At 37.4% G+C, this 129179-nt stretch overlaps 5 protein-coding genes and 1 long non-coding RNA gene across 11 annotated transcripts in view; 5 read left to right on the forward strand and 1 right to left on the reverse strand.

Annotated features, from left to right (window-relative positions):
* Positions 1–11245: 11245 nt before the first annotated feature.
* LOC134743528 (tachykinin-like peptides receptor 99D) lies at positions 11246–43178 on the forward strand. Its single transcript, XM_063677017.1, has 10 exons — positions 11246–11301; positions 12024–12141; positions 23618–23771; positions 25720–25894; positions 29400–29555; positions 30189–30251; positions 31172–31322; positions 33221–33417; positions 34094–34233; positions 42932–43178. The coding sequence occupies exons 2-10, from the start codon at positions 12034–12036 to the stop codon at positions 42988–42990; spliced, it is 1203 nt and encodes a 400-aa protein (XP_063533087.1). The 5' UTR covers positions 11246–11301; positions 12024–12033; the 3' UTR covers positions 42991–43178.
* A 21581-nt stretch (positions 43179–64759) lies between these two features.
* LOC134743509 (ubiquitin carboxyl-terminal hydrolase 1) lies at positions 64760–75821 on the forward strand. 2 transcript variants are annotated; one of them, XM_063676990.1, is made up of 12 exons: positions 64760–64909; positions 65035–65304; positions 66773–66950; positions 68511–68718; positions 69451–69601; positions 70273–70387; positions 70796–70980; positions 71201–71364; positions 71990–72081; positions 72378–72488; positions 73096–73304; positions 74336–75820. In XM_063676990.1, exons 2-12 carry the CDS (start codon positions 65046–65048, stop codon positions 74503–74505), a joined length of 1842 nt encoding a protein of 613 aa, XP_063533060.1. In that variant the 5' UTR covers positions 64760–64909; positions 65035–65045; the 3' UTR covers positions 74506–75820. The 2 variants fall into 2 exon arrangements, with proteins under 2 accessions (XP_063533060.1, XP_063533061.1); XM_063676991.1 differs by lacking the exon at positions 64760–64909 and having other exon boundaries at positions 65038–65304; positions 74336–75821.
* A 3479-nt stretch (positions 75822–79300) lies between these two features.
* On the forward strand, positions 79301–82902 carry LOC134743529 (uncharacterized). The gene is made up of 2 exons (XR_010128026.1): positions 79301–81481; positions 81602–82902. It is a non-coding gene; the product is annotated as an uncharacterized LOC134743529 (long non-coding RNA).
* An 857-nt stretch (positions 82903–83759) lies between these two features.
* On the forward strand, positions 83760–105400 carry LOC134743499 (pyruvate kinase-like). 4 transcript variants are annotated; one of them, XM_063676954.1, is made up of 11 exons: positions 83760–83899; positions 94736–94868; positions 95267–95490; positions 96184–96406; positions 97044–97150; positions 102055–102201; positions 102776–102877; positions 103391–103636; positions 104129–104351; positions 104686–104911; positions 105166–105400. In XM_063676954.1, the coding sequence occupies exons 1-10, from the start codon at positions 83867–83869 to the stop codon at positions 104856–104858; spliced, it is 1611 nt and encodes a 536-aa protein (XP_063533024.1). In that variant the 5' UTR covers positions 83760–83866; the 3' UTR covers positions 104859–104911; positions 105166–105400. The 4 variants fall into 4 exon arrangements, with proteins under 4 accessions (XP_063533024.1, XP_063533025.1, XP_063533027.1 ...); XM_063676955.1 differs by lacking the exon at positions 83760–83899 and adding an exon at positions 84287–84398; XM_063676957.1 differs by lacking the exon at positions 83760–83899 and adding an exon at positions 87977–88264.
* Positions 105401–108926: 3526 nt separating this feature from the next.
* The window catches only part of LOC134743513 (tropomodulin-1), a 268940-nt gene continuing 248687 nt past the window's right edge, over positions 108927–129179 (forward strand). Inside the window, exon 1 of the mRNA XM_063676995.1 lies at positions 108927–109079. Within this exon, the coding sequence (XP_063533065.1) occupies positions 109002–109079 (78 nt within the window). The 5' untranslated portion in view covers positions 108927–109001. The remainder of the gene's footprint in view (positions 109080–129179) is intronic.
* Positions 115783–127687, reverse strand: LOC134743511 (uncharacterized). 2 transcript variants are annotated; one of them, XM_063676992.1, is made up of 6 exons: positions 124819–125656; positions 124265–124383; positions 123485–123625; positions 121967–122680; positions 121320–121479; positions 115783–119980 (listed from the first exon to the last, which is right to left on the reverse strand). In XM_063676992.1, exons 1-6 carry the CDS (start codon positions 124880–124882, stop codon positions 119472–119474), a joined length of 1707 nt encoding a protein of 568 aa, XP_063533062.1. In that variant the 5' UTR covers positions 124883–125656; the 3' UTR covers positions 115783–119471. The 2 variants fall into 2 exon arrangements, 1 of the variants encoding a protein (XP_063533062.1); XR_010128020.1 differs by lacking the exons at positions 115783–119980; positions 121320–121479; positions 121967–122680; positions 124265–124383 and having other exon boundaries at positions 122713–123625; positions 124819–127687.

Genomic DNA, 129179 nt, shown 5'->3' on the forward strand with positions numbered 1-129179 from the left:
TATAGCGGCAACAGAAATACATCATCTGTGAAAATTTCAACTGCCTAGCTATCACGGTTCATGAGATACAGCCTGGTGACAGACGGACAGACAGACAGACAGACAGACGTACAGACGGACAGAGGAGTCTTAGTAATAGGGTCCCGTTTTTATTTTTACCCTTTGGGTACGGAACCCTAAAAAGGTACCTTTATCCGGTTGAATGCTTATGATTCCAGTTTGCAGACAAGCTTGGCTAGTACTCTCATTTCATTTCACGTTAAAATAAGTTTAAAAAATAAATTGCAAACATAGGTACATAATACATCAGTTAGCACCATCACTTATTTTTATTTGTCAGTCGTAGTCGGCTGTTAACCAAGTAGGTACTTAGACCGTTTAAATATCTTACTTTGAACTTTTTATCTGTTTTATACCGATCTAGTAAATACCTACTAATGACCTGCTTGAAGGCATGCATATCGGCGTCCGCGTGAGAGCAAATCTCGCATATCTAATACTACCCAATACCTAGTAAAGAGTCCTCAACTATTAAAGAGCATGCGAACTCGCGAAGACCATCAACTATGAGTTTCTCCAGAAACGTCCTGGTCCTGCCTCGCACAGACAAACTGTGGAATGAACTGTCGCGTGCGGTATTTCCGGATCATTACGACCTTCAAACCTTCAAGAAAAGAGGCCGGCAATGAAATTACAAGTTTACAACCCCTATAGTGTTGCGGGTATCTATGGGCGACGGTAATCTCGTACCATCAGGTGATTCGTGTGCTCCTTTGCCTAATTACAACCTCTATAGTGTTGCGGGTATCTATGGGCGACGGTAATCTCTTACCATCAGGTGATTCGTGTGCTCCTTTGCCTCCTGTATCATATTAAAAAAAACAGGCCAAGTGCGAGTCAGACTCGCCCACCGAGGGTTCCGTACTTTTTAGTAGGTATTTGCTGTTATAGCGGCAACAGAAATACATCATCTGTGAACATTTCATCTGTTTAGCTATCACGGTTCATGAGATACAGCCTGGTCACAGACAGACGGACAGACAGACAGACGGACAGACGGACAGCTGAGTTGTATTTGTATTGTAAAATGACTGTGACATACGGACGAACAGACGGACATGATGAAACTATAAGGGTTTCTTTTTTGCCATTTTGGGTATGGTACCCTAAAAACGTTTACAAATTGGACGGTTTCGAAGAGATAAACTATCTTGAGATCTGTGTGAAAAGACTTAAAACAAAACTAGTATAGTAATCTATGTCAGCATCATTAGTTAAGTTTAAATTAAGCGTTTTTGAATAAAGCATCTTCTATTCTATTCTATTCTATAAATACCTTTTTCACTGTTTGATGCCGACACAGGTACTCTGGCATGTATAGATCTAATCTGAATCTGGTTTGCAGCTGAAATTTTAAAATATTGTAAAAAATGAAGTAACCATTTTTAGATTACTGTTACCTAAGTAACTATATATGTATTGAGCAAGTTACTCAGTAAAATTGTTGAATGCATAGCACCACCTCTTTAGACGGTAGGTAGGTGTATGCCGCCGTTTAATACATGTTTTTAAGTAGTAAGTAAGTAGTAAGTAAGTTTTTATTGTATATAAGAATCAGGTTACATTGCAGGTCGAATATACAATTACACATTCAGTTACACTGAGACTTTTTAATATTTATGTAGGTTTTTTTTTATAAATGTGTGTGTTATCATCTATTTTTTTATCATGATTTTAGGTCTCGCTCGGTTCCAAGTTTGTTTGGGGTTTAAGCTGGATGAAGGGATAACTTCATATTTATATTTTAAAATGTATCTATTGCTGTGCTGGTCTGTAATAAAGTTACAATAAAGTGTTTATTACTTAATCACTTAGTGGGCTACAACTAAAACTAATCACTAATTATGGCTAATAGAAAGTTACCTTGTCTACTTGCAACATGTTGAGGAAATTCTCTTAATTTGGATACTTATTTCCTGTCTTGCCAAAGTCTCTCCGTTCAAAATGATCGCCACAAAGATGACGAATCTCATGAAACTTTTCTATGGGTAAATGAACAAGATCTTCTTTTCCAACTTGTCTACGCCAAGTTTTACACCTGTAAGCAAATTTGTTTTGGCTTCTTTTTAATTGTGTAGGTACCTACTGTAAACATAACATTGAGGGGCACAAGTGATGCAAATGAAATCAATAAGAATCGCAAACATAAGAGGAAGATAGTAGTAGTAAGTAAGTACTTTAAAGTGATTGGGACAGTGTGGCACATCCTGGTTGTAGGTAGATCTACATTTGATTCTCATCTGAGTGAACTGCGTTGTGGATATTCAGCGGCCAATTGTCTAAAGCACGTGCCTTTCTAAACCTTGACGTTGGCGGAATCATCAACAATATCGATGGAGCCAAAAACACCCAAAAATTGATTGGTTGAGATGATGATGAATAATGTGTTGTGTCGGTTTATAAGTACCCTGTACCCTAACTATTAAGCAAACAGCAAATTCAAATTTCAAATAACACACCGCATAAATAGCAAAAAACATTTTTTAAGGAACTTATAAATTGAAATAGACGTCATCTTTAAATGCCTAGGAAGTCTTTGACCGACACTAAGGGCGAGCAGTACGTGCTTGTCCTCTTATTACGGTATTAGGGAGAGATGGACACCGGATTTGAATCGGCGTCTCGGTCGGCCTTCAGCTTACGCGGCTGAAAAATCAAAATGTTTACTGAAATAACTTGTTCCCTAGTTGTATTTTGGAACTTTTTGACTTACCGCTGTTCATGCTTGGGAAATCTGGCAAAGAATCCTACTCGAGTGATTTCTCTGACACCGCATATTTCACAATATCAGTTTTTGCCGGCCATTTTCACTATTTTATAATAGTACGGGTTTCTTTTTCAAAAACACAAAATTCTAAGTACACACAATAATATAAAAGAGAAGCAAATGTGCTCAACTCAATTTTAGAAAACTGATATTATTTTGCAGTTTTTGCACACGAATTTTATATTTCAAAATGGTTGCCGCTCGTATATACGCATTAATGTCAAGTTGGCATTTCATTTCAGCAGTGCTGCCAACGCCACGCCACTGACAAGTAATGACAAATATCTTTGCCATACATTTGTTCGTAACAGGAGAGTTTCCAACCACTGGGTGAGATGTCATGATGACATAGAGGGCCATGTCGTACATGTGCTGATTAATGTATTATTTATATAAAAAAATAATATATAACACTAGTATTTGGTACAAGCAAAAGAAAATCAACGTGATTACATAACAAAAACTAAAAATACAATCTTACATAAGACATAAGAGCATGTGGTATAAAATTTAATGTTGTAAGTTATGATATCTAAGCTAAGACCAAGAAACTAAGCGAAATAATACCTATAGTAAACGTAATACAAGATCCCCTCTTCCCCACTCACCATGCGGTTGATGAAATGGGAATGTACTCAACAGCGAAGCCCGATTTATGCCGCTCGGAAATAAATAAAAAGTTCGTGCGAAAATACGTCAGCAATGTTCAGTATGTGCACTGAAAATCCGCTGATTAAAGAATGCTTCGAGTAATTTCTTCGTGAATTTGCGTAGCAAGCGTATAATTTTTTTTGACAATCGGTATTCATGCATCTTTTTATTGCATGTATAGTTTTTTTAGTCAATATCACATCCTTCACTAAACTTGGTTAAAATAAAACATCTTTCATTTTTCGTTCATAAATGCAGATTAGTCTATGAAAATGTGAAACTATTATTTCTAAAACAAACTATTCGTCCCTAATTTACACAAAAATTTTACCAAATTTGATCTAATAGCAACAGATAGGTAGAAATAGAGGCAAATTGGACCGCAGAAGCACTTTTCTACTCCCTTTTTGGGGGGTAGCCAGGACTTAAGAGGATACACCAGCTGAACCCCTTCTCAGATTTGAAAAAAAAGGTAAATTAAATATCTCCGTCGCGCTGACGGGGACGGCTCCTAAAATTAGTGCGATAAGGGCAACTGTACAACTTAGGCGAAAAATCCTGCGTTAAAATCTCAGAAATCGAGGTTTCGTTCTCGACATTTTGCTCCTCCAAAACTTAACCAATCGTAGCGAAATTTTGGGAAAGGAATGAGAAAGAAATTAACTGTCTTTTAAACTTTAAATGAGATGAAAAATTGAAAAATTTACACCTCCGGCAGAACTCGAGCCTGCGACCATTTTAACACCGGTCCAATCGCTTCTGCCAACTAAGCCACGGAAGAAACAGTCGAGTACGTTTGTATGGAGTAATGACCACTGCTGTTGCCTCTATCTTGTGTTAAAGTCTACAAAGAAAAGCAACCCCCTCTGCATAATACTTAATACATTTTCTCGTTGCACATCAATCACATCATACTTCATAAATAGAACAAGTACACGACTATGAGGGAAGCTTGTAAACTAAAATTGGTTTAAAAGCGTAATTAAAATAATACCACATCCAAGATTAAATTTCAGAAGACGTACGTAAATTAACTTTCGCTGGCAAACGAGACTTGCCTACCTGATTTATATTTCGTTAAAACTTTACAGATCCTGTGCCACAAATTTGGTCAAACTTGACTGGTAAGTCTCATCATTAATATGAATCAGATGTTACTAACATGTTTTAAATGACTTTAAAATTGCAAAGTATCTTCAAACCTTGCAAGTTCTTTAAATATTTTTTTCGATGGGATTTTTGTTTTTAATATTAGGTTCTTAAATCAAGAGACACGCTTTCTTTCTAACGTTTCAAATTAATCTTATTGTGCATCGAGTCCTAGAGCATTGATTACCAGCTTTCGGTATCTTCTCGCTTGTAAGGTTAGGACCGTTGGTAGTTCCTTGATATTTATAAGTGCATTGCAATATGCCTAATTTAAAAAACAAAGGTTATCATTTTCTTTCTTTTAGCTATTTTTCGAACCTTCATGAGCACGGGTTTCGGCGATTTAAAAGCTGATGAAACGGAATGAGGATCAGCTGGACTCTCAGTGTTCAGATATCAGATAGATTTGGATTTTCTGAGGTACCTATATTTTGATTACGAAATCCACGTCAGCCTCGGACACAGCCCAACTATTCGGATTACGAAATATGAAATCGATTTATCTCGAAAATCCCATCCCATTATCATTATCTCGAAAATAATTTAAGTGCATGTGAGAAATGGATTTCCCTTATTATTCGCTAATTGCTTTCTGCCAGACTCATTATATTCAGTTCAGTTCAATAATAATTTTATGGTAAGTGACAGATTTAACAATCAGATTAATATCTGGGAGCATTAATTATCTCTTTAATATTAATATAAAGCAGGCGCGGATCCACCGTTGTGGGCACGATGGGCATGCCCACAACCTTAATTGAGTCCCCGAGTAAAATTACGCCGATTTTTCGCACACGCTTTCGCAGAAATTTCAGTACGCAGAGAAGTTGGCATAATATTGATACGCGGATTTACTTTTCATAGAATGATCGTTTTCCGTCACGATTACCCGAGTAGATAAAACCATTGGTCGAAACACCAGTAAGTAGAGTGATCATGTGGTGTTCATTAGAAATTCTTGCATGTTAATATCAGCTGGCCACAGACTCCTAATTATTTGCAAGAATAAAGATTATTTACTAACAGGGGCAATTATTTTTAGCTTGTGGGAGTTATGGGTCTTATAAATCTTAAACATTCACAAATATTAGTACAATTTCCTAAAATAATGCCAGCTTTTAATTTACAGCTGTAGGAGTTTTTTTAGCGTAGTTAGCGTAGCGTTCAATTTTATATTTATCTATGTATAAAAAGTGCTATCTATGACTCAATGAATCAATGTTGTAAGTAATGCAATTGCTAAATGACTAATTTTACTGTAAAATTTTCACCACACCAGCTGGTAAAGGCTGATTGTTCAAAAAGTGATGAGAATGTTAAATTAAATTAAATTAACAAGTTTGGGAACAAATCAAATTATTTTATTAAATATTTTGATTTGTGTTTTTTTAAGTAGTCACACTACTATATATAAATTAAAAATTGTAATAGATGTCATATGGTGGTGGTGGTGTCAGTGGCCTTCACCACTGGAGGGCTTGGTCACTTTTTCTTTAATATATGACATCTATTACAATTTTTAAATTAAATTAAATTATAAGATGCAAATTTTGAGTTGTTTCTTTATGTTAGCTGGTAGAATTGACTTTTAAATGATGATTTAGTTAGAATGATAAATATTTGGATTTTGGATTTGATTTTGTTTGATATCTTACGGTAAATATTTTCTACGGGCTGGTGTGGTGAAATTTTTTGTAACCCTCGCAACGCTCAAGATTCCATTTTTCGCTACTCTAACTCTATTAATTATAAGGTATTCAAAATTCATTTAAAACTGAAAAAATGAGGTGTATATTAAACACGTCAAAGCATGTACTACTGTTAGAAATTTATCTTAAAGATATTTTTTTATAAGTTAGGCAATTATTAATTTAAAAAAAATCTTGAACTTACGTCTTTTTCGTAAACTAAAACTACGTATAAAAAATATTTTTACGCCAATTATTTTAACATTTTATTAATTTACAACAAAGCCGAAATTTCGAGAAAAATGTGTTAATTAATAATTGCCCAACAACAGTAACATTCTTTTCCCCTCACTAGCTCGGAAAGTTGTCGTTTATCCTTCAATACAAGCGGGGAAAAACGCGTTTTATGCACTAGTGGGGAAAGTAATTTGACCTTGGATGGAGCGTGTTTAAGTAGCTTGACAGATAACAAAACGTAAAACGCTCAAGATAATGGTTCGTTCGATATTAATTATCATTAAATGAAATGAAATGAATATTCTTTAATTCAGACCATGTCCATATACAATTAAATTACATGTAAAATTAATATTAAATTATATAATAAATTTCATTTGTTAGTAGCAGTATTAAGCCTTACAACTAAGGTTAGTATATATACACAGCATTCTATTTTATTTTTTTACATACAGTAAATTGGCTTGCCTGTCAGCACATGTATCATAAATAAATGGTTTGAGAATGTAATAAAAAATACCAAATTTAGCTTTATTTAATGATTTTAAGTCATAAACCTTAAAATTCCATAAGAAACGTTTGTTTTTTTATAATGATGTTAAATATAATTCTGAACGCACAAGTTGAGTCGATGCAATTTCAAAACGCATCGTTGACATTTCATACATCAGAAATGTCAACATTGTCAAATTTTTTTTTACTTAAAACCTTTTTTTCACCGACTCGTGTAAAAGTAAAAATACACAACTTCCAGAGTTTTCTGTTATAATATCGTAAAGAAATGAGTGATTCCAGTGATGAAGATGATCTAACGCCTGTGGATGTTGCACTTTCCTCGCTATAGTGAGGTGAAAAGTTTTGTGTTACACACGGGCGCAAATGTATTTTACTTCTCGTGTGTTGAAACACTCGCTACGCTCAGGATTCTATTTTAGAACCACTCGCTTCGCTCGTGGTTCACCTATAGAATCCTTTCGCTTGCTCGTGTTTCAATTCTACACTCGCGGGTAAAATACAACTTTGCACCCTTGTATAACAAATAACTATTAACATGTTTAAAATACACCATAGTTTTTTTTTAATTTTTAAATAGATTTAGATTCAGATTGATTTATTTCATAATATTAAATTACATTATAAATTATTTTAAGCTAATCTATACGAATTTCATAAGTACCTTTAGGAATGTTTTTTCATTTATTAAATATTAATAGTTTATGATATATTGGCAAAAAAGAAAATACTTACCATCCATACTTAATATGATAAATGCGAAAGTCTGTCTGTCTGTGTGTTACCTCTTCACACATAAACAGCTGAACCGATTTAGTTGAAATTTACTATAGAGATAGTTTGAGTTCCGGGGAAGGACATAGGATAGTTTTTATCAAGAAAATTATCCCTTAAGAGGGTGAAAAGCGGGGTGGAATCATGGTGGAATTGAGATAATTAATTAGTTGTCTGATAATTTGTGTGCATATTATGCTCAAATTGAATGATTGCTACAATACTTTCTCCAGGCGCTAAACTTACTCTAGCTGCTGTTACTGATTCCACGCAGACGAAGTTGCGGGCAAAAACTAGTAATATTATAAATTCGAAAGTCTGTCTGTCTGTGCTCTTCACGCTTAAACCGCTGAACCGATTTAGTTGAAATTTGGTATAGAGATAATTTGAGTCCTGGGGAAGGACATATATAGGGTAGTTTTTATGGGAATCGATAAAATGCAGATTTGATAAAAAAAATCACTAACTCCACGCAGACGAAGTCGCGGGCAAAAGCTAGTATATTATATAACTCTTCCAATTTTTTATGTGCTTCGCGAATAGGCCTACATATCTAGACAGTATTTTTAGGAGCAGAATATTTATTTTTCACCATTTGATTTGAACTTGTCGACTACTTAACGAAATCTTCAATAAAAAAAATGCATAAAATCTTACAATAATTGTTCTTCTAATTAACACAGAAGCGAATTGAACGGTAAAACTAGCAAATGTCGTCTAAAAGTTAGATGTTTGGCGAAATGTTGTCTGTGAATCGATAATCTGCGAAACATTGGTAGGGGAATCATTAGGGGGGTACACCTAATACACAACACATGTGACGTCACACTTATACGGTCTATTGAGATCGGGATGATCGTTCAAGAGTCATGATTGTTCATGAGCGAGTTCGTACTCTGACTCGTAATTGCAGATTTTCGTGTGGCTGTGACCACAACCTTTTTTGGGGGCTGGATCCGCGCCTGATATAAAGCCCAAGATTCAAGATTTCATGCCCATTTCTTATGCCTGCCCTCATTTATTTGAATGTCACTTGATGAGCCATAATTAATACTTTATGATTTCTGCGATCTGTACTGTCACCTTGAGTTTTACGCAGCCTTAAACGCTAGCGACTGCGTCAACTCAAACGCAGTGTCAGTAAGAGGGAGACGCATTGCATTGTTAGTTTACGCAGTCGCTAGCGAATATGTCAGTGTCAAACTCGTGGTAAAAATACTGGGAACAATTTTTTACTTTTTTATACCATAAAAAAATATTTGCGTTTTCAATTTTATTTTTATTTTATTTATTTATTTTATTTTATTACAAGGAGATAAAACAGAAGCATACAAGTGAAGAACAATATAGACAGAATATACATAACTATTATAGAATTACTAGAATTGATTGAATATAAAATAAGTAGACACGAGTCTACTACTTATATAAAATATAGTTTGGCTAATACAACTTGTCAGTTAGTCCCTTTCTTTTGGGTAGGTATAACGTATTTTAAGCACAGTCAAATATCCCTATTAAAGATTATGTAAGACACACGAAAACTTTTGTCACTGTAACGCACATTTTTAAAATAATAAAAATCTAATAATACTCTTACTGAACTAACAAGTTCATTAGCTTGGCATTGAAATACATTCGCGTTATATATGCAATAAGACTGCTAATTGATTTATTGAGTGCGAACGCTTTTTATATAAGTGTGCTCGTAGTTTATGTTAGTAAAAGTATGAGTTATGATAGTGGGATGTTGAAAACCCATTAATTCCATTTTGTCTTGCAAAGTAGAATACAAAAAGTATATTCTGAATTTGCAGAAATCTGCTCAAAGAGTGGATCACTTGTAAGTGCCAACCTTTACTCTTACAAATATTATTATGTTAACAAATAAGCCATATATTAATATATACTAATAAGTCAAATTTAAATAGGTACCTAATATTTATTTGTAATATCTGTTCTGATCTCAATTTAGTTTAACCAATGTAAGTTAAGTTTACGTGCTGACGCGATCGCTTGGACAGGTCTCCACGGAAGACCAGCGTCAAGATACCTGAAAGGTAACTTGACATCAAGCTGAGGGGAGACCTTTTCAGTGACGTTTATGTTTTATATTAATAAAAGTGTATTACATTTAAGCAATACTGTAAGCGTCCTGAATAAATTTATTTTCTTTCTTTCTTTCTTCTTTAATTAGTGAGATTATGATGTGATTGGGCTATACTTAATAGGCGTCACTCGAGACTATAACTTAGCCTAGCTATGCATCTGGCAGCGAGTTCATTTCATTTATTTCGTTCTAAAGTCATACGTATCGTTGTAAGTTTGTGTTGTAATTTTCAGCAAAATGTAATTTATGACTTTAGAACGAAATAAATGAAATGAAGTGAATTGAAATGTTGTATATAATACCTATTTAGCGCCCAGCAAACGCCGATGACACGCCCGCCAATTTCATTATCGACTCGTATTACTTTCCATTAACACAAGTTTATGTGCCTAGTGGATACTTGTCCGATTTCACCACGAATGTTGTTCAGAAACTGTTCATACAATGCAAATATGACACGAAACTATTAGAGCTTAATATGGCTTAAAGGACTCGCATTCAATCCCCAATAAAAAAAAGAGTTTAACCTCAGTACACCGCATGTACACATAAAACGACGAAACCAGCGAGGCGAACTAGGGGGACGCAACCGGCGAGGCGAATTATTTATTATATGAGCCTAGTGTCCCACTGCTGGGCAAAGGCTCCTGCCTTTCCACGTATCCCGGACTTGACCCGTCTCACCAGTTCCTATCAAAGGCGTCGAGATCATCTCGCCAACGCCGTCGAGGTTTGCCGTGACCCCTATTTGATGTGGGACCAAATTGGTTGCTATTTTAGCCCACAAGTCATCCGGCATACTGCAAACGTGTCCCGCCCAGTCCCACTTCAGCTTGGCGGCTGTTTCAGCCACGTCACCTATCTGTGTCTATCCGCCAGTGACTAAGACGACAAAGCTAAGCGCAAGGGCACTACTTTTTGAACCCTCATAACTTGGGTTTGGATTATACCAAATAAACAAAATTCTCGGGATAATAAATTCTTGGTAGATAATATGTAAATAAGAAACATTATTCTGAAATTAATTAAATAATGCCATGTCGTAAATTTGCTCAACCTTGCCTGCCATGATAAACGCCTGGCTTGAAAAACACGATGATTCTCTACTAAACTGTGGCCTCATCGAATTCCTAATAATAAAGGATAAAGGCAATCAATCTTTAGGAATTACTCAGACAGCTGTTTGGTATAAGGGAATGCTTTTTTTCCAGATAGGCAATGTTGGGTTGGTTCCTCAAACAAAGATACTTGATTCCTCAAAGTTTTGTAGATAATTTAACTAAATATTATTGTCCGCAGATCTAATGCGATGATGCCAGGCAAGTGGAGCCTAACACTGGCGTACCCCTCAGGTAAGTTCTCTTTCACATAGGCGTCATAGGTAAATGTTTCATTAGGCAAAATGTTGAATAGGTAACAAACAACAATAACAGCCTATTACAGTCTAGTGCTCCCAATTTAGACGAATTTAGAAGGTCCCATTTTAGACGAATGATCTTCAGCCATAGGCGATACTCGTAAAACTTTTGCCTAGATACCATGCGTAGAGCGTCACTTTACCTAGTCTGCAAAAATACCACATTCACGCTTATCGAGCGATATCCTCCACTTGAGAACGCGAAAGGTTTTGTTCTTAGATACCTACCTAATAGATCTGAGGGTAACAACGAAACATAAGTTTATTCACAAGAACAAATGATAAGTACAATAGATGTAAAAAAAACATTATTGCCCAATAATACCTTTAGCCCTAAGGGATGTGAAACTGGTTTTAACCTGACATGACAAAGCCATGTAGGTAAGTAAGTGAACTTCAATTTCTTGCATGCTATGTCTTAATTATTAAGCATAATTGCTATATGCGTAATGGCCAGCCCCTTGCCACTTTGTAAGTCAACAGTTAGTCAAAATGACAAGTAAATAAGTGGAATTAATTATTTATACGGTAGGTGTCCGTGTGCTCGTCACTTGCGTCCTTAGCAATTGGGGTGAGCTCTGGAACGTTTGACTTACTCGGTTTTATATTGATCCATATCATTGCATATTATTTTATGCTTCTTTCCATTTGTTGCAGGCGCGAAAGGATGATGGCGGAATCGCACCCCACCAACTACGCCAACGTAACCACTTTCTACTTCACGCTCTACGATGAAGTCAATAAGCGATATATTAATGACAGCAACAGCACAGAGGTATGTTTTAAAACTTATAAACTAACCATACCTTATAAAAGAAATACGCGTGTTTACATCAGTTGGGTCCAACAGCTAGCAATAATAACCAGGTAAGTTAATAAACAAGACCAAGTGCGGGTAGTTCGAAAAACTCGCGCGCCTAGAAAATGTTGATGTCAACTTTAGCCAGTCTTCTCCGAGACCACGGGACAAAACGTCGGAGGTAAATTCAAAACCTATTTTACGCGATTAAGTCCCGTCGTTGTGAATAATAATAACCAGGTAGTGTAAGAGCGTTTTCACATTGCCCGATCCAATATCGGATGTCGGAACGTCGGAAGGAAGTAAAATGTAAGATATATGTGTTTCTCTGTATTTATTTATGCATTTAATAAATCGTTATTACTAAATATCGCGCAGTCTGGAGGGCGTACTCTGGAGTACCAAGTGGCCGAAGACCGTCTGGACGCCCTAGGTACCGCTGGAGAGACGAATTGCAGAAAGACCTCAGCGAACTCGGCGCCGTCGACTGGACAGAAACGGCTTCGGACAGAGTAGCATGGCGGTCTTTGGTGTCGGAGGCCAAGATCCACTTCTGGTCGTCGCGCCACAGCAGTAAGTAAGTAAGTAGTTATTACTAAAAAACGATAAATAACGCAAAAAAGGCGGACTTAATGCCAATGGCACTCTCCTGCAGCTGTGCTGTGTTTGTATATAAATTCTGCCATGTCGGAGCGTCCCGTCAGCTGCCGGACCGATAATATTTGTTTGTGTGCGTATGTGTTGGCAAAATGCTTGCTGTAGTGTGCGTGACCGCTAAACACAGCACGCGGGCGGCGTTTTTACAAAGGCTATACTAATATGTAGCAGTGTTGGCCGTAATTGTTAATTTTAATTAACCATTGATCAATTGCATTAACCATTAGTTCCGCCATTAACCAATTGCATTACGCACCAATTGCATTAAAGTTAATTCTAATTAAATTTTTGAGACGTTAATGGCCATTAACTTCAATGGCCATTAAAGTATCAAAAAATTAATTAGAATTACTCTCAATTGCATTAACGTTTAATAAAATTAAATTCGTGATATTTTAAAATGAGACAGTACATAGTGGAACTAAGGTTTGGTGCAACATAGGCACGCTCTGTTTTGGTCATCTGACTCGTCTTGATGAGCACTTAGGAGAGCAGTACCCATGATAGAGCTGATGCTGAACCCTGGCAGTACCTAGTGGATCTAAGGTTTGGTGCAACATAGGCACACGCTGTTTTAGTCACCCGACTCGTTTTGATGAGCACTTAGGAGAGCGGTACCCATGATAGAGCTGATGCTGAACCCTGGCAGTACCTAGTGGAACTAAGGTTTGATTGACATATCAGTCAAATTTGAGTTTGAGAATCTTATATGCAAGCACGCAACGTAGATAAGCTTATTTGATAGAGTTTTTTGTCAAGTCGCTGAAAAAGGCCTGTACTCAATGACAAACATTAATCATAAATAAGTCTACCCCGCGCTCCACAGCACTGGCGTAGGCGTTCTGAGCTTGTACGATAAACATCTTATAAGGTAATTTCACGGTGACATGCCGCGGAATCGTTCCCACTCGTATCTGAGAACTAAGTAAGTAGGTACTCGAGATATTTCACATCTGCCCTTCCGCCATTATTCCTAGTTTTCTGCCGTGGTAATCGAATTGGGCATGTATGTATTCAGCTACTCTATATAGGTATAGTTACTACAGGTGGCGTAGCCAACATGCGAATCGTTAACGCTCCGTAGCGAGCGACACGCAACTGTCACTGTCGCACTTATATGGAAGAGTGATAGAGAGAGATGACTATGCTACGCCACGGAGGCTAACGATTGGCACGTTGGCTAAGTCCCAGAAGACTTTAAATAGATCGGTAAATAAGAAGGTCTTATTTAAAACTGCTTTTGAGCTCGTCTAAAAAGCAGACTCTTTAGGCGTCTTGTTCAAGTTGTTCATAATAAAACTTATTATGACTTACAAGAGCCCGGAGTGTGTAATTTCAAGCAAACTCAGAAATATTAAATGCTGTTAATGTTTTATTATTGACAATGCAAATTGATACATATATCATATATGCTATTTACATATATATAGTCCTCCTAATCGACTTCGATTACGGCGACCCCACCCCAGCAATTATGGATTACGCCTATTATGATACACATTGGCAAGCGACGACCTTATTATGGTGGATCAGTGTCAAAGTCATTGCTAAACTTGAAAAACATGCAATATAAAGGAAAATAAAAGTAAGCGAAGAAGTGAAGCGAGACAATTACTTACAGCTAAATAATGACGTCATTTAAAACAAAAGACATGTAGAATGACAATATTATCTGAGAATGTCGAAACAAGTTTTTTTACTTTTGTTTATTTGCTAAAATAAGCTTTTAATGTCACACATGTAAAGTGACATGGGTTATGAAAGTACCGTAAACTGGGGTTACTTAGATTTGTGGGTTAACATTGATCAGCGATATTTAAATTATAAGGAATTCTTATTGCGTATATATATATTCTTTACTTGAAAATAGTTGTATTGTTTAACTAGCCTTATGAACCGTTTTTGCATTTATAACCAGCCTTAAGCACTTTGTAGTTTTTCCTCAGTCACCCGTTGACCACGAACGCTGTAAAGGGTTCGAAACGTCGGGATGAATTATAAATTCAATATACGCCATATAATCCGTTTTCATTGTTTTATTTTATAAGGAATTCGTTTCTGAACGCTTTTAATATCTAATTTCGGTTAAGCATGCCAGCCACATCATAAAATGTTTAAGTTCGCGTTCAAAAATCAACTCCCCATTTCTCAAAAATCGATGATAAATGTTACCCCGCGAATCAAAGTAACCCCATTTTACGGTAAATAACGTCTTGCTACTAACCAGGAAATAGACGTCACGCTCGCAATCAACTTATTTCTCATCTTAATGTAATACGACATCTTAAGAGGATTTCTCTGCAATTTTTCCCTTTACATTATATTTCTGTCTTCCTTCAAAAAGGCGCTTTATGTGTGAAGAATCCATACTAGTTATGACGTTTTGACAGTAGAAGTTATGAAAAAGATTCGTGACTCTAAGTCGGCTTTAACTAACGCGAAATGTGCATTATATGAATTCATACTCTTATACGAAGGTTAGCTTACGTAGGATGTGGCAAAGCTAGCATACCGTAAAATCAGGTTGGCAGACTTTTTTGTACAGCAAATTACAGACGTGGCGTTTCCGTTGGTTATATCCTCCTAGCTTTGTTAGCATGTTACTGTAGGACACACCGCCATCTGACGGATTATTTCACCATAAGTTATTTGACGACCGGTCTGGCCTAGTGGGTAGTGACCCTGCCTGTGAAGCTGATGGTCCTGGGTTCGAATCCCGGTAAGTGCATTTATTTGTGTGATGAGCACAGATATTTGTTCCTGAGTCATGGGTGTTTTCTATGTATTTAAGTATTTATATATAAATATCGTTGTCTGGGTACCCATAACACAAGCCTCCTTGGGCTTACCGTGGGACTTAGTCAATCTGTGTAAGAATAAAGAATGAAGATAAATTTAAAGAAATCAATATTCTCACTGTTGCTTGTCAATATATTTACGAAAATATAATGTATGTAAGAAAAAATATCGACATGTATAAATTGAATAGTGACATACACAATTTTAACACTAGAAATAAAAATAAATTCGCGATTCCGAAATTCCGTTTAAATAGAGTAAATAATATGTCATTTATGGGGAACAGTGTGCGCTTTTATAATAAGTTACCATCTAATTCAACGAAATTGTCAATGAATACATTCAAGTCAATTGTAAAACGACAGCTTTTACAAAAAGCTTATTATACGGTTAAGGAATTCGTAGAAAAATTATTAAAAAATTAGTATATTAAAAAAATTATGTTAAAATAGAATAATTATGTATATATAGTTATAAGTTGACATGTAAAAGAGCTAGCTTAAGCCTATTTACAGAATAAACATTTTGAATGTTAAATGTCCTATAATATTTATTTATAAGTATTTAAAAACATCTTAAAAAACATCACATTACGACATCTACTAAAATGTGTCCCCGAGACTGAACAAATAATAAAATATGATCAAATATGGCGTCCACAATAATAAGGATGCAATAAAAGCGTATTGCCTTAGCAACTTACCATCACAGCACTTATTTATTATTATACCTATACAAAAGTCGTGAAGAAAGCTGAACTCTCATCAACAGTATCCATTTATAAGGAATACGCCGTAGCGAGAAAATTGATAAATCGACAATACTCGCGTTTGAAATACTTAAAACTGTTTGATGTTAAAGGAAGTATCTTCGACGGTTCTTCAGTCTGACGCGCTCTATTGAAATGGAATTCTATTCTTGTCTCGAAGTCAACCAGTCAAAGTTTTGAAACAAATATCTACTTAATAGGTATTTCAAATTAACTGCTGTTTATCAACGCGAGCTGTACCTATTTGTAACGTTTTTATAAAAATGTACCATATTTTCGTAGTAGGGTGATTTCTAATTGCATCCCTTTAGCAATAACACCTTATTGACAATGGCAACCAACAGACTGCCAAAAAATTGCTCATTTACATATTTATTTACCTACTAACAGATTTACTGTTATAGATCAGTGTAACAGGGCATAAATTGAATCGTAGACTCCAAAGAGCAAAAAAAGTCCTTTTAACCGATAATATAAAACGCTCAAATTGGAAGTCGTTTAGCACTCACGGTGAGTTAAATTGTCTAGAAAGTAGAAATCATGTTAACGCCTAAGTATGTACTTATACAAAATAATGGCAAATGGACTAGTCTCTTTTATACACAACTATATTATTATGTTCTATTCAAAAGGGGGTATTTATTTCGAACTATTTTGTAAATACCATCTTCACAAATCAACTGGCATCGAGTGTTTAACAGTAGTTATGGGTGGTAATTTAAGTAAGTACCCAATATAGATCAGGGGGACTATTTTTGAATTTCGACAGCTCAATTTCGTCACTGGAAAATCAGTGAATAGTTAACAGCGACAATCTTTTTTTTTTTTTCAAAATAAGTGTTAATCTTTATACGAATAAAGTCAGAAAAATTCCGTTTATTTTCTGATGTCCAGATAATTTTATAGACGCATAAACTTATACTAAAAAGTTGTTGGCCCTTCTATATATATACTTCGTCTCACCGCCACTCGCGTAACCATAGAGAACGCAGGGCTTTATCTCTACAATGTAATATGAAATTACTCGTCGCTATTCACCGGAATATCTACTTTACAGGCACTTTACATGGTAGTAAGTGTTTAACTCCACTACTATCTGTACTTACAGAATACATGAAAGCAAAGGGTCCACTTTTAACAGCGTTATATTCATGATTGTTTTATGTATGTATAAATAAACTCTTTATTCTACAAAACATCTGTCTATCTAACTATCTGTCAAATCAAGTCAAGGATACAGAGCCTTGAGCATCGCCGTCGAGTCGCTTGTCTATCGGTGTTCTATCGGATACATCCTGGGGAGAGCGCACGGGAACTGCACGACCTGATCCGACCTTCCCCATTCCATCATCGGACATCCAGACGTGGGGAGCGAGTGCACCCGTTCGTCTTCGTGGTCCACATTCCATTTGTTCGCGCGAAACGTTTTGCCTCCTCCTTTTTGGTACGGAATGCGCTCCCGCCATCTGTATTCCTTGATCAATGTGAGCGGGATCGGCGAGGAGGCTGTTACTGAACCGGTGAGCTCCATGTTAGGCCCTGTCTTCACTTTCCATCAGGTGTGACTAGGGCCAATCGCCGATCAGTTCATTAAAAAAAAACTATTCAGATATTATTCAGTGACGATTTCCACCGTGCCGTGGCCGGTTGGTCCTTTTTTCAGTTTTTTAAATCGGCCCAATGATATTATAACTCAAGATATGTTATAGGCGTTCTGAAATTGAAGCGCTTAACCTTATAGAAATTGTACAGCGGGCTTGGCACGGTAGCATTTTTATCGCCTGTCACCATGCGTGTCACGTTCTAACAAGTATGTAAGTGTGAAAGTGACAGGCATAGTGACAGGTGATAAAAATGCAACCATGCTGACACCGCGGTTGCCTTTAGTCGCGCCTAGGCAAGCAAGAAATGTGCACGTTCTAACGAGCTCCCGCATTGCGAAAGAGAAAGAGACAAGCTTAAAATATGTTTAACAACGAGTATGACAAAGGTGTATGAAATGCGAAAATTAATCAAGTATAACAGATTTCTTCGTAGGTATAGAAATAAACATGGAAGTATTTTTTGTTCTCCTTATGTAGGTATATGAGTATATTAACCTATCTATAGTTATACATGTAATATCATTGAATGGGCCTACTCTTCTTTGTAATTCCTCTGATATTATTTAATTACACGTGAAATATGTACCTATCCTAAAATAATATCCACTGAATATATGTTACAAACTGGTTCAAAAGCTAATGAGTGATTTAAGGTGAAAGGTTTAAGGTGAATATGGCGTATTCATGACGAAAATTAACATAGCAAGAAAGCTTAATGAATAACGTTCGTGGAAATTCATTTTAGAAGTAACGTGTAACGTACAAGAAGGCACGCCTCTATTTGTTCACAAAATTAACCAAATAGCTTATAGAAACATACATGTAATACCACAAATTTAAGTAGGTATTAAAATGATGATATAAATTATAAAACGGTTCCGTACATAACCACAAAGTCGAATGAGAATTCCTACGGTGAAATAGGTTCAAAGGCGAAGGCTTCTACTTAGATACACCAGTAAAAATGAGACGGTTGCCTCTTATTATGTTACTGCAATATAATTCATTTTATATATTTAAACTAAAAATTTAAACAATTTATTAAAATTTGAGGCACTCCGGTAGTACCCAAGCTTGACTTAGGAAGGATAGAAGGATATTTTTGTATCTTCTCTCTTATTTAACTATATTTTTTTATTTTATAAATACCAGTGTTTTTTTAATAAAACTACATTATCTCAAAAATAACGATCGGATCGAGAACGGTAAGCCTCTCACTACTCCACTGATAAAAAATTAATAAAACTAAAACAGTCTGAGCAGACTTGACCGTGTACTAAACTAAACACAACAAATACTAAAAAGTACGGAACCCTCGGTGGGCGAGTTCGACTCGAACTTGTCCGTTTTTTTAATATCTATGATTTCTGAGAAATTCATTGCTCGACGTAGACATGGATTCGCACTTATCAGTGACATATCCGGAGCATCAAATAATTTACGGTCTACTTCGTACGTACAAATACTGAAAGATTTTAAAGATGATTTTAACGTTGAATATTGAGTACTGTTTAGGTAAATAGAGTTAGACCATGACAAGTCTGCAACGATTTTGATAGCACACGCAGAGCAAGTGTTATTTACACGTCATAATGTGGTTATAATATGTATTACAACCACATTATGACGTATACGTTTAAAATAACACTTGCACTGCGTGTGCTATCAAAATCGTTGCAGATTTATCTTGGTCCAACTCTAGCTTAAGTGTAGCTTCCCTTGTATGTGTATGTGTGAAGTATGCACTATAAATTTTCATGGCAGTGTTAAGCGTAATAGACCGGGCTCTCAGTGAAGTTCAGTTTGCAAAAATAGCGCGACACAGTTTGACTTCTGATCCTTGTAGTGGAGTTCCTAGGCTCCTAGAAACCCGATGTTGCCGGGTTGAAAAGCGGTGCCGTTACCCCCACTAGCCCTTTGAATTTCCCCCTTACATTTCTCATACATTCGCTATCGAAAAAATCCCACCTTTTGCACAAATTGCACTAATTTGAGTCTAGCTCTAACCCTAATTGAACTACCTAATTAATATTAGTCATCATCATCATTCGCTTGCCCTTGTCCCATTCACTTGGGGTCGGCGCAGCATGTCTTTTTCTTCCATACATCTCTGTCACCCGTCATCTCATCATTCACTTGCGTTAGTTTCATATCATCGTTCACACAGTCCATCCACCTTTTCCTCGGTTTTCCTCTCCTCGTACTTCCCTCCACATTCATTCTTAATACCTTTCTCGTCACATGACTTTCATCCCTCCGCATCACATGCCCGTACCATGCTAGGCGATTTACCCTTACTTTTTCTGTTATGGGTGCAACTTTCAGGCTTCCTCTTATATACTCATTCCTTATCCTATCCATTCTCGTCACGCCACACGTCCACCTTAACATTCTCATCTCCGCTACATGCAATCTCTTTTCATCCGTCACCTTTAGGGCCCAACACTCTGATCCATACATGACGACAGGTCTTATGATCGTTTTATAAATTTTACCCTTCAACCGAAGGGGCATACGGGCGTCACAAATGGTTCCCGTAACCTGTCGCCATCTCATCCATCCTGTGCTAATCCGGTTTTTAATATTAGTATAATACCTAATTAATTTTTAATACCTAATTAACCTAATTAATATTAGTATCAATTTAAATATACGTATTTAAAGCTCCTAAGACCTTGATACTGGAATGAAGCCACAATTTTAAAATAATGAATGAATGTAATAATTAAATACTAATGTGTAAACTGTACACAATAACGTTTAAGTTTTTTACCTAGGAAATGAGTAATAACATGTTTTAAACTTATCAGACCGGAATCAGACAATAGGATGATCAGATAAAATTGGTCGCGACGTCATATTTTACTTAAATTGCTTTGTTTTTAAACTCTGATAGATAAAGAAGGGTGCCATTCGATTCGTCTGAGGGTAGTCTACGTCGTTGGCATCTTACAAATCGATTCATAAAAGCTGGCGTAAATCTGTATTCCCAAAGTATCTTTAGCTCATTTCTGTAGGAAAATTAGATTTCAAATTCCTGTTCCTTAAATGTCCTGAATAAAATTTTATCTACTCATACATCGCTGGCTCTTATCTATTTACTTTCTTGATCTTGTAAAGACTTTACGACATTAAAGGCCAACTTTTGTAAAAGTAGCGGGTACCGTCGAAAAATCGCACGCCCGACTATTTATGCGAACCAAAGGACACTGTAATAGTAGATTGTTAACCGAGAGATAAAAGGCACTCATTTCTGCCTAGGTAGTTTGGTTTTCGAACGCAGTGAGAGCGCCAATAATCCGAGGCTGAAATGATGCCTTTCACCCGAGTTAAACACTTTACTTTTCATTTCGAATACGAGGAAAGTAAAATAAATGTGTTTTTTTAAAACATGACTAAGTATAATTTTTATATCACTTATTGAGGGTACTTTCAATTAACCATTTAGGTAAAAGTATCGTTATGTATGGAATGGGGAGTTAAATATCAGAATGAAAATTGTATAACAAATCCATTTAATACCAAATTTCGTACACATACATAAAATCGTACCTACTTGGAAAGTGAAATGCTCTTGTGCAGAAACGTATCACTTTCTGCACACCTTTTAGAACAACAATGACCCCCTTTCAGAGCATGAGAAATGAAAAAAAGTGTCTAAGTATTATGTTTCAGAAACTTTGATCCTCCTGTTATATTTTGGCTTGTATTAAAATTCCAAGCCTTTTTTCACCAATGTTTTTAACTTTAGGGATCAAAAAAAAATTGAAACTAAATACATTTATGACCCTTTTTTAGGGTTTCGTAGTCAACTAGGAACCCTTATAGTCTCGCCATGTCCGTCCGTCTGTCTGTCTGTCCGAGGCTGTGCTGCGTGATCGTTAGTGCTACGAGTAGAAAGCTATAATTTGGCATGGATATATAAATCAATCAAAGTCGTACAATAAAATGTAAGAAAAAAAATTTTTTTAGAGTACCTTCCCTACACGTAAAGTTGGGGTGTAATTTTTTTATTCGCTTCAACCCTATAGTATTTCATTTATTCATTCATTTACAACATACATTGTGTTTGAATAACAGATATTTACAAAATTAAAAATAACATGCAATAAAATAAAATTCTAAAACTAGCAGTCAGTACATATGAAAGGAAAATAAAAACAATACGATACAATTAGTAAAATGTCAATCATTCTTAATAATAACAAATTTGACTAAATGTTACCATCTGCTACGAATTCGGTTACAGAATAATATGCCTATAGTGTGGGGTAGGTTCATCAAATCGAATCTATCTGTGGAAACTTGTAATTGGCTCACTGCTTCTATGTTATTACCTAACGTGTAACTTCAGCTGTAAGCTTTCCTAATAAATAAAATAAAATAAAATAAAATAAAAATATTAGCAACCTACATTTTTTGATAGTGAATATTTTCGGAAATAATGGCTCCGAAAAAAATGTGTCTTCCGTAAGTAGATTGTTTGACTCGGGTGAAAGTAATCATTCCATTCCTTTGTTAACAATCTTCTATACTTATAGCTCCAGTTTAGCATATTGAGACGGAAGGGTAACTACGGAACCCTACACTGAGCATGGCCCGACATGCTCTTGGCCGGTTTTTAACAATTGGGTACCGTTGTGAATGGAAAATAGGTCATTTACATTACAAATGAAAATAGTCCTCCAGTTCCATTAAGTAGAGTTAAGAACACCGCAAAGCCACAGTATAATAAAGTGGCAAAGCTCTAAAGTTAATAAGTCGGCTGTAAAGTTTAATCCGCAAATACATATACCTACTCCTAGCGTACACCAAACACCAACGTATTTTCTATACTTACACAAACTTGTGGATATTTAATGTTCCCACGTCGGCCGTTAATTATCAGGAAGCAGAGATATATTTGAATTTGAATTGAACTCACCTATGATACTCTTGTACGTATTTCGCTCTCGAATTAATGCGGAAATTCCAACGTGGGATATGGGAAACTATTATTATTTTGGAAGGTGGTGCTGTCAAAGGTGAAGTATTTATCCATAATTCATAATTAATAAATTTATTGCTTTTGTGGGTTTACAATAAAGGTAATGATTAATTATCTTCTGGTGGTTTATTATAAATGTTTACACACATAAATTATGATGTGTGCCTGCACTAACAATTTTTAATCTAGTGAAAAAGCATTTAGTAACGAATGAGCCTTGAAATACAAAATATATAAAAAATACTGATGAGCCTATGTGTGTGTGTGTAACAAAAATACTGAATGTAACATTGGTCTCTAGGTATTGTATTAAAAAAAATGTAGAGAAAAAAATACATATTTAACGCAATAAAAATAAAATTTTCAACACACCAGCTCCAAAAGGCTCTATTTATTTTTGAAAACCTGGGTGCGTAGCTAACATGCCAATCGTATACGCTACGTGGCGAACGATACGCAACTGTCACTGTCGCACGAATATGGAAGAGTGATAGAGACACAAAGGGTGTCGTTGTCTTACCGGAAGCGATTGTCACCTTGGCTAGGCACCCTGATGAGAAAGTAGTATTTTATCCACAAGAGTGGCAAAGTAAGTTGCTACACATTTTGAATTGTTACTTCTTTCCTTTGTTGCAGCCGTTTCAATCGTTCATACTACCATCATGGCGGCAGGCGATATGGACGCTGGTCTTTGCCTTCATGGTGGTGGCGGCTACTATCGGCAACCTCGTCGTCATCTGGGTCGTGCTGGCCAACAAGAGGATGAGGAGCGTCACGCATTACTTCCTAGGCAAGTAATAAATAGTCACACATATAAAAACATTACGCCATTTCTGCACGAGGAGGCCGAAATGGGAAAAGCTGTAGGGAAGATTACACAACCACACACAGCATTATTTTATTTATTAAACTATTATAGTGCCACGATCACATTACTTTTAGAGGTCCGCCAAGACAAACAGTTTGTGTTGCGAATTTAGACGAACTTGAGTGAGGTAAGCCTCCTGAGGTCCCAAGGGGGATATAAATCTTTGAATTTTATGGACGGCAGGCTGGCTAATGGTTCTGTTTATATTAGTGTAAGCAGTATGGAATAGCAACACTGCAATGGTATACGAGTGCCAGACCAGACGTTTTATTTAATGTGAGTTTAATGCTTACAACAGCATACGAAATATAAAATAAAATGTTATATATAAAATGTAGCATTTTGCATGCCATAAGATTTACCAAAGATAGATATAACTCCGTAATAGATAGATACAGTCTAAGGAAAAAACGTGCCTCGAATATCACGAAAATTTGATTCTCGATCAGATGACGCCACTAGCTTTGACCTACTCTCGTATAGAGGGCGTTGACGGTTCCGTTTGTTATTTATAATTTTACCGCATATCAGGGAAAAAACATGGGTCAAAATCATATAAAAATAATTTATGCAAATAAAAAAACATTTATCCATATTTAAATACATTTAACGCATTTTTATAACTATATATATAAATCTTCATTTTTAGTTTTAAAGTATGTCGATAGATAGCAGTGAATTTACAGTGGTTACAAAATTTACTATGACAGTACCGCTCTATCTTATTATATCCTCTTTGGATTTACTAACGGGCGGTCAGAAAACAAGCTGGGTACAATATAAATTATTTTATTTTATTTGTGACATTCTTCTTACAAAAGTTGCTAGCTGCCATCAAAACGTGTCGAATTTCATTCACTCACTTCATATTTCGCAGAGAACTCTATTGCTAAGCAATAAGAGTGACTGGTGGTAACTACAGTTACTAAAAGTAAGTGTGGTTAGAATATTATGTTATGCTTTTGTCTTTACGTGACGTGACACTTGGCCTCTAGAGAACTACACGGCAATTTTTTTATTTACTAGTGAGCGTAGTTTCACAGTTGTGTCTCCGGGAAATTTGCATATCATATTTCTATAATATTTGTAAGAGATAGAGCGTATATTTTATATCAGGTACTTACATATAAGAGATGACAGCCCGGTGTAAAACTGTATAGAAGTAAAATTGAGGGCATTATTTTGGTATTACGGTAAACGTGGGAAACAGACATCACAGAATTTGAAGATAGGATTGGAAAGGGAGAGGGTAGCCCTTTGCCCAGCAGTGGGACACACAAAAAGGCTAAAAATAAAATTAAAATTAAAAACCTATAATCTTATTGTATCTGACGACGATAGTCAAAAATAATTTCAAACACGCTAACGTCGCTAACTTTTGTAGCCAGAAGGATAAAGTTTTCTGGAAACTTGCCAAAAGTCATGTTGGAAACTTGCCAAAGTCTGTTTTAATTAGACACTTATTTAAACCTATCTTATAAATCTACTGTAATCCACAAAAAGGTAGTCAGTCAATTCAGATGCAATGGAGTTAACTACTATGACAAACGAAGACGGTAACGTCACAAAGAATCCATCCCATTAGAATGAGTTTTTTTAAAGTTGAGGGAAAACGTGTGTGATGTTGTTCTTCTCTATAGGTATATCCGTTTTGATTTCATGTTATAAAAAATACGATATCTATCACATACAGCGATTTCCAATTGTTTCAATTAAGATTGTAAAACGGTAATCGTGATTTTTTTATTATTGAATAGGGTGGTCTGATGTATCCTAAGCCCTCGTTAGTTAGTTATGTGGTAATAGGTTTCCAAGCCCTAAGGTTTCACTACGTTGAAACCAATTAACTAAATTCAAACTTATTTCACAGTGAACCTGTCAGTGGCCGACGCGATGGTGTCCACCCTGAACGTGACCTTCAACTTCACGTACATGCTGCACTCCGATTGGCCATTCGGCGACTTCTACTGCAAGTTCTGTCAGTTCATCGCCGTGCTCAGCATATCTGCCTCGGTGTTCACGTTAATGGCGATCAGTATAGACAGGTAAATAACCTTAATTATATTCTTTGTGTTAAATAATAAATTATATACACGAACGTTATTCAATCATAACAACAATTTATACAATTGAGATAGAATAGAGAGCTTGATTATATACAATACTTTTTCTACAAGTCATCTAAAATAATACTTTTTCTACTATAAAACCTAAATAATTAAAGAAGTATCGCAGTAGTACAAAAGACATCAACGCGTGCATAATATATGAATAGGTATTACTCATGAAATAGTCGCGCGTTGGTGTCTTTTCCACTGGACCGCGGCGCCACGTGATTGATCAAATTCATTTTTTTATTTTTTATATTAGCCTATTTTGGTGTCCCACTGCTGGGCAAAGGCCTCCCCTCGTTTTCTCCACTCGACCCTGTCATCGCCATTTTCCCACCATTTGGGGTAGAATGGGTCCAAGTCGTTCCCGTTGACTAAATCGTTTCGAAATGAATATTATATTTGAGTTGGGAGCCCATACATGAAAAGTACCAAATTACAGTATGGTATACCTACGAAATCTTAATTCAACCATTACATTCGACGAGTAGAAAAAATTACCTGTAAAACTCGGTCACATAAAATTATAAAAATGTTATCGATAAAAAATGCATTACCTATCTCTGAAACAGGGCCCAATGAAGAAAACATTATAAGATATCATAGTCTCTAAATATGACCACGAATACATCGTTAAAGCCCTTCGGGCTCCAGCCTCGGTGTAAATTAATAGCACTCTAACTTTTTATGAGACAAAACAATGTTAATAATGTCGAAAAATTCCTCCCAGAGGACATTTTCGCCACTTTTAAGGAATGTCGTTTAATCAGTTTTATTGAACCGTAAATCACCGACGGTACATTTCCACCCGCTGTTCGCTATTAATTAAAACTTCTTGGAGAGAAATGACTAATTACGAGGTCTGGGTAGAGGACAAAAACGGCCTTAATACTTATAAATGGACGAGCGAACGAATGTTTAATCAACATTTCTAGACCTGCTTGAAGTACAAGCGAATCTTCGTCTGTCTTGTTGACCTGGTGAAGACCCGAAATATACTTTTTTTATAATTTTTACAGCAGATTGTAATTAATTATGAACAAAATAAAACTTTATAACATCGGTTTTATTAAGTTTACTTTCAAAATTATGCTTGATTGTCATTATGCTAAAATATTTGAAGATTAACCCCCTTATTCATAACACTACGGGCTTGATTTAGTTTAATTATGTTTTATCCCTTTCTTATACAAATACATAAGTCAAAATGACAGACAAAGACAAACGATTAATAGCTAAATTCAGTCCAGTAACGCGTTTTTGAATACCGCCATTAATATCCTTTCGAGACCCGTCGGCTCCCTGGGTAGTCATATTTACTATATTTTACTGGAATATGGGTCCGGGTCTCGAAAGGATATTTAATCAAGCAAGAACACCTGCATTTAAATGAAATATGAGACATATATTTTGTAACCTGACATTAGGCCTATAGGATGCTTTTTTATCCCGGAATACATCCCTTAACCCGTCTTTGTCCGCGTACTTTTGCAAGTACAAATTATATTCGAGTTTTGAACTCTTAGAGCCGCTTGCACCACCGTTTAAACCTGGAGTTACCATGGTTACCAGTACAATTTGACACTGGGTTAACAGTTTATCGGATTAACCCCGGGTTAGTGGGATAGTGCAAGTGGCGCTTAGAGAAATAAAAGAAAGTTCCAAATTCAAAAGCATCAATATCAGTTTGGGTCTTACGAGGAGGCAAAGTGTAAACCCTGAGTGGACACTCGAGTTGAGTGTGCAGCAGGGCGGGGCGTGCAGCGTGCAAACGTATAGGAGCGGCCTTAGTGCAAGCTGCTCACATCACCTGTGAGCCCGGCGCCACGCTGCACGCCCCGCCGAACGCTCCGCTTTGAGCGTCCACTCAGGCCTTACACTAAGGTGTTGCAATGGGGGTTTAAATTAAGTACGGAAGCGATAAGGGGTTTCTAAATGCAGCGACGGTGTAATAACGCCTTGGCTTCTATGCGGATGAAGTCACGGGCAAACGCTAGTAGATAATAATAGCTGCTCAGCCAACATTTCAATTTGGTACGTTTTTTCACAGCAAAAATAAATAACCTTGTCGTATTTTATCCTTTGCTACCCCTTTTCATTGCCTCTGATTAAAATTCAGCGGAGAATCCGTCCTGAAAGCGATTTTTAATTTATTATAAACAGATAAAAAAATAAAAGCAAGAAAGTCCAGTGGAATTTATTTCGTATTTCGTTTCTTTCTTTGAATTGTAACAGATTCCAAAGCGAATTTTGCCAATGAATGTTTGGCGAGACTTTGATTAACGTCTGGATTCTGAGTTAATGAATTCAAACTTTTTTTTTTTAGCTCAATTAATTATTTCACGAGAAATTTACTGATGGCACGTCGCGTCGTTACTTAGTTTAATAATTTAAGTCTTGTATTTAGGAATTGCATAAGGTGCAGCGGGACAATTGCGACTGGCAAGTTATAAAGTGCAACTTTGACCACAGAAAACTACTATTTACAGTACCATTACTGGCAATCGATTGCCTTCATACTGTAGATTAGTTATCTTGGTTTAATTTTTTCAGAATCACATCACTCAATTTCAGACCATGTGTATGTCATATTAAACATATTAGTAACGGGTCACTCACGTATTTTAAGTCGAAAACGCTCGACATGTTTCACTCCGTACCGAGGAGCGTCACCAGGAGCTTGCGTCGACGGTAACGGACCGGCGCAGACTGCGGGCCGCAGCCCTATGTGTATGTGTATGTCATACACGGCAATTTTATAAATAAGAGATTTTAAAATATGAAACCAGCGTTCTCTGATTTAAATCCCGGTAAGGAAATAAATTATACTTACTCCGTTTCAGAAAGCCATTTTTAAGCACTGACGCCTTAAAGTTTGAAAATAAAGACATCCCAAACATGTCGTGCGTGGTGACTAAATACTGTAAATACGAGTAATACATATTAGAAAAACCGTAAAATTACATAATGTAGACTCCATAGGTTTAAATATCATATTAAATTTAAGCTATCAACTAAAAGGCCCGGGCCGTTAAAAGGTAAAATTTACGATTATAAGTATAAACGTTGACTTACAATAAAGATCCATCTTTTTTGACCTTCTACAAGAAAATCTCTATAAAAAATATACCTAAAACACGTCTTTTGTTTTAAGCCAGTCGTAAAAAGTTATGAAACTCGCACTTGGCAGTTGTGCGTGCACTTATACTCGTAGTATGAATTATCTCAGAAGATTTTTTCGGGCTCGGGCCTTAATCCGTTAAACAAAAGGTATTGTTTCCTTTATCCAGTGGTGACACTGCTTACTGCTAATAGCCGTTCTCACAGAGGCATCTTTGGGTATTTACAATAACTTATCTGACAATTTTGTTCCTGTGTGTTTGTTTTGTTAAAGTTATTTCAGTAATATTGGAACTTAATAATATAATGCATTCATCAGATACGTTGCTATCATCAGCCCACTCCGCCCACGATTGGGCAAGCGGGCAACGCTGGGCATCGCTGCTGCCATCTGGGCTGGCAGTTCTCTCATCAGCAGTCCCAACCTTGTGTACTTCACTACCGACACAGTTGACCTACCGGATGGGACTAGAAGGTAAACCGATAGACTCTACGAGTATAATCTGGTACATATAGTTTTCGCTATATAGGCAGCAGCCACATAGGTAGTTCTCTCACCAGTAGCCCAAACCACATGAATTTCACAACCTACAGTCGCCATCAGATATATCGGAGCGGCCGAGTCGCTCACAAATATCTGAACACACCTCTATTGTCATGGCGCTAGGTGCATGCGTGTTCAGATATTTTTGAGTCCGTCGGCCGCTCCGATATATCTGATGGCGACTGTACAAGGTTCCTCCTCCCGGAAAACTATTTGTAGATACAGTTATTGAAGTAAAACTTCTTTAGGCGCGACTAGCTGAGGGTAACTCAGATTTTTTTCAGACGGAAGTAACGCTCAGTAGTGACATGCAGGACACACGTCAAAGTGCCAACATAGCGATAAACGTCAAAGAAGTTTTACTTCGCGCGTAAAGATTACACGCACACACTTTTTTAGAACAGGTCGCCTTGCAGCATTATCTTTAGCCGCATGACAATTAAAGGCATCAAATCTATTACCAAATTTATATCAAAACTGTTTGTGTTCTTTTTTTGTATTACCTATAGTACTTTTTTATAGTTTAAACTATAAAACCTTTTTGACATGTTATACATTTTACAGACGCGTATGCTTCGCGAAATGGCCAGATTACAACAAAGCTCCTGTTTCACTGTATGACTACTAGTAAGTATATTTTTACATAGGTCAATAGGTACCTATTGGAAAATTCAGCGTTTCTTATAAATCATACCATAAAACAACAATGACAACGCGATAGCACGGATCAAACGAACCTTCGTACCCTACATAGGTTTTAAAGGGAACACGTCAATTATTCATTGGCAAGCATCATTCAACTATTTATGAACAAGTTTCTGAAACCACGTTTTAAAATTAAAAATGACAAATTAAAGTACCATCCATCATCCATATCACATGTATGAAATAAACATTTCCATTTCGACACTATAAAAATTACGCAGGCACATCTGACTATAGTATGAATCTTCTGAAATGATTTTTACGCCTAAGACCCTAATCTGTTAAACGAAAGCCATTGTTTCTTTTAAGTGAGCGGTCGGCCATTGTGTGCCATTGTTAGACACAATGGCACGCGCCGTGGCACGCGCTCAGAGACAAATGGCCGACCGCACGCACAAAAGATACAATGGCTTTTGTTTAACAGATTAGGGTCTTAGACGTAAAAATCATTTGAGAAGATTTATACTATACACTATCACACCCCATTCGAAACCGCGTACGCTACGCACGTCCTGAACCTAATAACACTATAAATCAGAAAGGATACTAGACACATTTTTCGCTTACAAAATACGAGTACCTACAGTGAAAAAGCTGCATTGCATGAAAATAAAATATAACATATTTTCTTACGACTTTTCAAAATAATAGAGCATATTCAGAGACGTGTTCATTCATTATTGTCGATATGAAATTAATATCATATTTTATATGGATGTAATATCATTTTAGTACCTATAAAATGTAAATTTTCTGCTACCTTAACGTGTATAATAATTCTATTTTTGAACTCGATTGACACGTGTAGTCAAATTAAAAAGTTGTCGGTTTTTTTTTCACAGTTACAACGTAGCGTACATGATCCTGACGTATTTTGTGCCGATCATATCCATGATGTACACATACGCTCGTGTCGGCATCGAGCTGTGGGGCTCTAAGTCCATCGGCGAGTGCACACAGGCGCAGCTGGAGAGCGTCAAGAGCAAAAGAAGGGTTTGTACTCGTAAATAGTTGCAACAATTAAATCTCTTCTTCTTCCTCAGCGAGTATGCGCCTACTGTTGGGCATATGCCTCTCCAAATCTCCTCAAAGCAGCCCGATTTGCTGCTTCTCTCCTCCAGAGCGGGCCCGCAATCTTTTTAATGTTATCCTCCCATCTTGTTGGAGGTCTGTGATCTGGTCTTTTTTAAACGAGGCCTCCACGCTAGGACACGCTTGCTCTATCTCCTATCATCTCTGCGACATACGTGTCCGGCCCGGGCCCATTTCAGGGTTGCAATCCGTCGGCCGATGTCTACCACTTTGGTCCGTCGCCGGATCTCCTCCTTTCGGATTTTATCGCAGAGAGATATACCGAGCATACTGCGTTCCATCGCTCTTTGTGCAACTTTGATCCTCTTCATTCCACACATCGTTAACGTCCACGTCTCGCAAGCGTAGATCATGGCGGGCAGTACACAATTACAATTAAATACCATACGACAAGTTAGCGCCTAGCGACATCATCGTCATCATGTTTCGTTCTAGTCAGATGTAGGTTTTTTTGGAGATTTAATCAACAGCAAAGTTGCTCGAACAAGATGTTTGTTCAACATGACTTTACCTCTCCCCTCTCCTCAATCAATAACACTTGATTGGTAAAACTGTCAATGGTTGAGATACAAATTTTGCCGACAAAACATTTTTCCAACCGCTTTGACCCAGTTTTATTTATACCTACTCCAAGGAAAAAAGCTACAAAAGAAAAGGCCTTCAAAATTACATTACAAGGGCGTTTAATTTCATCTATTTACCATATAAGGAATAAACGAGTACATAACACGTCCAACTGTCCCGTGTTCTAAATTAGAAATTTCTACGTTGTCGTTTTATCAAGACAAATGTATGTTTGGCAGTACGTTGTTTGGTTTGTTTAGTAGCATGGTCGCATTTTTATCGCCTGCCACCATACCTGGCACGTTCTAACAAGTATATAAGTGCGAATGTGACGCATGACACGACAGGCGATAAAACGCGATGATACCGCCATTCTGGAGTTCGTCTAAGCTGATTCTGCACTGCACCGACTTTGACAGAACAAAAGCAGGATATGTCACTGTATCTATTTAAATTTCAAATAGACATTCCCGCTGCGAGAGTTAGTCAGGTGAAGACAAAATGAAACAGCGACCAAGCACCCGCCACTTTTTCGGGTAAACTAAGTAAAGTAATCCTAACTAAAATTTATGACGTGCCTATTTATTTTGCGTTTTAGGACCGATTTTGATGAAGGTAGTCGTTTTGTGTTTAATTTATAGCAAATTTTAATACTTTGGTGTGATTTAGTTTTGGTTTATTGTTTTAAGTCGGGGGTTAAGGGTATTGGCTGACAATATGGTGTCTGACGAGGGTCGTTAGGTTCGTAAAGGATTGCTACGATTATTTATCGACAGCGAATCTAGCGTAAAAACAATAGTTGTTTTTGCTTCTAAAGTTTATTTAAAATAGCGTTCACGTACGTTTGTTCTTGTCTTGAAGCGAGAAACGACAACACGACTTAACGTCGGACATTGACCTTTAAATGTAACATACACGACAACACAACACGGTCAGCGACGGAGACCGTATAAAGCGACAGATGCGCGTAACATAAAAATTTCGCCCTTTTATTGTTAGGATTTTTATCATGTTATTTTTACCCAGAATCACGAGCACATTTTGTCCCGAAGAGACAAACGCCAAACAAACTGACGTGACTACTTCTATACATTATTTTAATTTCATTAGGCGTTTTCTATTCAACCCCTAGCTCCTTGCCGGTTGCATCCATCTCCAACTCAACTTAGTTACCTTCCAACGTTTTCGAATCTCTCTCTCCTCAACCTTCTCATAACCAAAACTTTCTCTTTCAGGTAGTAAAGATGATGATAGTAGTAGTGCTGATCTTCGCTGTGTGCTGGCTGCCATTCCACGTGTACTTCGTGGTGACGGCGTATTACCCGGAGCTGACCAACCAGGAGTACATCCAGGAGGTGTATCTCGGCATCTATTGGTTGGCGATGAGCAACTCTATGTTCAACCCTATGATATACTGCTGCATGAATTCAAAGTAAGTACCTGTAACGTCACAGAGCGTAAAATTTAAAAAACAGATTCCTTAGACTATCTAGTATCCACAGTATCCTATAAAAAATAACTATGAATAAATTGTTACTTTTTAGGTAATTAAAAAAGCCCTAATGAATTTTTATTTAAACAAAAATGTAAGATGTGTAAAGCAGTAAATTCTAAGAATTCGTGTTTCCAACTTGACAGCTGATGTACCTGCATCCAGCTGGAAAAGAAAACTGCTCTGAGGGTATGCACTTTTGCAGCTGGCGCTGTACGGCTCCGTGAATTATTTTTTATTTATGTAAGCGTTACCTAACGTTGGCAATCCGGCTACGACAACATGTACGACGCTTTACGACGCCAGACTTATATTGACCGTGATATAGACCGTGATTACGGTTTGTATTGTTTATGAACTCCCGATATTTCGACGCACGGCAGTTACATGCATCTTGTTCTTGACAACGGGTTGCGGGTGGTTCGGGAGTTCATAAACAATACAAAAGGTAATCACGGTCTATATCCCAGTCAATATAAGTCTAGTGAAACTAACCGTGAATCATTCAAAAGCTTTACGCCGCCATTTAGTTTACCAGTATGTGCGGTTTACCTGTGCTCATATTCGGAATAACGGAACGCAGGATATATAATATTAATATTTAAATCATCCACAGATTCCGTAGAGGTTTCAAGCAGTTTTTCCGCTGTTACCGCACGCTGGGCCCGGGCGGGCTGCGCAGGCACCGTGCCTTCGGCACGGATCGGCTCGAGCGCTCCGGACACAGCCTCTCGCCTAGCAGGAAAAACGGTACAAGTACGTTTGTACCCCCTGCCCAGTTACTTGCTCCAGGGCACTCCAAGCTATAGTCGGACCAAGCTAAGTGTACAGATGCAGTGCATAATTGTTTTCCATCGTGTTTTCTCGGAAACGTTCGTATTTGTCATGCTACTTCAGCACAGAATAACTAATAGATAGACCTTCAGTCAACCTCAGTACTTTTTGTACCGAGACTGACTGAAATATCAAGAGACGTTCGTACATTTCCGTGGGAATACGATGGAAAATAATTATGCACTACATCTGTTCCGATTATGACGTGGCAAAGTCTGAAAGTGTGATAATAAAAGTAATGTCTGACCATACAATTTTTTTCTATAGATTTTTTTTTATTATTTTTTTTCTACGCGTGCGCCCGTGAGGGGCAGAACTTACGTAATGCGAAAAAAATTAAAACACGTTTTAACATTTCTGACAACATACCAAAAACAACCTACGTAATTTGGTCGGGTTATTTGTTACCCACCATAAACCATAGTAAATTTACGGTGGGGAATAAAAAATGTGAGACTGTGACAAGGACAAACAATATAATAACGCTTTCTCTGCTAACTACTCCTACTGAAAGTTCCATAAGAGCATCTCGTTTTATCATCTCCTGGCTCTACCATACAATTTTATCTCTACACTATTGTACCTCTATGTGTTTCAGGTTTATGGTGACACTTTTACATTTTGTCATTGCAAATACCAGTTTGGTCCAACTCTAGAACGAGTTGAATTAAGGTGGTTCGACTAGGTTACCCAAAGCTTAAACCCCGCTAGATGGCGTCACTTTTGCAAATTTTATGGTTTTATTTTTTTGTGGAATAGTGTTGGTATCTGTATACTTAAAAGTATGTTTAGCGCACTCTTTACATAAATATTGAACTATTATAATAAACATTGAATACTTCATTAGTGCAAAAAACACTTTTAAAGTCGACAGAGTGTTTCTGTCATGCTATTTCCTACTATTACTCACACATGCAAACAGTGTTTCCGTGATGCTTGTAGTAGACAATTTCATGCAGTGTAAGTATGCTGCAATGGCGTTGCGGTATGTTCGTGGAAATACGTGCAAGAAGATTCGGGTTCGAGACTGGTACGTCAGGAGTACTTTTTTTTGTCCTTTTTGTGTTATCTTATGTTTCTTATACCTTTTATTCTTCGAATTCTTGTCCGATTCCGATATAACCGAAATATATTTCAGTGATATCGGAAATGGCTCTAACGATTTCGATGAAATTTGCTGTAAGGGGTTCGATCTAGCTAGGTCTTATCTCTGGGAAAACGAGCATTTTTGAGTTTTTACTTATGTTTTCTTTTTCTCCCAGATATTCAGTATTATTAATAAATTAGTTTATAACGTTTTATAAAAATATGTGACGTTTTGAACTAAAAGGTAGCACATTGTCGGTTGTCGATTAGGTTGATTTCATTTTGAAGCTTTATGGAAATATGACAACAATAAGTAGGTACCCGTTTGGTTGAAAACGCCACATATATTGAAAACCTGACTTTCACAAATCTCACCTTTTTGGGTTCTTCCAACTCAGAAAGGATGGAGAATACTGACGATTCTTCGTAGCACTAGCCCAAGGAAGTCCAGGTTTGTAAGTGTCAGGTATCAGTTTTTTTTAAAGCGCTAAATATAGTTCTACAAGTAAAGCAATCCCTTACTGCCCAGCCTCTATAGTATTTTTCAAACTAGAAGGGTACGATGATAGATTTCATCTCCATACAATTTATAACCTATTAATGCCAAATGTTGCAAAATTATATTGAATTGAGATCTATCATCGTACCCTTGCAGTTTGAAATAGTTATTTACGATACAAGTGCGGAAAAGAGAAAATTCGAAACGAGTGGCGACAGATTAAAACACGACCGCAGAGAGTGTTTTAAATCGACACGAGTTGCGAATTACCTAATCGCACGTGTAACGTACAACGTTTTACAGTACATATGGCCCTTTAAACTTTCGACATATGCATGAAAAGTGCTCTTTACGCACTAGGGCGAGAAAGTTGCACCATATGTACTGTAAAATACTTTTTAGTACATATGGTGCTACATATACGTTACCGCCCTAGTGCGGTAATTAGTACAATACGTGCATATGTCGAAAATGTAAAGGGCCATAATTATGTACTGTAAAACGTTGTACAATACACGTGCGAAAAGGTAATTCGCAACTCGTGTCGATTAAAACACTTCCTTCGGTCGTGTTTCAATTTATCGCCACTCGTTGCCAATTTCCTACTTTTCGCACTTGTATCGTAATGTACTAATAATAAAGTAGTAATTGTAAAATAAAATTAAAACTTTTTTTATATATTTTTTTTTTGGATTCAAGTAGGTACAGTGAGTAACAACATTGCATGGCCTTCTAATTATGACTATTATAGAAAACGGGATATTTATCATGTTTATTTATATTATTTATTTCTCGATATTTTGGCCGGTCTTGCAAGACCAGTCGTTGTGGAGATCCCTGGGGAGGCCTATGTCCAGCAGTGGATGTCTTGTTGGTGTAGATGGATTCACACAACAAATGAAATAACATTTTTTCATATTTGTTATCCGTAGTTGTCCCTGTACCTGAAAGAAAAATAATATCATGATAGCACAAAATCTCTAATGTTATAGGAAGAAAGATGATGCAACAATATGGATTCTAATAAAGTTATCATTTACTTACCTAGTAATAATTGTGTTTTTCATTCATAGACAAAATTCCATAATTGTCATCCCCAGGAAATGTTTTATTTTACTTTATTGCAGTGAGGATGTCCTGATTTTTTCTGGCTAATGAAGGAAAACATTTTATTTCCAAGAATGCCTCTTCATTTTGCACAATACCTAAAAAAACCTAGAGTTAGTGACACATTGACTATTCGGCAACCAAAACAGTAATAATTACATTATATAGGTATTGTTCACTGCTTATATTACGGAAGAAGTGAGAATTATTTTCTAAAAAGATCGGCACGAGAAAATTACAATGTACAATGAAGGAATGAAACTGTACCTACCTTACGAAACTTCACCATCATGAATTCCGCTTCAATTGAGTCTGAATTTTTCTGGATTTTCGCGGACCAGAACACCGATGATTTTTGTAACTTGATTTAGACGTTGCTATCATTTTCAGTTTATACAAACAAATTGATGTCACAATAAACATGACCCTATGTGTCAGTGTCAACACTGTCAAATAAAAATGCACTAAACATGACGGCACTGCAAATCCTGCCAGGTCGGCCAGGCAACGTCGCCAACGTCATAGAGTGGCAACGCCGCACGCAACGTATTTGTACACGACATTTGTGACACACACATACGTAAAATTGATGAAAAAATTACGTTGATTTATGTATGATTTCTGTATGAAACAAAGTTTTTCTATTAATTTAGCGCAAACGAATATTCGAAAGTAGATAAATGAGCAAATATTTGTGTAGTAATAGTGTGTAGTGCCTTAATTAAAGCAGATTGAATTTTGTATGAAAATCGAACCACCTTAAATATCTCGCTTTTTAATTCAAGTCTAACGTAAACCTGCTCAAATTTGGCTTGGAAAAACAGTGATTCTCTAGAAAAACGGCTTGACGCACGTTCGCTCGCTCACCATTCAAATCGTTCTCCCCGTTCCTGACGCACCTCTTGTCATCCTTCTTCCCATCATCATCTTCCATCTTCTTCTTCTTGTCATTCTTCTTTTGTTTTGCTTCTGTTGTTTCCCTTACGTTCCGTTTCACGCTATCGACTTACGTTCCATTCCTACATAGGTATCTAATTCCTAATAATTGTTGCCTTTTTATGCTAACACACACACACACACACACACACACACACACACACACACACACACACACACACACACACACACACACACACACACACACACACACACACACACACACACACACACACACACACACACACACACACACACACACACACACACACACACACACACACACACACACACACACACACACACACACACACATATATATATATACACACAATTACACAGCTGTTTCGTAGAGTATAACTGTTTTATTTAAGCCAGGAAGAACTGAGGAAGTTTACGGTAGGTACTACAGAGACCAAACCCGAGACTCCCGAGATGTATTTCTGCATTAAGGTTAAGAACCCGCAACTGCTCATTAGTTTATTACAGAGGGTTCTATGGGGAAATTTTCCTTTGACAGGTTTTTCTATGGTTTACTTTGTCTTTTTCACCATCCGCCATTATGAAAAACTTACTAACTTCAAGTTACGCTTATCATTTTCTTAACAATTAGAAAATTTGCCGTATAATCTGTCAATGGATAATTCTCACCAGTCCGCCATCTGCGTTGAGCTTACTCTAATAATTGTAAATAAATCCTCTGCAGTTCAAATTTTGCTTTTAATGCATGCCTAGTTTAAACCTAACTGTAAAATAACTTCCAAAATTAACTTAACGGATTGTTTTTGCACGATCCTAATAAGGGTGGTTTTACACTTGTAAATGTAAAAATTGTCAAAATAAAATGATGTACTCGTGGCATAATTAATTAAAATTAAAATTAAAAATAATTATAGTTAATGATTAAGTACTTACAAGTGTAAGTCCAGCCTAACAAACGAAATTACGAACAGTATATTCTTGTTCGTAGGTTGGCCTAGATTCTTCAAGGCACCACCAACAAAAACGACCAAATTCTCTACAAAACCGCCAGGGTCCCCTCATTTGCTGCATGCAAACAAAATACACAAGTAGGAGGTGTAATTTTGGTAAATTATTGGTGTTATTGTATGGATCATAAATAAATAATACTGGCATATAGAAGTCTCGCACTACGGACCATTCTAAATATATTTTGGCCAGGGATTGTCTCACTTCAAACGTAGACAGAGAGAATCATACTCTCTTTGTCTTACGCTAATACTAGTTCCCAAAAGAAAGGGATGAGTATATATTTTTTTGTTCTTATTTACTGACAAATTGGGCTTGCCAGACTTTATGTTTACCTCATCATCATCACCATCAGCCTACTCTCGTCTACTGTTGGACATAGGCCTCTCCTAAGCACGCCATTGAGCACGATTTGCGGCAATCTGATCCAGCTCTTGCCAGCCCCTTTGCTAAGGTCATCCCTCCATCTAGTTTGAGGGTGTCCTACGCTACGTTTGCCGATACGCGGTCTCCACTCGAGACCTCGTCTACCCCAATGGTTATCGGTTCTACGGCTAATATGACAGGCCCACTGCCACTTCAGCTTGCTAATCCGGTGGGCTATGTCGACGACTTTAGTTCTCTGACGGATGACTTCATTACGAATGTTGAGAATAAATGATCTTAAATCTAATACGATCCCTCAGAGAGACTCCGAGCATAGCCCTTTCCATAGCTCGCTGAGCGACTTTGAATATGTTTACCTCCGGCAACGCATATGGAAAGTGATTTGCGCGGGGTACAGGCCGATAGCGGGTTACATTACTACGACATGCCCCGAACTGTCAAACCCGATTCCGGCCCTATTCTACTCTCGTTCTTTTTATGTATTTACCCAAGTATTTATACAGTGTGTAAATCCAATACGGGCGAATATTTAAACGGTGGTTAGCATACGACCTAAGAAGTATATTGATATATTTTTTTCTTAGAAATACCATGAAAATATTAACCATACAAAATAATTCGGCCCGCACATGACACACATAACATAACATGACAACATACAGATAACATGAGTGCAATAAATTACTTGATTACTTGCAATGTAAAGCAACACACAAATTACGATATAATATATGAGTTTTTTAAAGTAACTGTCAACGCTTGTTGGCAGTTATTATGAAAAGCTCATATTTATTTATATTCATTGCTGCTTCGTAAATTTTCAAAAAGTAATTACGGGGTCATAATTAAGTGTCACTTAAAAATACTTCTTAAGGGCCCTCCACACTCATGCGCGAATCACGGCGCGAAGCCGCGAACGCAAGCGTGGAGCCTAGAGCGCGATTCGCGCATGAGTGTGCAGGGCCCTTTAACTAATGATTACACGGATACATTTTATATCTGGTTTAATTTATTGCCCGTATTGGATTTACACACTGTGATACATTCACAGATGACATTCATTCTGGATAAGACCTATTACATTTTAATATCATCTATCGTGTACAATAAGCTGCAGAGGTAATTTAAAATATGTAAGCGCAAAGATCTTTCATAAGGTACTTATCAACAACAGGTACAACGTTTAAATTTCGCGCCTTTTTCTACTAACAAATTGGTTTGCCAGGCTATAGTTATCAAGCACATGTATTTAATATAAACGGCAATTTGATCCCTAATAAAACAAACTTGTATTGTATTGAACTGTGATATTTTGTTATGACATTTTGTAAATTCTTTTTTTTTACCGTAGTTAAATTGACGCATGTTAGATTAAGTATTAGATATAGTCAATATTCAGACACAATTGTAATATTGTTAATGAATTAATAAATAATAATAACCAATATTGAAGAAACCAATATGCCAGTATTAGTTATTTTCTGAATTCTAATTATTCTTTATTTTGTCTTGAATTATCAGTAGGTAGGCTAATTCGACGTTGATTGTGCTTGCTCATTCTCGCTTGAATTAACTAATCGCCTCAGACATTTACATAATCATCAATCTAAAAATACATTATCATTTTTTGAAATCAGAATTTTCATTTGTAACTCCTGCTCCTAAAAACCACTGAGAAAATAAATGTCTGATCTGCATGCCAATCTTTTGGTGATACTTTTCTAGATTGATCTCCATTAGTAACAAAGAGGATATAATGAATCCTCGCTGGGCGAGTCCGACTTACACTTGACGGTTTTTAAATTATTGTGATTATTGCGTGCATCAACACCAGTGTGTTCTACCACTACTTATTTTTATTATTATTACTAGGACTATTTGTGACGTTACACGGCTAAAGGGTCCTTATGCTCGATATGGAGTTAAGCATGAATCCTAAATCTACGTTAATATAACCTACCTAATACATAATACAAAAAAAATATGACCCTAACCCTACTTTTTTTATCATCAAGCCTACAGTCTGGCAAAAAAGGGTAGAAATTAAAAAGTGGCAACACTGCAGTGTCGTCCCTTTCAAATCAATCTAAGAAAAACGGGACGACACTACAGTGTTGCCACTTTTTAATTTCTACTCTTTTTTGCAAGACTGTTCACATGCTAAAACCGCGTTTTTGAGAAAAAGTTAAAAGACGTTTGAAACGCATTAACCCTTCAAGTGGCATACGTCATTTTTGAGTTGTTGGAACTTCGAATTTATTTTAATTAATCAAATTTCAAATTTAATTGACGCAATTGTCCGGGATCCGGTTCCTGTCACTTAAAATGTTCCCGTTGGAGGTTACATAGATAATGATTGATTATGTATCTTAAGGCGTTTCCCTTTGAAATACGCCAATATTTATTTAAATGTCACTTACAGATTGTTAAAAATTAGGCTTTAATTACAGCTAGTCGCCGAGACTAGAATTAGGAAAAAAATCTTTGATATATTTTAATTAACAAGTTAGGATATAAATAAAAACCAAGAATTTAAGAAATAAAAACATTTTCTCTTAAGGTTCCGCAGTACTTTAATAATTTAGTGAAGTCTAAATTAGGTACGTTTAATCAGTCTAAGCATCTATCACAAAGGTGTCATTATTATTCTACGATACTTTTTTCACGGTTTATAAATTAGTTTATATTTCTATCCTAATTTGTTTATTAACATAGCTTCAACCACATAATATGTTAATGATAGCAAAATATTGAAGAATAATCCACACAAAGTTTTTTTTCTAATTTCATAGTCGGCGACTTGCTGTAATCAAAGCATAATTTTTCACAATCTGTGAGTGACATTGAAAGAAACATTACCGACTTACCGTAATAAATAAACAGTAAGTATTTCAAAGAAAAACACGTATATAATCACCATCTAGGCATTTATGTAACTTCCAACGGGAACACAATTAAATACGTTTCAAACTTCTTTTAACTTTTTCTCAAAAACGTGGTTTTTGCATGTGTAAGATTGATAATTTTTCAAAAAAAAAAATATATTACTCATGATACAGGGTCATGATTTTTTTGTGTTAGGTATTAGGTAGCTTATATATATAACGTAGATTTAGATTCTTAACTCCATATAAGGAACCTTTAGGCATGGAATGCCAAAATTTGTAATGGCGCCCAAACGCGGGGCGGGCCCGAAAATGAAGTCACGAAAAGCCTTAATAAGATTATTTTATTTTCATCAGAAGTAGATTACCATGTAGGTACAGCATTAACATATTTGAAACGTGATGTTTCGATCTGCTTTTTAGGTTTCCGTATTTATTTATTTATGTTTGTGTATGTTTACTGTACGCAAATTACAATGCACGCACAGCTTAATCATTTGCATGAGTATGTTTTAGTTGTTCTACCTAAATTCATTGTGTTTATGATAAATTATCACAATGTATGGCTGTTAGATTTTAATGTCCAATACGGAAACCAGGTTTTTTGCAAATTTGCACCGCATCATTCCCTATATAATTTTCACGTACGGGCCAAAATAAAGTACCAAGGGCCTATTGCAGATTCATTTGAAACGGAGACCCATTTCTCAATTTCTTTCTCTTCCCACAGGTACGATCAGAATGTCGATGCACAGCACGTACAACAATACAATGGCGATGTCCACCTGACAACGGCGTCGCGCGTCCGCCGCGCCCGGCGAACGAGCGACGACTGAAGTCGAGCGCACGTGGATATGACGCGCCCACCCCCCGCGACCTTACCTCACCCCGCAAGATCTCTACGCGTAAGCTGATTGGTCAACCAAATATAGTGACGGTTGGCTATAAAATGTAAATGAATGTGCAATGAAAAGTTTTTCATATGGCAGGTTTCTGCTTGTTATAAAACTACTATTATTATGTGTCTGTTGTATTTAAAGTTCTTTTGTCGCGAAAGAGCTATGGGTTAATTGTCAACTTATACAACTTAATGCTATTTACCAACTAGATTTGATACTAATATATCAAAAAAATCTAAAACAAAGTAAATGTTTCAGATAATTTAAAATTATATATATCAACGAACGACTATTCCATTATCATTTCTATTACCTAATTCCTACTTACCTTGAGTCAGAAGGATAAAGTGTATATTTTAAATTATAAGTTATATATAAAAGTTTATGTATGTACATATATAAGGTACCTATCATAAGAATGTTAATGCAATATTGCAGTAATAAGCCTAATTCAACGTATAATGTGTTCTTTCGCGATTTAAAGTTGCTCAGTATAATCCCAAAACCTCCGTGTATATATTGACACAAAAATAAAAATACGTTGACAAAAACATATTATTAGGAATATCTTTCTTGTTGTACACCCAAAAAAACATGAAATTATTATTGAAACTTTTGTATCGATAAGTTTATATTTCAAAATGCCTAATTAAATTACATTTGAACGCTTTTTTAAATAATTCTTACTGTGATGTAAATATAAAATTCTCAAAGAATAACCTAAGCGTATTATAAATTATACTTATGGTCGAATATTTATAATACTTACTCAGATAATATTACAGTGTAAATAAAACAAAATGTATGTACATATATTTTTCACGTGTTAAATACGTAGAAATTGACATATTATGTAAGTTAAGAAGATATGTGACACTGCGAAAGAAATAATATAAAAATGGTAATTTCTTTTATTTTCATTGCTATTCGTTCCCTTCAGGTAGGTATAGATCCTGAACCCTGAAATTCATGTTATTTCTATGCAAATACGCCTAAAAATACGTTGACAAAAACATATTAGGAATATCTCTCTTACTTCCACGTCCTTTCCAAAATATAATTAAAATTATAACTACAATAATTTAAAATCGTGAGACATGTCGCCAAAAGCGATTAAAAATAATACTTAGTAATTGAAACCGTACTGATCTATAGTTATTTGTGCAACAAGAGAGGAAATTTAGTTTTCCTTGCGAGTGTTTATCTCGCTACGCTCAAGATTCTAACTTAGAATCACTCGCTTCGCTCGTGATTCAATTATGGAATCTTTCGCTTTCTCGGGACTCAAAAATACGAGAAGTAAAATAACTTTGCTCTCGTGTTGCTCACATAATTTTTCACCTCAGTAATGAGAACATATTAAAGGTTAAAATGTATTTAGGATTACACAGAATAATACAGAGCAACAAAAAAAAACAAAAAAAAAACACATCGAAAGTAGGTTTGTTCGAGCTGCTGAGGTGAAAAATATTTTACAATAATTTAATCGAATTTAACCCTTAAATGCATGATTTTTTGTATAACTTTTTAATAAATTGAAATAGATGTGTCATGCTGTATAAAAGTAATAAATGTGATTTTGGATAGCTGCATATTGAGCCACGGACTATCAAATATACGATGCATATATACATCATTATGCATTTAAGGGTTAAAGTGTTGTGAGACGTACTATTAACATTAAATAATTTTACGGTTTACACTCACTTGTTACGGGGTTGTTGTCACTTGTTTTACGGTTTAGACCAATATTAGTACTTGAGACTCACCTGTTTTAGTCACTCGCGTGACATGTTTCGGAGAGCTTAAGTGAGTCTAAACCGTAAGATTATTTAACGATAATTTAACTAAAACAAAACGTTTTACAGATGTATATAGTGCATACTCGTAATTGTTTTCCATCGTATTTTCTCGAAAACGTTCATATTTCTCATGCTACTTCAGTCAACCTCAGTACTTTTTGTACCGAGACTGACTGAAATAGCAAGACACGGTCGACCGTTTCCGTGAAAATACGATGGAAAATAATTATGCACTACATCTTGTATGTATTTTCAAAATGTTCTCCTTTAGCGTGCACAAATGCAAACGTTTGTTAATCCCGTGTCCCGGCATTATGCCACGACTAATGGGAGCCTGGGGTCCGCTTGGCATCTAATCCCAAGAATTGGCGTAGGCACTAGTTTTTACGAAAGCGAATGCCATCTGACCTTCCAACCCACGGGGGTAAACTAGGCCTTATAGAAATTAGTCCGGTTTCCTCACGATGTTTTCCTTCACCGAAAAGCGAGTGGTAGATATGAAATGATATTTCGTACATAAGTTCCGAAAAACTCATTGGTTCGAGCCGGGGTTTGAACCCGCGACCTCCGGATTGCAAGTCACACGCTCTTACCGCTAAGTCACCAGCGCTTCAATCTTAATAACAATATCCCGCAGTAAAAAAAATATCAACGTATTTATGGGGCATACTTTATTCATGGCCATACTCATGCCATACATTGTAAAATATATCAATGACAACATTAAAGAGACAAAAAATATAATAACAATGTCAAGAGCTGAAGTGTTGAGAACCGCACCTGATGTTATGTAAATGTTGGTGATTTTGCGCAAAGTTAAAATGCAGGAACGATCTAGACCGCAATATTGTAGCCATATTCCTTTAAGCGTGTCGCATATATGTCATTCAGGCTAAGCTTTTAAAGGGAATAAGCATACTTTAAATGTTACTACCGTAATATTCAAAAAAATTCTCTCCACGGTAATGTTTTTTATACAAAAGAAATTTGAAAGTAAACAAAATCTTGTGAGGCAGCAATGGTAACAATTCGCTATTTCAATTCGTAGCACAGACAAACGTCAAAGGATATGCTACGATCGTAGTTTGTGTTCGTAGCAAGTATGTAGACCATGGGTCCGATTCAAATTTAACAACTTGTTTCGGTTTTGGTCTTATTTTGATACGACCTTGAAAATTCACCAAAACGATCGTCAATGTCGTATCAAAACCAAACAACCAAACAAAACCATAACAAATTGTTTAATTGGAATCAACCTCCTTGTAGACCGTCTTTGTCTGTGCAGAGAAACAGAAGTATTTGTAGATAATTTAAATAATATTGATAATGCGATTATACTTACATTAAATCTACTTGATAATGAGATTGACTAGTGATAATGCAATTACACATGCATTATATCTACATCTATAATCATGATGTGACCAACCGATCATTTCATGAAGTGATCAATTCTAAGATCAGGCCATGACATATACATATACACGGTATCGTGTTCAGTACGGATCAAAAGGAGCTAGGCCATTGATAGAGGACCTTAAGAGCGTTTTCACATTGTCCGATCCGATATCGGATGTCGGAAGGAATGTAAGATATATGTGTTTCTCTGTATTTATTTGCGTTGTTTTTCGTGTGCGTGACCGCTAAACACGGCGCTCGGGCGCGATCCCGAGGCCTGACTACGCGGATGTCGGATCCTACATCCGATATCGGATCGGACAGTGTGAAAACAGTCTAAGGATAACTAAACAAACGTTACTATGAAATAAATTTATGATTATGATTATTATGATTTGAAAGTTAATAAGATCAAATCGATAGGTTTCGTGTTCATCTGTTATTGGTCTTCGTTTGATCCATACTGATTTCAATTACATGACTTTTTTTTCCGGATGTCTAGTTAGACGCCCTGTAATCAAAAAACAATCCCGTCACATCACATATGCTGATGGACAATTAGACCGCGAGCCAGGCGCAAATTTCGTCAGTCATAGCCTCCCGGGCGAAACTCGTATAATATAGCGGTTAACGGCTATGTATGATGAACCCTCGTGAACATCAGCTGCCGCTCCATTGGTGGGTTGAGGAATGGCAGGCACCGAAATGCGTAAGTCGCGTAACACGGTCTTTACACCGCGATACAACCGGCTGACGATTTGTTTTATTAACAATAGCATCTAAACTATCATCTGACAAAGTATCAAGCGGGAGGCGATGACAAAAAAAAATTATAGACTTTATTTGCTGCCATTCCTCAACCCACCAACGGAGCGGCATCTGACGTTCACGTGGGTTCATCACACATAGCCGTTTACCACTATACGAGTTTTCGCTCGGGAGGCGATTGGTCATGGAAATCTGTTCCTGGCCCGCGGTCTAAATGGAAATGTCCTCAATTTCGGGATCCAATTTTGTAGGGTCATTATCATCTAAGAGCTCACCACGTAAACATCTTAATAAATAAATAACACAACTCTCAGATAACTCTCAACAAAGTGTTCTAGTCTCTAGGCAACGACTAGAAGTTACTAAGGTCAAAGATAACTCCGTAATAGATGGATACAGTCTAAGGAAAAAACGTGCCTCGAAAATCACGAAAATTTGATTCTCGATCAGAGGGCGCCACTAGTTTTGGCCTACTCTCGTATAGAGGGCGTTGACGGTTTCGTTTGTTATTTATAATTTTAAAGAACGAAGTGAAAGAACATGGGTCAAAATCATATAAAAATAATTGATGCAAATAAAAAAATCATTTATTCATATTTAAATACATTTTAACGTATTTTTATAAATCTTTATTTTTAGTTTTAAAGTATGTCGATAGATGGCAGTGAATTTACAGCGGTTACAAAATTTACTATGATAGTACCGCTCTATCTTATTATATCCTCTTTGCTAAGGTATTATAACAATCATAAAACAGTTTTAGATTACTCCACATGTAGGGTTGCCATACGTCAGGATTTACCCTGATATGTCAGGATTTTTGGTCCACTGTCAGGGTGGCGCGGGGATTTGGGGAGTGTCAGGGTTTTTTAAAACCTTAAATAACCCCTAAAAGTTAGCTAAAAGTTTAGAGTTGGGCAGAGGAAAGGGAAGGTTAAGCCAGCTACAGCATATGGTGACGAGTTAATGGCTAATGGCTCACGAAAGGTTTTGGAATAAGGGGTTTAATGGGTGCTTTTATACTTTATCGTGGTAAAGGTAATAGTAAATCGTGAATGATAACGTCCACGATGGTATAAAAGCGACTGCATACATTCTCATACATTTAGATCCCTGATTTATCGTGAGATCGTGACGATAAATCGTGTCAACCACCTAGAAAATGCCAGGATATTCAGGGTAATGTCACAATTTTAGTCGGGATAATCAATTTTTTCATAAATCAACCCTATCCACATGTTGCCTCGCCGCAAGTTATAGACTTCGTAGACGCATCAAAAGGAGCTTATTAAGCCGTCTGATAATTTAATATAGATCCATTTAGCGAAACAATTTGTAACTTTGGTTTCTGTGGGCACCAAGGTACTTAAGATAAGATAATATTTATTGAATAACTGTGTACAGAGATGTTGACAATAATACATTTAGGAAGCAACAGTTTGTCCATCACGGACGTACAATATACTTAAGACTAACCTATAACTAAATAACAAAATTAATGCATGCTTGCACTATTATCATAATCGTCAAATTCTTTCATGCTGTAGAACACTACTAATAAGCCATTTTTTTAGAATGGTTTTAAATTGTTTGCTTTCGACTTTATTTCAACAGGCAACTTGTTATTTTATTTTTATTTTATTTATTTGGAAAGCAAACAGAAATAAGTGAGCAGGAGATGAGTTTACAAATACACATTAAAGACATTCACTTATTCCCTTAACAGCTCTCACTAAAACATATAATGGAAATATACTACACTGTAGGCACTTTTATTCATAAGTTTATTGTTCACCTTTGGGATACGATAATTATATGTATTTATATTGCACGCGCAAGTTATCATTAATTGAGGACAGTTTTGTGAAATACTCTCCATTGCGCTTTACAAAGAGGCAAAGCTCGAGTATGTAGATTCCAGTTAGAGTCAAAATCTGCTTTTCCTTGAAAACATTTCTAACTTACTTTTCTATGACATGACAGGTGATCACGTGATGCCTTCCATAGAAAACGAAGCGCCGGAAGCTCCGGCCCGGACACGGCCCGGTCTAACGTGAGTCATCCTTTAAGTACTAACTTTCTGGTAACATGTGTCTATGAACACATGTTGCGGCACTGACGGATCAGTTGGAAACAAATTTCGACATCCGATCTGCAAAAAATTATCGCACAAAAGTACTCATTTGTACCGAAAACAAAGCGTGAATTTAAACTTTTGACCGGTAGTGTATGTGTGAATGTAGTAACTACCTATATATAAATAGGTATAATAAGTATATGCCGACGGTAACAGAGTAGTTCAGCCGTTCTATTTTCAGCCCGGAAGTCGTTCGTGGGGTCTGCGACTTTGAATTGAACCTCCTCTTACAAATGTGCAATAACGGTTGTGCGATCGATCGCGATTACGATCTTTCGAATAAACGATCCATGCGAATACGTTCTGACGACCAACAGTTTATCGCAATAGCGTTCTGTCGCACAATCTTTCGTTAGTAATTCGAGGTTCAAAGTCGCACTTCAAATATGTTTCATATCTAAACTAGAAGTCCGTCCGTCGGCGGCGCCGGTATTTAAAGCGCGGTTCGCTATCGGAAACCATTATTTTGAGGATATCCGTCAGATAAATGTTAATTTCATCTGCCTAAGGGATAACGACATCACTCACAGCCGTGTGTGTGTTAGAGGACCTAATGACTTCGCAACAAATATGGTGCCAACTGCCAAGATATTGAAAGGGCATTCCAAAAAAGTGTCAGGTAATTTACGCTATACTCTTCGATATTTGGCATGAGATTTTTTGATAACATCATTAAATCCAACGGTATATTTCGATTTCTGCAGGTTATTATACGCGTCACGTCCCCGACAAAGTAGACCTTTTTGAGGACGCCCCTGAAGACGCTCTTGAGTGCATTACCTGACTGTACTGAGAATCATTGTAGCACATATATATACCTATTATAATCAAGACAACATAGAAAACTGGGAAAAACAAATTCGTTAAAAATTGATGGAATCTTTGTTGCCTTTTTAGGTAAATCTAGTTAAATTTATCCAGAACTTCTACTGCTACTCAAATCAATTGATTCCTGTCCTTATTCGGTCTGTAGCAATTAATCACAGCGAAGCTACCCCATCAGGCATAACAATCATTGGTAATCTCATTCAATTGTATTCCGTATTGTCGTGCAACAAATTCTAAATTCAAACGGTTTTTTCAATGCCTGTTACGTCTGTTGCGTGGCGACGCAGAATTCCGAACCTATTTGAAGAATACCGATGCCATTGGTGCCAGTCAACCGCAATCCCTAAACTCGAGTCTAGGTCAGGTAACGATCAATCACTCAATACATTTTCATGCTTGTAAAATACACAATAACACCACTACACCACTCTTGGCACGACCGCTCGGCGCCACGGTTAACAGCCAACTACCCCCACTCCTGCAGGTGCAGTATACTACATCCCTTCCTTATTTTAACGAAAAGAAAAGAGTATTGATTCGCTCAGTCTTGTAATCATTCAATTATTTGGAAATCGATACATTTTTATATTTCAGTTAATTATAGATTCAATACAACAATCATATTAATCTTCATTTTGATCTTGGTCCGGTAGGGGTGCACTTTCGCTATTTTTATTTACAACAGACCATTCACCAGTTTCAGCTTTCTTGAGGTGAACAACATTTCTGCGATATTCTTTTCCAGTCGCGTCATTCCTTACTCTAACATCACCACCGCTTACGTCTGTAACAGTGTGCGAATCAGGATTAAAGTTAGGAGTAAGTTTGTTATCTTTTATTAGGTTTTTGACGTAGACCTTTTCACCGATTTCTAGATTACTGTCTGCTGCTTTCCTCTTCCTATCCGTATATTCCCGTCCCTTTTCTTTCTTTTCTTTATCCCTATCTCTTACATCTGAATCGAATATTTTGCACTCCATATCAGCCGCTGTGGGTATTTTGTCTCGGAACTGCCTTCGGAAGAAGAGTTCTGAAGGTGTTTTACCTGTGGTGGAGTGTGGAGTGCTGTTGTACATAATTAGGTATTCTAGGAGATCATCTTTCCAGTTCTTTTTCTCTACTTGGCTGATTTTCAGCCGTTTAAGTACATCTCTGTTTTGGCGTTCGACTTCGCCGTTCATCTGCGGCCAATAAGGAATCGTGTTGTATATTACAATGTTGCATTCCTTACAGAAAGTCTTGAAGGTCTGGCTGGTAAACTGATTACCATTATCGCATGTCAGAGTCGCAGGATATCCCAAACGGGAGAATATTTCTTTTAGGACCCTAACTGTATCTACAGCCGTGATACTTCGCATAATCTTGATTTCTTTGTAGCGACTATAGTAGTCGATGAGAACCAGTATGTAATCGTTTGATGGCAGAGGTCCTAAAAAGTCAACCGCAACATCGATCCAGGGTTCGACTGGAAGCTCTCGTCTCTTGATAGGGTGTGGGGCGTTAGGTGCTGAAACGAGTGTGCATCCTTTACAGGCCTTAACTCTGTTTTCAGCGTCTCGATCTATCTTTGGCCACCACACTTTAGTTCTGAGACGAGTCTTCATGGCTACGATACCGGGATGACCTTGATGTGCAGCTTCCAGAACTCTGTCTCGAAGTTCTTTGGGAATAATCAATTTGTTTCCTCTTAAAGCAATATTTCCTTGAAAACAGATCTCAGTTTGGAAGGCTTTATAAGCGCTGACCGATTCATGCCATTTGTTTTCATACATTCCACTTTTAAGCGCCATTATTTCTTCATCTGTGGCACAGACGGCTTCAATTTCTTTTAGTGGTACTGCTGTCGGCCTGCTGTATTGTACGATCGCATTAATATAATTTTCATTGTCAAACGGTTTGGGACTGATTGATTGGCAAAGCCGAGAAATGGGGTCGGCAATATTGTCCTTGCCTGGCCGGTAAATCACCTTGTATTTGTAGGCCTGCAAGCGGAGAACCCAGCGCTCAATACGTGCGCACGGTTTAGATCTGGGACCTAATATGGTTTCCAAGGGCTTGTGGTCGCTTATAATCTCAAACTCTTTGCCGAACAAATACGTTTTAAAATGTTCGACTGCCCAGACTAGGGCCAAGGCCTCTTTCTCGGTCTGGCAATATCTTTTCTCACAGTCGGTTAGGCTCTTGTTACCGAACGCTATGACACGGGGACCATTTTGACCTATTTGTATCAGCAGGGCCCCAAGACCTACGGGAGATGCATCAGCTACTATTTGCGTTCTGTCAGCCGGATTATAGTAGCCCAGCGTTTGTATGCTTGACAACCTCGTTTTTAATGTGTCAAACGCTTGTTCTTGGGAGCTAGTCCAATATTTACGAAGGTCCGTCGTTTTGCTTAATTTAAGTCGTACGAGCTGACGAAGGGGTTCCGTTAATGATGCCAAATTAGGAATCCACTTCCCCACATAATTAACCAATCCGAGAAAACTTTGAATCTCCTCAACATTGGTTGGTCTCTTCGCCGACTGAATGGCTTGGATATATTTGTCGAGTGGTTTTACCCCTTTAGCAGTGAGTTCATGGCCAAGGAACTCAATTTTATCTGTCTTATAAATGCATTTGGATTCATTAAGCAGGACGTCGTTGTCTTTTAACACCTGTAGGACTTTCTTAAGCCGCGTATCGTGTTCTTTTTCATCAGATCCGTATATAATGATGTCATCGATGAAGTTTGCAGTACCTTCACATCCTAACAACATCTTCTCTAGCACCTTTTGGAACATTTCCGGCGCGCATGACACCCCAAACATTAACCTTTTGTACCGAAATAATCCTTTACTGGTGCTGAAGGTTGTAATGTGTCTGCTGTCTTCGTCAATCTCTAGTTGATGAAAAGCATTTTTTATGTCAAGCCGAGAAAAGAATTTCGCTTGTCTGAAATGGGGTAGCAATTCATCCATCGTAGGAAGAGGGTGGTTCTCCCTTATAATAGCTTCATTAGCCCTCCTCATGTCGATACAAATTCGAAGGTCGCCATTTTCCTTGAGCACGGGTACCATAGGCGATACCCATTGCGAAGGCCCGTTTACCTCTTCGATGATATCAGCTTCTTGGAGTTCTATCAATTTTGAGTTTACTTTTTCTTCCAAAGGTATCGGTATCCTTCTATACGGTTGGCTAACCGGTTTTACCTTATCATCGATTGGAATTTGAATTTTAACACCTTTGAATTTAGGAAATGTACTGATGTTGTTAACCGGTATGCCAGTCTGAAGAACGCCGAGTTGTTTTGCGGTTATCCTTCCCATGAGGTTACGCGACCCATTTCGAATGACATATAGGGTTGCCGTTGTTTCAAGTCCATCACGAATGTATATATGTGCCTCGAATCTCCCTGTTACCTCCAGCGGCGTTTGACTGCCATAAGCCACTAATGTCTTGTCAGGATTTGCGATTTGGTTTGAGGTTTTCACGTTATGGCTCTTTAAATATTCCCACGTTTCATCAGTAATGATATTGCATCTACACCCAGAGTCTAGATGGAATACATAGTCCACTTCTTCGGTATCCTTTTGTGGGTTGTCAAACTTTTGCCTTTTTGTTTTATCAAATTTTCCATCTTTTTTGTGTTCAAATTTCCGTTTTCTAGTTTTACAGTAGTCTTTAAAATGTCCGACAATCCCACATTTCAAACATTTTTTGTCCCTGGCAGGGCATTCGGGTGCAAAAGACAAGTGTTTGTTGTTACCGCATCGGTAACAAGTCTTTGCGGTACCTCTAGCTGGTACTTTTTTAGTGTCAATTTTATTGATATCCGATTTATCTATGTCACCCGCCTTAAATGATCCAGCTTTCCCAAACGTGTCTAGTTGCCTATTGACAGTCTCCAGTGTGGTAGCTATAGTGATCACTTGGTGTAAAGTGACACTATCGCCGGCCGACAAAATCTTTTTTCGCAATTCAGAGCTATTTCCTTTTTCAATGATTTGGTCAATTAAATGTTCGTCCTTTGCCGTAAATTTACATTTGTCAGCCTGTTGACGAAGTCTCACAAGAAAAGCTTCAAACCTTTCGCCTTCATCTTGTTTCATAAGTCTAAAGATGTAGCGTTCATAATATCTACTCTGCTTAGGAGAAAAATAAGCATCTAATTTTTCCATAGCCACATTATAGACATCCACGTCCTCTGCTTCTTCGGCGTGAGCACCCGGCAAATTGTAATAGACATCTTGCAAAGAAAGGCCACCAAGATGTAGTAAAGTGGCCCGCTTGACCACACCGTCGACAATATTAGCGGCCAGAAAGTATATCTCCAGCGCGCGTTTCCATTTTTCCCATCTTACACCGACGGAAACCGGGTCGCCTCCACAGTCGAAATGGTCTAAACTTGGAATAGTTGATGTTACTTGAGCCATTTGGTGCGATCTGCAACAACAAGTGATTCTGTATAGTCTAATTTGCAACTACACAGAATCCATTGAGTACCTAATCAACATTCACCACATGACCACATCACACATGACCAACTATATCTCGTAAACATCTACGACCAGGGTCTGTCAAATTGACCTTTCATATAAAAGTCTTCCAAATCACTTCTATATACGGCCTGTCAAATTAGCCTCTCATAACACACTGTTAACTTTAATTACAGCAACCATGGTCTATCATATTGACCTTCCATATAAAAGTCTTCCAAATCACTTTTATTATTATGTGGTCTATCAAATTGACCTCTCATATATATAACTTAACTCGGGCAAAGCCGTGGCCTATCATATTGACCTTCCATATAAAAGTCTTCCATTACACTTTTAATATCTACATACATGGTCTGTCAAATTGACCTTTCATACCCGTACAACAAACAATAACAACAGTGAAACTATGGTCTATCATATTGACATTACGTGTAACTGTAATACCCGCCATAGGTAGGTACCGGCATGGCCCGTCGTATCGACCGCTTAAAATACCTACCCTAAGATCTTAGTTATTTAAATACAGTACGTCGTGTATGTCAAAATACCGATAATAACTTTTCATTTAATAACATCCGCAAACATTTCTTACTTATGAAAGCGAATACTGTATTATTTGGCCGTTTGGGAGCACGCGTCATTTAAACAAATAGCGGTGTAGAAGTAATAATAATTATGCACCACAATCAATCACAGGACCGTTCATTTAATCCGTAGGTATTTCAATGTGGTAAATATGTTGCAATATATTATGAAGGGTTTTTTCTTTAATAACCTCTTTATAACTTAGGTAAGTACTAGAATAGACTTAATGAAAGGAATCCAGTAATAATTATCTGATCATTCATTAACGGTACTTTCCGAACATACTTAAGAAAGCTGATTTCCATCTAGTAGGTAGGTACTTATGGTTGCAGGTGCAATAATGTATCGAGTTATCATTGCCCCGCGCTGCGTCTGCCGTTGCAAATTTCGTAAACAAAACAGTTATCACCTTTTCCATCAACTAAACTATTCATCATAGGTAAAAGCCGTTGTTTACTATTCATATTATATCAATTCCATAGCCAATAAACAACACCTCGATATAAAGTTCGCTTCCATTCGTATCTACAACTTTTTAGCTAATTAATGTTCCTTCCCTTTCCTTTTAACTAATAGTGTTGTAATGTACTTACATTTTCCTCGTTCGCCACTTGTAAAATACACAATAACACCACTACACCACTCTTGGCACGACCGCTCGGCGCCACGGTTAACAGCCAACTACCCCCACTCCTGCAGGTGCAGTATACTACAATGCTTCATGTTTTAAAAATTACATGTAGAACTCTACTAAGAGAGGTCTATATTGAAAAACTGATAAATATTTAATTACCTATAGGTATACGGAAACGCCTAACACAACACACACGCGACAGATGCGGTCTAACCACCGCAGGCCTCATATTTTCCGTAGGCAAAATGATAAAAACGCAACCTCATAGTTTCGTCATGTCTGTCTATCCGTCCGTCCGCCGTAATTACGGATAAATATTAAAAAAATCTTAGTAATTAAAGCCAATTTATTTATTTATTTATTCATGAAACAGTTCTACCGGCAATATTTTGCGGCGCACCAGACTCTAAGCAAAACAAGATTACGGTTTTCCGGTGTTCCGGTGACCGGTTGTAAGTAAGTAGGGCGATGACAAATCACCGGCATTAAGTAGAGTAGCTTCACTATTTTCCGCGCATTTGGTCTTAACTTGGTCTTAACCAACACTAGTGGGGCAGTAACAAATCATCGTCATTAAGCGGGTGTAGTAGCATCACTATTTTCCGCACATTTCTAGGCCGATCCTGCGTGTTTGGAATTGTTTTTATTAATTTGTTATTGTCATACTTATAGTTTTAAGTTTATCACGAATAAAACATTTGAATTTGAATTTGAATTTATAGCAATCATTCCTTTTGTGGTTTTGGTTTGCGTAGGTATGTGTGTACCTGTTGCATATTTGCTAGGGCGGAACCAGCTTTGTTGTACAGTCAGGGGGTCGCATGGTAAAATTGTTGTGAGCTGAAAAATATCTACTGTTGTCCTAGACCCAGCCCAGGGCCCATGGCCAGCATCACGTACCTACTACATGAGATGCAACATGAATGTTAGTCTAAGACAAATTAGTGCCGCAAGGGGGTGATGCGGTGGTATCGCCCCCTTGCGGCACCGGCGACTTTGAACCATGAGGTATCACTGATACCTCGTGGTTCAAAGTCTTTAAGGGTCAAACACATTTTAGAAAAAGGTCACCTCTGTGGGCAATACCACAGATTAATAAATAGTTACTACGTAACAGATACATCATTCCCATACAAAAGCGAAAATACCTACGCTATAATAGCCTACAAAATCTTAATAATAATACCTGCTGCTCAGGACGAGAAGAAATGTACCATAAGTATGCGCACAAAGAGTCTAGACTGCCTTGCGCGCCGCGCGAGCCACGTGCCAACGCGTCGTCGTAAGAATGCGCTAGGGTTGTACTGTTACTTATGTTATTATTGTAATAAAACGACTGTTGCGAATCAACCATATTTTATATTAGTCAATCAAATATTTAAAAACAACACTTATAATACCTGACTCAAAAAACTCCTTAATTTACGATTTATCTACTTATGTTCAAAGAAATAAATAGTGACAAAATTAAGATAGATTTAAAATACTACTCACCTTTCTTCGTCTCTCGGAAATGAAAAAACCGGCCAAGTGCGAGTCGGACTCGCCCACCGAGGGTTCCGTACTTTTTAGTATTTGTTGTTATAGCGGCAACAGAAATACATCATCTGTGAAAATTTCAACTGTCTAGCTATCACGGTTCATGAGATACAGCCTGGTGACAGACGGACAGCGGCAGCGGAGTCTTAGTAATAGGGTGCCGTTTTTACCCTTTGGGTAAGGAACCCTAAAAAAACGACAAATTTTCTTTTGTTTTTTGACTTTTACACCCATCTACTGCACAATAATTACGTGGTTTCGGCATTTCGAAGCGTAAGCGCGGGAAACGTGCGGTGCGAGCGCTCAGGCGGGCGTTCGGCGGCCCTCTGTCAATTATATCGTCGACGATACGCCGAGCGGTAGGCATATAGCGCGTGGCTTTGAGCGAGTGAAGGAGGCCTGGCAATACAATAAAACGACACGGATACATATCACGTGTCTTGTTTGAGTATCAAATACTGAACGCCTGTAAGGGTGCAGCGCAAAGTTTGGTTATGTCTACAGGAAAGACGCGAACGAGTCAACCTTACAATAAAATGTGTAGTTGTATAATGAATACATTGGCGAGAGGTACTTTTTAAGTTTACCTATACGACAGCAATGATAATCCATACTAATATTATAAATGCGAAAGTCTGTCTGTCTGTCTGTGTCTGTCTGTCTGTCTGTTGTTTATCTCTTCACGCTTAAACCGCTGAACCGATTTAGTTGAAATTTGGTATACAGATAGTTTAAGCCCTGGGGAAGGACATAGGATACTTTTTATCCCAGAACTCACCCCTCAAGGGGGTGAAAAGGGGGGTGGATATTTGTATGGGGAATCAAGAACCGCTGAACCGATTTAGATGAAACTTGGTATGGGGATAGTTTGAGCTGTGGGAAATGATATAGAATAACTTTTATCTCCGAAATCATCCCTTAAGGGTGTAAAAAATGGGGTGGAAATGTATAGTGTGGACCAATTTGGGGGTGAAAAAGAATGGATTAAAAAGCAGATTTGTTTAAGAATTAAGGTACCCAAATAATTACTAATTCCACGCAGACGAAGTCGCGGGCAAAAGCTTGTATTTTCATACAATACTGAACGGATGTTGACATTGACACCGACACCGCTAACATCAGCCAACGACCTTCGGTGAAAGTAAATCAATTATTCTAATTGGACTAAGGTTTGCAAAGGATCAAAATTTAAAAGCTTTAGTTTTAATCTACATTAAGGATTATAGTATAGTCTCTGACAAATATCTGAACACGCCTCTATTGTCAAGGCGATAGAGTGCGCGTTCAGCGTTCTTATATTGTGAACACCATGGCTGCTCCGATATATCTGATAGTGACTTATACCTATTAAGATGTGTATAGTATAATGGCGCTGTGGGCACTACATGTTTTCTGGCAACAAACTAGAATTACTATAGAAATCTGACTAGAGCTCAAAAATGACCCCACGGGAAATGTGCCGCGAGCAACTCAGTAGTTTCCGAGAAAATACGATGGAAAACCATTATGCACTACATAGGTAATGACTACATCTGTAAGAGATGACTAAGAGCTTCGTCTGAAAATATTCCATCGCTGTTTTGTGGTTAGTGAATTATTGTTAATATTCAACCTTTGTCAACCAGAGTTACCAAAAATGTACGGAGCCGTACAGGGCCATCTATGTTAGTTGTTAAATCCGAAGCACGAATTATTAGGCACGCAAGTGATAAAACTAGAATCAATGAAATTCTTCGTCTAAATTCTTAGATTTAGCACTAAAGAGTGTGCTTACGTATACAACCAATCCTAATCTAGCACAAAATTGCACGCCACTAAGTACTTTTAATAAGCTGCCTGGTTTTCGAACGTGCCGTTTCTCGATTCGAAATTCGAATTGCGTAATTGAAATTGACGCCCAAGCCCTATGAGGCAAATGCAAATGTCCGTTGGCAATAATTGCCGTGTACTCTGTGTCAATATTTGCCTGGAAACCCAACCCTAGCCACATCCTGTTTAGTTAGGGTTACCGTAAATGAAACTTAAAAATCGTGAAATGTTAGTTGTCTTACGACAAGATGTGACAAGTTTCCAAAAAGTTGAATAAAATATAGAAACACAGAAAACTTTCATTTCAGAAATGGAAAGTCGGTTCCTATTCAAAAATATGAGAAGTTTCCAAAATATTTGATGAAAAAATTTTAGGTAGTCGGTTCCCTAGTATAATTTAAGTATCCACTTTTCTATACAATTAGTATTGCAACTTGGTTACTTAAGTTGGGGCACCGACTGTACATACCTAAGGATAAGGCTAACCCCCGGATGCCTTTCTTTCGTCATAGCTGAGTGCGGGATTTTCTGCATGTACCCATTTTTCCTCAGCCCCTCCTGAACATGGGCCTCCTTGCCTATGTGTTCAGTCACATAAGTTTCGTGCTCTGTTAACCAGAGATGTGACTACAGATTGCAGATGCCTCTGCAAGATAGAATGCAGTTGTGGAAGTGCGTATATTGGCCAGACTAAGCGTAGCGTTGAAGAAAGAGTGAAGAAACACATAACGGATGTTAAAAATCGCCAAGTACACAAATCCGCAATAGCTATGAGCACTTGCTGATAACTGTAACCAATCACTGGATTACATAAACCCAAAGTCCTCTCCACCGAGCGTCACTATTATCCTCGGATCGTAAGAGGACTGGAGTTATCGAAATTAAAAAACACCCGAAAAAATTCTACAGGGAAGACGGTTACAAATTACCGTCAACTTGGGGACCAGTGATTCAGATGTTGAAACCAAGGGATCTATCTTCGGACCAGTGTGCGGATATTGTTAGTGTTGCGTGTCGTGCCGTGGAAAATAAACATTAAACAGAAACGGGTAGATTTTGGCCGTGCCAGGATAAGCTAAGTGATTCTGCCCCCTTGAGTTTGGGCTTGTAAATTTTATAGATTGTGTGGCTCTACATTAGTCATTATTGTGCCAAATTTGAGCACTTAGGGTGCTGGTTGACTAGAAAAAAAAAATCTTTTTTTTTTAAACAAAAACTATAACGTGTAGGGTGCTCAAATTTGGCACAATAATGACTAATTTAGAGCCACACAATCCATAAAAATTACAAACCCAAACTCAAGGGGGGCAGAATCACTTAGCTTATCCTGGCACGGCCTTTATTTGACTACCCCCGAACGTTTATATAAACTAATGTCGGGTAGTTTAGTGTTGTTTACCAAAATCACAATTGACATTTTGCTGGGACGTCAGTCTTCCGTGACCCCCAGCTAGTGCAACCTAGGTGATACGTCGGAAAAAAGGTAAAATAATGAAATTTAATCGTGTCAAATCTTGCTCGCCGATGGTGCTAGTGTACACGCAAGTCGAGAAATCGCTCCAGTTCTGAAAATGGTCAATTCAATTTCGACACCATTTTCTGTAAACCACCACCATATATAAATAAAATAAAACTTAAGTACCTATAATAAATAAACAGGTGGCTATTATGGTAGATTCCATCAAGATCTGAAAAATCCAAACATCTGCAAAATTCGGTCTTCTGACGTGCCATCAGAAAATTTCCGAAATTGCGAAATTTCCACATTGAAAAATGTCGGATTTTTCATAATATGAGGATAGAAATTGTCCGTTTCCATAATGAAAGTTGCCTTAATATCCTTCGAAATGTTCCTGAAATTTGTAAAAAATGTACATCTGTATATTGGCCGCTACAGGCTATAAATTCGGACATATCCGGAAAAATCTTGAAAAATAGTAACCCTAGATGTAGCGCATCACTATCCTCGCCTGCGTCGCTAGATAGCGGTACATGATTAATTAAAATCGGTTAATAAGCTACTGGCCATATGTGAAAGATACGCAGAGGCACACGGCCTCAGGTACAATTCTAATAAGACTGAGTTACTGATATTCAAAGCCGGCACAAAAACATACAGCATAGTACCACCAGTCATGTTAGGGGGCGTTCAGTTGAAATTAGTAACACAGTTTAAGTACCTGGGGCATTGGGTCACTGCGTCTCAAAATGATGACGTGGACGTGGAGAGGGAGCGCAGGGCACTATCAGTGAGAAGCAACATGTTGATCCGCAGGTTTGCAAAATGCACAACAAGTGTTAAGTTAACCTTGTTCAGATCATATTGCCAAACTTTTTACACTTGCAGCCTGTGGATCAACTGCACGAAGAAAGCTTATAGTGCGCTGCGCGTCCTCTACAATAACGCGTTCAGGATGCTGTTGGGGCTGCCGCGGTACTGCAGTGCTTCTGGGATGTTCGCGGAGGCACACACGGATGATTTCCATGCCATTATGCGCAAACGCGTCGCGTCCCTGATGCGCCGTGCGCGCGGCAGCACCAACGGGCTCCTGAGTGCGGTCGCAGGGGCATATGACAGCCCGATATTTGGCCACTGGGCGAAATCGCACGCGCCACGTGCAGTTTTTAAAAAGTAATTTTTTAAAATATGTTTAGTTTAAGTTAGTTTTAAGTTTAACATTAATTTAATTGTTTTAATTTTAATTCAAATAATATGTAATTCTATGGATGTAATGAATCCGAAATAAAAGCTTTTTAATTTTTTAATTTTTTTTTTAATACGTGCCGTCAATTTAACTTGATGTCGGTTTAGTTCTGGTTGGTTGAAGACGGTGTAAGTGTTCCATACATTAATCTCACTCTTGTTTAAGTTGGACAATTTTAGATTAGATCCCTTAAGCCAAATAGCTTGAAATAAATGAATTTCAATTTTTTTTAAGGCTAGGCCAGTCCGATTGTCTGATCAAACGCCAATTTTAGCTCGAAGATTTATTCGACCGCCGATAATAAAATAATAACCGATATTACCGATAAATTGGAGGTGCGGATGGTATTCGCGTTTGGGGGCATTTTTAGGGTTCCGTACCCAAATTGTTAAAAACTGGACCCTATTACTAAGACTCCACTGTCCGTCTGTCCGTCTGTCTGTCACCAGGCTGTATCTCTGGAACCGTGATAGCTATACAGTTGAAATTTTCACGGATGATGTATTTCTGTTGTATGTATAACAACAAATACTAAAAAGTACGGAACCCTCGGTGAGCGAGTCCGACTCGCCCGGTTTTTTTATTTTTTATTTAGAGCGCTCAAAGTATGGAAGGTGAAAGTGACTGTAAAAAACAGTAAATAGGCGGCGCCACCAATACACTGAAGTACCTAGACCATACACCTAGTATTTTATATAGATGTGCACCCGTGCGACCGTGAGGGACAGAACATACGCAATGCGACAAAATTAAAAATACGTTTTAACATTCCTGACAACATACTTCCCAGAAACAACCTACGTAATTTGGTCGGGTTATTTGCTGCCCCTCCCCCATTTCATCTCTATCTTTGTCTTACAGTAGTACTAGCACCCAAAAGAAAAGGATAAGAATAGTTTTTTTTGTTTTTATTTATTGACCATTTGGTTTGACCAACTGTAATTAACTTTACTAGAGTCGAACCAGGCTAACTCTGCATGGCAATGACAAAGTGTGACGTGTCATCATAAATGTAAAAAATATATGGAAATATGACGTTTATAATATAATGGCATGGCCGTCGACCATGATCGTGAAATTGGCAAGCGCTGGTTTTACTCCACATACTCTTACTTTCCTTGCCAGCTATATAAGTAACAGGCGCCAGTATGTGAACTGTGCTGATCACGTGTCAGAACCATATTTCACGAGGTCTGGCGTAAGTCAGGGGAGCAATTTGGGCCCCTTAGAGTTCATTTTAATGATAAATGACCTTCCTGACGTTGTTAAAGATTCCATTTGTCTACTCTTTGCTGATGACCTCAAGCTTGTCCGCAGAGTTAATGACAGCTCTGATTGTATGGATGGTATAGAAAGGATGCACATCTCTTATGGCAGAAATGTTGCAAAAGTGACCGCTTTCAGCTTTAAATAATAGTTCCTAATCTCTCCTCTGGCGCTAGTTAGGCTCTGGGACATAAGCCATATAAGGCAACAAATAACCCGACCAAATTACGTAGGTTGTTTTTGGTAGTATTTCGGTGTATGGTTGCGCCGCCTAATTACTGTTTTTTGATGGACACTTCATACATAGAGATTTGGCTCCTTTAAATAGTCTCCATGTCTGATTGTATTAAATTACAAGAGGACATACATCGAGTGGTCAAATGGAGTCAAACGTATAGGTTAAATTTCAACGTGTCAAAGTGCGCCATTGTCCCATTCACCAGATCTCGGAATCCACTTTGCTACCAATATGTGTTAGGAGAGTCACCGATGCAGCGCGTCGGCGAAGTGAAGGACTTAGGGGTGCTGCTGAAGTCCGACCTCACCTTTCGAGACCATATTGTTTCAGTATGTAAGAAGGCTTTCCGAAATCTGGGGTTTGTAATGAGGCAGGCTCATGGGTTTACTAATATTAACGCGATAAGTACGTGTCTTGTACGAGGCAATAGTCAGGAGTCACTTGGAGGGTAATGCGGCAATCTGGAGTCCAAACGAGTCAAAATAAAGGTTAATGTTGGAACGCATCCAAAATAAATTTATTAGATTTATATATTTAAAATTATACGGAGTATACCTTTTTTATCCGTTAAAGTATCCTACGTTGTTCGTGTTAGGAATGGTAGGATACAATAAACTAGAAGTTAGAAGGGAGCTGGGGCTAGCTTCATATGTATTTAAGTTGGTGCGGGGCAAGTTGTGCAACCCTGGAGTCCTGGCAGAGGTGCGTTTGAACGTACCAGATCGGTATGTGTGGCGGCGGCGGCGGCCGAGCCTGCTGGCCGAGCCGCTCGCTCGAACGCAACTCCTTCGCCAGGCCCCCTTTACGCGCGCAATTCGGACCCTTAATCGAGTAGCGATCGAGTTAGATTTGTTCTCTTGTTCTCTGAACGAATTCACAAGGGCTACGCTTTACGTATTGTGCTACTGTAATCTGTAAGTTAATGTATTGTACCAATTTTTGTGTCAATTTCCATACTGTCGAATTAGGATTTCCTGTAATTGATGGTTGTGTGTATGTAAATAAAGAAATAAAAAAATGTTTAGTTTTGTACCACCTGCGCGAATTATAGGAGGTATTTCATTGTTCATACGCCTAAAAAGAACGGCCCATTGACATTTTATTCAAAAAAAAAAAACCGTTTAAGAAGCTAACTTTGCCTTCAGGGTAATCGCCCCAACGTGATATCAAATATTGGGGTAATTTTTACCAATATGGTATCCCCACGCGTTTATGACGTCATCTATGTCTATCCCTTACGGGCGCACGCGGTAGGCGGCATCTATAGAAATATACTAGATCTATGGCGAGTGTGGAGTCAACTTCGCGGATCTGCCTCTCCAAATCTCATCGATAATCGCATGTGGTTTGTAATACATTGCGGCATTTGATCAATCGATTGAATTCGATACATCCCATTTGTTGCAACGTTTATAGAAGCCTTTAATCTCTATGGTGTGTAGCCGGCTTTACCGCCTAGGCCATCACTGACATCAATCAAATAATCCAATATGGCCGACTGCTACAAGCGGAGGTGCTCGCGGTTAATTTTTACTAAATTTCTGTTTATTTCGGTAGTTGAATAGAAAAATATATGGTCTTACTATATGATGTAAGTCAATACGCCTAATGAAAACGTTAATGTAAGTAATTTCGTAGAAAAATCTGAGGTTCGGCCAAAAATCCTTGACATGCCTCGGGAAAGTTACGAAGTCGTGGCCCCTGCATTTTGCTCAATTGATATTACCATTTCGTAACTACTTCACAGGTATCCTGAAGATGCCAGTTAATTTAGTTGAAACGAAAAAAGGAGTCGAAAAAGCAAAGTTTTCACTGTCCTTGAATAGAAATGCAACTTATCTGAGCAACGAAGACCGACAACTAGCAGATCCGAATAAGAAACCTGTGCCTGGCAAGTTCGGAAATAACGATAATAAGGAAAACAGGCCGGCGAAGCGGCCATTCAAAGGCACTTATAACAATACTTTGAGTTCGGCTAAAAAGCTAAAGCCACTTACTGAATCACCTAAGCCACCAGGTATGTTTCTATTTAGTTTGAGTTCTAACAAAGTTTTATAAACATCCAGGTACCTTTTGTCTAAGAATGCCGAATTTAATGCTATTTTCACTTTCATTAATGATGAATATAAGAGTTGTGCTCAGAAAGTAAAAGTTATTTGGTAATATAATATATACTAGCTTTTTCCCGTGACGTCGTCTGCGTAGAATTAGTATTTTGGGTAGCTTTTTTTTATCCAATCTGCTTTTTATTGATTGCCTATTGGTATAGGCAATCAATCAATCAGTCATATATTATTATGTTATATTTGTGGGCTGGTATAAGCCAGTGTCTGTAAATTTACTTTTATTGTAAAGTATATACTTACTAGTACTGTAATTTCAGTTACCATGGATTTAGCCTAATCACCAGTATGACCATGGAAAACAAGCCTTAATTAGTTAATTTATATTTTATCCTTTTCTTACAAATACATAAGCGAAAATTATTAAATTATTTTGCACTTAATATTATATAATATAACAAATAAAACTGTACTCGTCAAGATAATTAATTATTAGTATAAGTACTCATGTAAGTCAGACCATAACCCTCCACCACTAGCCACTACATGATCAAAATAAACGCAACAAAGTAAACACAAGCAAAAACAAGGAAGAAGGTTGGAGGAGGCCTTTGCCGAAGGGCAAGCAAACAAAGAATAGAAAAAAGTAAAAACGGGAGATAATAAATAAAATATGTAGAGAGTTAATATGAAACTGTTCTTTGTGTTTGTAAATAAAGGCTATTTTATTTTATTTATTTATAAGTACTCATGTAAGTGAATTGGAATATTCTTATGAGTAATAAATATTGTTTAAACCTAAAATGACAGATGCTAACAAACATATACACACAATAGCTAATGGTTTGTAGCGTCTTTATGAATAACACCATATACCTACTGCTGTCACCAATAGGAGAAGTCTCCTATTTCTAATAACACCATATACCTACTGCTGTCACCAATAGGAGAAGTCTCCTATTTCTAATAACACCATATACCTACTGCTGTCACCAATAGGAGAAGTCTCCTATTTCTAATAACACCATATACCTACTGCTGTTACCAATAGGAGAAGTCTCCTATTTCTAATCCTGATCAATGACTTCTATTCTAATTTTAAAATCTTATGTTTCAAAGCGTTTATGAGCCATGTTGCTTGGTATAAATAAATACAATAATATATTAATCACATTTAAAATCGGGTCTGACTAGTAGTCACACAAATCTCTGTTTTGACATTTTGCTGGGACATCAGTTAGCCGCGACCACAACCAGTGAAACCTGTGGCGAAACGTCAGTAAATAAAGGTAACAAAATAAATTAGCGATAGACCCGATTTTAAATGTGATTAATATGTGTTCAAAACGCGAAAGTTTTAAATGTTATAATACAATAATAATAATATAGATTTTAAATTTTGTGTTTTTTTATTTATTTTAGTAATAAAACCTGCACCAGAAACAGAGCTGATAGTACTGAAAGCGCCTGTGGCAAGCGCTGACATGTTGAATGGTCACCACAATGACAACCAGTATGGGACGCAGCGCAAGATACCCATTGCCACCCTGTCTAACCTCGGCAACACTTGCTTTCTCAACAGTGTGCTCTATACCTTGCGGTAAGTTGGTGACTGATTTAGGCAAAAGGATACATGGGTCAAAATTATTTTTGTTGTCTTTTTGTGTCTCCCCAAAAAATGTGACGGATAGAACAAGCTTTCACTGTCTGCGTTTCTGTCCCTCTGTCTATTTATCAGCAAGTTGTATCTATTAACCATAACATTAAGACAGTTTTCATACAGTGTATATTTTCTATTACTGCTGTAAGATCAGACAATGGTCTGATGCAAATATGTTTAATTGCAATGTTGACGTTTGCCCCAGAGAAAGTTTTAATAAGTTAAAGGGAATATCTCTCATACTAGAAAAATGGCTGTATCTCATATCAATAGACATCTTTTATTGAGACATAACCATACCCCGTAACCGAACCCGCAAATCTGTAGCATTTGACAGTTTGATGTCAGGGTTGGCGATTACGATGAATAATTTACCTACTCTACTGCACGTATAAGTACTTATTAATGATAAGTAAAAATAACCTTACTGACCTTCTTTAGATAAAACCTAGTTTGATTTTCTATCAAAGAAAATAGAGTAATAATTATGTCAATGTCATCAATGTTAAATGCGTTTTAATGTGTCTGTCATTTTATTCATAAAAGCACGTATTTTGAATTAATATGGAATCTTTGTTACTTGAAAATATTGGTGTACTAGAAAAAAACGAACAAAATATTTTTTGTATCGTATGTGCAGCAAATATAAAATCAAAGAAAGACAACGTCGTTAAACATTTAGCTAGTAGAAGCCATCAAGAAAAGAAAGATGGTTACTCTTCACATTTAGATTTTCTTTTACAAGATAAACCAGGATTACAGACTTAGATTGCCTGCAAAAGTCCTGGCCGCAAATACAAAAAGAACAGTGTTCAAAAAATTAATTTGTCAAAGTCATATTTCATGTCACAAAGAAACTGATTTTTAAATAAATCCCAGATATAATAATTATTTAAAAAGATGTGTCGGGATTTAGTTCACCACTTATTTAAGAGAGAAACAGGTCAGCTATCTCATATGTGTAGCGGGCAGGCTAAAGTACCTAGCCATATGAATTGGAAACATCGAGTGACCATATACAATAGAGCAGAAGGTTCAGATGGATCACAACTTGCATATAATTCACGATGGTGCCTTTCATACATTACATTTATGGATAAGGACGTAATTATACAGGAGCATAGTTTATTTCAAAATAATGTTGAGATAAATAAGATATTTAGTTCATAAAGATATTTTCAATAACATTGTGTTTTTTTATTAGTAGTACATAGGTAGTGACAACCCTGACGTACATTTGCTACGGATTTGCGGGTTCGATTACGGGGTTTGGACATAACACCTGACGTAATCTCGTGGCTCGGGACCCTGAATGTGGATTTATAATTATCTTATTTAGACTATTATCTAATTTTATATAGAATGTTTTTGTATATACGCCATACAATTAAATATAAAAAAATTTAGACATGCAATAAAGAGTAAATACATACATAATTGTCATATAGTTTTATACCCTAGCTAGTTTACAATATGCTAACTCCCTTTGCTTCTTCTCAGATACGCTCCGAGATTCCTCCACAACCTCCACCACCTTGTGTCAGACTTGGCCAGTGTGGAGCAGAAGCTTGGCAGCATACGACTGAAGAGTTCCTCGCTCGGAAGAAGCGCAGCTGGTCTAGCTTCGTCCGGTGCCAGGTCCTGGAGCAGCAAGGATCTACTCTCGCTTGGACAATCAGATAACTGTTCAGAGAAGAGTAAAATAAGGGTAAGTAGTGTAGAATCTTCTTCAGTTCTCCAATTATCTTCCAAATGACCTGATTTCCTGACCTCCAGAGCAACCCTACAATCCTTTTTAAGGGGCAGATTAATGTGTTTAGACCAGACATACCTTTTTTATTAGTGTAAATTTTTTGGCAATAGGTCTAGTAAAGACAGTGCTCCTGTCCACATCCAGAAGCTACTATTTTAATATTTCTAAAAATGATAGAGTTGATTTTTGGTTTAATCAAATAATCATGTTCCATAGTTTCACATGAATTTTTTTTGTGTCAAATCCAAACTCGCCTCCCTATCATTTTCAGAAAAACCTGCACAGACTGCCTGCTAAAAAACACCTGGTGACATGATTTGTGTTGTCTATAGTGCCTTATCATCAAAAGGAAAAGTACAAAATTATCTTTGTCTGTGAAAAAATGTAGGCTAGTATGAGTAATATGTTATACTTTGACATACATTATGTTATCAAACATTGATCTAATGCCCTGTGGCATTATTTCAAATTTACAAATATATCTGTTATCTCTATCATACACAAATATTGTTATTGTGTCTGGGTGTCTTATCTTATAGAGCCAGTTGCACCAACCACAGGTAACAGACTGATCAACGTTACACAGCAGAGATCTATGAAACTTCCCATACAATAAAATTTAGCGAACACTTTACGGTGAGAGTGATCATGGTATAAAATTAACCATCCCTTCTGCTTGCTCAATAGATAGCAACGGAGAAACTCCACGAGACCTACCTTAACCTACGGGCAGCAGAGAGCAAGTGCTTTAACAGCAACTCGTCCGACGCGTCGCCCGAGCCCTTCGCAGCTGACGCCTTCCTTGCGGCGCTGCGAGACGTCAACCCCACCTTCGAAGGTAACGCTGACAGCATCCCCACACCTGATGCTGTGGTACACAAAGCAAATGCTTCAACATTCAACTTGTCGATCGACACCCTTCACCGCTTTTACTCGCGACGCTGCGAGACGTCAACCCCACCTTCGAATGTAACACTAATTGTAACCCCACACCTAACCTAAACCAGTTGTATAGAAAGCAAATGATTCAACAGCAATTCGTCGGTCGAAGAACGAAGGACAAATTCTTCCTTCGGTAAATAAAACGAAACAAATGCACCCAAACAAATCTATAGACCAATCCATTATGGTGCACAATTGCACGTACTTTGTGAGCGCTTGGACAGAATGGCAGGGCTTTCGAAATCGACTAAAACGCCCCAGTTGCGAGAGTATAGGACACAAGTAACAAGTTCTGTACAAAATACCTGTGTAAATGAGTTCACGCCGTTTGGTGATTGATATAAAAGTAAGCAACATAATTTGTCTATATACAAAATATGATAACTGTAACCTTAGACTTATATTGACCGGGATATAGACCGTGATTACCTTTTGTATTGTGAACAAGATGCATGTAACTGCGTCTAAATATCGGGAGCTCAAAAACAATACAAAAGGTAATCACGGTCTATATCCCGGTCAATATTAAGTCTAGTGAAACTGTAACTGTAACCTTGTCAATTCCAGGCAACCGGCAACAAGATGCCCACGAGCTGTTGGTGTGCATCCTCGACAACATCCGCGAGACGTGTCGCGCGCTCAGCGACCGCGCGCGGTTACACTTGCCCGAGAACGGAGACAGGTACTGTTGTCGTTACTCTGTTCATTTGGGTTGATAATTTGATAACCAAAACGGTCTATCTATCGTATTGTTGTCGAGCATACCGCGCACGACTTGACCCGACTCTAATTAGCGCTCGCTACACCTGTCTTGTGATGTTAGGGAGGTCCACACAGATCGAGCTGCCTCGCGAGGAAATTACCGACGAATGATAGTAGACCGGTCTGTGAAGACGTGCCTATAGCACGACTGTTATTAGCTTACTAGGTTCCTTGTGGTTGCCTCTGAAAAAAAAATGCTATACATTATTATGAAACGCATCGCATGATCAAAGCTTATGTCCAACGAGAACTTTAACGTCCGAATGTAATTATAAATATGGAATTATTAGATTTTTTAAATGTTTAACAGTTTTTGTGACATTTATAGTAACGGCATCGGTCGGCAACCAAGCCTTGACGGTGACAGCAAGCCCGGGCTCGGCAACCTTCGCAAGTCGTGGAAGAAACGCAAGGACGGAAACAAAAGACATTCGCCCACTGAAGACAGGGCGCCTTCCCCGGCCGAGCCCGACCACAGGCCCGGGTGGGACTTCATTGCTGACGACTTTGAGGGTAAATGCCACACTGTTGTCGAGCTTTTACGACAGTTTGGGCTTGGCAACCTGCACCATAAAGATTTACTTTACTTTACATGTGGAGTGTACTTTAAACTCAAGGACGGCAACAAGACACACTGGTCTTTACATTCGACGACTTTAGAAGTACGTCTGATTAGATTATTATGAACAATTACCCTGTCGATATTTTTTATTAAGTATAGTTTTTTTTTTAGGCACGATGGTGGTCCGTACAATGTGCCTCGAGTGCGAAGCGGTAACGGAGAAGGCGCAAGCAGTCCTCGAACTGTGTGTGCCTGTAGGCGAGGAGGATGCTACAGACTCCGAGCCCTTCCGGGCCGCCTGCCTCACCAGCGAGTACCTAAGGGATCAGAACAAGGTATCTATAGTATCTATTTCCTCTTTATAAAGATCTGCAACTTGCCAGTGCCACAGAATAAGTAATAGTATTATCATACAGAACGGCCACACATCGTCCCGCTCCGACTCGAATGACCTCGCCCCGGCGATAGCAGATTGACGGCCGTTTGCCGGCCGCTGAGTACTATTTTTAAGCAACTTACTTACACTGTGACGCATGACGCGTGTACAGACGTGCCGTTCACACATAGAAACGCAAGTGATTTTTGATGTATAGCGTGTCCGCCCTGTGCCAGTGCTATAGTTTGAGCAATGTAGACTGTAATTTTTCAACTGTAAATGGCAGTGACGGTGCTTGAATCGTGACCTGCAAGCTTGACCTGTTTTTGCAAAGGCTTGTAAGATGAGGCTTGTGCTCGATTTCAAAGTAGGCCAGTGAAAATAGAGAGCCTGGTGCCTAGCTGAGGAAAGCAGAAAGAGCCATCTCATATAAGCAGCTCGGTTTGTGTAGAGACCTACCTGAGGCAAACACGCGGGGCCGCAATGCCTCTGGCGAGGCACGTCTGCTTCGCGCGGCAACTTCCTCGCGAAGCAGCTTGCTCTGCGGAGCCGCCTATTCACATAGTTTTGTTTATATTTTCCAGTATTGGTGCGAACGCTGCCTCCGCTACAACGAAGCGCGGCGCAGCGTGGCGTACTCCCGACTACCTCGAATTCTAGTTTTCCAACTAAAAAGGTATCATTTGAATTCATTTTGATCTGGTCTGACTTCAAAGGCAGGTTTTGGGTTCAAACCTCGGTTCTCACCAATGAGTTTTTTGATACTCAATGTTTATTTGCCATCGTTTATCACTCGCTCTTTGGAAATCGCTCTTGTCTCAGTGAGGCCTAGTTTCTCTTCTAGCTTTAATGGCTTTTTTTTAATGATTTATTTCGCAACCTATGGTAAAAAGCTCGATCATAGACTAAAGGTTGTACTGATTTAGAGTTTCTGTAGTTATTTTCTGTAGTAATAATATGAGTGAGTTATAGGTTCAGCGGCGGCATGGAGAAGATCACGCGGCACGCGCCGACGCCATTACTGATGCCGTGCTTCTGTGAGGTGTGCGCGCGCCGTCCGCAGGACCAGGCGCCCAGCCACAGGTACCATTTTAGGGTTCCGTATTACTAAGACTGCTGTCTGTCCGTCTGTCACCGGGCTGTATCTCATGAACCGTGATAGCTAGACAGTTAAAATTTTCACATATGATGTATTTCTGTTGCCGCTATAACAACAAATACTAAAAACAGAATAAAATTAATATTTAAGTGGGGCTCCTATACAACAAACGTGATTTTTTTGTGTCATGGTACAAACCCTTCGTGCGCGAGTCCGACTCGCACTTGGCCGGTTTTTAGAAATATGCCTCCCTTTGTTGATCGAGTGAAGAGAGGACTTATTGATAATTAAGAGTGTGCTTTTACGTTTGTTAGGTGATATCTTGAGTTCCAATCGTTTATCTATTTTTTATGAAATAAAGTGCATATATTTTTTTAAATTAGAACTTGAAGAGTATCGGTCTGGATACTCTTCATGATCTATTGATTGAGGGGTTATGGGGATCAAAATGTATTTATATATCGCGCCTGTCTGTCGCGGTAAACTACCGATATTAGTGATTATTTAACAGTCGCTGATTATCATAAATGGCTGTTACATTGTCTAGTTTCTTTTTTGTCTTTCACTGACGCCACTCGTGTACGATTCCAGCTACGTCCTGTGGGCGGTGATCATGCACCTGGGCCAGTCGCTGTCGGGCGGGCACTACGTGTCGTACGCTCGGGCGGCGACGCCGGGGCCGGGGGCGGGGGGCGGCGACGCGTGCGCGCGAACGGCCGACGCGCCGCCGCAGCCTAGCTCCTTCATGCGCACGCTGTTCCACCGGCCCAGGCAGCAGACGCCCGGCTGCGCCGCTAAAGGTACCACATACTACACATGGCTCCTCTACACTATCCGCGATCATAGACGATGACTGGCGGGCACGATAGCACAGGGCGGACTCGCTATACCTACATCAAAAATCACTTGCGTTTCTATGTGTGAACGGCACGTCTGTACACGCGGCATGCGTCATTGTGTGAGTAAGTTGCTTAAAAACAGTACTGAGCGGCCGGCAAACGGCCGTCAATCTGCTGTCGCGGGGCGAGGTGGTGCGTGAACGTTCTGTATGATAATACTATTACTTATTCTGTGACGATAATGTGGAGGGCGTACCCGGCAGTCCCCGCCGGTCATCGTCTATCATCGCCTGCGACCCGTGAGTTGTCGTTTTTTGGGCACACATCAAAGGGAATCGCCGGGTGGCTCCTACTACAGGTGATAGTGTGGATGCTTGCACGATGGTCTTGTCGATGTTAGACGATGATACCGGCGGTCATCGCCGATAGCACACACTTGGCCGATGAACTTTTAAAAAGGCACCATCCGGCTTAGCACAGGAGTACCGTGATAATATTGTGCCCCCGAGACAGACTACGCATTCCTCTGTAGTCGATACGGTTAGAAAAAGACGGGTAATCTACCTCGCGGGCGAGATACTGTCGCTGCGTTTCTATGCTAAGCCTACATATCACAGGAAACATCTGTAATCGATACCCAGTATACCCACCTTTCCTTTTATTAAATCATATCTTTGTCTTTGTGTTTGTTTGGCGAGCGTGTATGAGGAATGTTATGAAAGTGAAGGAAGCGAAAGAGGTATGTCAGGCTCGTAGCAAGTGGAAATCCGTGGTCTCTGCCTACCCCTCCGGGAAATAGGCGTGATTATATATATTATATGTATATCTTTGTAACCATCACCAATCTTTGTCCCATGTTAAATAACGATTGAAAAATTAATTGACTATTATAAATTTTCTTTAAGTTTAATGCCAAATATATCGGAAAGGGCTACTCCAAATGTCAGCATTTTGCCTGGCCCCTATTTATTGTCATGTCGTAATGGTCCCAGAGTGCTGCGTGCCGCGGCCTCGGGCCTCGGCGTCGTGGCTGGCGTGCGACGACGAGCAGGTGAAGCCCATCTCCAACCAGGAGTTCCACGACCTGCTCTCCGCCGAGCCCAAGGTGCGCTCCGCCGCCACGCCCTACCTGCTCTTCTACGTCAAGAGCGAGGACGACTAGTGAACGAGGGTTGAAAGGTTTATAGTGTAGGTGGCCTAAACGCCGGTGCCGTACTCACGGTCCGTGCGCTCGAGGAAGCAGCTATGTAGCGGGGAGTAGAGTTGTAATAGAATAAATACGGCCAATATTATCTGAGAGCCCGGCGGTTGATAAACTTTTTGAGAATTGCATTACGAAATGCAGAAGTTGGCTTTCGGGGTCGGGTGTAGGGGATTGCTTCCGCTGCTTAAACGCCAACCTCGGTTCCTAGTTCAAACTTTTCTTTAAAATGTTGCATCAATTTTTAATTTTAAAAGTAGAATGGCGCCTCTAAAAATACTCATAAGGTCTTAAAAATGCTCACCATGTCCAACATAAGTGCACTTTCTCACACTGTTTTACTAAAAAACATTCAACCTAATTGAGAACCTCCTTTTGGAAATTTGAAGTCGGTTAGAATAAATAGTCTTTCTCTAAATGTTGCACAGTCAGATGTGCTAATTTTCGGAACAAAAAACTTATTGATACTGGCAGTTACTAATTTCTTAGTACAAATTTAACATTGCACTGTTATAAATTCTAGTTTCTGACAAGGGATTGCCATACAATATGTATGTATATATTATTATTACACAGCTGCATCCTTACCGTATGTCATACGCGATCGTGAGTAATGCACTTAACATTTTACTACAAAGCAATGAGTACATAGGCAGAGGTGTATTGAAACTTGAGGTAATTCTAAAGCGGTAATATTAACAAGGAGAAGTATAATTGGGATGATTACAGTAACAAAGAATCATGGAAATAATGGTTTCAAGGAAACATATATGTTAATATTATTCTAAAGAAATGGCCCAATTTCAGTATAAACATTACATTATTACTATTAATATTTTCAATAAAATAAAAGCGCAAAATTCTGATTGAGCAGCATAGACAACCTCATTGACCGTAATCCATACGTCCTCACCAGTATGGAGGTTAAAAAAAATTGGCTATTAAACATTTATTACTTACAAAAAATATTATTACGCAATATAAAGTAAATATTTATTTGTTATATTATACATATAAATAAAATGTTACAAAATACGATATTTCACTAAAAATCTTTTTTAATTATTTGGCTGAATGGAACTATCATTGCCATGCTGGCTGTCGTAAACAGAAAAAAATTAAATAGTAAAACTGGCGGGGTAATTTCACTCAACATGTAATATATAGTGCTGAATTAACAATATCATTCGGGTTCGAGTGAAAATTCGTAACTGTAAGTATGTAATAGTACATTATTGTCGAGGCTCGGAAGTAGCTACTTGCTGGCTAAGGATTCGTTTTAAACGGACGACCTTGGGAGTCCGTTTAATTGAATCCGAAGCCAGCAAGTAGCCTTCCAGCCGAGTCATATATAGTGTTTTTCTCAAAAATGGCGCAATAAATACAAATATAATAGAAATATTTTACAGAAGCAACGTTCTTATGTATATATTTTCACAGAAAAAAGTAAAAAGATTTGCTTTGCCGCCGTTTTATTTTTTTAATTAAAAATAGAAGTGTATTTATCTGCTGAAAGTACGCCAACCTATTTGAGACACCTAAATAGTCGCGGTACCAACATTATAATAATAAGTACTGATCATCTGTTTGGCTGTTTAATGGACCTATGCCTTCATTTGATATGGCCACTTCAACTTTTAAAAAGTTTGGAACTCGACAAATAATGGAATTTGTATGCAACATTGCAGTCCTGAAATCGAGACTGCAATGTTTTTAACTTTTTAATTTTTTGACTGACCATAAACTACGCACTTCGCGACCTACTTTTTAACCGACAACGTTGACTTTGCCGTCCATTTTTGAGAAAAGTAATATTATTCGCGTAAAGTACTTATGTAAACAGTATCTACCACCCTACGACCAACTAAACTGTGACGTCACAAACGGACGCGAGGCGTTTTCGCGCGAGGTTTAAAGTAGCTATAGAAAAATGCAATTAAATTTATGAGAGTATAGCTGAAATATTGTGTTTTTCGAAACCAATACAAGTGTACCGACAATATTAAAAGGGATTTCGAAATTTGTTATTAGGCAATTCTGTAAATGGTTGAAGAAAAATGGTTGAATGGGGTAGCAATCTATATTGGTGAAGGGACAAAAATGGTTAGGAACCTCTGAAATAAGCACAGATCATACTCCTATATGTATGTTTGCTAAGGCAATATCTTGTATACGCGACTTTTGGTCTGGAAACCCAAACGAAGTTAACTATTCTTTTGTGGAAATTGTAACAACATAGTTTAATATTAATAGAAAGATCAATACGGCTCGAAGTTTTGTATTAAAATGTTTGTGATACAGGCATCTGATCAGAGTACGCTATAGTATTGTGAAGGCAACATTTCGTTCATACAAATATTATTTAGATGCTTTAAAAGACGATTTAGACTAGACAGATAATACTGTCAGCCGTGATATTATGTAGCTGAAATATAAGATATTATAGAAAACAATCAAAGTATATTGTAAAGTGTATATTATGAAAGCGTCTCACTATTTTCACTCGACAATATGGACTCGAAACAGATTTCGGATATACCTTCCATTGTATACTGTATCTTCATAGTTTATATAGTATAGTTAGCTAACGCAAATTTGGGGTCACCATGTCACCAACTACATAATTTCATATAATTATCATTTGAAAAATTTTTTTTGCTTAAAGGCCAGATCACACCGGCTGCGTGTGCCTAGACGTGCACGTGCCCTAAAATAGAGCCGTGCACGTGTGCGTGCCCTAAAATAGAGCCGTGCACGCACACGTCTTTGATAAGGATCTATCTATATATTACAACGCGCTCGTGCATGTGCTCGTCTGCGCACGCGCACCCGGTGTGCCTTTAACCAATGTCTTTGGTAAATTTTATCACAGACACTTGATTAATAAAGACTGGTGGTCTTAAAAATTGCATTCATCAATAACGGCGTCACTTGGGCAAGGTCCGGCGTCATTTTATTTGTCACTATGACCTCTCACCTATCTTAGTGAGCTCACAAAATAACACCGTGACTCAGTTTTTGTTTTTTCCTTGGTTCTGATTTTAACCTTGAGAGGGTCTTTCAAAAATAACATTTTAGAGCAAATGATACATATGAAATTATGTATAAGGTCAATTTGGGGAATATATAATTCCTTACTTATAAGGCAAGACCGTCTACAAGCTCTTTCGTCGCTTTTAACTTTTGCGTTTGAAAATGAAAATGAAAATGAAAATATTTATTGATAACAATTGTTACATGTCGCACACACTCCACTCCACATACACATACTCCACTTACTCTTCCTTTCTGACTGTGTCTGAGCGACGTACGTATACATATACGAGATTTCTCGCACTATAACGGTCTTCCCAACAATACATTTTATATGCTAGTCTTCTCCAAATTGACCTTAGTGTTCGGAGGGCCTAAACTATATTTACAGTTGTGTACTTTTAAAATATGCTTCGAACCAAGTGTTGTTCACGTTATAGTACTAAGACGAAATTGTTCATAGCGGCGTATAATAGTCCAGGCAGATATATTTTTAAACAGTTAGATGATACCTATAATGAAGTTGAACCAATAACTTTTTCACCGCCAAGATTACGATAAGAAACAAAATGTTACGTTCTCCGGCAAAAGGTGCCTCGTGAGGTTTCGATAAAGATGAGTAGCAATACTCGTAAGGATAAAAGTTAAATTGGCAACGCAGATGTGACCGTTGAAATTTAGAAAATTCTTCCATCATCTGTTATTTCATTTGGTTAAAATATTTTAGACAATATGCCTCATCTACTTGCAATTACTTTTTACTTGATTGCCACAATAATTATTAAAACAAATGTCGCATGGCGGTGAAAGAGTTGATAAAGATGGTTAGTGCTATTTTAGCCTGAAAAATCAGCCTATTTTCTTCCTCAATACTATATTGTTGAACAGGTCTTGCATACACAATGATTGATCAATAAATAAATAAGTAAACATATTGCAAACGTGTAATTATAAGCTGCAAAGCTATGTTAGTGTTAGCTTTAAACATTATATTTTATGTCGGTATGCATATCATTTAATTTTGATGCTTCATCAAATATATTTACTGAATATTAGCATACAGAACAGAGAGATTAGTAATTTCAAATATTAATTACCGTTACATATACATATTTTACTGCACTTTTTCACCTTATTCATTTTATTTCCAATAAGTATTTATTTGTTATTAATTATTTCCATTCGTAAAACATGTTCTAGTGACTAAAATATAACAGACGAACTTCGCGGAAGCTGAAAATATCTCTCGTTCTGTATGATCTGAAGTCAAAGCCAAAATCGGGGAAAAATAAAGAAGCTTAATTATATTAGCTTGATTTGTATGCAGAATTTGATATTTGAAATGTATTTAAACAATTTTATTTAAGCAAAAGGCTAGCATATCTAAAAATGTCTACGTGAATGTTTGTTACGCATTCGTTATTGATGAAAATTTTAAATAATCGCCTGAATAAGGCAAAGAATCAAACCTAATGAATTTACCTTTTTCTGTCTGTGGTTTATATCACAATAGTTATTTGTGCAACAAGAGAGGAAAGTTGGTTTTTCTTGCGAGTGTTGATTTTGAGTCCCGAGTAAGCGAAATATTCTAAGTTAGAATCTTGAGCGTAGCGAGGGACTCAAAAACACGAGATGTAAAATAACTTCTCTTGTGTTGCACATATAATTTTTCACCTCAGTAGTGAGAACATATTAAAGGTTAAACTGTATTTCGAATTTGTAATAGACCCTGAAGTATGAAGTGGCAGTTCATGGCCTTCACTAAACTAAAATGCTACTATGTTTCACTCCCTGGAGTGAGGAAAGTCGCACTTTCTTCACTCCAGGGAGTAACGAAAGTAGGCTTGTTCGAGCTGCTGAGGTGAAAAATAGTTATCACGCTCTTATTTTCGTCATAATTTTAAAGCTCTACGTCAAAACTAAACGTTTTTTTGTCCGAATATATAAACCAGTAAGTATTACGCGATAAATGAATTATAAAACATGAAAGCAGAACATGTTTTAAAAGCCAATGTATAGCCAATTTTGTGATATATCACACAGAATATGTATACAGTTCATAGTGAATGCAAGAGCCATATGAATTTTAAGAAACCGCTGCTTGGCTGCGTTTCGTTGTAGAGTCAGACCCTGTAGTATTCAACTTCGGGTAAGGGCAAAAAACATCCCTTTTTAACTTATTATCCTTAATTAATGTAAAATCGGTAAACATATTCAATTCCTGCAGCCAGGAAGCGTTATATAGAATCTACAAATTACTATATTTATCAAATCTTTGGATGCAATACTTAAAAGAAATATAAAAATTGTTATGAATATTACTCTTAAATGTCACAATTGTTGCGCACAGATTAGTTTATGATATTTATATGAAGACTACAACGATGCATCGCATGCTTGCTAAAATATGACTGCTTTTTTAACCAATTGTAATCTTTTTTGTGGCATTATCATTGTCACGGTCACAAAAATGAAGTGTTAACCCCTCGTTTGCTTAGATACGGATCCGTGCGTTGGAATTTAAATTTATTGTTTTAATGTCAAGGTCACTCAAAAAGTGATCAAATTTGACAGGCAGCATACGAGAGGTTAAGTTAACTATTAATTTCAATTTGACGCATATTTTTTACATGTATATCTAAATAACTCACCAGGATATTTTGAAATGATTTCTAAAAGATCATTGTATTATTAAGATCAGAAGTGATATAACGTCATCCTGGTGCCCTTGAATTACAAGTAATAATGCAGTGGCCCCAAATTGTTGAGATGCCCATTTCTTTATTTCCAATACACACACTAAATATTAATTTGGCGAAAAGATGGCAGCTGTCCCTTATTGAGTGGGATAGTTAACCCTTAGGAGCGCCCTAGTATCACACGTGTGTAATATCACACGTGCATGATTCACATATCATACCTCTGATTCTAACAGATAGCGTTTCCGAAAAAAATATTATACCTTATAATATGTATGTCATGTGATCTACTTTACTAACTGGGCAGCCTCGCTTACGAGTTTTTGAAAGTCATTTTTATTTGACACCTTTGTATATTTTTATTGATTATAAACTATTATTATGGGTTTAGTTTCCTATAATGCTTGTAGGAATATCCAGTTTATTTAAATGATAGTGCCATTTTATGTGTCGTTCCATGGAAAGGTATTAGCGAAACTCATTAGTCGCATTTTTAAAGCTTTGTTTTAATAACGGTGTAATCGCCAGTGGGTCAAGGGCCCCTTTCGCGTGGAACGACACGTATTCGGGTTACAGTTGACGGTTATATTATTCGTAATTTTAACCTTATGAAGTTGAAATAACTCTTAAACCTCTAAGGGACCTTACAAATATCCAGTGATAATAATAATTAGGAAACCATAATTGTCATGATATCCATACAAAATTAGTGTATGAGTGTTAACTTTCAAAAAAACAGTATTAGATATACTATAATATTCCAAGTTTCATTCATAACGCACTCTTTCATTTTTAGACCCATGTGGAAATGGGTCAAAAGATGTTATATTCCATTCAAATTTCTACCTTAACCTAGTATCTATTATGTCTACATTCTATTTTTAGACAGCTTGTTTGTATCAAAGACTAAATCCTTAAATGGCGTTAAGAGAGATAATTGAATGAATAGAACCGCTCTTATTATTAGGACTTAAAGTCTAATTTTGTTGAATCCACTAGCCTTATTGAGATGCATGAACTATATTGATTTTTATCCTAACTAAATATTTATAGGAGCTGGTACAAAATGTGTACTAACCTGTGAGCGTTTTTTAATCAATCTTTGTTAATATAAACAATTTGCTATCATTTAAATATGCTAGATAATATTCTTATTTTTCTACTATACTTCGGTGAACTTTCTCTCTATGAAAATAAGTATCATGGTTCTGCTTGCAGGGGCCCGTTTCTCAAAAGCTTGTAGCTTGTAATACAAGTGGAAGTCCCTTTCTAACAAAAGCTGTCAAAGTGACATCCGCTTGTATTACAAGTTACAAGCTTTTGAGAAACGGGCCCCAGTTCTATTCGTACAAATGTCCAATGCAAGTACTAGAGGAAGAAAGTAATATAACTGCCTCTCGTTCTTGTAGAACGACAGTCAGGACCATTGTAACTAGGGTTAAGGATGAATTACTTCTGTTTGCTACCAATCTCGTGTCATAAAGAGCTTATTACACTATCCTAATTTAGTGACTAACAAGAGGGACGACGCTATATGTGAGAAACGATAGGTTGTATCTCTTATCGCGTCTCGCGTATAGCGGCGCCCCTTTTGTTAGTCACTAAATTTAGCAAAGTGTAATAAGCCCTTAAATGAGGGCTAACGCGTATGAATTCGCCGCTAGGGGCGCTAGTGTAGATGGTGGTCTTTTCCATAGTTCGAAATGTCAAATATCACTTGTCACTTCAATGACTGACAGCTGTTCTTTAGTCTTTTGGACCACCATCAACAGAGGCGCCAACTGGTGAGCAAATAACGATAGCCCTCATTCGAACATTCCCATTAGGCTGCTTATACATGGGTGGATTTTACACGCGGCACATACAATGTAAAATTGCTCGTGTATAGCTTGGCAAGCCATTTCCGTCAGTAGAAAAAGGCGGCAAATTAAAAACAAGTAGGCGCGAAGGGTTGTCCTCCCATAGAAAATTTAAATTGCTCGCTTTTTTCTACTGACAAACTGGGTTTTCAAGAGTATATATATTTATATAGAACCTGTTTCACTAGATTTTTTTTTTTCAGATTCTAGTAGTTAGACCAAGAAAAGTCTGCAACGATTTTGATATCATACGCAGTGCAAGTGTTATTTATACGTCATAATTTCATAGAAGTTTGACGTTTAAAATAACACTTGCACTGCGTGTGCTATCAAAATCGTGGCAGACTTATCCTGGTCTAACTCTAGGTACCAAATTTTAATTTTAATGTACTTTCTGTATACATATTAAATTAAAGTAAGGAAAATCCATTATTTATTATTTGTCTATCTCCATCTTTGTCAGACGATTGTAGCATGACAAGGAATGATAGAGATGAACATAGGCTGTTACATTTCTATGTAGACATCACATTTTATAATGATATGAGATTGTCAAACCAATGTTCGATCCGGTTATATACTTTGATGGTTATGTATAAGGCAGCTAAAGCTCCCTTTATTATGTATTAATATTACAAAACGCTACAAATATGTTGCTCATGCCATTCAAATATTTTCAGAAAGGTGATATTCTTGTCAGTAGCTGTAATTACTGTTTTATTTTAATTGATTTTTATTGTAAATTGGATTTGGAAATAAAAAACAATAATTGAGAAGTTTTGTTTTCTTTTAAAAGAATACCTTCAGGTACTCCTTCAGATGAATAAGTGTGAAAAATAGATGACAATAATCAAACAAATATCTATTTCAAATTATTACAGATTGAAGGCCACGTATATCAGAATGTCTGAACATAAATTGATTAAATTGAGAAGACGGACAGGCCGCCGCTAGTTGGGCATCAGATCGACATCAAAAGTAAAATTCCTTCTAAACTGACCGGCCATATATTTTTCATTACAAATTGTCATTTTTGAAAAAAAATATAGATGGTCAAGCAAATCTTGTCAGTAGAAAAAGGCGCGAAATTCAAATTTTCTATGGGACGATATCCCTTCGAGCCTACATTTTTTAAATTTGCCGCCTTTTTCTACTGACAAGATTTGCTTGACCTACTATATGTCAGAAACTTGTTCTACGTCCGTGGTTGGTGCCTACTTGCCTAACTGTAAACAAATCAAGAACAACCTAACCAAACAATATGTCTTGTGTTTCTTATGTGGGGTGGCCTAGGGGTTCAAGGCGTTAGCCCGGATTGCTAAAATATATGACATCTATTTCAGTTTATATATTTTTTTGTGACTACTTAAAAAAACAAATAAAATAATAATAATAAAAAATTTGATTTGTTCCCAAAGTTGAATATGAATTAAGTACAATAACTTGTATAATAACTCGGTTATGCTACTTATGCTTACCTAAATATATAGTGCAATTAAATTTGTATATGAAGACGTACTATATCGCAGTATTCGGTACTGTGCTATACAGTGATACACTAGTAGACAATAGTAGATTATTAATTATTCATTTGGTGATATGACATATTGATAAGGCGAGCCGTTTTATCAGTCGATGATAAACCACGGTCGAATAGGACGACTCACAGACGACTTTTTATGTCATCCGGGCTTGGTTGTCGGTCACATTCCTTCTAAATTAGTGTGAATCATGAAAGCTGTAGAAACTAGGAGGAATTTCGGGGTGAGTTTTTAATAAATCTCTTTTTATTATTATTATAATTTACATGAAAATAAAACTCAATAACAATTCGCCATAGAAGCTAATGAGGCATTGTAAAAAAAATGAAGACAAGACATAAAAAAGTAATTCTCTTGACTGCCAATATTTTATTTGTAAAAAAAGGTGTGTCAAAGAAAAATTTACCTTTATGGTTTAAACATTAATACAGAGAACGTAAACCTTTTCAACATTTAATTTGCTAAGATAATATTTAGCAACAAAGTGAACATGCAACAAAAATGATATAATTGAAATGTAGTTTTAATATTTTTCTCGTATGCAACAATGTGGCAAGCGTAAAAACGGAATCCGGATAGTTTACCTGTGACATTGCTTGACCTCTAAAGTCCTTTTTAACTTTTTATCTGTCAAAGTACGTTAGCGGCTGAGCACGTTAACGTTGTTTTATTTCAGAAGTTTTGTTGAATTTGATATAAATACATAATTTAGTATGGCTTCGGTAAGTTTAATAAATTTTATCCTTGTTTACAATTCTACTATACCTTCGTACTTTAACATGAAATATGAATTTTATTTGCCTTCTACGACGGACTGGCAGGATTCGAGAATGAAAAAAAGACTGAAGCAAAATGTGTCGTATCGTGCTAATGAATGACTGTTAGTCGGTCAAGAGTTAATTGAGTTTGATTCCCGGTTCAATCATAATAGAAATTTGTGACTTTTGGTGGTCCATTTTACGGTTATCACTTCCAGTTACGAGGTGGTGTTTTGTACACAATAATTTAAATATACTATAATAAATATTGACTTATAACATTATTGTCTTTTTAATTATATTTGTGCTGAGTTTTTACAGCGATAGTATTCAAACAAGTCGAAGTTCTATTTTTATAACCTAAAAAATGCATTACGCTTGTTTCCGTCCTTGAAATCAGCCGACATAGTCGTGAGACATGAGCTCACCGGCGGCTGTTAAATTACTGCGCGATTACAAGAGTAAATATTTATATGTAGACCATGCACCCTAGTTAGTCCATCGTTCCAATATATTTAACTAATCAGCTTTTTTCAATTAAAAGTTTTTTCATAACTTTATTACCTAGGTACTGATTGCTTCGTATTAAACTTTATATATTCTTCTCATTCAATTATATTAAAGTTAATAAATTAACCTCTGCGATTCAGGAAATAGACTTTTATTTTTTTAATTATATACATAATCTAGTGGCTACCTATGTAAGTACCTAAATTTAGTTGCCGTAAGTTACGATTTTCTTAACTTCATAAACAAAAAACAGGGTTAAGAATCCACAGGTTTTAAACCCCTTTTCCTTAGCTTCGCTCAATTAATAAATCAGTCACACGAAGCTGGAACATAAATGGTTCCAGCGTAAAAGATTGTATACTAGAGTTAGATCAAGACAAGTCTGCAACGATTTTTATAGCACAATTAAGTTATTTTAAACGTCAAACTTCTATGAAATTATGACGTATAAATAACACTTACAATGCGTGTGCTATCAAAATCGTTGCAGACTTGTCTTGGTTCACACACAACCACTTGTCACACTAACTGAAAAATTAAGTGGTATTAGTTACCTTACATAATTTTATTATGAGCTCTACAGACGTCACCGATTATTGCATACGATTAGAAACATAATTATCGCCGGCCACTGGGGTGCAACAAATTCAATCGATCAAATGCCGCAATTTATCAAAAATTGTATGCGATAGCTATGAGGTTTGTGCAAATTATGCAACCCCTTAAAATATCACAGAATAGCTAATAGTACTACCACACAATATACTCAAGAAGACAAAAGTATAGGTACGTTATCGCGGCCGAAGTTGTAATATCATAAATAGCCATGTCAAATTAAGCCGAAAATGGGCAATCAGCGGAAATAATTCGTGTAGTTTTGAAAATTGGTAATTTCTGTTGCCGCTATAACAACAAATACTAAAAACAGAATAAAATATATATTTAAGCGGGGCTCCCATACAACAAACGTGATTTTTTTTGCGGTTTTTTGCGTAATGGTACGGAACCCTTCGTGCGCGAGTCCTACTCGCACTGGCCGGTTTTTTTTTATATTTTTGCTCATATCTCGAATATCCGTACGAATAGCATTATCATTACTTCGGACAAAAGTTTTAACATAAAATTTCCTACAAATTTGGTTATGTTTATTTTTACTCTACGATCAATACTTTAGGAGCTACAGGCTGTTAAAGTTAACAAAGAGAAAAAATATACGATTTAAGAAAACGTAGTTTTTTCGTAATTGCTCATCATAAATCAAATTTTTAGTTTAGCATAAGCAAACTTAGGGATCCTGCTGATAAAACATAAAAAAGCCGACCAAGAGCATGTCAGGCCATGCTCAGTGTAGGGTTCCGTAGTTACCAGTCCATCAAACTAGACTATTTGCAAAAAATTAAAAAATGGCTAGACCGATCAGATTCGCTATATTTTTCATTAAAAGTCTTTACTAAGCTATACTTTCACGATTTTTTTTTCATATTTTTGGATCAGCAATTTGTTTCATCAGCAGGTCGCTAAGCTTGCTTATTTAAACTAAAAATAATAAAAATTGGATTTATGAACAATTACGAAAAAACTTAGTTTTCTTAAATCGTCTATCTTTTATCCCCTTGTTAACTTTAACAGCCTTAAGTATTGATCGTAGAGTAAATAATGTAAAAATAAATATAACCAAATTTGTAGAAAATTTTATGTTAAAACTTTTGTCCGAAGTAATTATAATGCTAAATAGTACAGATATTCGAGATATGAGCAAAAATATGAAAAAAGGTACATCCCCCCCCCCCTTACATCCTCAGCACACCCCCACCCTCGAGGACTTTTAGTATGTTTTTCTGGACACCACAAGGTATAACTCCCAATTTTCAAAGCTACACGAATTATATCCGCTGATTTTTTTAATTTTCTTGGGTTAAGACTACTCCCAGACTCTCATGGAATCTCCACTTCCACCTTACACTGTACCGATCATTTAATTAAATTTACAGGCGGTTGTTTTATGTTAAGGGAATGGGCTTAATGACCATACTCTGTTACACGTACTTCCAATAGTAAATAATAATTTGCGTCGTCTTTTTGATTAAATATGGGCAATATGGCACAAATTTCACAACCGAAACAAAAACATGTCTAATCATGGCAACGAGTGATAGGCATGGTTATTTTACTTTGTATTTATTTATTTATAGTAACGGTACACCTATCATAACAGTGGTTCTCAATACGATAGTGTAGCAAATAGTTAATCCTTTCAGATCAATGATGCTAACCATCACCATCAAGGTGATGGTTAGGTCGCTTTCTACATTAATCCAAAAAGTTGGTGGTCGCTTTCTGAAAAACTATAATCGTCAAAGAAACTATAGTCGTCGTATCATGTACCTGCGTCGTTATAGGGTGTTTGGAATAATGTGTTATCAAAAACAAACAAACAGCCAGCACTGGCAGCAAAATCTTAGTTTATGTTCAATATTTATGAAAGGCATTTTGTACAACATGAAAACAAATAAACTTGGAACTTAAAAGCATTTATTCCCTGCGCGAAATATACAAATCTTCAACCCATAGAAAAATATAACACAAAACGGTTGATAACACCTGACCGTACCTAACTTTCAAAATATTTCGATCTCTAAAAATGCCTAAGATTCCGAAAGTAGAATACTTAGAATAGCCTGCTGATGTCACGCGTACTTCCGCCTCCGCTCCGGTATAAGCAAAGCCTCTCCCTGCCATGCCTTGTAAGTTGTAAAAAAAAAGTTAAATGTCATCAATGTCATTCAAGTTCAGTTTCGCGGCAACAAAAAGTTATTTTATTTACTATTACATTACTACATTGATGTTAATAATCAATCATGTTTATGTAATAAATAAACGTAATACTTACAACTAGTTTAGTGCCTAGATGAGAAACCATTGGCAAGTTTTCAAAAGTTTAAATATAGAACTAATTCTATGTCGGACTTTTGATCTAGGAGAATTGCAATTTGCAGTTGTGAATTTGTATTTAGTTATAAAGTGAATTTGTGTTAAGATTAGGGGTTGTAAAAATACCGTTCGAATTTTCGGTTTGTTGTATTCCTGGCCGCGTCGTGAGTGTCGCGACGCTGTTAGCCAGTGGTGCGCGCGCCGCGCCACGGCACTCAGTACGCAAGTCCAAACGTATATGCAGACTACTTTTCACGCGGAAGGGCAGTTCAAGATCACAGGCGCCGCTTGTCTCACCTCGCGTACCTAGCCGTGACAATAGTGACAAATATTTTCATTGCAAAACAGTAAGGATGGTGTGGCCGACGATTTACGATGGGAAAACTGAGGTGAACCATTCTTTCTATTTTCGTTACGCACTGGAATAGTTTGATGTGATACTCGTTACCTTGACGATTTTTCACGCTTGCCGGTTTTTGCTCCGTTTTCTAGTTCAGTTACGTAGCCTACAGTCATTTATGTGACGATTTGGCGAAACTTATGTTTCAATGTTAACTGATCTATTACCTAGTTTTTCATGTTTTCATTATGCCCTATCAGCTGTTTTACTACACATAATATATAATATTGTCTTCGGTTACCGCGATAGTTACTCATGAAATAAAACTATGAAAACGGATTATATCGCGTATATTGAATTTATAATACATCCCGACGTTTCGAACTCTTTACAGCGTACGGGTGACCCGTTGACCACGAACACTGTAAAGAGTTCGAAACGTCGGGATGTATTATAAATTCAATATACGCGATATAATCCGTTTTCATAGTTTTATTTCATACACATAATATAATCAAACCATGTTGCAATTATTTTTTCTAAATGCAATGTAAATACAGTAAGTAAAGATACTCTATGTAATAAAATTAATATAATCAGTAATAAAAACAAAGATTAAATACCTAAACCTGTAACTGTAGGGTTATTCCTTTTTGAAAAGTTGTTTAAAAGCATCCCTACATGTGATGCACTTTTAGTGATTTTAAAAATAAGCAAGATATATAAATATATTTTTAGATATGACACTTTTTAGTTTAGATATTATTATCTAGTTATCAGTATCAAAACTGTCTTGAAAAACCCAAACCCATATCACTTAAATTTGAACTTTATGATCCAACATTTAAGGTCTATTATTGCTTTATGGACATTTGGTGAAGGTCACAGTAAGATTCCTAGGGGGAGTGCCTTTATCCTTATAGGGTTTCCTTTTCATTCGTATTCTCATTCATCATATTGAATGGGAGCTTTTGCAGCTGCAATAAATTAATAAAAAAATGTAGTATAACTAAAAAAATGTCCTTTATAGTCCAGTTTTTTTTTAAACTAAGTCTAAAGTTGCCGTTAGACATAGGAGCAAACTAGATGCTCATCAATATCTAAACAAAGTTAAACATGTGCCATACAATTACAAAATAAACAAATGCTATACAATTTTTATTAATTTTTTCTTCTATCATTGAAGCTCTTAAAAATATGTTCAATTCTAACTTGACCACCACTAAAATATTCAATAGCATTGATTAACAAAGACGTAAAAGGTTAGGAACTCCAAAGTCATTTAAATATTTATAGGTACTCCCCACTTCCCATTCAGCTGATTATAAAAAATCCTATGACAGAGTTGGTATTCATTCATAATTTGCATAGTATGTAGAGGCTGTATAAGCCATCTCTCTACTGACTTGGAAGCAACAAAGTGTGGCGGTGCCACTGCCACTGTAAATATCATATTTTCATAGGAATTTAATGTTCATATTGGCGCTTTGGTCATGTTGATGCAGAGTTAGCTTAGATAGAACCTAGATCTCCTTGATTTTCTGTAAATTATAATGGCATATGTACAGTAGGGCCTCGCTAATTAAGATGGGCAAATAACTGGCCAGTGACAAATTATGGAGGTTTTCGGATTACTATGTGCAATTTTTTTGTAGTTGTTCACACTAAATTTAGATTTTTTAGATCTTTGATCATCATCTGCGACGGTCTGCATCCTGTCTCTTCTTCTCATTCTCTGTGCTTCCATCACTTTTACCTACTCTATGACCCCCTTCGTGACATCCGTTGACATAGGCAGAGCCGGTTCCGGACCTATATATCCTGTCTCCGCCCCTATCCTCGCCAGCTTGTCCGCTTTCTCATTTCCCGTTACTCCCTGGTGTCCTGGTACCCATGCCACCATGATACTTCTTTGCTTGCCTATCGAGTTAAGCTCCTCTCAACATTCTTTTAGAAGATTAGAGAATAGAAGATTCACCAGATTAGAAAGGGTGCGGATTAGCGAGGCTCTACTGTAGTAACAGCAACTACACTCTTAACTCATTTAAAAGTGTGGATTGTACATAAATAAATCATGTAGGAATTCTTCTATCATTGAAGCTCTTAAAAATATGTTCAATTCTAACTTGACCACCACTAAAATATTCAATAGCATTGATTAACAAAGACGTAAAAGGTTAGGAACTCCAAAGTCATTTAAATATTTATAGGTACTCCCCACTTCCCATTCAGCTGATTATAAAAAATCCTATGACAGAGTTGGTATTCATTCATAATTTGCATAGTATGTAGAGGCTGTATAAGCCATCTCTCTACTGACTTGGAAGCAACAAAGTGTGGCGGTGCCACTGCCACTGTAAATATCATATTTTCATAGGAATTTAATGTTCATATTGGCGCTTTGGTCATGTTGATGCAGAGTTAGCTTAGATAGAACCTAGATCTCCTTGATTTTCTGTAAATTATAATGGCATATGTACAGTAGGGCCTCGCTAATTAAGATGGGCAAATAACTGGCCAGTGACAAATTATGGAGGTTTTCGGATTACTATGTGCAATTTTTTTGTAGTTGTTCACACTAAATTTAGATTTTTTAGATCTTTGATCATCATCTGCGACGGTCTGCATCCTGTCTCTTCTTCTCATTCTCTGTGCTTCCATCACTTTTACCTACTCTATGACCCCCTTCGTGACATCCGTTGACATAGGCAGAGCCGCTTCCGGACCTATATATCCTGTCTCCGCCCCTATCCTCGCCAGCTTGTCCGCTTTCTCATTTCCCGTTACTCCCTGGTGTCCTGGTACCCATGCCACCATGATACTTCTTTGCTTGCCTATCGAGTTAAGCTCCTCTCAACATTCTTTTAGAAGATTAGAGAATAGAAGATTCACCAGATTAGAAAGGGTGCGGATTAGCGAGGCTCTACTGTAGTAACAGCAACTACACTCTTAACTCATTTAAAAGTGTGGATTGTACATAAATAAATCATGTAGGAAGAATTTCATGACAATTTCGTGACACAGATCACAATGAATATGCACTAGTAATTAACATGACAACAATGACTGCCAAGTGCACTTAACTTTTGACTGTTTGTTTACACATTACTACTAAAATAAACCTTATAACACTGTATTAAAGTTTTTATTCATTTGTACATGTCATCTGTTGATTGTTGTTGTCAAACTAAAATAGACTTTATTTTTAACAAGATAAAATGTTAGTTTCTTTGTGTTGCTGAATTTATTTTAATGAGTGATTTTCCTAAATGAAATCAGTGTATGAGTAATAAAACTTATCTATATTAAATAGTTATTTTAGTTTAGTTTATTTATTTCATAATGATAAATTACAATATAAATTATTCTTACACTAATCTATATGAATTTGCAGTGACAATGTGACAGTCTTTTTATTCATTTTGTGCAGTGGCAGTGTCTACTGTCTACTCATTCTCTATTTATTTTTTGGTAATATTTCTTATCTATATTTGGATTGGTACTTGTACATTATATGTATACTTATGTAAATAAATTCACGTAGTGTGATAGAGTTAGACCAAGAAAAGTCTGCAACGATTTTGATAGCACATGCAGTGCAAGTGTTATTTTAAACGTCACACTTCTATGAAATTGTTAAGCGAGGTTTAGACTAGCAAGAACTTGCATGCAATTTTCATTACATTGCGGTATCTGATCAAACTTTTGAATGCATTTTACCTCAGTAGTCGGCAATGTAACGTAAATTGCATGCAAGTTCTTGCTAGTCTAAACCTTGCTTTACGTTTAAATAAAACTTGCACTGCGTATGCTACCAAAATCGTTGCAGACTTATCTTGGTCTAACTCTACTTCCAAGCCAAGAGTTCTTATTTTAGGGAATTTCGTTTTGTGTATTAGATTTATTTCAGCATTTAAGTTGATGATTATTTTTCTGAGTTTTTTTATGCTTTCATAAAAGTAACTCCTTTAAATCCGTATTTCCGTTAAATCTTCATAACATTTCCGTTTTCTCGGGACAACGGTAGACAATTTTGTAGAATGCTCTATTAAGAGTCCCCGGCAAGCTCCGCCGAATTTCACCTTCCCATACAAACGGAGTTTCGTTCTCATTTTAAAACTACGTGTTGGATTGTAATGAAAATTTTGCACATACAATGACATGAGGTATATCTAGGTCTGTAATTAGTTTATATAGCTCTAGTATATAAAGCAAAGGAAATAGAGCAAAAACAAGTTTTGTATAAAAAACTTAAATTCACTGTATTTTTTTACTATTGTATCTGAAGCTACATAAACTAATTACCGACCTAGATATACCTTATCCTATTATGAGTAAAGTTTCAGAGCAATCTAGCTAGTCGTTATAAAACGAGAGCGTAACTACGTTTGTATGGAGAAGCGAGCTTGCCGGGGACTCTTAGGGCAAGACTTTTGTTCGCATTATTAATTCATTAGTTAAGAACCACAACCTAATTAAACTAGCAAAAAGGTGACTGACTTATCCAATCAAAAAGGTCTCAGATTCTTCTTACAGTAGGAAATGAAGCAGCTTTAACTGGTTTCTATTAGCAATGTTAGTTGTGCATATTGTGCTCAATGCCAACTCTGTTAGCCCTATTATTCTATTGCATGCACAACTGTAGCAGGAATATGTAGGCGATTGGGCATTTTGCATATGAAAATTGAGTAATTTGTAAATAAAGAGGTCATCCATCCTTCTGAAAGACTATTATAGTTTTTTTTTAATTTCTCCTCCTTGCGTCGTATTCCTCAATATTGAGGGTCGTGACCTCCCTTTTGTATCACTTTCTCTCTTACGATCTTTCTCCATCTGTTTCTGTCTTTGGTGGTGTGGAGAGCCATGTGAACTGTGGAGTCAAGAGCGGTGCAGATCTGGTCAGACCAACGTTGGACTGCGTCCACGTCCAGGCCTTTTTCCATCCACTTTGCCGGTCACAAAAAGCTTTTCGAGGTTGCCACCGTCTTTCCTTGCAATATGAACGAACTATTTTTGTTTCGTACGTAACGTAAAATAAGAACTATTCCGTTGACATTCGAATGACAGCCGCAACGATATTCTGAGTTCTCGCAATGTGGAGACGTTAGTCCGAAATGCTGTCCAGGGGATACGGAGCATCTTTCTCCAGCACCACATCTCGAAGGCGTCAATGCATTTGCGGTCAGCAGCCTTCAACTGGGACATAGCGCTCTACGCCATGCCAATAATACAATGGCATTAATACTCCTGCGCACTTCCTTCTCACGCGAACCTTTGTTGCTGATGTTGGAGCCTAGGTAGACAAAATTGTCCACTGTCTGGAGGCCCAACGCACCAGTGAGTTCTAACTTCCCAGTTCTATCCACCACCACGACCTTGGTTTTGGACCTGTTTACGAGTAGTGTCATCGGCATAGCGTAAGTTGGTGATTTTTACACCACCAACTGCGATGCCTCCCTCCCAGTTCTCGCAGATCCGTCTCATAATGTGCTTTCCATAGGAGTTGAAAGTTGAACAGAATGGGTGATAAAATGCATCCCTGGCGTAATCCTTGGGTTTATTTTATTTACAAGGAGATAAAACAGAAGCATACAAGTAAAGAACAATATAGACAGAATATTATGTGTTAAATTAAAACTTCACTCGGACTTCAGTGATTAAGTTCTTATCACACGATACGACGGTAAATTGTTTTTAAACAGTTACGTGGGGTATAAATTGTGCAATATACTTCTATCTTTAATATCTACATAAAGAGTCGCAGAGATAAGGTTTGAGTATAGGAAACTGTTTATCTATTTCTTGTTAAGAAAATAACATAAATTCGTCATAAGGCTTAGTCTCGTCGTCTTATCTTCGTTTTCTTTATCGAAATATGAAGAAAATCCTATTACATAAATATTCCGTTACATAAACAACAACAGCTTAAACCGTTGAAGATGCGACCTTGTAGTTTGAAACATACAATCTACAATTGCTGTAGAACTCCACTAAGAAAGGATTTTTTGTAATTCAACCCCCGGGAGGGTGAAAATGGGGTTGAAAGTTTTGAACGACTTTCACGCTGATGAAGTTACGGCCGCCGGCTGTTCAGGCTATAAGTATAAAATATAATATGAAAACAGAAATCTTAGCTCACCCCGGTTCCGTCTGCGGTTGTGGTTTTCCTGGTTTTAATAGGTCTAGGCTACAAACAGCTTATATTCCGATACATATACTTATTTCACTAGGATTTAGCCAGGCCAGTAGTGTAGAGGCCTTTGAATATGTTGCATTGCACTGTGGTATCAACTGTTAGTAAAAATACGCGTGTTATTCAAAATGTAGGTATACGCACCACTGGTTTAGTCATTTTAATGAACGAGTCTATGATGACTACCTGACCTGATACTAAAACACTGGAGCTTTATCTCGGTAGTAGATGGTAGTAGTGACTTACGAGCCAATTTAACGTCAAGGTGCGCCCGAACGGTTTGTGCTGATGGAGCAAGTGTCTACAACCTTAAGTTTTTGTTGCTAGGCGGGGTCAGCAGAGAAACCCGGTCAGCAGCAAGCGGCTGCCGACGCAGGCACCCACCTGCAGCATATATGCGCCCTCGACATCGACTCCAAGGCCTCCTATGTGCGTCTGTCCGGAATCATCTGTACCATTGGTAAGCCTCTTCTTCCGAGAAATCGATTGTTTTTATCCCTTATTCTATATTGTGTTCTTGTCAGGTTTCGTTTTTCAGGCTTGACTATCTATTCTATAGTATAGATAGTAGTATAGATTCTATACGTAAGCGTGATGTGCTTGTAAGATATTTAAGGCTTCGTTTGGTTCTTACTCAACAACGGTCAACGGGTTGACCACGAACGCTGTAAAGAGTTCGAAACGTCGGGATGAATTATAAATTCAATATACGCGATATAATCCGTTTTCATAGTTTTATTTCATGAGTAACTATCGCGGTAACCGAAGACAATATTATATAAGACACTAGTTATAAGAAACATGTACCGTTTGTGCCCAAATAAACATTAAAACATTAAAACATCAACATTTCCCCAGGGCCCGTCTCCCGCGATGTCTCTATGCTGGAAAAGATGATGGAGACTGGCATGAACGTGGCCCGCATGAACTTCTCGCACGGCTCCCACGAGTACCATGCAGAGACCATCGCTAACTGCAGACAGGCCGAGAAAAACTACAGCCAGAAACTTGGCTTCCCATTCTCGTTGGCTATCGCGCTCGACACCAAGGGACCTGAGATCAGGACTGGACTCTTGGAAGGTGTAAGTATTGATACCCTTCTAGTATACATGTAGACTACAATAGACCGTATGAATTCTCACGGCTCTCAAGAGTACCACGCGGAAACCATCGCCAACTGCAGACAGGCCGAGAAAATTTACAGCGAGAAACTGGGCTTCCCATTCACGCTGGCCATCGCGCTCGACACCAAGGGACCTGAGATCAGAACTGGACTTTTGGAGGGTGTAAGTGTTCTGTTATACAAACCATGTAGTCTGCAGGGTTTATAAACCCTCATAGCCTCTCATAAGCACCATTTTGAGGCTATTCCAAAGGTGAATAACAATACAGCGATGATAACACATGCGACAAACACACACCGGTTACACGGCGATGATATCATGGTTACAGAGACGACGAAATGATGATGACGTCGATGACGTTGACCCTGGGAATCTGCCGAATCCTACACCGGAACAGGCGATGCAACAAAAACAAATTTTTATGATTGTAGGTATGTTAGTGAGTTATCTATGGGCCTTAGCTGCCTAATAATATATAGTAGCAATAAACGGTCTATAATTTAAAATTGACGGTCGAAGCTATTGCTCCCTATGAAAAATTGCCCAGAACCGAACTCAATTCGATAATCCTTAGATATTAATATTACCAATGTCGATAGTAACATGTGATAACATCAGACAAGACTTCTAAAATATTTTTTTTTTATACAGGGTGGCTCAGCCGAAGTAGAGCTGAAGAAAGGCGAGACCATCAAGCTCTCCATCGACCCCGCCCTCGCCGAGAAGGGCAACGGCAGTGCCGTGTTCGTCGACTACAAGAACATCACCAACGTGGTCAAGCCCGGCAACCGCATCTTTATTGATGATGGACTGATCTCCATCATCTGCCAGTCCGTTGCTGCTGATGGATTAGTCTGCAGCATTGAGAACGGAGGTGAGATAAAACAAGGTGTTTAGTAGGTAGATATAGTCCAAACTAGGTGGTTAGTCGATACAGTGATTAGGGATTGTCAGTTTGATAGAGCAACACATCATTAACATGGTCAAGCCCGGCAACCGCATCTTTATCGATGATGGTCTGATCTGATCTGATGCACTAGTCTGCACTATTGAGAATGGAGGTAAGTTTTAGGTGGTTGTAGTAAGGACCAGTAGCCCTAAGCACAGGAGTGAGACCTGTCAATCTCTAATTAATACTTACCGTTAAAAAAAGATGGGTGCCTACTATATCTTGCCCGCGTGTCGCGGTGCTCTTGTGCTAAGTCCACAGGTGGTTAGTTGTTACAGTGGTGAGTAGTAGCAAGCAAAGCAATCCTATTGACATTTTGAAAATTGATATTTGAGGACTCAACAGGTGGGAAATTGGACGCCTTCTTTTATTACTTGATTTTTGGTGCGATTAGATAAATAAATCATATTTATCCTTTCTTCTGAAGGGTCTTACACCTATCCGAGGTTTAGAAGAAGACTACGTTACCGTAAATTCTGTTCGACCAATGTACTTACATTTACACTTCCTCACAAAAAAAAACCAAACAAAGTTTGAAATATATTATGTTACCTTTTCGCAGGCATGCTGGGATCCAGGAAGGGAGTGAACCTGCCCGGTATTCCTGTAGACCTGCCCGCCGTCTCCGAGAAGGACAAGTCTGACCTCCTCTTCGGTGTTGAACAGGGCGTGAGTACACTTAACTACTTTACTTGATAATATTGATTGTACTACACCATCGTCGCCGTTAAAACGTAGGCTAAATTTTATCGTAACATGCAAAGTTTCATAGTTCACCTCTAAGTGACCTTGACCAGTCCGTCAATTGTCCCTTAATCTTAGAATATTGTACCGAGATGCCTCAGCTTTTACAACATTTAGAGCTTAATAGTAGATTGTTAACCAAGGGATGAAAGGCACTCATTCCTTCCGAGGTATTTTGGCGCTCGAAGGCAGTGAGAGCGCCAATAGTCTAAGGCAGAAATGATGCCTTTCACCCGAGTTAAACACTCTACTTTTCGTTTCGAATACGAGGAAAGGAAAATGCATGTGTTTTTTGAAAAACATGACTAAGTATACATTTTTATAGTATTTCTTGAGGGTACTTTCAATTAAAAATTCAGACAAAAGTATCGTTATTTATGAAATGGAGAGTCAAGTATCAGAATGGAAATTGTATAACAAATCCATTTAAACTCCCTTATTGTAAAAAAATTAAAAAATGTTCTAGTGCAGATACGTATCATTTTCTGCACACCTTTTAGAACAACAATGATCCTCTTTCAGAGCATGAGAAATGAAAAAATAATTACGTAAGCTTACGTTTTTAAATCGCACTTAAAAAAATTACAGTTCAATTACCTTCGTCCTGCTTTTGTACTAAAAATGTAAAATCAGTCAAATTGGGGCAGTCAAACTGTAATTTTAGTGTCTGAGATATAAAAATTTCTTAACGAAAATTCACTTTACCGTCGCCATGTTCTCTACTTAAATTAAATCTAAAACATAGATCGCACAATTTTTTTATCCATGTATATTTTCCGATATTTTTTATCGGTCACACCCGTATAAACATAAAATATTCCCACTGTTATCAGATAAACAACAACACGCATTCCGTAATTTTATTTAAAATCACAAGCATCTTGTCACGCGTAGACGACGTGTTATATATATCTTATGATGATTGTGTAATACATATTATCTATCCACTAAGTCATATGTTACTACGTAGGTATATATCTTTTACGTAAAGAAAACATGCTACCATGTAAGTGAACATTTCAATTCAAGACCAATGACCTTCATTGGATATATGAATTGATTGATCGATTTGCATCTATTGACATTGATTATTGTACAATTTTAAGCATTAATGTTCTACTCTTAAAGTACATTTATGTTTTAAGTTTATTTTTTATTATTATCGTATAAAGTACCTATCTTCAGTTAAGTAATTAATATTATTATAATATTAATATGGATATGTGCCATTGTACTAGCAGACTTATTGATACATATTGAATATTACTAAATATGCACATAATAAGTAAGATTTCTGATTCAGAAAAAAAATACGAGTCTGGATTTGCAATAACATCCACTTGTATGCAGACCGTAGTATATGAGCCGCCAATATTCATATTTTACTCAACTGCTGCAACCAAATGCATCAACATGAACCTTAATAAAATTTCTGATCAATGGGGTTGGCAACTGTCAAAGGTTTGCAGAGATGGCGCCATCATAGCTTGCCCCTTTTTCTATGAGATTTGGCTTAAAAGGCTGGCATCCAGGGCATTAAAAAAAACAAAAAATTGACACAATTCTAGGGATTGACGGGGCCAGCTATGCTGGCGCCATCTCCTAATTATTTCGACCGGCCAACCCCATTCCCATATAGGAAAATAATAAGCTGCATTGGCCTTGACAAAAATTACAAATACATTACTATGTAGATACATATAATATATACTTATCTAGAAGCACTTCATACTTTGGCAACACTCACGCTACTGAAACGCTTATCAAGGCATCAAGATGCAACAGTAGAAAATGCTTTTAGTTACCCCAAAGCACCTTGCTTACCTCATAGGCAAAGACAATTAAGAAGACATAGAGTGCTCACTTCCTACATAGGTTTTGTTACCAAAAATACTATTTTCGTAGTCTACATCAAGCGTCAAGTAGCGGAACTATCAGTACTGCTACTCGACACTAGATGTCACATGTGTCGCGACTGACGGAAAGTGTATTGCCACGGAGTAGGATGGAGATGGCAAGTGGGCGTTCCCGTCTATCCGACAGTTAGTAGCGACCGACTCACTTTATGCACAGACTATGCTCAGTTGTTGTGTAAACTTCATACTCGAATGACATTCACGTCGTACGTACGCTCGTCTAACAAAAATTGATAATTAAATTTAAAATGCCGTATTGTGCAGTATTAAGCTGCAGAAATCACAGCGGTTTAAAAAATCTTTCACGTGGAGGTATTTCCTATCACCGGTGGTTATTTATTTAAATATAATCCGATAAATACGAAAAATCTGTTTATATTGCATTATTTACGAATGTTCGTTAAGTAAATCTATATTTTATCAGTTAGAACTTAGAGTTCACAATCCTTTGTCACTATTCTTTACGTTTATCTGGAATATTCGCTATCCTAAATGTCAAATAACTTCGCTACTCAGATGCTGCGCAATGTCGATATTTATATCGATAAAGTTAAAGTTACGATATTTCAAGTTTGATGTTTGGTTCGGTAATAAATTATTATTTTAGACACGTTTCTAATTATTATTTGGGATAATCAATGTCTTAGTAAATATGGCAGCTCTGGTCATCAAGCACTAAGTTAAGTCGGGGTCATTTCATGGCAACCTTTCAAACCTTCGTATTCCTTTACATACGTTTTTGTTTTTTACACCCATCATATTCTCATCGTTAATATAATTAGACTAGGTACTTAATGCACTTATGCGTACAATGCATGCAATGTGCCATGAATAAACGTTTTATATTTTCTATTTCTTTATTATTAATTATTGTAGGTTACCACAAGATGCCGATATTAAAAACAAATGGATCAATGCTACTGGGCAAGAAAATTAGTTTCCGCAAAAATATAGCACCATTTGCTAGGAGCATTTCTTAGAGAAAGATTTCTGGGGATAAAATTGCCATAGATCTCATCTAGCGTCCACACGCCTAAAACTTATTTATTATCGGATTAACAATTATTATTATTCAATTAAACGTAAAACTAAAACTTAGTTACTAATTTAGTAATTATTAGTGACATTCGGGCTCACTAAATTAATTAAAAGTGTTCCGTACCACGCAAACTAGCGTCAAATATTGGAATATTGCCGCCCCCCTTCCTGATTTGATAGGTCACAATCTTACAATCAAATCAAGTGGGATCGATGAGCCAGTTTCATGTATGCTTTCACACCATACAATTAATTTGACAATTTAATCAGGTTGTCCCGTCTAGATTGGCCTTAAATGCTGCTACAAGTAAATATATTGTTAAAGACGAATACTTACCTATGTAAGTAATTGCAGATTTGTGATTACAAAATAACAGCAATACCGAGTTAATAGACATTTAAAGAACTATGATTTTATCTGTTTGACTTTAAGATATATTTAATATTCACATTAACAACCTAGTTGGTCAATTAATAAGAAACAAATTTCTAGTTAGATATTTGTTGTACTTTACTACATATTATTTTTCATACAATCACGATTATCACTACCTATATTATAATCATAAATAAAGTATTATCTAAATGTGTTAAAACATACGGTAATGAAATATCAATACCTAACTGAACACACAAATATCGATAAAACACTCCGATTACACTGTCCCCTCCCTATATCGTCGAATGGAAAGAAGTTCCAACGGTTAGCTACTCGCAGGCGTGTAGAGATCTCGAAAACACCAGTGTAACGTGACCGTGAGATCCGTAACAAACCATGCGTAATTAGACCTTACTTATACTGGTTTTTTAGCCCTTTTCTCGCCTGTAATTTTAAAATTATATAAAATAACGCCATCTGGTGTTGAGTAGTTGTATTAGGTGAACGTTGAGCGAGCTTTAGTGAGATGAATGAGATAATGAAAGAGTCGTATGTCATATAGCTTTGACATTATATTTTAAACCGTCACTCATGTAGCCTACAGTTGATATTCGTTCGAGAAATGTCCACCGGTAATAACCTTTTGGTATGGAAAGTTGCTACGAATCAGAGCAATTTTGTAAGTGTGTGACGTATTTTAACGTGGCTATGAATGTGTGAGTTTAGCGACACTGGTTTTCATACTAAATAGGAGTCATTTCACATCCACTAGTTTATTAATTCGTGTGTATTGCTCAACAATTTGTAACTATTATTAAAAGCAGAAGAAGTTGAAAATAGAGTAACGGTTATTTTGGTTATAATATTATCTGGAAATCGTTGCGCATTAGACTTTTTGTTTGCCGCGACATCTATTGTCGAGTAGTGTCTGAGAGTTTCGCTACTTGACGCTAGATGTAGACTACGAAAATTATAGTCTTTCTGGTAATAAAACCGATCTATGAAGTGAGCACTATGTCTTTTTAATTCTCTTTGTCATAAGGTGAGGAAAAATATGTTAAACCATAGAGTAACTTATACTAGAGCGGTACTGTCATAGTAAATTTTGTAACCCCAGTAAATTCACTGCCATCTGTCGACACACTTTAAAACTAAAAATGAAGATTTACAAAAATACGATAGAATGTATTTAAATATAGATAAATGATTTTTTTTATTTGCATTAATTATTTTTATGATTTTGACCCATGTTCTTTCACTGATATGCGTTAAAATTGTTAAATAACAAACGAAACCGTCAACGCCATCTATACGACTGTAGGCCAAAACTAGTAGCGCTCTCTGAACGAGAATCAAATTTTCTTGATTTTCGAGGCACGTTTTTTCCTTAGACTGTATCCATCTATTACGGAGTTATATCTATCTTTGGTTAAACCAATACCCCTTCTATCTCTGTGTGTGTGTCCAAACACTAAACGTTCACGATTATGATACAGGTTGACATGATCTTCGCCTCGTTCATCCGCAACGGCGCCGCGCTCACCGAGATCCGAGGCATCCTCGGCGAGAAGGGCAAGAACATCAAGATCATCTCCAAGATCGAGAACCACCAGGGCATGGTCAACCTCGACGAGATCATTGCCGTGAGTATATCCTATTTTTCAGAAATGCACAGTAGACAACCCTGCATTCCTCATGGAACTCTGAACTAGTCACGCATTAAGCTCATTAAGTCTTGTGGTGTTAGGTACGAGTACTAGATGGCATGACAGGACTGCGCCATTGCGCTCACTTGTAATTCTTTGAAATTATTATGTTGTTTACGAATTGGATGTGTACCTAAGTATTGTATTGTATATTTAATTATGTAAGTACTGCGGAATGGAGTATCGAGACAAACCATTCTGGTTTAACGATGCTTTTTATCAAATATCATGTAAAATTTTGTGATATATCTCTAATAAATAAATAAATATATATAATTGATAGCAGTATTTTGTCGAGGAGTCGATGGAGCAGACTCTCTGTAGCCTTGTTCTGCTCATTGAACTTCTATTATTCAGATAACTATTGCCCTTTAAATTAGTAACCTGTACTTGGTATCTCGAAATACGGAAAATAAACATATGGTTCTTCTAACTCCTGGCTTTTCCTGGCTTTCCTGACTTGTTAATTGTAGTGCCAAATCTTTGTTTTCAATGTATACTTATGTTTCAGGCATCTGACGGTATCATGGTGGCGCGCGGTGACCTCGGTATTGAGATCCCGCCGGAGAAGGTGTTCCTCGCACAGAAGACCATGATTTCCAGGTGCAACAGGGTAAGTTGTAGTTTTAAGGTTTAGCAGATAAAGTCTTATTTTGAATGGTAAAAGCAATCTCAGAGTATTGCTAGGCTTAGGAGTTGAAGTAGTAAGGATGTCTCTTGTAATCGAGGTCACAAGTGGAAAATGTTAAGTGAAATTTTTATTTTCTGTGTGATTCGTATCGCCTCTCAAAACTGTTTACGTGTAGGTATATAATTAAGGGGTTTAAGACTAAAAACTTGTGAATCACCTTTTTCAATAGGTTAAAATCGTTAAACACCGTTTATAATAAAAATGCCTGCCAATGTTAACATTGAAAAGACGAACAAATGAGATTTTTTTAAATAAAATACAACCTCATCCCAAAGAAGATTTTGAATTTACAGTCAAGGTACCCTCTAAAGTGACTTTTTGGCAGGTATAATAGGTATGGGTTGATTCATAAGAGCTGGCCCGATATTTGTATTGTCCTGTCAAAATCCGCGCCAGCTTTAATGTGTTTAGTTGTTTAATACCATTACTCGCCAGGTCGGCAAGCCCGTGATCTGCGCCACGCAAATGCTCGAGTCCATGGTGAAGAAACCCCGCCCCACCCGCGCCGAGACCTCCGACGTGGCCAACGCCATCCTCGACGGCGCCGACTGCGTCATGCTGTCCGGCGAGACGGCCAAGGGAGACTATCCCCTCGAGTGCGTCCTCACCATGGCCAACATCAGCAAGGAGGCTGAAGCCGCCATTTGGCATAAGCAGCTGTTCTCGGAGCTCGTCGCTCAGGTTAGACAAAATGTTTCACTTTTATCTTTGCTCTGGTGTTTTGTCAGACATGTTTTTATAAAAAAAAATGCTCATTGATGCCATTTTAATATCCTCTCCAAAACCATATCATGGTTCAAAGCTATTAAGCTAAAAACAAAAGACCTTGTTCCACTCGCTGACACATAAGTGCCTTAAAAGTTTTACCTCTTCCTCATTATTAAACGAATGTTCGTGAAAAAAAAAGTTAATCTTACACATCTTTAATATTTTTAAATTTCTACACTGGGCTAGATTTTATTTTTCGTCCACGAGTGTCCCCCATTTGTACAATGGTGCTCAGCAGCGAAGCATATAGCCGCGCAAAGCTGCTAGATCTGTGTAAACGCGTTACTACAATACCGTTATCGAAGCACATCGACATAAACTGAGCTACTTCGCTCGGCAAATTTCTCGTGAGGCGGCTCGTACTGCGTGAACCCGCCTAATAGAACAATGTTTTTTTTTTTCTAGGTGTCAGCCCCCATCGACCCCGCGCACTCCGTGGCCATCGCGGCCGTGGAGGCGTCCGCCAAGTGCCTCGCGTCCGCCATCGTGGTGATCACGACCAGCGGCCGCTCGGCGCACCTGCTCAGCAAGTACCGCCCGCGCTGCCCCATCATCGCCGTCACCCGCCAGCCGCAGACCGCGCGCCAGGCGCATCTGTACCGCGGCGTGCTGCCCATCGTGTACCAGGGTGAGTGTAGCCAGTGTACCGGGGTGGGTGTAACGAGTTTACCAGTGTGGGTTTAGCAAGTGTACCGGGATAGGTGTAGCAACTGTACTGTACTGAATGTAGGTAGCCAGTGTACCAGGGTGGGTGTAGTGAGTGTACCATGGTGTGTAGCATGAGTACCAGAGTGAGTGTAGCAAGTGTACCATGTTGAGTGTAGCGAGTGTACCAGGGTAGGTGTAGCGAGCGTACCATGATAGGTGTAGCAAGTGTACCGGTATAGGTGTAGTCATGCGTAATTTGTCACACGGCATATCAAAAATATCAAAATCCTAATGTTTTATTGATTTGTTCCCAGCCCCAGCGGCGAGCAACTGGCTGCAAGACGTGGACGACCGCGTGCAGACCGGCGTGAAGTTCGGCCGAGCGAGGGGCTTCATCAACACCGGGGACCTCATCGTGGTCGTGACGGGCTGGAAGCAGGGCTCCGGCTTCACCAACACCATGCGCGTCGTGTCAGTACCCCATTAGCACACAACACTTCAACTACTACACGGATCGCATCATCGCATAGGATAATCGAGGTCACCGCATAAACGATCCCGTACGAATTTAGTATGGGCTTACGGCCTCTTAGCCTAGTCTGTAGTGACCCGGCCTTTACAAGACAAGGGCATTTAATTGTGTATTTATCACAAATATTTGTTCCTGAGTTATATAAGTAAACACTTATGATAGCAGCGCTTGCATATACATTATACATATATAATATAACTTATATAACTGTATATTAAATATACCCAATAGAAGCTTCAATAACTTTATTCTTTTTTTACAGGCATGTGGAGTAAAGTCAAGAACAATAACTACAAATATAAATATATGCTAAGTATTAGTACAGCGAACAGACGCGCTACTAGTGATACAAAAACGGATATCTGTAAAAATGTTTCTCGGTATATATAATATACATTTAGTGTTAGGATAATGTTTTATTTATTGTGAATACATCGCAAGAGTATTGTTGCATGTTTGCGTATGCTGAATAAAAATTTAAACATGTATCTATGTTACATTTTGTTTTTGTTATCAACAATTATACCTTCTCCCCATGAACTATTATTACTACGTATGGAACCGGCACAGAGAATATTTTGCGCCAAGAGTTGTTGCCGGCCGACAACAAACAGAAGCGGAGCGTGAATCTCGCGACACATAAAAATCACGGCGCTTACATTTTGGTCGCGTCCTACAGGTTGCGATTGCGACAATTTAATTGTTTGGTATGGCTTCTCTATAGGGAGCGTGCTAAAATGTAGGGGGCAGCACAGGAGACGTTAGATTTTGTGTAATGTTTCAAATAATGTTAAAACTGCTGAGTGAACAATCGGACTCTCCCGAGCGTGGTCACGTGGTGTTCTTACTTCCGAGGGTGACAGGGTACATTTTAATCTATTTTTAAAATGAAAGATTTTTTTCACGAAACACCGTACCTAATGGGGTTGCCAACTGTCAAAGGTTTGCATAGATGGCGCCATCATAGCTTGCCCCTTTTTCTATGAGATTTGGCTTAAAGAACTGGCATCCAGGGCATTAAAAAACGAGCATTTGACACAATAGGGTATTTGACTGTATTTAAAATAAATTATTTTACACCATGCATAAAACAAATCACCACAAGATTTCATCACGAATCACCAGAAGATAGAGAAACGTAGGCAGCAGTTATTTTTAGACACAATTTCAAGACCTGTATAAAACTATAAAGAGTAGGTAATTTGATTGTGACGTCACATGCTAGTGTTTCATATAAATTCCATAGTAGCAAAATCGTTTTGTCTAAATACTTCGACCGGCCAACCCCATTGAAAGTTTTTCATACGGTTAGGCTGGTTTTACACTGAGGCGAGTGAGCCGGAGATGAAAGGAGACGTGCGGGAATCAAGAGATGTGGATACTACTAAAGCTATTGGTCGATTCTCGGACGTTTCCTCTCATCTCCACCTTGAGGCGGCCTTAGCTTAAAATTGTAAATAAAAAGTACAAAAATTTGCCCGCAAAAAGCTAGTGAGCTAAACGTCACGTGACGTCACGCGTTCGACAGATTACCAGATTAGTAGCAAACGTCAGTTGGACCGCCCAACGCGTCACGTCATCACGCTCTGTCGATTTCGCGCCAAAAATTATGAGCGTTTCAACCGCTCAAAATGTTTCAACATTTTAAATATTTTTAATAAAATAACGTGAAGGTTTACAAAAGTAGGTATTTTTATTTTTTCCGGTGTTTAAAGAATATATAAATCATGATTACAAAATTAAAAAAAAATCATGCATGGAGCTTATTTCAATCAGTCTCAGTATGTACAAAAAGTACTGACTGGTACTGGTTGAGTGATGTAGCATGACAACAACAACAACAAATACAACAACAAATCGTTTATTTACCAAATATTTTAACAAATACGAACGTTTCCGAGAAAATACGATGGTAAAGGATTATGCACTACATCTGTAACAAAACTTTTACGTTTGCTAAGAGATTTCTTTCAGGCGCTGCGTTAACCTGTTCTATGAAAGTTTCTGTTGTACAGTCGCCATCAGATATATCGGAGCGGCCGAGGTGGTCACAATATCTGAACACGCACTCTAACGCCTTGACAATAGAGGCGTGTTCAGATATTTGTGAGAGTCTTGGCCGCTCCGATATATCCGATGGCGACTGTACGTACTGTTTGAATTATTTGGATGTCATATTATGTGCATAGAGCAAATCATTCAACTTCTATACAGACTAACTCCCCGAAAAAAGTGACTTCCTGCACTTCCTGTGAGCCCACGTAATAAAACCAGGGCCCGTAATATATCACAAGTAGTACGAGTATACTTGAAAAAGCAACCGGAAAGTTTTGAGGTATCGGTATATACCTATATATTAATTTCTTAAATTACACAAAGCTAAATAACACATGGGTAAGAAAAGGAATCAAACGAGAAAACATTCAACTACTCGTCAATAGATGTCGCCACTTACCTACGACAGAACTACTATAACCAAAACTTAATTTAACTTTGTTGGTAAATTTAGACCAAGATAAGTCTGCAAAGATTTTGATAGCACACGCAGTGCAAGTGTTAATTTATACGTCATAATTTCGTAGAAGTTTCACTAGTTCACGTATCAAAATCGTTGCAGACTTGTCTTGGTCTAACTCTAATCAATCCCATAATTCCCATACTTATTTAGTACTTAATAGCTAGCACCATAGAGTATATTGAATACGAAACACGAAATACGTACTTATTCCTAGTTTGTATTATTATGATATATAAATATGTCTGGTCGGACCTGAAAATCGTTGTTAGTAATGTAATTGTTTTGTACCTTTATTTTTTTAAATAAGATCATTTATTTTGATTTCCTTGATAATAAAGATAAAGTTATTGAAATTAATTTAAGGACTAATATTTTATAATATATCTATCTTTGTAATATTGTAAGCCTATTTCAATCCCGCATCGCTAGATGTCGTTAGTAGGAAAAGACGGGTTAATTGGCAATTTCAAATACCTACTCCTTTTGTGAAATCAGTTAAATTGCAATTATATTCTTATTTATTGTTATTAAAAGTGTAGTTTTATAACACTCATGGAATATGTATAACATTACCAACTCAGAGGTTGTTCGTTTAATGAGAAATTCCGATAGATGGCGCTTTAGCCAGATGTAACTAGCTTAGACTAGACAAACGAAGCATCCTTAACACATATTGGGCAACGGCTGCTAAGCATAATATTATGTTTTTTTTCTAATTTTTGCCGTGGAATTCTTCACCAGCAAGGATTCCATGATATAATACAATAAATGCAGTAAGGAAGTCTTTGGTACCGAAGCGTATTAGTCTAATTTTATTTCATACCATAATACCCATTTATGTCGTTTCATTTTTTCCGAGCCATGCCATGCACAGAATTATTCATTTGTCATACAATACGAATATTCCAACTATGTATAATTATTTTTTACCTACTCCAGTTTTTTGTAACAAAAACTATTATATAGATATGTGTAGCTAGAATATTATAAGCAGTGAAAGAAGCAAAAACTAGGCAGGCGAGCGCTAACAGTGCCAACTCCATTCGTCACTAGACCTCACCCACGAGCGCACATTTCCCGCCACCGGCCATTCGGACTGATTTAAATCTCACTGGTGGCAGATGCTGCATTAGTCACAAATCGATTCGATCGTAAACCTCATTCGGCTGTCAATCTAAAAGCTTTTGAGGAAGCTTTTTGCGTGCGTAAAGGATTCTTTGGCATCAATCCATTTGGTGGTGCGACCTGAGACCTAAATAAGCCTTGAAAGTGAGCTTAGGTGTTAGGTTAGCAGATTTAGTGAGGTTTACAACCGCCAGAACCATAAATAGTAGCTTTCATTTAGGATTCTTGTAGAAAGAATGGGGTGACAATGTGTATCTACCATAGGTTCAGGATGCGCTTTAGCTCTGGTTCATGGCATCCTCTAGACGTTGCTCTGGAGCGACACCGTGTCCGCAAATACTGTGGCGCCTGAAAGCTGTAGCAGCTGCCTCTGCGCGTGACTAAAAATAACGCGCGCCCGTCAGTACCGCCGTAACTATCGCGCGCGTCGCCCGCAGCGCCCGCGCAACGCAACCATGGCGGAGACCATTGAAGAGAGTTACGAGAGCGCGGTCACCCGCAAGGTGGTCCGCACAAACCTCAAGATAGAGGAGGTGAGGATGCAAACGTTTTATGTAACAATACGCCCCCGGCCGGTCACATAACCGACGTAAACACGAGCACACATGGACGCGGAAACCCTCGCGTTGTCCCTTTCCCGGCTTCCGGCGTATTCCTGGAGCTTTACTATTCCAAGTGTCTGTACGGAATGCGAAGGTCCGTACGTCAGTGAAGGAAGTGCGCGATGCGCTGTAATTTGTGGTGATGTAAATAGAACAGTTGAATGAAATTTTCCGTACCCACCTTGACTTGTGCGACGACCCGACCCGTGCTTCCGCGACCTTGCGGGCAAACAACACAACATCTCACACAATCATATGGAAACAACACATTAGGTACCTACACTACACACTACACAATCCTACTCACTAGCAACACTGAAACTGCAAAAACCGATGTTACCCTCAGATTAAACTTAACAATCAGCAGAAATATCTAGTTTCTAAAGAATGTTCAATGCTGGTACGCGCCGCCGACCTCTTCTGTCAGTCAGAAGATCAAACGTGTCTATATTTTATTACCGAATCGCAATGCGACTTTATTTTATCGTCTGTTTCTCACAAAGCTTTCTTTGTTTGCTTCTGTAGCAATCAACAGATACCAAGACCTAAACACGGTTTCATATTTAATGGTACATATTCTTTGTTACAATGGGCATACTAAACATTAAACCCTGGACCTACAGGAAATCCTGTCAAATTGAAAAATAATGACATGTTTTCAGTTTCAGTATATAAATTCGCTTTGTCACAGTTTTCCGGAAGCCCTGGATTTCATTTGCTTGACCAGTATGTTACGATTGTCTTAGGAGAATCTCAAACAATATACAACCCTAGCTAGAGGCCAAATGTCACAATCAATCTTCAAAACACTCCACCTACAACACTCTGTCATAAACACAATTAATAACGTCACATGTGCGTTTAAAATACTTCTGAATTTTCAAGTTCGCTTATACTAATGACGAAAGAATACTTGTCTTTTAATCACTGAAAACCATGCGCTCTTTGACACGTTAGCTAAAATGTCGATATTCTATGAAAAAGTTAAGCTGAGAAAAGTTAGCTGATTTTCCCTAGGTATTGTAGACGTAAAATGCATAACTTCTTGTATTGTATTGTTTTAAATTATTAAGTAAGTAGTCAATCAATACAGAACTACTTAATGTTATGTCTAAATAATATTTCAAAATATTATAAATGCATACGTTATTTGACAGGGCTACGTACAAAGTTGAAAGATTCCGTGATATGATATTCCTACAGTTCCTACATAAGAAACAACTGTTGCTTTTTGCTGCCAATCATCTTCAGTTTTAAGAATTGATTAGAGAAATCAGCAGACCGAATACTCCAACGGTTAGTGACCACTGTTAGAGATTGGCATAGCAAACGTTTGCTGAAGACAATCAGAATCTCAAAACAAGATTTTATTTTGTCATGGATAAAATATGACCAATTTGAACCATAACGTATAATAGTTACAAGTATATGTACATTTGTACGTAATAGATAGTATACTAGTATAACTGATTTATAGATAGCTTCAAAATGGGAATAATTTGGAGAAAACTTTTAATTTTTGGTGATCTAACAATGTGTTTGTCGGTCGCGTTGATGCGGTCGGAGGAAAAACGCGACGGGCATATTTTCGTCTTGGCTCCCATCCTAGTTTATCTGTTACATTACGATGTTTATCCACAATACGAATGTGTGCATTAATGTGGGTCTGTACCGCTTACAGTACCGGCCAATAATATATCCTCTACATGTTTGTCCGATAGAACTTTTTTTATAATATATATTTGTAAGTGATTTCCACCTCACTTCTTTAGGTAGTCTAAAAGCAGTCCTTTGTGCGAGCGATGAGAAAAATTGGTATCATGTAATGTTTTTTCATAGAGTTAGACCAAGAAAAGTCAGTAACGATTTGATAGCATTCGCAGTGCAAGTGTTATTTATACGTCATTTTTTCCTAGAAGTTTGAAGTTTAAAATAACACTTGCACTGTGCTATCAAAATCGATGCCGACTTTTCTTGGTCTAACTAGAGGCTTAATTTTATTTTTAATATATAGTTTGCTTCATTTTTTATTAGAGCTTTTTTAGTAATACGAGTATACTGAGTCCTATTGTAATTCACAGTATTTCATTGCAGTATTCATCATATATTTATACATACATATAAAATGACTAGTGAAATATGCAAACTAACCTATATTGTTTACTCTATACATGCTCATACAAAAAAACACAAAAGTAATATATTATTGGCCGGTACTGTATGTAGAGTAGATGCTCAGAGTTCAGACATACGGGTTAGCTTCAATGAGGGCTATCGTTTTTTTGCTCACCAGTTGGCGCCTCTGTTGATGGTGGTCCAAAAGACTAAAGAACAGCTGTCAGTCATTGAAGTGACAAGTGACATTTGACATTTCGAACTATGGAAAAGACCACCATCTACATTAGCGCCCCTAGCGGCGAATTCATACGCGTTAGCCCTCATTACCCTACCTACGTTTTTCCCCTAGGTATATCAGGGGCAAATATCGATTTGTCTTGAATCACATATGAATGACATGGCGACCATAACACATTTTGTTTTATGCCTCAAATGTTTGCTGGACTTCCGGTTCGAGCGCCATCTTGATAGTTAGCCTCGTGATTAATTACCTTGTTTTTTGCCCATTAATATTGTTTAAGGTGAAATATCGATAGCTTATAATACACTAAACTTATGTAGTTGGTAGTAGTGTGCAGGGAATGGAGAATTAATCTTCAAGTCAATCAATCTTGAAGTGCGTTTAACCACCATTTTGGAGTCAGCGGCCGGTAGTCCACGTACTTCTTGTACTTGTAAAGTCCAGCTATCGATTAACAGGAGCTAATAAAGCACCGTACACTAACTTGTACTTAACCGTACAATTTTAGTCGTATTTAAAGCTCCTAAGACCTTGATACTGGCAAAATAGGCCCACTGGACTAGAATGTAGCCATAATTTTAAAAGAATGAATGAATGAAACGAATGTTTGCTATTTAAAAAGTGCATATTAGCTACAAACACAAAAATGTGGAAATATGGTGTGGACTTATTGTGAATTCGTTCATTGCAATGTCACAAAATATGTGATGTCAGAGTTGTCATTAAAACAACTCAAATTGCATTCAGCACCCTATACCTAAAACACTTCCATAAAATCAACAATTGTAACAAATCGTTTGAAATCGTTTGACGACCGGTCTGGCCTAGTGGGTAGTGAGAGACCCTGCCTGCGAAGCCGATGGTTCTGGTTCGAATCTCGGTAAGGGCATTTATTTGTGTGATGAACACTAATAAATATTCCTGAGTCATGCATGGGTGTTTTTTATGTATATAAATATCTATGCTATATCTATGCATTTATCTATATATGTATGTATATCGTCGCCTAGCACTCATAGTACAAGCTTTGCTTAGTTTGGGGCTAGGTTGGTATGTGTAAGATATCCCCTAATATTTATTTAGATATTTAGTTAAATGTTGGACTGTGAACACAGGATACCTACTTACTTATGAGTCTTATGACGGTGCATGTAAAATGCAATTAATGACGTCTGAATAAAAGTGTACCCACATTCAAAAAGCCAGGGTTCATTGACGTCCGAACTTTGTAAGGGCTCTCAGTGGGTGGTCGGGTGACACTGTATTTTTAAACGTCAGCTGAAAGAATGACTGATTACGATTTCAGAGATGCAGCCCACGTGGCGTGAGCTTTATTGCGGGTAATTAAGGTCGAATGTCGCAAGTGTATGACGAGATTGATGAGTGATATGATAAGACGATCAAGCTTTTACACAACTTTAGGCAGATAATATGGAGTCATGAGCACACACTTCGGACACGTCGGTTGTCTCCACCGACACAATTCGATGTGGTTCTAATTGTAGCCCGTCATGCCTGTACGATTTTAGGGAATGAGCGTGGAATGAGCTGTTTATAAATGTACGTAAATTGTGTCTGACTAATCAAACACATCTCTGGAAAATAACGGATCAGTTGGATGGAACTGCAAAAAATTATCGCACAAAAATACTTATTTTTACCGAAAACAAAGGGTGAACTTACACTCAGAGAAAACTATTGTGAAAATAACAAAAAAACGTTGCTAAATAGGAGCCGACAGAGTCAAATTGCGGGCGCAGCAAGCTTAATTTTGCGAAAAAAAATTGCGTAAATGACAAAGCGAAAGCGTTAACTTTGTGAAAAAGCACATAGCGAATTTCACAAAGTCGAATTTTTCACAATTTTACTCTGTCGGCTCCTATTTCGCAATTTCAACTTTGTGAAAAATCATATAGCTAATTTCACAACGTAACATTTCTCGCAATTTGACTCTGTCTGCTCCTATTTTGCAATTTTAACTTTGTGAATATTCAGCAATGTCGACATTGTGAAATAACGTTGACAATAATACATAGTAAAAGTTGTGATTTATAACATTGCTAATTTAGCAAATCTTTACATTGCAATATGAACATTGTTAATTTAACAAATTTAGTTTTTAACAATTTTTCTTTGATGCCTATTCCGAACATAGCTATTTTAGCAATTTTTATTTTGTGGTTTTATCAAGTGAACTTCGTTATATAAACTACTTTGAAGTCGTAGTTTTAGCAAAGTTGAAAGACGGAATAGAGAAGTCATCAATGTTGATATTGTTAGCTCAGCAGAATAATATTGCGGGGATAGCAATGTTAATGTTGCTAGCTCCGCAGTGTAATATTGTGGTTATAGCAATGCTGACGTTGCTAGCTCCGCAGTGTAATATTGCGGGGATAGCAATGCTGACGTTGCTAACTCCGCAATGGAATATTGCGGGGATAGCAATACTGACGTTGCTAACTCCGCAGTGGAATATTGCGGGGATAGCAATACTGACTTTGCTAGCTCCGCAGTGGAATATTGCGGGGATAGCAATTCTGACGCTGCTAGTTCCGCAGTAGAATATTGCGGGGACAGCAATGTTGACGTTGCTAGTTCCGCAGTGGAATATTGCGGGGATAGCAATGCTGACGTTGCTAACTCCGCAGTGGAATATTGCGGGGATAGCAATACTGACGTTGCTAACTCCGCAGTGGAATGTTGCGGGGATAGCAATTCTGACGCTGCTAGTTCCGCAGTAGAATATTGCGGGGACAGCAATGTTGACGTTGCTAGTTCCGCAGTGAAATATTGCGGGGATAGCAATGCTGACGTTGATAGCTCCGCAGAGGAATATTGCGGGGATAGCAATGCTGACGTTGCTAGCTCCGCAGTGGAATATTGCGGGGATAGCAATACTGACTTTGCTAGCTCCGCAGTGGAATATTGCGGGGATAGCAATGCTGACGTTGCTAGTTCCGCAGTGGAATATTGCGGGGATAGCAATGCTGACGTTGCTAGCTCCGCAGAGGAATATTTCGGGGATAGCAATGCTGACGTTGCTAGTTCCGCAGTGGAATATTGCGGGGATAGCAATGCTGACATTGCTAGCTCCGCAGAGGAATATTGCGGGGATAGCAATGCTGACATTGCTAGCTCCGCAGAGGAATATTGCGGGGATAGCAATGCTGACGTTGCTAGCTCCGCAGAGGAATATTGCGGGGATAGCAATGCTGACATTGCTAGCTCCACAGAGGAATATTGCGGGGATAGCAATGCTGACGTTGCTAGCTCCGCAGAGGAATTTTGCGGGGATAGCAATGCTAACGTTGCTAGCTCCGCAGTGGAATATTGCGGGGATAGCAATGCTGACGTTGCTAGCTCCGCAGTGGAATATTGCGGGGATAGCAATGCTGACGTTGCTAGCTCCGCAGTGGAATATTGCGGGGATAGCAATTCAGACGTTGCTAGCTCCGCAGTGGAATATTGCGGGGATAGCAATGCTGACGTTGCTAGCTCCGCAGTGGAATATCGCGGGGATAGCAATGTTTACGTTCAACATTGCAGAACTAGCAATGCCAAAAGTCGCGAACGACAATAGCTACCTGAAAAAATACAACAATATTTATAAAACTAACTTTTATTATTAAAAAACGTTTGCAGGTCCGTAAGAATAGAAAAAAATGTTGCCCACTAAAATACAAATAATGTAGATAATAATGGGAAACTAAAAGTTTCCAGTGAAAAATCAACTATTTACTAATATGTAAATCAAAAACAAACACTCGGTGTTTCGAAAATGGGAATTGAACCCGCTAAATGAAAGAAAGACCTGCAATTTACTGTACCGATCGGAAGGCTTAATTACATACATTTATTTAAGATGCTATGTTATTTTGAAGAACCCTTTGATTGAGCCTTTCGATCGGTACAGTAAAATTGAAAGGTTTTTTTTGTTTTTCACATTTAGCGGTATAGTAACAGTTAAGCTATGTCAGCTCATATTCAAGCGCGCGTGCACCGCGATTTGATCTGATTAGCCAAAACCCATATCCGTAGGAACGGATCAACGGGACGCCAGTCCCGCCTGAACCATTGTACAGTTAACTGGTTATTTTAATATACGGAGTCGAATATAAAAGTGATTATTATTCAACACTAAAATACCTATTTAAATACTATTTACCCTCTAGCCACTATACAGAAGTACCGTCAGCGGGATCCGGGAATCGAACCCGCTTTAGAAGTACTAAAAAAGCGGGTTCGATTCCCGGATCAGCCAGGCGACTTTTTTCAAATTCTTTGAATGTAGTTCGTATTGTTTTTAAATAAATATAGAAATGAAGCTATTTTTACTTCCACTCGTCAAATATTTGGTGACAACTCGCCAAATATATCGAAACACAACCTTATTCCCATGGCAAGAAAGGTGTGTTGCGACATATTTGGCGACTTTGGCTGGCTATTTGAAGCTGACTGTACCTACTATTTCAAAGTTAAATGGATGCGAATGGATTAGAAGTATGACCATATATTTGACGAGTAGAAGTAAAAATAGCTTCCTTTCATTTTTATTTCAAAACAATACGAATTGCAAATAATTAAGAAAAATCGCCTGGCTGATCCGGGAATCGAACCCGCTAAATGTGAACAAATAATAATAATTAGCATACCGTCAGGTAACAAGCAAAACTCACTAACTACTGAAAAATAATTAAACAAAAATCAACCTTATTCGCATAATATTACGGTTCACTATGGCTATGAACTTGTGGTGGTACTTAGTGACTTTTGCTTATCACCCGACGATATATCTACCTGCTGTTAACCTAACCTAACCTAACCTAAGTACTGGTAATAACCAACAACAGTATAACGTGACCCACCCCGTGCAGTTCTGTACCTTACTGTCAATATTATAGTGACAACGCTATTCATACATCAGGTCACTACTTACATGCAAGGTGTTTCCTAACACAACAATCTAGCGCCACTTGCACCATCCTACTAACTAATGAGGGGTTAACCGGTTAACCCCTCATTAGTTAGTAGGATGGTGCAAGTGGCGCTTAGGGCCACAACTGTAGTTACATATCGTTTAAATAGAAACTAAACTTATAGCCACGTCAAATTAAGCCGAAAATATCAATCAGCAGAAATAATTCGTGTTGTTTTGAAAATTGGTATAGTTATTTATACCTTGTGGTGTCCAGATAAACATACTAAAAGTCCTCGAGGGTGTAGGGGGGGGGATTTTCCAAACCACGAATTATATCCGCAGATTTTTTATTTTTTTTTGGGTTATTAGCATATTATCACTGCATGAACAAAACTGTTTTCATAATGAGGGCTATTCCCATCAATAATCATTACATATTTACCGTAATATAACATTTGATTACTTCCTGTAAAATAAAATACGAACAAAAATATGTTTAAAATAGGAATTGTTAACACTGTAATGTTCCACGGCCCTTTTGAACTTAATTTACTAAACTGAGTTAGGGTATGCATTATACCTGCATAAGTAATTGTAATCATACTTACTATTACTACAAATTATTAAATCTTACTCTAGTTGGGTTAATTAAATCGGTTTACTGAGTACGATATGATACTCAGGAAGATTAATGTTATGCCCAATGACTACACAGTTGCACAAAAACGGATACTGCATGGTGTCTTGATCAATGTATATGTGTGATGATTGTAATGAGTCCAGTACATTATAAGCATGGTAATGATTATCAAAACCAATTGTTTGTAAAGGCTTAGCCTTGAAACTAATCTTAGACACTCCATCAACATATATGTCATCAATTTTGGAAAAATAAATGTTTTCTTCATTAATAGCAGTAACTATTACAGAATTTACTTGGTAGCGCTCGGAACACTTTGCCGCCCAACTCACTTTATATAATTTTGTAATATCTGACCATTGCATTTGATCTAAAATCTGTTTACATTCACTAACTGGTACTTCTGCTTGGCCCCCAAACGAAAGAGGCGAACGAATAGTTTCTTTCAAGAATATGTCATTTAACATCAACTGATGCTTTCGAGCTACTGTCAGTGTCATGTTAATTCGGTTATTTGTTGATTTTGCAGCTAACTTGTTGAAGCGATGTTTAGCTTCGTAGCGCATTGAAGACAGAAATCTCAAGGGACCAAAACGTAACATTGCCGAATGATAGTGCAGTAAATTGTGAAATTTAGGCTTAAGACTTTGGTTAAACAGTGTGATGTACATTTCGCAAAAGTCAGCGATCATATACTTAAAATAGTCTATTTGCTCAGATACAAAACGGGGTGACATAATAAAATCTAAAACAGTCATTAATTGAATATACAGTTGCCAATATTTATTATGTCTTGGAATGAAATCACCAAACATTACACCAAAATACTTGCAAAATGTGCTCATTTCGGCAGCATTTAAACGTATATTGCCTTTTCGTAAATTGGACATGGCCAGCGTGACGGGCTTATCTTTTTTATCGGGACCGTATTGAAATGAGGAAATTTTGTTATTAACAATATCAATTGTAAGATATTTCATTTTGTCTACAAAAACCACAAGTAAAGAGCACATGACGTATTTGGCACAGCCTTCGTGCATGTCATGCATTACATCAAAACCCATTTGCGAAAATAAATTAAAATTTTCTATGTCGAGCCATATACATTTTTCTTTGACGCCTGTCAGAGATGAATTATTCGTTTTTAAATCATCCTGGTAATTTGACTCGGTCCTTAAGAGAGATTCATCTTCATAAACCTGATTAGCCATGACTTTTTTCTCTACTTTGCATGTTCTGCAAGGAAAATTGCTTGAAAAACTCTCAACAAATCCTAAAACACTATGCAAGCCTAAATTATCTCCTAAAATTAATGACAACTCAAAGTAAATTGTGCCCTTGAAATCTGGCAAATCAAAAACTATTCCATGCTTAAATAAATCATTAAACTGGTCAATCAGGGGCTGAAATATTATACGATTCCCAAATTCCACTCTGTCAGTGGAATGATAGAGTAAGACTAAAAATATGTTACCTAACAGAGAGGCACAATAGTACGGCAGGCAAGGAAGAGAAATGTATGCGGCTCCTAGTTTGTGCACACCACTATGACTACCCAAAGGGTTCAAAGTCTCGAAATCGTCAATTTGCAAAAATATGGGCATGACTATCTTATCTCCATGATTTTTCTGTCTCCAAAATGAACCATGCATATAATGCTCTATACTGTTTGACGTGTCATGAGCCATCAGTTTTTTCATAGCATCGATGGTCTCATGAAGTATGTTAGGCAACGAAAAAAATTTGTGCAACACATCTCTAATAGGTATTTTATGGGCTATGCACTCTACTGCTTGGTAATAAGTTTTACCTTTTTTTTTTACGTAATCAAATCGTCGCCCTACAGTATAAGGCTCAGGATTAACTAAAGTACCCTTACTTTCAAAGAACTGATGTCGTTTATAAGTTGAACTAAACATCTCTAGATCGGTTGTCAGTTTTGCTACGGCAGAGCTAGAAGTTACTGGTAACAGAGGTCTGATTGACATAGTGAACATGTTGTGAATACCGCTATAAACTGTATCTAGCACATTGTTCGGCAAATGGGGATTACTATACAGGGATGAGAAAAGTTGACCTAAACTGTCGCTTAGCGGCGGTGTGTTGTGTTTGCTATCACTCTGTATAGTACTATTATTTTCTTTAATTTGAAACTCGGTTGCGCTACACACATTATGTAATGGATCATTATTCACGGGAGAGGTCTCTTGTCCAATAGCAAAATCCTGTACACTTGAAGCCTGTTGTAACATAGAAGAATCTGAATGTTCTTTCAAATAATGACGCCTAAATGAATTGTAGAGTTGATAAGTTCTCCCACAATCCATGTTTGGACAAATATAACATTTACCTGGATGATAAAATGTAAAATGGGTTTTAAATTGCTTCATTTGGACAAAAGACCTTTTACATATTGCACACAGCACCATCGTGCCTGTTAGAAACAGAAGCAAGCAAATCTAGCATAGGAGTGCCTTCAGTGTCAAACTTGCTCTTCATTACATATATACTTCTTTGGATAAACATCCAGACTGGGGCACAATCTTTTGAATATGGTAAGTCTAATGCCCATAGAATCTTAAAAGTATTTGAAACAGCTTTACAAATGCTGGGAAACGTGTACCTGATGTCTTCAGAGATTATTAAATCATACTGCGTAACATCCTGCCAGCAAGCCCCAACAGCAACCAAATATGGAAGAACAGGCAATTTTTTTTCCTGCAATGTGGCCTTCCGTTCACTGAAGTGGCTTTGAAGGTCCGATGTAGATGGCACCAAGCTTAAAAACGCGTTGCTTACTTCTAATCTAGACGGGTTCCAGGGTTTTCTGACTCCTTTCACGGGAACAGTGTGCATTTGTTTCAGCAACAGGGGAACTGCCAGAAAAGTCGCAACATTCGCTTGTTCCTCCCCCGCTGCAAAAATAATTAATACTTAGTATGGTTAACGGTTACTTAAGGTAAAGTTTCTATTGAGTAAAATTCGTCATCTCCTCTATCTATAGTACCTACTTCACTTCCAGCCGGGCTAGCACATGATTGGCGCGAGAGTATCTCGCCGCGACATAGACTACCCGTCGCCTTTAAATTCATACAGTTAGTAAAAGACGGGTAGTCTATCTCGCGGCGAGATACTGTCGCGTCAATCATGTGCTCGGCCTACAGGTGTCGTTAAAAAAATCTACCCTGTATATAATATGTTATTTTCATCACACTTGCTCGAAAAAGATCTAATATCATGCAGGTGTACTAAAGGACAAAGGCCTATATTGTTCCCGCAGGAGTTATGGATTGTGAAAAAAAGGTGTAACTCTCTAGGGAGTTACAGCTTTTTTTTTATTATGTCATAACTACTACTATTACTACTTAATATGAACCAAGTAGGTATACATGAGTTTTACTTTTAAAATACTGACGTTTATAATTAGATATTTCGGTTAATTAATTTAATAGCTGTTCAAAATAATATTCTTACTCAATTTTCAATCGTGGCTGAATGCCGGATGGGTATGTGCCTTAGATGCCTAACTTGGCAAAAAATCACAATATGGCGGACGAATGTTTGAAATGTCACCGTATTTAAGAATTTTTTCGCATAAAATTTAGTTTTTTCTTCGCAAGTGTGATTCTGTGTTACTCCGGGAGTAAGAATATTAACAAACTCGAGCCCCTTGCAAGAACTTGAACGTTATGCTTAGGTACTTACTTCTATATAATCTATATGGCTGAACAAATAAAACGTATGTACCAGGGTGGTTCACGTGTGTATGGGAAAAATTCAAGCTCTACCCCCTTATTTTGTTGATCAATCACAACTTTATCTCAACTACAATTTTTATTCCCATAATTTGAAAATGTGATTTATAAGTTATTAAGTAAAAAAACATTTTTATTTCAAATTTTTATGAATTTTTAGGTGAATTTAAAAAAATCTACCTTTTGAAAAATTACAAAAAATAGAAATGAAATTGTTTTTTTTTTTTACTTCAAAACTTATAAATCAAATATTCAAATGGTGTGTAAACAGATACATAAATAAAAATCTAAATAATAAATACGCATCCTCTTGTAGTTAAAGTTACAAAATTGGGAATATTTTTTCAGCAAAATGAGTGTAACAAAATAAAACAAAAGGTTTTTTAGAGCCACCCTAGTATGTACAGTGTATGCAATTTCGAAGCTCACTGTACATACTGTATTTACATATAGAGGCAATAAAGACACTATTTGACAAAAAAACGATAATATAACTTACAAGTTGCAAGATCCAAAACAGTTTGAATAGAAGTGTCAGGTCGTGTTAGCTGTTGAGCCTTCTCATCTAGTAATGATAGCAGGCGACCTTTCACTACCGGGAAATTTTCTTCGAACTTTCCTTCTATTTCAGGGTATATTTTGTCAAAGTCACTGGCCAGCTGAAAATAAACAGAAATCAAACATTTGTTATTCAATTAGAGCTTAAAAGCTCTTTCACAAAATCAAAAATGTTGCTAGTCATCAATCATCATTCATAATCATACAACGAGAAATGTTGCTAGTGTATATATGAGTATTTAAAATGAAAATCAATAACCCGACTGCATAATAATAATATAATCTACTAGCCCGCGACTCCACCCGCCACAGATAGACACACTTTCGCATTTATAATATTAGTATGGATTTACTCGCAAAACTGAGACAAATGTAATGACACCTCATATGTTAAACTCCGCTAAATGGTTTAGGCAGTAGAGCGTGCCAAATAATTAAAGATACATACATACATACGCTTGAAAAACTTAACCTCCTTTCTGCAGTTGGGTATAAAAATAACTTAACACAAATTGATGACTTCTGCCTGGTGATGTCATGAAGTCTGGCATGAAGACACTTGATTGATTAGTATTATCATTGACTCACCAATTCATAGCCCCAAGGACATTGCAGTGCTGGGAAGATGCTCAAATAACTAACATGGTCGCCTTCTTGCAGTGCAGCCATGCGTTCATGTAGACAACTGTTCCATTTTGTTTCTACCAATTCTCTCGGTGAAGAAGAGTGCTTCAACCACTGCACGGTATCTTTTTCAGAGTCTTGATTGGTACTTATTGTTTGAAAGGTGTCAGGAAAAGGTCTAACCCGTGCATTAGAAGATTTGACAGCAGATTTTTTTCTCTTGTTTTGGTCTCCGCTGCTGTCGCTGCTCTTGTCGCTATTACTGCTGTTACGACTTCTGCTGCGGCTGCGGATTTCTGCATTTAATTTTCTGCGTACTGTTATTAATCGGTTCACTATCAGGCCACTGGCCTGGATAGCTTTTCCATCAACAAGACGAAAAGGATTATAATATACCCCCTTTGTTTCACCTGGGAAAAGCTTTATAATTTCTGATGTCCACGTATCCCAGGTTTCTTTTCGTATTGGGTCAGTGTTTTCTTTCAATTTCCGCACCTCAGCCTCAACAATAAGGGCCGTCAGTATCTTTCGGTCACTAGACGATAATACCTTTTTATTGATTAGAGGTTTCCCAATACTGGATGTCTCTAAAATTTGTTTAAGATTTCCGCCAGTTATAGCCCCTATGAGTTTGCTTGCATCTATAAACTGTAAATCGTCACAATTGATGTCCCATTCCTGAAAATCAAGTAAGCACTAAGTTACTAAAGAACTAGAAGTCACGTCATGTGGGTATTTACTATTTGGGCACAATCATAATATTTACATAAAATAAATACATAAAATAAATATTTGGAGACAATCTTATTCAGAAAATCAACCTAGTCCCAAACTAAACGTTATTTATTTATTTTAGACTTAAAAACAAAACATTCATATTGACTACATATGATAGAAATAGCTTACACTTTTAATCTTTTGGATAGTAAAAAACCGGCCAATTGCGAGTCGGACTCGAGCACCGAGGGTTCCGTACTTTATAGTATTTGTTGTTATAGCGGCAACAGAAATACATCATCTGTGAAAATGACAACTGTCTGGCTATCACGGTTCATGAGATACAGCCTAGTGACAGACAGACAGACGGACAGCGGAGTCTTAGTAATAGGGTCCCGTTTTTACCCTTTGGGTACGGAACCCTAAAAATATATGATTATAATTAAATGTATTATAAATTAGTCGGAGTAATTCGTATTAAAATAAGTTGAAATAATTTGACCCAAAATAATAATGTACCTTAATATAATTATTCTGTGAAATGTATTTATTTCCTGGCCTACTTGTAATATGGGTACTAGTGACGATATAAATACTTATATAGTTTAATACATAGAAAACACCTAAGACTCAGGAACAAATACTCGTGTTTATCACACAAATATTTGCCCTGACCGGGGATTGAACAGACAGTTGACTCCCTCTGCATAACAAAAACATGATCCACCTTAAATACAGAGTAAAGATAAATATTATTATAATTACCAATAATTCAGTTGATGTTGTAACAACAGAGGATGTACTAGATTTTTGGCTACTTGATGGAATCACAAAGGAGTCTTGCTTTTTAATTGGAGCTATAACTTGCTGTACATCTACATCCCTCGGATCTTTTGTAACTCCTCTCTATAAAATAAAATTAGGAGTGATTAATTTAACCATAATGCCCATTCACATTATTTTATTTATTTTTATTTATTTATCAAATGGCACTATTTAATTGTTAATGCTTAGTTTATTGATGAAAATACAAAAGTCGCTGTATCTCCATCATCAGACTTAACCTTGATAAAAAATTCTTTATAAATCTTACTGGCTTAGTAAACATAACGAAGAGGACAAATCGTCAAAGTGAACTATGCATCGTTAAAGAGTTTCGTTTTGATCATCATCAGCAGTTCCACTTCATTAAATGTCAGTTTTTCTGAACGTGAATACTAGATTCATTAATGAAAATACAAAAATCGCTATATGTATGCCTATAAGATTCAAGAATTTTTCCCTGGATTCCTCATGGATCCCATCATCAAAACTGGGTTTTGACAAAAACGGGACCAACTTGGGACTATACACATTCAAACAAAAAAAACAATTTTCCAAATCGGTTCACCAATGACGGAGTTATGACGTAACATACATACAAAAAAAAAAACGGTCGAATTGATAACCTCCTCCTTTTTTGAAGTCGGTTAAAAATTGATTCAAAGTAATGAAAACATCTAAATTTTGAATCAAGTAGGTATACGAAAAAATGAAACTGCTCACGCGTTCTCTCTCACGGTCTAACGCCATACGCAGTTTCCCTTTTTGAACTGCTGCCGGGACCAATAACGACAACTCATGGTCGTTTGCGTTCAATAAAAAATCGAGATCCGCGCCCTGATCTATAAGCATAGAGATAAATAATAAGTACTGCATATTGCATAAATTTAACCCACTACACTGCACTGTCATGGCGGTAACAATGCCGGCAATATTTTTGCAGATATATTTGTCCATGGGGCTTCAAAGTGCCATAATTTCATTGCAACGTGTATTTTCCATGATTTCAAGAAAAATAAGAAGTAAATGGCCATTTCGATGGAGCTATAATGTCTACAACAATACATTGCTTTATTTGGGCAGTCGTGTAAAAAAAAATGGTCCAACATTGCAATTCAAAAATAACCTAAAAATAATTGTTTTAAATTCGATTTAAGAAATCTTCGACTTCGAATAGTTTATTAGGATGAAACAAATATCGATTAGCAACGACAGTCACATTACATTAACTACAATAGTAACTAGTTAGAACTATGTAAATACAAATTATAACTTACCGTTTAGCGATCCAAAAAGGTGTATCAAATCACAGTTGAACAGAAACACACTTAAGTCGTCCATCCTTTATATTTACTATTTACCTATAACTGTCTTAACTTTAAAGAAACTATTTCCTTATATTTTTAACAACGTGAACGGTTCGTTGTTTGAAAAGACAATAATAATCACTAAATAAATACGTTCCGTTGTTAGCGATTTGTCACGCATCCTAACCGTACGAATGTTGCCAGCGAAATGAACGATTCTTTTGTCAATTTTGCAAAGGACTAGTCAACATCACTATTTTAACAAAGTTAACATTGTGTTTCTAGCAATGCTTATATTATTTCGCAATGTAAAAGTTGTGAAATTATTAACTTGAGAAATTTTTCCCTTGTAAATTCCGCAATTCTAACATTGCGACTTGAGCAATCAAATACCTTTCTTAGAATTCCGTTTTTAGGGTAAAGGCATTAGTAAGTAGGTACTAAGTACAAATAATAATAATTAAGTACGTTGTTCCTTATAAAAAACTGCAAACCTGGAGAGTGGAGTCATAGCACGGTACGCTTATCACCATGCCTGTCACGTTCTAACAAGTATGTGAGTGCGAAAGTGACGGACTTAGTGATAGGGGAAACCATGCTGTGCGGGCAGCACGTAGTACGTACAGAAGGTTATAATTTATTATGTGTGAGCATTTGACAGATTCAAAGAGCAGTTAGATTAAAAACTATTTTAGGTAATAATTGCTTATCTAGAGAGATCGGTGCGGGCGGGTTGTGAGCGCGGCGCTGGCGGGCCGCGAGCATGACGTTGTCACTGACGCTGTCGCTAAATCTAGAGCCCGCGCAGCATGGTTTCCCCTATCACTAAGTCCGTCACTTTCGCACTCACATACTTGTTAGAACGTGACAGGCATGGTGATAAGCGTACCGTGCTACGACTCAGACAAAATTAATACAGCCGCCTTGAATAGCCGCCGAATAGTAAATCATATTTTTACTTCTAGCGCCTAAACTATTGAGTGGATTTCAATCAAATAGACATCAGTAGATCCATAATTAGTACACGAGTGCTATGCAATACAAATTTACTAAAATAAGTGGAGGAAAAATGTGTAAAACTTAAAAATGTGACTACAAAAACAGATTTTAGGTCTTAAATGGGGTTTAAATAATAGTGACAGTAATGAAATTTGACACCTACAATTTCAGGGATCCCTGTTTGCGTGTCATAAAATTGGAGCTTCGGGTCCACGGGGATCAAACGCCATCTTGAAAAGTATAAGTCTTTTTTGGTTTTTCTTTTTTTCTCGGAATATCTGGGTTTAATGTGAATACTGTGTATAGCGAAACGAAAGCTTGTTAAATTCCACATTAAAAAGTTATACAACACCATGTCCCAAAAACGAAGCCTTTTTCTAGAAATTACCAATTTTTGGAACACAAACACATTATCTACCCAACCACGAAAAAAAAAAATGTGTGGAAACTTGTAAGCTTCCCTTGTAACTTGTAAGCCCTATTTGATAGTTTGTATGGAGATCAAACCTTTTTTTGAGTACAGGACTAAGAAGTCTTTGTATGAAGGCATATTATTAGAATACAAGAAAAGTAATTTAAGCGTTTTTAAATATTCATCCCTTAAAAGAGTTAAAAAGGGGTTGAAAGTTTGAATTCATTACAAATGCTTATTGAAATTTCTCAGAAAGGCATTGTATAATATTACAAAAAAGGTTATTTCAACGTTCTTAATAATTCTACCCTTAAGGGTGTTAAAAAGGGGATGTATATAAGTTTATATGTAGTACAAGTTTTCGTTTTAGCTAGGAACATGAAACTTGGTAAAAGGGCATTATATTAAAATAGACGAAAACTGATTGCACCGTGTTTGAAAAGTTTGTATTAATAAAGTTTGCAGTGGGAGCGAACATTTTTTTTAAATAGTGGACTTGAAAATCTGAGTGTTGAGAGGGTTTATATCGCGAACAATTTTTTTCAGCTAGGGGCTTGAAACTTTGTACTTTGTGAAAGACAAATTTCATGCGCTGTATAATTATTAACAAATGATTTACCGTCCCTACTGATATCTTTTGCTGCATAATGTTCTATGCTCATTTAAAATATATAACCACCAACATACAAATCCACGCGTACGAAGTCGCGGGCAACAGCTAGTATATTTAATATGTCTTAACCGTTTCAACGCCAAGCAGCGAAGTAATTCGACGTGACTCAGACCAGACGCCAAGCAATAAACCAAATGTATGGTTTTCTAATAGGAGCAAATGTCGTGGCGTCAGTGGTACGACTTTCCGCTGACGTGATTTTCCGTCTTTGGCGGTGAAAAGGTTAAAACAAAAACCTATTATTGGATTATTTACCCTTGTAACACCTGCAAACATTGTAAATCAACTTAAAATTTGTAGTTAAGAGTTCTCTTTTGTGATTTTGACAAAGGCTCTCTCAAAGTTGCTAAAATCACAAGGTATTAATCAATGTGGTTGTGAACACTGTCAACCTCCAAACTTTAGCCGTGTAGATTCCGCAGAGTTCTATTTTGTTATTTTGACAAAAGCTCTTGAAGTTGCTAATATCACAAAGTAAAAAACAATGTGGCGGCCAACATTGCGAACCGCACAAAACTTAACTGTGAAGATTTCGCAGAGTTATTCTTTGTTATTTTGACAAAGGTCCTCAAAGTTGCTAACATTACAAGGTTTAAATCAATGTGGTTGTGAACACTGTCAACCCTCAAACTTTATCCGTGTAGATTCCGCAGAGTTCTATTTTGTTATTTTGACAAAGGCGCTTAAAATTGGTAATGTCACAAAGTAAAAAACAATGTGGCGGCCAACATTGCGAACCGCACAAAACTTAACTGTGAAAATTTCGCAGAGTTATTCTTTGTTATTTTGACAAAGGTCCTCAAAGTTGCTAACATTACAAGGTTTAAATCAATGTGGTTGTGAACACTGTCAACCCCCAAACTTTAGCCGTGTAGATTCAGCAGAGTTCTATTTTGTTATTTTGGCAAAGGCTCTTGAAGTTGCTAATGTCTCAAAGTAAAAAACAATGTCGCGGCCAACATTGCGAACCGCACAAAACTTAACTGTGAAGATTTCACAGAGTTATTCTTTGTTATTTTGACAAGGGTCCTCAAAGTTGCTAACATTACAAGGTTTAAATCAATGTGGTTGTGAACACTGTCAACCCTCAAACTTTATCCGTGTAGATTCCGCAGAGTTCTATTTTGTTATTTTGACAAAGGCGCTTAAAATTGGCAATGTCACAAAGTAAAAAACAATGTGGCGGCCAACATTGCGAATAGCACAAAACTTAACTGTGAAAATTTCGCAGAGTTATTCTTTGTTATTTTGACAAAGGTCCTCAAAGTTGCTAACATTACAAGGTTTAAATCAATGTGGTTGTGAACACTGTCAACCCCCAAACTTTAGCCGTGTAGATTCAGCAGAGTTCTATTTTGTTATTTTGGCAAAGGCTCTTGAAGTTGCTAATGTCACAAAGTAAAAAACAATGTCGCGGCCAACATTGCGAACCGCACAAAACTTAACTGTGAAGATTTCACAGAGTTATTCTTTGTTATTTTGACAAGGGTCCTCAAAGTTGCTAACATTACAAGGTTTAAATCAATGTGGTTGTGAACACTGTCAACCCCCAAACTTTAGCCGTGTAGATTCCGCAGAGTTCTATTTTGTTATATTGACAAAGGCTCTTGAAATTGGTAATGTCACAAAGTAAAAAACAATGTGGCGGCCAACATTGCGAACCTCACAAAACTTTACTGTGAAGATTTCGCAGAGTTATTCTTTGTTATTTTGACAAAGGTCCTCAAATTTGCTAACATCACAAGGTATAAATCAATGTGGTTGTGAACACTGTCAACCCCCAAACTTTAGCCGTGTAGATTCCGCAGAGTTCTGTTTTGTTATTTTGACAAAGGCTCTTGAAGCTGCTATTGTCACAAAGTAAAAAACAATGTGTCGGCGAACATTGCGAACCGCACAAACTTTAACTGTGAAGATTTCGCAGAGTTATCTTTTGTTATTTTGACAAAGGTCCTCAAAGTTGCTAAAACCACAACTCACAAATCACACGTTGTGCAATGAGCAAAGCCAAACTATGTTAAATTCGCATTTTTAACTATGCTATTATGACAAGGCATCGAAAAATTGATAGTTTAACAACATTTTTATTGTTAGTTTCGCAATAATTGCGTTTCGCAAAAAAAAAGTTGCTGCGCTAGCAAAGGCTAGGTTGTCAATGTCCCAAAGTAGTTTTGTGTTTTTATCAATAATTCGTTCGCAACGTAAAACTGCAGCCTTGTCTCCGGATTTTTCTCTGAGTGTAAACTT

Source organism: Cydia strobilella, chromosome 8, assembly GCF_947568885.1.
Source record: "Cydia strobilella chromosome 8, ilCydStro3.1, whole genome shotgun sequence".
Lineage (NCBI taxonomy): Eukaryota > Metazoa > Arthropoda > Insecta > Lepidoptera > Tortricidae > Cydia > Cydia strobilella.

Bases quoted from the DNA above. Each gene is read 5' to 3' on its own strand.
- LOC134743528 (XM_063677017.1), top strand. From the start codon at position 12,034: ATGATGGCGGAATCGCACCCCACCAACTACGCCAACGTAACCACTTTC. The intron at 33,418-34,093 runs GTAAGTACCTGT...AATCATCCACAG, and splicing joins TACTGCTGCATGAATTCAAA to ATTCCGTAGAGGTTTCAAGC. The intron at 34,234-42,931 runs GTACGTTTGTAC...CTCTTCCCACAG, and splicing joins TAGCAGGAAAAACGGTACAA to GTACGATCAGAATGTCGATG.
- LOC134743509 (XM_063676990.1), top strand. From the start codon at position 65,046: ATGCCAGTTAATTTAGTTGAAACGAAAAAAGGAGTCGAAAAAGCAAAG. The intron at 65,305-66,772 runs GTATGTTTCTAT...TATTTATTTTAG, and splicing joins TGAATCACCTAAGCCACCAG to TAATAAAACCTGCACCAGAA. The intron at 66,951-68,510 runs GTAAGTTGGTGA...GCTTCTTCTCAG, and splicing joins AGTGTGCTCTATACCTTGCG to ATACGCTCCGAGATTCCTCC.
- LOC134743499 (XM_063676957.1), top strand. From the start codon at position 88,229: ATGGTGTGGCCGACGATTTACGATGGGAAAACTGAG. The intron at 88,265-94,735 runs GTGAACCATTCT...TTTTGTTGCTAG, and splicing joins TTTACGATGGGAAAACTGAG to GCGGGGTCAGCAGAGAAACC. The intron at 96,407-97,043 runs GTGAGATAAAAC...ACCTTTTCGCAG, and splicing joins CTGCAGCATTGAGAACGGAG to GCATGCTGGGATCCAGGAAG.
- LOC134743511 (XM_063676992.1), bottom strand. From the start codon at position 124,882: ATGGACGACTTAAGTGTGTTTCTGTTCAACTGTGATTTGATACACCTT. The intron at 124,384-124,818 runs GTAAGTTATAAT...CTATGCTTATAG, and splicing joins CCTTTTTGGATCGCTAAACG to ATCAGGGCGCGGATCTCGAT. The intron at 123,626-124,264 runs GTGAGCAGTTTC...TTTATTTTATAG, and splicing joins TAGACCGTGAGAGAGAACGC to AGAGGAGTTACAAAAGATCC.